This window comes from Mesoplodon mirus (assembly GCF_964341445.2).
Source record: "Mesoplodon mirus genome assembly, chromosome: 8".
Lineage (NCBI taxonomy): Eukaryota > Metazoa > Chordata > Mammalia > Artiodactyla > Ziphiidae > Mesoplodon > Mesoplodon mirus.
The window spans coordinates 48,789,249-48,933,427 of NC_138984.1; the positions used below are offsets into that span (position 1 = coordinate 48,789,249).

Sequence of the window (144,179 nt, forward strand, 5' to 3'; positions counted from 1 at the left end):
AATAGATAGCACTAGCTATCCATCTTGTTAAGTTTTCCTCAGTGCTTTTTATGTTCTTACAAATAGAATCTTTGTATCTATATTCATATAAGGTATCTATATAAAGGATTTAATAACTTTATTGACCAACAATTTGTGTATTTATGGTATTTTATCCACAAAAGGTACCTTGTCAGAAAAGGGTTTTTTAGTCACGGGGTCATTTTATATATATATATAATATTTTATGCACAATAATTCTTTACTTCTTGATGGTGCTTTATCCATAGTTGGATCTTTTTGGGAGGTGTTTTATAAACTGATGAAATTTTATCTGCAGGTGGTATAGATACCTTTATTTGAACATCCAAATACATCTTTTATAGTGAACCAATCAGTTTCATAGCTGTGTCATAGAATTAAGCTTGAGTTTCATCTCAGTTTGCTAACTATTTTGGTGAACATACCTTCTAAAAATTTAACAGGAAAAATTCAAGTTCATTTTCTGATGGGTAATGAGGGCTAACTGGTTTACTAGGTACACTTTTGGTCTCTTTATCTTCATGGCGAGTATGTATTGAATAATACTAGCACTCAGCATCGTCTTATACCAAAATGCTTATCAAAAGCATTATCAAAACTTTCTCTCACCCAGGTCTCTAATATACTTCTCTTGCTTTTAATATTTTGCTCAGCATTATAAGAATCATCTTACAGGACACTATGTTATGTTTTAAAAAACATTTTATTTTCTAAGGAATATAAGCATAGTTATATCAGGTATAGAAACTTCAGTGCTTGTCCTGGTGAGGTGGTGAAGAAGATTTGGAAATATTGGTGTTAGTTCGAGAAAACACCTTTGACACAACTGAAGATACATTTGCCAGCATTTTAGATCCTCGTTTAGGAATACTAGGCTTGGGAGTTTCTGTGGACAAAGCAAAAAAAGTAGTACAGATATTTATTAGATATTCTATTTGAGGCAGCCATACTATACAATTGATGATTTAGAATTCAAAAACTGATATTTATAGAATAATTTATGGGATTAAAAAAGAAAGATTCTTTTGATTTGATTCTTCTAACACTCCTGTGAAGGAAACAGGAAAAATATCTCCCTTTTTGTATATGAATCTTGGCGAGGTCAGAAACCTTGCCTAAGGTCACATGAGGAGTGGCCAAGCTTGGACAGGGAACAGCTTTCTGACTCTCATGGCATTATTATATGCTGCCCTCTGATACTTCGTTAATCAGGTGTACAAAGAATACCTTTCTTTTTCTAGCAGAAAAACCTCTGAAAAAGTCTGAAGAGCTAAACTCACATGGGAAAGTAACTTTCAACGCTATATAGTGAGGGTATCTATTTCAGAGTGCTCACTTGAAAACAGAAGTGCATTAAAACTGCTATAATTTCTCACCACTTTGGGTAAATTTTTAGTTGACTAACTTCAACTATTTTTTATTTTTTGTCATGTGACAGGAGGCTGTATAGATAATAAAAATTTCCATTTGGATTCATTTTTCTATACCACTTCTTCAGGGCATGGACTCTAAGAATATCATATTATAATTTAACAAAATGAATATTTTACATATAAAGACAAATATGTACTTTTCTGAAACTTTATGATAGGATGTGATAGGACATGAAAACACACATGATAGTAAAAGCCCATTTTTTCTTAATTCCAATACATGCCAAAGTTCATGACTATACCTCTTGCAGTTACCTAGATTTGTCTTTTCTAGCAAGGTAATCTTCTATTGTTAAAGCTAAGATAGCCAACAGCAGATTTAAAACTAAGAAAGCCAACAGAATAAAGAATAAAAATGTATGTTTAGGTTTTTACTGTGCTATAAAAAGGAAAAAGCCAAAATCTGCAGCAGATAAGACAAAAGCATGAATGAAAGAGAAAGATGTATATTCTGAAAAGGCAAGATAAAAATTTTACTAACATGACTGAGGCATGATACAAGCCTTCTGAAATTCTCATTGGAGAGGTAAGAGTTAATGTTCTGAAAACTTGGTGGCCTTGTTAAAAATGCAGATTCCTGGGCATCATTACTCTAAGATGCTAACTTAGCCAGCTAGAGAGGGTCCATTGTTAAAAAGTATTCTGGGTGGTTTCCAGTATAAAGCAGTTCCTAGAAACACAATGAAGACATTGCCCAAATCCACATTCACTATTAGATGACTGGTGGGTTGCTGGTGTCCTAGGTTAATAGCATCATCCCCAGAGAGAATAGTGAACGCTTGTGTTTATCAGTTAATAGCTCTTTTCACAGTAAAACTTTAAGCTATCTTTGTCATTAAGGACATAATTCTTTGATGCAATGGCAACTATATGGAAGCACAATGTAGAGGGAAGAAAGAATGTTGGGTCAGAGTCAGAAGATATGTTTTTGAGCCCTAAAAGCTCTCCATTTGTTGGCTGTATAACCTCAGCCAGTTATTTACCTCCACTTTCTCATTTGTAAATTAGGGCTCTAAGACTTGCAGAGGGAACATAATACGGTGTAGGAGATATGAACAAGTTTGGTTTGGTCCATAAAGTGTTTTGCATTACTTGATAAAACCTGAAAGTCAGGAATTTTCACATAGAACTTCCATTTCAAGTTTCTTTTGAAAAATGCTAGGACCTGAATTAGAAGGCATGGCAACAATTCAACATGCCAATGACTGGACCTGAGTAAGAGCTCCCTTCTTTAAATGGGGCATGCCTTCTCCAGTGGACCACAGACCCCTGCTCAAAATACTGCTCTTGTTTTTTACCTACCTAGCTCCTGTGAACATTTGATTATGTGAACTGTGGTCATGTTGAATGAGCTTAGGCTTTGAAGTCGGGCAGATCTGTATTTGAATCCCAGCTCTGCAGCTTACTAGCTTGGGGTGACCCTGAGTAACCTACTCTCACTTTCTGTTTAGTAAAATGAAGATAGCTGATACCTATTCAACGTTAGTTCTGTTATCTATTACTCCTTTGGTTTAAGAATTGCATAGAAAACTTCAAATGGAAATAATATCTTACTATTTATATTTTTATATATAGCAATCTCATATTGATAATACATGTCAATACTGCAAGGGAGAAACTACCCATTCTAGGAGTAATGTTAAAAGGATAGTATATTTTGTACCTGAAATGACTTCTTTTGAGGAATTCACACTATGAAGAATATTCTTGTTTCTTTTAAATATGGTGATAAACTGCCAAGACAAAACAAAGTATTGACTCGATCTTTTGTTGGATACTACACACTAGAGATACCTAGAAATCCTCAAGAGATGTAGCACAATCATTACAGCATTTTATATAATTTCTGTGTTCTGCAGTCACAAATAATTATTCTCTGAGACTTAGACTCATACGTTTTGCCAATTATGATGGCTAGGATTGACCCTTATCATAGATATGGGCCTTGGCTACCAAATGATGATTAAAGGTTCAGGCATGTTAAAAGTGACAAAATATGTCAGCTCTGTCTCTCCCCCCTCCCCTTTTGGATGAATTGGAGTGAGAAGTAAGTTATAAATTCTTTTCTGATAATAGAGATAAGAGAAGGAAAATGGATGTTTACTATATAAGCCCAATTTCCTTTTATGGAAATTTTATCGATTTTGGAATCTAGAGAAGTAAAGTAGGTGTGTGGAGCTACGGCAGGGAACATAACTCAGGTACTGATTTTACTCTATAGGTCTTTATCATATATTTGAATGCAAAGGGAGCAATTTTCCCAGAAAGGCATAAAATAGCCTGGGACAGGTACCTGGGCTTCACTGTAACTATTCTATAATGCTAGCAATTTAAAAAGTAAAATAGTCAATGAAGTAAGGCTAAATACATGTAGCATAAAATGTACTGTATATAGATTATGTAAAGACTACCAGATATTAATGAGTTTTATTACAATCCCTCCAAAAGGACTTGAGGTAGTTTATGTATTGAAATATTTTGAACAGGGTGCCTAAAGAATAAAATGGAGCAGAGACTACCTAAAGAATTTATTCTCAGCATTGGCTTCACAGTAGAGTTATCTCTGGAAAATTTTTTTAAAATATGAATACCTGGGTCCCATACCACCACTGGAATTGAAATCCTTGAGGGTGGGGCAGATATTGATATTTAAAAAAAAATCATGGCTCTAATTTGTGAGAATTAGAGTTGATAATCCCTAATCTATAAGTAGGGAGCAGATGCTCCCTACTTATGAGATGAGTAATATACTTAAGTTCTGCTAAGAACATCTAGCGTTGCATTAGATTCAGGAGTATTTGCTATTACTTTGTGGAAGTTTGTTAAAATCACTTAAGGTTTTTGTCCGAAAATTTCAAAATCTTGGCTATGTTGGAGTTGGCATCTCTTGTCCTTTCCCTTGAAAGTGGTAGACATTGTCTTAGTTCTTTGTATGTTAAATAATATTGGATTATATCCTGAGCATTTTAAACACTTTGTGTGATTCTAAGAACTGTTAAAATCCTTTGTAGAAGGTTGATTTTTTTGAAGTATGTAATTAACCCATTAAGTTTCAGACCACACATCCTACTCTGCCTTCTATGGCTGTGGTTCCAATGTAAGTTCAGTTTTCAAAGTCTCGGTGGTATTTTTTAGTCTATACCACTATTAAGACTGTAGTTCAAGTTCTCATAGCCTTTTGTCTATAGAACTTCAGGTCAGTTCCTGGCATGCACATCTCAGGAGACAATTTATAAGCAGATTTGGAGAGATTCCTTTTTTGATATCCCTCCTCTCTTTGATTTCTTTTAGTGTCTCTGACTCTCAGCAGTCCCCTTTTCTGGTTCTATGCCTAGAATGTTGTGTGCTTCTAGCCTTCCTGTGTGCTGTCTCACACATCCCATGACTGTATCCATGTCTGGGGTAAATTAACAAGAGAAAGCAGAGAAAAAAGTAGCACATTTCCCCCTAATGTTCTTCAGGTTACTGGAGCCTTTTTCCTAATTCCTCTGGTCAGAAGGATTTTCTTTCAGTCTTAAGTGCCTCACAGCCTTTGCTGCCATTGTTGAGTAGCTTTATGGCTGAAACTTACCTTGTGGCAGGGGCAGAAGAGGGTGAAAAAGTGGGCTTCCCTATTTTCCATTTCATAGGAACTTCTTCCTAATTATGGTAAGAGAGCGAGCAGTGGATTCTCTTGGAGCTTGCTTATTTTATCCATTCCCTCTATATAATTACAGGATTTGAACTGCCCTGGGTCATTGCTAGGAGATGTGAGAGGAAAAAACCCAGGAAACTCATAATGGTATTATTTTTTGAGTTTTGATTTCCCTCCTCAAACTCCTGCTATTATTTACTTTTCAGAACCCTCAGTAGTTGTCCAATATTTTTGGTTTTAATCAGTGAGAGATACAGGTGGAATGTGCTTACTCCACCTTACTCAGAACTGGACTGAATAACAACTTTAGTTATAGTTTTACCATGGAAAAAGCAGTAAGCAAGGAAAAGGGCAAGAACCCAAAGGGTCCAGGTTAGCCTGCAATTCACTTTGGCACAAGGAATGGCCTGTCATCAGACTAGAGATTCATTGTCTCCCCTTTAGTGCCATATGATTTTACTTGGAAAATATGGCCTAAGTGCAGCCTGAGGTTATCAAATAGATGTTTATGTTCAAAAATGAAGATTAGGTTGAGTGAGGAACTAACCCAGCATCTTTAGATATGTGGCAAAAGTTATCTTAAGTATGAGTTGTAAGATATGGTTCTGAAAATTACTCTGATAATGAGAAGTGACTGGATAATTGATGGACTGTAATGTCATGGGGTTGGGGAGATTTGCTTAAAAATGGGATTAAATTGAGCCAGGAAACAAACAAAACAGAAGAGGATTTGTAGCTTGAGCACTCATTGGAAGCTTTCTAAAAAGGATTAGCAAAGAGGACACTTTCTGAGTTTACACTGGAGAACAGCTGGGCCTTTTGGAAAACTGCCTTTAGACAGTCCTTAGAAATACAGAGAAATAGATGGAATCAGCAATTATTTCTTATAAACTGCTCTCTTCCATTTTTGCTTGTATTTCCTCCCTGCCTCCACCAAGTCCCTCACTTCGGTCTACCTGCCCTAGGCAGGGCCAAGTGACTCACTCCCTCTTCCTCCAGAGACTGCAGTAACAGAGTTAAGGGATGGAATTGCGATTAGGTGCTAGGGAGGAACAGTGGCTTATCCTATGCACTTAAGCAAGGAATGATAACTTAACCCTAAGGCGAGAATTAATGGATTTCTTGGGTACCACCAAGAAGTCTCAGCCAGGAGGAGAGATCTGAGCGTGAAGAAATTGCAAATGGGGGAATGCTTCCTGATGCCTCTCAAATAGCACCACATAGTCCCTGGTTTTACCTTGAAAATTGGGCTATGTTCACCTGGACTCCATGTATTCTAATTAGAGGATACTGAAAAATATTTACCTTAAAATTGTTTGAATTTTCTGGCCTTCGTTCCTGAGAACTTGCTGTAGAGGGGGGAAAAATAGTATTTTTTCTGAGGCATAAATAGTGTTGACACAAATCTGATTTTTATTGTTTTTCACCAAAAAGTCATAGAATTTAGGCTGATAGAAGAAATTATTATTTTTAGTGTACAGACAATGTGAACAAAACTGAAATAGGTGAGATCGTTAGAATTCTGTGGCATATCGTAGCCCTTCTTTTAGAAATTATGAAAGATGAAGTGTGATGTAGTAGGAAAGGCAGATTCTGTAACTTAGTAGGTATACATCTATGCATGGCCACTCAACCCCTACGGGCCTATTTATTTTACATGTAAAATGAGAAGTTACCCTGTGGGTGATTCCTAAGGGCCTTTCTAGCTTTAACACTCTTTGATTCTACATAGCTAATTAAAAGCAGATAATTGGAACAAAGAAGAAGGTGCTAGTCTTATGAAATACTCTGAGTGAAAATCAGGAAAAATTTGAGGCAATGCCAAGAAGAAACCTTGTGGAGTTGCACAGAACTAAAAGTTACCTAAATTTCAGGGGAGGTCAAGACACCAGTAGAAGAATTCAACCCAAGGAGGTAGAAATGGTACTGTGAGATAAGTCTCAGAAAGACCCCAGCTAATGTGTTAGGGAGTCAGAAAACCCGAGTTTGAGTCTTGGCTTCACTACTTAGAGCTGTGTGAATATTGGCAAATTTAATCTAACTTCTCTCCCAGTTTCCTCCTATGTAGAATGTGAATAAGACTATCTTCCTGCCTGTATCTCAAGAGGACACAATGAGATCTCATACGTAAAAAGTATGCATTTTATAGACATGCGATCATCAAGAGTCAACACCTGTGATTACACTCTGAATTACCCTTTGGGTCAATGTAGGTTCTGGAAAAAAATAGTAAAACCTCAATTAACTCAAATATGATAAGATCTGATTATCTGACTTATCTGAGAAAATTGGTAAACTTTCATTGTTTGTTGATAATATTTCTAAAGTGTCTGACTCTATATCGCATATAGCTGAACTGACTTTTGCTTTTAAATGACTGAGGACATTTGGGTTTATTACCAGGACTATTATTCCAAACACCAGTTTTTATGTTTCCAGGTTAGATGGCTATCAACTTTCCAGGATATACTAGGAATTTGTTTTAATGAAGAGTCACAGAAAAATTCCTGCTAATTCAGGATCTAACATAATCAGATTTATTTGAGATTTTCTCCCATATTCTATATAAAACTATAAACTAAAATTAGGAATGTATGTGGTCAACCCTAAGCTTGTCACTGAACTCCAGACTGAAATACCCTATTGCTTATGTGACACCTCAACTTAAATATCTAATATCTAATACCTTAACATAACCAAAACAGAATTCTTGTGCACCCTCCTTAGATTCCCATAGTCTCTCCTATTTTACCAACTGCCTCCTCCTACTATATGCCTGTTTTAGGCTCTTGGGAATATAGCTGTGATCTTCATGGAGCTTACATTCTAGAGGGAGGTAGTGAAAAAACAATTAATTAAAACATACAGTCTGGCATATAGTAATAAATGCTAGGGAGAAAAATAGCAAAGAAGTGGAATATGTAGTGCCACCTTGAGAATGAAGTTACAATTTCAAAAAAGTGGTCAAAGAAGATGTCACTGAGAAGGTGATATTGGAGCAAAGTTCTGAAGGTGAGGAATGAGCAATGTAGATACAGAGGAAAGAGCACTACATGAGGATCAGCAAGTGCAAAGACCCTGAATTCCTGGAATATTTGAGGAACGGCAAGAAGGTCAGTGAGGCCTGAGCAGGGTGAGCCAGAAAGAGAAACAGAGGAGGAGGTTAGAGAGGTAATAGGGATTTGGAGTGATGTCCAGATGATGTAAGGTTTTGCAAGCCACTGTAAGTTCTTTGGCTTTTGTCCCAGATGAGATGGGAAATACTTATACCTGGAATTATCTTTGATGCCCTGCCTCAAGTTACAATGTAAATTCTTTGAGATCAAGGACTTTGTCAGTTTTGTTCACACATGGGATTTTAGAACACAAAGGAGGTGCTCAGTAAAATCTTTGAATGAATGAATGAATAAATGATTGAATTGGACAGCTGCAATATTAGTGAAGGATATAAGAATTAACCTGGATCATTGCAACAAAGTTGGAAAAAACAAAACACTGAATTTAGGGTCAGGAGCCTTGGGATCTAGACTGTGTTCTGCCTCTGACTCAAAGTAATCTTGGACATTTTCTCACCTTGAGCTTGAGTTTCCTCATGTAAACAATGAGGGGCATTATAGTAAGTGATTTCTGTGTAACTCTAGCAGCCTAGGATTCCATAATATAGGAATCATACAGTGATTATTTTGACCCCTGGTTATGGTACATTTATAGAATTTTGGCATGCTTACTGTTATTCTATGAATCCCATCTTAATAAAAATGACTTCCAAGTTGAGAGAATATGTTTCTTAAGTAACAACCTAAGTGAGTTGTATGTTTGAAATAGCCAGGGTAAACCTGTGGTTCAAATTTCAAGGCCACTTTATAGTAAACATGACACTCAACCTCTTGGACATGCTACCATTGTTAGAACCACATTAATCATCTGAGGTTTCAACAGAGTGTCAAACAGTCCTCACACAAATGTTCTAAGCAGTCAGTACAATTAAAGATTAAAAAAACAACAACAAAGTGAGGTCCATATTTAAATGTAAGCAAATAAATTTAGCTTTAAAAGCCTTTTTTGGGGTACATTTTGATAGGGTTAAGCACAAATGAAGGATAACTTCTCAAAGAAATTGTTAAATCCTAGTATCATGGGTTCTGGTTCAGCTAGAAACTATCATATGATATACCCTGATTTTGTGAATATTTCTCACAGGAGCATGGTAAATATAAATTCATATTATACCATATTCTTGACCAAAATCATTAATAAGGCAAACTAGCTGACTTATTTTAACTCCTGGGTGATGTAGTACTGGATCATTTCTAAAAGTAGATAAGCTCATAGGAAAAAAAAAAAGTATCAACTTCAGGTTTGATAATTAAAAACACTGATCAAAGCAGTAGAGTGTCCTTTTGAATACTTTCTATTTTAAATCAAGAAATACAAAAATCCAACCTTCCATAATTTTTATACTTTTGTCTGCCATACAATCTTCAGTCTCACTAAAACAAAAGAAAAAACAATATTTAATTTTTTGTGTATTTAATGAATCAAGAAATTACTGGTTAAGTAAAAGAACAATCTGTCAGTCATTCTTCATATGGAAGTAAACCTGGAAGAGTGTATCACTGAGTTTCCAAATTGAATGCAAACTATTTCTAAATTGACTCTTTTTTCCCAACTTTTAAAATTTTGGTTAAATACACATAACATAAAATTTACCACCTTAACCATTTTTCAGTGTACAGTTCTATTCTTGAGTACATTCACATTATGGTGCAACCATCACCACCATTCGTCTATAGAACTTTTTCATTTTCCCCAGTTGAAACTCTGTACTCCTAAATACTAACACCGCATATTCCTCTCTCTCCATCCCCTGGAACCAATCTTCTACCTTCTGCCTCTGTGATTTGACTACTTAGGTATCTAAGTGGAATCATATAATATTTGTCATTTTGAGACTGACTTATTCACTTAGCATAACGTCTTCAGGGTGACATATAGCATGCGTCAGGATGTCCTTCCTTTCTAAAACTGAATAATATTCTACTGAATGTATATACCATATTTTGTTTTTCCATTCATCCATCAATGGACTCTTGTGCTGCTTCCATGATTTGGCTATTGTGAATATGATGCTATGAATATGAGTGTAAAAATATCTGCTTGAGTCCCCGTTTTCAATTCTTTGGGGTATATACCCAGAAGTAGAATTGCTGGATCATATGGTTACTCTATATATTTAACTTTTTAGAGAAACTCTCACACTGTTTTCCATAGTGACTGCACCATTTTAAATTCCCAGCAGCACTGGACAAGCGTTCCAGTTTCTTCACATTCTTGCCAATGTGTTATTTTCTGAAAAAATTTTTGATAATAGCTATCCTAATGGGTGTGCAATAGCATCTCATTATGGTTTTGACTTGCATTTCCCTAATGATTAGTGATGTTGAGGATCTTTTCACGTGCTTATTGCCCATTTGTCCATCCTCTTTGTAGAAGTATCTATTCAAGTCCCTTGACCAATTTTTAATCAGGTTGTTTGGTTTTTTGCTGTTGTTGAGTTATAGGAGTTCTTTATATATTCTGGATAGTAATCCCTTATCAGACATATGACTTTCAAATATTTTCTCCCATTCTATGTGCTGACTTTTCACTCTGTCCTTTGAAGCACAGAAGTTTTTAATTTTGGTTAAGTCAAACTTATCTAATTTTTCTTTTACTGCTTGTGATTTTAGTATCATATCCAAGAAACTATTGTCAAATCCAGTGTCATGGGGCTTTCCCCCTATGTTTTCTTATAAGAGTTCTATAGTTTTATGTAGGTCTTTTTTTTTTTTTTTTTTCTTTTTGCGGTATGCGGGCCTCTCACTGTTGTGGCCTCTCCCGTTGCGGAGCACAGGCTCCGGATGCGCAGGCCCAGCAGCCATGGCTCACGGGCCCAGCCGCTCCGCGGCATATGGGATCCTCCCAGACCGGGGCACGAACCCGTATCCCCTGCATCGGCAGGCGGACTCTCAACCACTGCGCCACCAGGGAGGCCCTTATGTAGGTCTTTGATCCATTTTGAATTAGTTTTTATACACAGTATAAGGTAAGGGTCTAACTTCATTTTTGTTCATGTGTGGTTATCTAGTTTTCCCAACACTGTTTGTTGAAAAGGCTGTTTTTTCTCCATTGGATGGTCTTGGCATGCTTATCAAAAATTATTTGACCATATATTAAGGATTTGTTTCTGGGCTCTTTATTCCATTGGTCTACATATCTGTCTTCATGTCAGCACCACACTGTTTTGATTATCATAGCTCTGTAGTAAGTTTTGAAATCAGGAAGTCCAAGTATGTTCTTCCTTTTCAAGATTGTTTTGGCTGTTAGGGGTCCTTTGAGATACTATATAAATTCTAGAATGATTTTTTTCTTTTTCTGCAGAAAAAGGTCATTAAGTATTTTTATAAGGATTCATTTAATCTGTAGAATCCTTTGGGTAATATTGAAATATTAATGGCCTATTTCCATTAATCTGTGCCTCTTTTAATTTCCTTTAGGTATGTTTTGTAGTTTTCAGTGTACAAATCTTTTGCCGCTTGGTAAGTCTATTCCTAAATATTTTATTCTGTTTGATACTAATGCAGATTGAATTTTTCTTAACTTCGTTTTTGGATTGTTCATTGTTACTGTATAGAAATGCAATTGTCTTCTTCTGTGTTTATTCTATATCCAGCAACTTTGATGAATTCATTTATTTGTTTTAAAAGTTTTCTTTCTTTTTTGTATGGAATCTTTAGGGTTTTCTACATATAAGATAATGCCATCTGTGAACAGAGCTCACTTTACTTCTCATCCAATTTAGATGCCTTTTATTTCTTGCTTAATTGCTATGGCTAGGACTTCTGGTAGTATACTCAACAGAAATGATAAGAGTGGGCACCCTTGTCTTTTTCCTGAGCTTAGAGGAAAATCCTTCAGGATTTCACCCTGAGTACAATAATTTTAGTTGTAGTTTTTCCATATATGGCTTTTATTATTTCAAGGTAATTTTCTCTTATTTCTAGTTTGTTAAGTGTCATTATCATGAAAAGGTGTTGAATTTTGTTAAATGGTTTTTCCTGCATTAGTTTAGATAAGAATGTGTTTCTTTTTCCTTCATCCTGTTAATGTCTTGTGTTACACTGACTGATTCTCATATGTTGAACTTCCTTTGTATTCCTGGGATAAATCAACCTTAGTCATAGTGTATAATCATTTTAATCTGCTATTGAATTCTGTTTACTAGTATTTTGTTGAAGATTTTTGTATCAATAGTTTGAAGAGGTTTGTTCTTGTTTTGTTTGGAGGAAGTTTACTTTACATCAATAGTTTGAGGAGGATTGGTTTTAATTCTCCTTTAAATGTTTGCTACAATTCACCAGTGAAATCCTCTGGCCCTGAGTTTTTCTTTGTTAGGAGCTTCTTAATTACTGATTCAATTTCTTTACTAGTTATAGGTTTCTTCAGATTTTTACATTTTTTCATGAATCAATCTTGGTAGGTCATGTTTTTAAGAATTTGTCTATTTCATTTGATTATCCAATTTGTTGGCATACAATTGTTAATAGTGCTCTTATAATTCTTTTTATTTCTGTAAAATGATAGTACTCATAATTCTTTTTATTTCTGTAAAATCAGTTATAATGTCTCTTCTTTCACCTATGATTTTAGCTATTTGAGTCTTCTCTTTTTTTTCCTTAGGTAACGTAGCTAAAATTTGTCAGTTTTATCAACGTTTTGAAGAACCAACTCTTGGTTTCACTGATTTTATTTTTCTATTATTTTGTTTATCTCTACTTTAATCTTTATTATTTCCTTCCATCTAATAGTTTTGAGTTTAGCTTATTTTTCTTTTTCTAGGTAAGTATTTAAGATGTAATGTTAGGTTGTTATTGTAAGATCTTTTTTCTTTTTTATTGGAGTATAGTTGCTTTTCAATGTTGTGTTAGCTTCTGCTGTACAGCAAAGTGAGTCAGTTATACGTATACATATATCCACTCTTTTTAGATTTCCTTCCCATTTAGGTCACTACAGATCATTGAGTAGAGTTCCCTGTGCTAAACAGTATGTTCTCAATAGTTATCTATTTTATACATAGTAGTGTATATGTGTCAATCCCAATCTCCCAATTCATCCCACCCCACCCTTCTCCTCTTGGTAACCATAAGTTTGTTCTCTACCTATGTGACTCTACTTCTGCTTTGCCAGTAAGTTCATCTGTACATTTTTCTAGATTCCACATATAAGTGATATTATATGATATTTGTTTGTCTCTTTCTGACTTACTTCACTCTGTATGACCATCTTAGGTCCTTCCATGTCTCTGCAAATGGCACTATTTTGTTCCTTTTTATGGCTGAGTAATATTCCATTGTATATATGTACCACATCTTCTTTATCCATTCCTCTGTCGATGGACTTTTAGGTTGCTTCCATGTCTTGGCTATTATAAACAGTGATGCAGTGAACATTGGGGTACATGTATCCTTTCGGACCATGTTTTTCTCCAGATATATGCCCAGGAGTGAGATTGCAGAATCATATGGTAGCTTTATTTTTGGTTTCTTAAGCACCCTCCATACTGTTCTCCACAGTGGCTGTACCAATTTACATTCCCACCAACAGTGCAGGAGGGTTCCCTTCTTTTCACACTCTCTCCAGCATTTATTGTTTGTGGATTTTTTTGATGATAGCTATTTTGACTGGTGTGAGGTGATATCTCCTTGTAGTTTTGATTTGCACATCTCTAATTAGCAATGTTGAATATCTTTTCATGGGCCTCTTGCCCATCTGTATGTCTTCTTTGGAGAAATGTCTATTTAGGTTGTCTGCTCATTTTTTGATTGGGTTGTTTATTTCTATGATAGTAAGCCACATGAGCTGTTTGTAAATTTTGGAGACTAATCACTTGTCTGTCACATCGTTTGGAAATATTTTCTCCCATTCTGTGCATTTCCTTTTCATTTTGTTTATGATTTCCTTTGCTGTGCATAAGCTTTTGAGTTTAATTCGGTCCCATTTGTTTACTCTTTTTTTTTTTTTTTTTTTTGCGATACGTGGGCCTCTCGTTGTTGTGGCCTCTCCCGTTGTGGAGCACAGGCTCCGGACGTGCAGGCTCAGCGGCCATGGCTCATGGGCCCAGCCACTCCACGGCATGTGGGATATTCCCAGACCGGGGCATGAACCCGTGTCCCCTGCATTGGCAGGCGGGCTCTCAACCACTGCACCACCAGGGAAGCCCTACTTTTGTTTTTATTTCTATTACTCTGGGAGATGGATTGAAAAAGATATTGCCGCAATTTATGTCAGAGAGTGTTCTGCCTATGTTTTCCTCTAAGAGTTTTATAGTGTCCAGTCTCACATTTAAGTCTTTAATCCATTTTCAGTTTATTTTTGTGTATGGTGTAAAAGAGTGTTCTAATTATATATATATATATTTTTTACATGTAGCTGTCCAGTTTACCCAGCACAACTTATTGAAGAGGCTGTCTTTTCACCATTGTATATTCTTCTTTCCTTTGTCATAGATTAGGTGACCACAGGTGTGTGGGTTTATCTCTGGGCTTTCTATCCTGTTCCATTCATCTGTATTTCTGTTTTTGTGCCAGTATCATATTGTCTTGATTACTGTAGCTTTGTATTATAGTCTGAAGTGAGGGAGCCTGATTCCTCCAGCTCCCTTTTACTCTCTCAAGTTGCTTTGGTTATCTGGGGTCTTTTGTGTCTCCATACAGATTTTTTTGTTCTAGTTCTGTGAAAAATGCCATTGGTAATTTGATAGGGATTGCATTGAATCTGTAGATTGCCTTAGGTAGTATAGTCATTTTGAGAATATTGATTCTTCCAATCCAAGAACCTGGTATATCTTCTGTTTGTGTCATCTTTGATTTCTTTCATCAGTGTTGTATAGTTTTTGGAGTACAGGTCTTTTGTCTCCTTAGGTAGGTTTATTCCTAGGTATTTTATTCTTTTTGCTGCAATGGTAAATGGAATTGTTTCCTTCTTATTCTGATCTTTCATTGTTAGTATATAGAAATGCAAGATATTTCTGTGTATTAATTTTGTAACCTGCAACTTTACCAAATTCACTGACGAGCTCTAGTAGTTTTCTGGTAGTGTCTTTAGGATTTTCTATATATAATATCATGTCATCTGCAAAGAGTGACAGTTTAACTTCTTCTTTTCCAATTTGAATTCCTTTTATTTCTTTTTCTTCTCTGATTGTCATAGCTAGGACTTCCAAAACTATGTTGAATAAAAGTGCAAGACTGGACATCCTTGTCTTGCTCCTGATCTTAGAGGAAATGTTTTCAGCTTTTCACCACTGAGTATGATGTTAGCTGTAGGTTTGTCGTATATGGCCTTTATTATATTGAGGTGTGTAATCCCTCATTTCCTCCACTACTGCCTTCCTTTGTGTCAGTTGAGGTTTTGCAGAGATGCATTTTGATTACCTTTTTATTTCCTTTCATGTATATTCTATAGATATTTTCTTTGTTACCACACAGATTCCATATAATGTCCTAAAGTTATGACAGTCTATCTTAAATTGATACCAATTTAACCTCAACTTCATAAAAATACTCTACTCCTTTATAGATCAACCCCCATCCCTTAGTTATTACTGTCCCAAATTATGGCTTTATATATTCCATGCCCATCAGCATAAATTTATAATTAATTTTTATGCATTTGTTTTTTAAATCCTGTAGAAAATAAAAGTGGAATTATGAACTAAAATTATTATAATACTGGTTTTTATTTTTGTCCCTGTGTTTACCTTTACTAGAGAGTTTTATATTTTCATATGGTTTTGAGTTACTGTCTAGCATCTTTTACTTTCAATTTGAAGAACTGTTTTTTACTGTTTCTTGCAGTCATGTCTAATGGTAATGAACTTTCTCAGCTTTTTGTTTTATTTTTTGTCTTAGAATATTCTGATTTCTTTCTCATTTTTGAAGGGTATTTTTGCTGGTTATAGAGTTCTCACTTGATAGTTTTCTTTCTTTTAGCCCTTTAAGTATATAATCTACTGCCTTCCATCTTGCAAGATTTCTTCTGAAAATTTTACTGATAATTTTATGGAGATCTCTTGTACAAGTCATTTCTGTCTTGTCACTTTCAAGATTCTCTTTTTATCTTTGGCTTTTGATGACTGTGACTATAAGATGTCTTGGGTAGTCTCTGTGTGCTTATGCTACTTAGAATTCACTGAACTTATTGTATTTGTATATTCATGCTTTTTCAAATTTGAGGAGGTTTTAGCCGTTATTTCCTCAAATAATCTCCCTGCCCCTTTCTTTCTCTCTTCTCTGGAACTCACCATGGTGTGTGTGTATATATACATATACATATACATATATATATATATATATATATGTATATATATATATGTATATATATATGTATGTATATATACACACTTACATATGTATATATCACTGCTTGATCGTGTCCATTAAGTGCCACAGAAGCTGTTCACTCTTTTTTCAGTCTTTTCTTTTTGCAGCTCAGACTCAATAATTTCAAATGACTTGTGTTCAAGTTCACTGATTATTTCTTCCACTTGATTGAGTCTGCTCTTGAACCCATCTAGTGAATTTTTGAGCTCCAGAATTTCTGTTATTTCTGTCTGGTTCCTTTTTAGTTTCTATCTCTTTGTTTTTATTTATATGTATTTTATTCACATACTTTTCCCCTGATTTCATTTAGTTCTTTGTGTTTTTCTGTAGCTTTTGAACATACTTAAGACAGTTATTTTAAAATCTTTGTCATGTGTGTCTAATTCATGTGCTTCATCATGGACATTTTCTGGGAATTTATTTGGTTTCTTAAAATGTGCCCTATTTTCATTAATATGAATTGTGATCTTATGTTGAAATTTGAGCATTTAAAGAAATAGCTACCCCTTCCAGTTTTTGGAGATTGTTGTAGAAGCCCTTCACTAATTAGTAGGACTCTGAGCCTTGGTAACAATCTGAGGTAAAGCCTTCAAATCTTACTTTTTTTCTGGGTATATGTCCTTCTGGGCCTATGTATGTTCTTTTTTTTTTCCTTCTTCCATTTTCCTGACCTGCTTTTGAATGTTTTATTTCCTAAGGGTCTCATCATGTTTCTTCTCAGGGCCTTAGCTATCCTGTTGTTTTCCCCTGCCTGTAATCTCTTTCCCTCAGGTGTTTGTGCATCTGCAGTCCCTTGTGATTTTCATGCACCATGGCATCCACCTACTGACTTCTTTGGCTTCTAGGCTTAGACCCAAACAATGCCAGCATTCCCAATTTGAGCTCCTATTGAGGTAAGACAGAAAACATTCCCTCAGGCAGCCCACAGATAGGCCCAAACATTACAAACAAGTTCCAATCTGCTCTTTCCACCTCAAGAGAGAAAACTGAGAATTAGACCATTTCTTCCCAACTGTGCCACATCATGTTGCAGAAGGGGGTTGGGCAAAAACGAGTAAAAGTGTGTGGAATTTCCTGCCACTTTTCTTTGATTGGGCATTCCCTTGGTTGCTGCAGTTATTTGACTGGTTTCCAGAGCTCCTATAAGGTTGTTTTAGCAGTCTATAGTTGTTTACTTTTTGTTCCTACAAGAAAATAAGGGTGTGCAGTTTCTTGGTCTGCTATCTTGCTCTAAATTGTCTTTTTTTTTTTTTTAAAAGAAGATGTTGGGGGTAGGAGTTTTTATTCATTAATTTATTTATTTTTGCTGTGTTGCATCTTCGTTTCTGTGCGAGGGTTTTCTCTAGTTGTGGCAAGCGGGGGCCACTCTTCATCGCGGTGCGCGGGCCTCTCACTATCGTGGCCTCTTGTTGTGGAGCACAGGCTCCAGACGTGCAGGCTCAGTAGTCGTGTCTCACGGGCCTAGTTGCTCCGCGGCATGTGGGATCCTCCCAGACCAGGGCTCGAACCAATGTCCCCTGCATTAGCAGGCAGACTCTCAACCACTGCACCACCAGGGAAGCCCCTAAATTGTCTTTTATTTGGTATTATCTGTGCCCTCTGTCTTCATTGATATAAACAATAGAGACATACCTGCATTACTAATTTTGTATGTTAATATAATCATTACGCAGGAAAAAAGAGGCAATGATTGGCTAGGAAAATATGTCCCAAAATAGTGTCAGTGTCAAAAAGAAACAATTCCATCATGCTGAGTGGGAAAAAATTATAACCAGGTAGATTTTTCTTCTATTTATACCTATTGCTTCTCCCACAATAGAAATGCTACCTCTTCTAGGTTATGAATATTCTTATAAACTTAAGAATAATTTTAGACAAGTTCTAACTGTTTTACATAGTTATTGTTTTAGATATAGTTATTAATTAGATTTCAAGTCTACAGTGTACTTTTTCTCTCTGTCCTCTATAAATGCCATATAGTTCAGACTTTGCTCCTATATTCATCCGAACTTGGGTTGCCTTCTCCTCATGTAAATGCTGTCCATCTTTACAGGCCCACATGAAACTCCATTGCTTTCTAGAATTCATCCCTGAATGCTTTGACTTACACTGTTCCCTCTCTTATTTGGATTCTTCTTAGAGGCAGTTAGACACACTGGAACATTTTGTTACTTAAAGAGAGTTGAGCAGGAACCCTTTGGGCTGAAAGGCACTGGGTCACAATAGAATCTGCACTATCTTCCAGGTAAGAAAAACAAAAAACAAAAGCAAAACACACTAGCAAATTCTTCATCCAAGACACTGCTATACTAGGAAGAACATAGAGGCCAGGTAACTAGAAATAGGGAATCAGATAGAAAGGAGAGGGTTTAGGGAATGTCCACAGTAGGGAGCCAAGGGAGAAAAGGATAAGGAGTGAGGGAAGGTCTAGGGCTGAAAACTTGCCCAATCGTAGTTTTACCAGAGACCTCATTCTTCCCATAAGCATTACTTTAATCTCATATTTCTATTTTTATATTGCTTTAATCTCATGTACCTAGCAGATGAAATCAGATCTTCTTGGTTGTATGAAGATGAACTCATAATTCTGTGTACGAAGTAATGTGTCGGCTCAGTAATAAGGTTTCTTTCTTCTTTCTGGAAAAGTGCAAACCATATGTTACATAAAGTAGCGTTTGATATGCACTTTCTCATATACTTGGCATATTCTGCCCTCTAATCTACGCTAGTATTAGAAAAAGTTTCAGAGATTACATTAAAAATGGATGAACACTGTAATTCTAATTAAAATGTCTCTTTCCAATATAATTCTTTGGAAATGGCTAGTAAAGATGATCTATATTATAATATTGAAGTCTGAATAAACATTAAAGATTAACCTAGCACAAACTTTGAAGAATATAGCTTTCCATTTCTGTACTTTACAAATATATATATATATTTTTTGTGGTACACGGGCCTCGCACTGTTGTGGCCTCTCCCGTTGCGGAGCACAGGCTCTGGACGCGCAGGCTCAGTGACCATGGCTCACGGGCCCAGCTGCTCAGCGGCCATGGCTCACGGGCCCAGCCGCTCCGCGGCATGTGGGATCTTCCCAGACCGGGGCACGAACCCGTGTCCCCTGCATCAGCAGGCGGACTCTCAACCACTGTGCCACCAGGGAAGCCCCTACAAATATTTTAATGAAAACTTAGTTCAAAAAGAAAAAGAACAGAGATATAATTCTGGTCAATTCAGAAGCTTGTCAAGTCAGTCATCTTAACCATAGTCTGATCTGTTTGTTGGGAAGTCATGTGTGATTTTATGGCTATAACTTTTGTAAGAATACCTTAATTGTTATGTCTATTAGAATCTTGAAAAAACAGACTACTATTATTGGGATTATTGTATATGAACAATAATCCATTATATTAAATCCATTTTGACTTTTGGTATTGTTATAACAATTCTTTAGTTTTCTATGAAGCCAGCATTTCTGACTATGAGGCTCAAGAAAACTATTCTGCAGACTGCATTTGGTCATGTAATCACACAGATTCCCAACAAATAGGTCAGAGTATGTGTTAAGATGATTTACCTGGGAAACTTCTGAACTGAAGAGTTGTATCTCTGTTCTTTTTCTCTGGTTCATCTCAGCTTTTGTGTTAACCTAGGAATAATGTCAGATGGATAATCAAAATAATTGTCTCACCAGGAAATCCTGTATCATATACACTTTTCCAAGCCATGTTTTGGTATGGATTTTTGGATAGGAACCACCCAAAGGGTCACTTAAGTCTAGACCATTATGTTATGTGAGGGGTATGGTATTAGGGACAAGAGCTGTTCCCCATGATGAGAGTGGAGTTTATGGGCTGATTGTAAGGGTGATATTTAAAATATTTTGATTAACTTGTTAACTTTGGGCAAGTTGGCTAAGTAACTTGTAAGAAAAAAGTTGGCTATGTAGCTGCCCCAAAGATATATATCTATGAAAGTGAGAGTCAAGATTCAAACTCAGACAATCTGAATTCGTGTGGATTCTTTTTTACCTCTTCCTCCCTTGGCCTATATTCTGGTCCCGCCCTACCTGCTCAAAAGGTATTTATCAGCCAAAATACAAAAGGGCTAGAATCTATTAAAAGATGGATATAAATAATTAGCTTGCATTTCTCTTAAATAGCTTCCATTTTCTGTTATCCCTGGACTTCTAGCTAATATATGTCTCTTTCCATTACCTGCTTTCCCTCAATTGTGTTTTATAGCTTCATCTGTTAGTTATTTCTCTCATACTGTAAATGTTGCCAGACTAAGGAAGAGACTATCTGGAGCCATTTTAGTATTTTTTTCTGCCCAATTAAGGTACATTCTTGGACAGAATTTCTGAAGATCTCTTTCCATAGATATCTGGTTATTGACAGTCATATTTCTCACTCACCTTCCTCTGTGGCTTTTCTTCCCAAATAGAATCTGTTTCTGTCAAGCTTCTTGAGCAGGTGGCCATGTCAAGTTTAGCAACAGTTCTTTTAACTTGTCCCTCCTTTGGTTCTATTACATGATTTGAGGTTGCTTCAGTATTTTCAACATTTGCATTGGATGTGGGCTGACAATATTTGCTTAGTGAAAAATTCTTTTTCAGGCTACTTGTGCTTCGTGTTGGCTTGGGAGAAACAACTTTCGTTTCTACTGGCTTTGTGGCTTCTTTCACTTGATCTTCACATTTTTCTCCTAAGTGTCCTTCTTGTACAATCTCTCTTAAAACAACTTCATCTTCATCAGACATTAGTTCCTCTTCTATGGTACTTTCTGAACCTTCTTGATCAATATCATGAGTTACTAACCGAAGGATAAGTTCTTTTTTGTTCTGAACATCTTTTAAAAGCTCCACCTTGGTGATATCAGGCTTTCTTATATTCAGAAATGAATTTCTGCAAACAGCCTGGAATTGAAGGTATAATGAATATCAAAAACAAATGCCTCAATCACTTTTCCTGTGATTCTATTATAATACAGCTATTTTAGTATGATTTCTAGTTTCAGTGTTAAAGTAGTATTATCTTAAGATGCCATGCTTACATTAGCAATATTTTAAAAAAGAAACATGAAAATTGTAAGAAATATTTGTTGTTATCTATCATTTCTTTTACCTTCAGAGGTTATTTTATTTTACTTCAGAGTTTAAAGGAAGGACTAAAATAGGTTTTTCTTCTTTTTTTGGTTAAACTTTATATTTTGTTGCATCATATTTACTTTTTTGTTTTTCAGTTACTTTGAAAGTTTGTGACAGAAGTAGACATGATAATAAATTTTTCTAAAATTGTAGATGGGTTATCATGGAGAAACTGAAATGTACATATTTTCAACAAGAAAGCAAGGTATTATCTGATCTTGACTTTTAAAAATGATGAATAACCAAGATTGTGAAGGTCTTTGACTCTTTAATCCCTATAATTCCACCCCTGATCCTTTGGATACATTTTCCAAAAGAATCTTGAAAACATAAATCTTCATTTTTTTCTCACCTCCCTAGTCAAATCTCACTTTCCATTTTCAATGTGTTAAGACAGATAAAAGACAGTTACAATTAAATAATAGAACTTCTGCATCTCAGTAGCCTTTGATGCCACAGAACCTCCAAATTGTTTTGAGTTAATAATTCTAGACCTCAACATCCCTGTGTAACACTGTAAGCCAGTTTTTCAGATATTGGTGTCCTAAAAGAATATCTTCTGTGGAAACAAAATATAGAAACAGCCTCCTTAATAATTTAAAACCAATCAGTTTTGATTTTCTGTGTTAGTGGAGGGGACCAGTGGTTTACAAAATCCAAAATCGTTCTATATGGCTTTGGAATTTGTGACTATATATGGTTTTCATATGTACATGCCTGGGGTGTTGGGAATTTATGGTATCTCAAAACAGAAAATAAAGCCCTTGGGTGAGGCCAACAAGTGTCTAGGTTCGCTGATCTAATCTACTGTTCTTTAGTTTCTTCTCTTGTCCCTATGCAGGAGAGTGGTACTCAGATTGGTACAAATCATATGTCTTATCAGAGTTGTCTAGGTCTGCTTCTTTGTGTTTTATTTTGAGGATGGATTTTCTGCCCCTTAAGAGGACAGCGGTAATTATTTTGGTTTAAATATTCCCATCCTGCTTTCCTGTGGTCTATAAATGACTTAATGAAAGAGAACTGGTAACTACAAGTAAGATTTGTGACAGAAAATTCTACAGATAATTAAAAACTGCTTTTGACTAATGTTATTCTATAGTCTGTTCAACAAATTTTACTCCTAAGGGGTTACTTATGTATGAATGAAGACTACCAAATAATATGCTAATGCAAACGATGAGAATCGATGTGGAAGGATAAATTTTAGGGTTTGAAAGGACTGCCATCTGGTTCAAAAAATTTAGGGAAAAGAAGATTAAATTAGTATGTCAGCCCATAATAATCTCAGTATTTGAGTATGAAAGCACAAAGTGCCAATTAATATATTTAACAGCCCTGAGACCTAGTTCAATGGGTTGCAGGATAGTGCTGAAGAAAATTTACTTCAAGTTTATGCTCCAGGGAGAATAGTTCTATAAAACTTTGCTCATTGTCCAGGCCACAGATTATACCCCTAAGCACACTCAGTACTCTTATGAGTGAATACCATCAGTAGAAGAGGCTCTGATAAAAATCAAAATGTGTAGTAGATCAGTGTAACTATTGGCCAGACCACCCTTTGTCCTCAGCGGTATAGTTTCCTTGTAACAAGGACATCATTTTGTCATTTTAAAGTCTCAATTAGTTTAATATATTTGGGGCCTAAGTATGGAGCTGCAGGGCAGAGCTAGGGACTAAAGCATAAGGAAACAGGTTCATAAATATGGCAGCATTAAAGCAGCTAAATCTAGAACAAGGATAGAAGAAGAAAGAAACTTGACACTTCTTGAGAGTATAGAAGAACTTGAGGAAGGCTAATATAATTAAAGTGAAATAATAAGAAACAAGTATAACCTAAAAGTTTATAGAGTAATAGTAATCAGAGTAGTCTGATGTGTGTTGATGAATGTTTTTAAAAGTAAAAAGAGTAGTATTACTCCTGTAGAGTCTTAGGTTTGAGAAATCTATTTTAGATAGTTTTATCATTATAATTTCAGTCAGCCTGATTTTACTGTTAAGGGTATGTCCCTATATTCCCATTATTTTTTTTAAAGTCAGTTTAAACTCATTGTCTTAGGAAAACTAGCCTGAGACCTTTAGAGTGAGCCACAGAGCTGATATGGCAAGTCCCAGTAAGTCATATAACTATACGAATGAACTCGTGCAACCAATTTTCCTATTGGGCTAGGCAATAACAACAACAACAACAAATACATTCCCATATACCTATTTGAGGAAGGGAATCACAGAACAACCATGGCTCACTTTTTTTTTCTATTGCTTTTTCACTTACCTCAAAGGGTTTTACATTGAGTCGTCCCGTCTTATTCAATGAGGTACGTCTTTCTCTCTTTAACTGTCCTACAGTAGATGTGTCTGAGGAATAACTTCTACTTACTGATGCTCTTCTCAGTTCTGCTATGTTATGTCCAGTGTTTTTTAAACATTCCACCTTAAGTTTCTCAAGAGGTTGAGTTTTTACAGAAATTACTGCTAAATGTTCTGAGATAATGTTTGGATCTATTTTGAGTGGTTTATTCCCAACATGTGGAACTATTTTAATTGTAGAGTCCTCTACAATTGGATCTTTATTTGACTCTTCTTTATCTAAGTCAGGGATCACTTTAGCATGCTCTTGTGCCTTTTGAACAATTCTGTTAACGTCTAGATCTCCGAAGAGACCAGCATTTGAATTCTTTGGACTAACTGTATCTAAGGGAAAATTTGAAACTTCATTAATAATTAAACTGGCCACTTTTTTAGGGAAAACTCCATTTGTACTTTTTATATCATAATAAAGATCTTTATGGGTTCCAGGTTGTTGTAGTACATTACTATAAATAGAATCAATAACCTGAGAAATCATTTCTATACTTTCTGGATTTAAAAAGTGTTCTTCAGAATCAGTAGCAGCAAGATTAATATTACTCTTAGAAATTTCAGCTGTCACAGATTTTGTCAGTTGAGATGCAATTTTATTTAACTCAGGCTTTGATAAGTTTTTTGCATGTTTGCTTGAGGCACTTGGCAACCTTACTATTTTAGCCAAGAACAAAGCCAATCCTTCCTCTAAAAACGTGGCATCTAACACACAACTTTTTTTGGATGAAGACTTTTCCTGGGACTTAAATTCATCAATCATTTTGATCACTTTTTCCGTAATTTTGATAGCTTCCAGAGCTAATTCTGAACTTGATAATTTTTCCTCTACTTGAGGTTGAAATTTAGAATTGGAAATTTCTTTCACCAATAAAAAACCTATTATATCAGAGAGGATATTACTCTTACCCATTAAATCTTTAAATATAGAAATGTGTGAGCCAGCGTGCTTTAAAATACTGGTATAAACAGAATTAACTACTTTTTCAATGGTTTCATTGTCAGCTAAAGGTACAGTAGGCAATTCCTTCGCTGGTGATACTTTAATCTTACTTTTGGAGATAAATTCTTGTATTGAATTTAATATTTTTGAGATCATTTTTTGAATTTCAGTTTCTAGGGATTTGGGTCTTTCATTATCTACTTTTGGAAACATAGATAAAAGCTTCAATAAAAATTTTACAGCAATTTCTTCTATTATGCTATAAGGCAGTATACGAGCATGTGATGGTGGAGGCTGGGGAACATCAGCAGTTTGGATAACATCTTTAAGAATATTTTCAACAACATTGTCAACTTCTGCACACTGATATGGAGTTAGCTCTCCAGAAAAGTAGTTCTGCAACTGATTGCCAGTCACTTCTTGTAGAATTAAGTCAACCATGGTTTCTGAAAGAATTCTACATCCACTGGCTGCACAATTTTGTATAATCTCTTGTGATCCAAACTGTGATAAGAGATTATTATAGAGCGACTGAACCACTAATTGAATAATTTCATCATCATTGGGATGTAAGGATTCCACATACTGTATAATCATATTTTCATTTTTGGAGATCTCTGTTGTAACTGTAGTTAATAACTTCATTTGAAGGAAATCTAGTTCTGTGAACCAGTTGCCCTCAGATGTTTCTGCTTCGGTGTTGGATACTGTTGGGAAAATTTTAGATGAAAGAGCATAAATCACATTCTCTAAGAATTCATGAGGCAGCATGATGGTATATGGCAATGATGTTTGACATTCTTTGCTGGCTGTTTGAGCCACCTTTTGGACCTTTTTAACAACATCCTTAGTTTCCAGAGGCAAACATGATGAAGGTGGAAACTCATCACACGATATCAAATTTAGCTTATGTTGAAAAATTTCACTTATCATTGCACTAGTTAGTCGTCTTGCTAAATTTCCCCCATTACTCTTTATATTCTTACAAATGGAGTCTTGAGATTTATATTCCTTCAAAATATTGCACACAGAGGAGTGAACAACTTTGTTGACCAATGTTTTATCAATTGATATTTTATCTAGGAAAAGTATCTTACTTGAAGAGGGTTTTTCAGTCATTTTATGCATATTATCCACAGTTATTTTCTTGACGTTGGATGGTGCTTTATCTATATTTGATTCTTTATGACTGGGAGGTTCTTTAGGAACTGATGACACTTTATCTACGGGTAGAAAAAACTGATTTTCCTTATCTGGCCTAAATACCTTAATTTGAGCATCTGAAAACTCCTTCAACAGTGAATCAATAAGTCTCATAGCGGTGTCATAGAGTTCAGCTTGATTTTCATCATCACTTACATTTTGACATCTATCATATGTTTGTGTTTCTGGTGAGGAAGAAAAGACCAATTTGTTAACCATTTCAGTGATAACATCTTCTAAAAATTTAGCAGGAAAAATTGCAGGTTCACTTTTTGGTGGGTACTGAGGACTGTCTGATTTACTAGGTTCCTTTTTAATATCCTTAACTTTTATTTTCTCTTTTTCTCTTTTTTCCCCTCTCTCTTTCTCTTTCTCCCTCTCTTTTTCTATTTCTCTTGCTTTCTCTTTTTCCTTTTTCTCTTTGGCAGGGAGATTTTTGTTAATTGACAGGTATAAATCCTTTGTTGAAATGGACTGTGCAAAATCCTTGCCAACCTCTTGAACTAGAGGCAATGATATATAACTTGGGAGACTTTGTCGTTTTGAATCATCTGCTGATTTTTGAGAATGATCTATTCCTAAGATATTATCATAAATATTTTCAATGACATTTTGAATACATTTATAATCTGAGCACTGTCCTTCTTTTATATCTATTTGAGCTGGAGAGTCTTTCCTCTCCTCATCATTTGGCTTTTGGGCAACTGTTTTCTCTGTTGTTGTCTTTGTATTTCTTGCTTTGGTTGTCAAAGAAGCTAACTGAAAGGGCTTGTCTTTTTTTAATGAATTTTCTCTTGTTTTGTCCATCTCCTTCTCAATGTCTATTGCAAAATCTTGTCCAAGTATTTCCTTTTCACATTCTGTACCATCAGTAGCTACTAGAAATTGTGTGTGTACCTCCTTACCTTGCCCCACCTTATTTGAAGGTGATATGCTTTTCTTCTCAATTTCATTATTTTTAAGTGTTCCCTTCAAATACGGCTCCTGTTTATCTTTACTTTTCACACTAGTAGTTGGAGAAGTAACTTCTGATACATTATATTTTTGAATTGGAATTCCCATTTTATTTTCATTCTCTTTCTTTTTATTTGCCACATCTGCAGCTGACTCTGATAACAGGTTAAACATATTGCTTTTCATAAATCTAGTTACAGAGGTAACTATTGGATCTTGGATGTCACCTTTTTTCATTGATGTCTCCTTAGTTTTGAAACTTTTCTTTTTACTCATTGCACCTCTATCTATTTCCAAAGTGTCCAACACATTTTTCTGGTCTGAGGTTAGAGATGTGTGTTTATATGATTGTTCTGGTAAAGTAAGTTGGTTCCCTTTTAAGCATCTGTTTATCTGTGTAGAGGTTTTCTGTGGAAGGTGTTTAACCCTTTGGGTGATGTTATCTGGATTTAGAAATGAATAGAAGGTGGAAGACCAGTCTCCTGAAAAAAGTGGTTGAATCTTGAAAGCAGAGATGGCCTTCTGGGCTGAAGCAGCAATCATATCTGTAACAATGTTATTTTTATCATCCTTCTGAATAGCATTAGATCCATACTTTCCTATGAACTGATCATACACAAAATTGGATATCTTATCAACTGTCTCTTTATCAATTGGTGGAAAAGAAAAAATTTCTTCAGCATTTGGTAGAACTTTAATTTCACTTTTCCTAAATTCTCCTATCAGAGAGTTTGCAAATTTTATAGCCAAGCTCACAATGTCTGGCTCTGGTGTTTCTTTTTTCTTAGAATCTTCAGTAGTACTTGGAAGAGAGTAAAACCTGTGAACAAGGTCAACAATTGCATCTTCCAAAAATGTAGCTGAATATAGAGAAAGCTGTCTCTTTTCTTTACCAGGTTTAGTATGTACAGAGACATGGTCATAATTAGATAAGTTATTGGAAGATGATTCTTCACCATGTAAAAATGGCCTCAGATGATGATCCATGATTTCCTTCATAATGAAGCCAGCTATTTTACTAGGAAATGAGCCTCCTTTTTTGTCTGCATCTTTCTGGACTTCAGCTTGAAATTCAGATTTTTTCAAAATATTATTACATATAGAGTAAACCAAATTCTCAATCACTTCTAATTGCATACTCTCTGCATTCTCCTCTGCCGTACCAAGAAGGATCTCATGTTCAGAAATTTCTTTGATAATTTCATCAGTTAATTTTGATGCTGCATCCACAAACTCATAATCTGGTGAAACCTCTTCCTCTTGTAGTTCACTTTCAGTGTCAGTTGAAAGGAAGATACGCACTAGAAGCTTGTAAACCATGTCTTCTAAAAGAGAATGTGACAGCACAGTAATACATAATGGCAAGGCATGGCTATCTCTCATGATGACATTGAGTACATTTCTGATGATTTTATCAGCTTGAGGGGAAGAGTAGGAAGAAGATACTAATTCTCCTGAAACTAATGACTGCACCTGATAATCATAAATTTCTTCCAAAAGCAAATTATATATTTTTCTCCCAAAACAAGCTGTGTCACTTTGTATAGCCCTATATATTTGAATCAGAGATTTATATTCATTTAATATTTTTTCATAAATTAGGTTGACTGTTTTTTTAACCATTTCTTTATATCCTTCTGAAAAACACATATCATCATCAAGGTTATCTGAAACTAAAATCTCCGATGTGGTGAACTCCAGAACAATTGATTTTACTGATGTTGTAACAATGCCAGTAATTTTGTCTTTTACTGTATCTGGGTTTTCAGCAGCCAAGACATTATGTGAAAATGCATAAAGAAGTTTACATAAAAGTTCAGAAATTACTTCCTCCCAAAAGACAGCTGAATTCACAATGAAAGACAACTCCTTTTGTTTAGGATCTACTACTTTCTGTTTGTAAGTTTGATCAACTGCGGCTGAAAGGAGAGTTTTATCTCCAGATAAAAATAACTGAAGATGATGGTTAAAGATTCCTTTTATTATAAAACTTGCTATTTTTGAAACAGGTATATTACTTATATCTTTTTTATCTTTTGTAAGAGACTGGAATATATTTGAATAGGAAAGATCAGCATAAATGGAATTAACCATGGATTGGATATCTTTTTCTGAAATCATACTATGTTTTTCATTCCCATATTTAATAATACATATTGAATGTTTTGAAATTATTGACATGATTTCATTTATTAGTTTTATTACTGTATTACTTAAGTCTGATTGAGAAGTATTTGGGTGTTCTGTACTGGAGGCCAATGGACTCATCTGAGATATAAGCTGAGACACAATTTTTTCCAAATGAGTATGTGATAACATAGTAGTATATATTGTTGAAGCCTGTCTTTGGAATCTTGATTTAGTAATGTCACATTGAACTTTCTTTATCAAAATATCAGTACTAAGTTTGGATTGTGATCCAAATGGAAATTTTTCTATAAGATTTGGATGAATTTGGAAATCAAAGGTTTCGGCTAAGATGGTTTTAGTTATCCTTGCAGCCAGTGTCTTTGTGTCATTTAGAAAATCTTTATCAGGCATCATATCCATTTCATATGCTTGCACAACTTTGCTGTACACCATGTCAATAATGTTTTTGACTACACCTCTCTCCACTGGAGGCAAACATAAATTTTCCTCAGCATTCTCTAAAATGCTAACTTGGGCTTTTGAGAATTCCTCTGTTATGAACTGTATGAGTTTTTCAGCTTTATCAAACAGTTCATCTTCTGAATCTGTTACTGATTTTGTTTGTACAATGTCTAACACCCTGTGGAATATCTTGCTTAAAACCCCAGAAATCACACCTTCCAAAAAAGTTGAGGAATAAACACTGGCATAAAACCACTGCCTTTTCTCATCACCAAAATATGTATATGATGAAGAAGGTAATGACTTTCTGTCCACAAATAGCTGAAGATGTTGTTGACAGATATGTTTAATGATAAAACCTGCTATTCTGTCAATAAAAACATCATTACTGCTTGTGATATTTTGCTCAACTGATTCTTGAGACGCAGAGTTTGAAATATTTTTGAATACTGAGTCCACAAGGTGCTGAACATTGTCTTCTGAATAAACAAACTTGGTTTCTTCATCTTTTGAAAATCGAATTTCATGTTGGGAAATTTTCTTCCTAATATCACTGATTATATTTGAAGCAATTTCATTGAAATTAACTTTTGATCTATCTTTTGGAGTTTCTCTGTTTGCAACAATGCTAGATGCAGAAGGGAAAATTCTAGATAATAGTATTCTGATCATGTCTTCTAAAAATGTGTATGGCAGCAAGGTGTTATATGGAGATAAACTCTGACTTGGCTTGGTAGACCTACTGATGTTACTAAGAACATCTTGAGTGATATTCTCAGTTGTTGAAATAAAATATGAAGACGACAAATCCCCAGAAAACAGTGGATGAAGAAGGTAATTTGAAATAGCTGCTACAACTAAGTTGGTAATTTTTTCCACAAAAATATCGCTGTCTTCAGACTCTTTATCAACCTCAGGTTCCAATACATGCTGTTTTAAAACATTTCTATAAACTGAGGTGACGAGTTCATCCACAATATCTGTATCTTCAGAGGGGTAAGACTGTTCTTTGTCATTATATAGAATGTGAACTTTAGCTTTGTCAAAATGGTTATTTACTGAACTTACTATTTTTTGAGTCATGTTTTCCAGCTCAATTTCAGTGTTATGCTTTGGACTGAAAATTTTTGATAAAACTCTGGCAACAATTTCCCCTACAAATGTCTTAGGGTAAATACCTGAGGGTGATGGTGTCTGGGGTCTGTGTGACTCTATGACTTCACTGAGAACCTGTTTAACCATATTTGATATTGTATCTAATGGAGTCTTTGGACGAGGTAAACCTTCTCCACACAAAAATCGTTGAAGATGATTTTCAATAATCTCTTGGATAATAAAACTGGCTATTTGGTCAACCATAATTGGGCTTCTGCTGACTATACTTTTCTGTATTGAAAGAAGAGAGTCAGATGTTTGCATAATATTTCTATAAACAGAATCCACCATCTTCTGGAGGTTTTTTCCTGTACATAGATATTGATTATCATATATAGTGAACCAAATTTTATGTTTTGAAATGGTTGATATAACCTTATTTATTATACAGGTAGATGTTTCATTAAAATCTGAACTCATGAAATATTTTTTTCCCAAAGAGGACGCCTTACTGGGTGGAGGAATGAGTTGAGATAAAAGTCTTCTGGTGATATCTTCTAAAAATGAGTGTGATAACATGGTGCTATAGCCTGCTGAAGACCTAGCTTGGGAAGTAAATTCTCTCAGGTTGTTTTGAAGTTTCTGTAATATAATTTCAGCATTGAGAGGGTAGTATGAATTATGTAAGGGCTTTCCCCTGAAGCAAGATGGGAGCTGGTAGTCCAAAATCTCTAATAATATGCTATTCGTTATTTGTTCTGCTATTGAAGTACTGTCACATGCCAGATTACTACCACAGGTCATTTTCAACTTATATTGCTGTAAAACATAATAATAAACTGAGTCAACAATCCTACTAAAAGTTTCTTTATAGATTGGTGGAAAACACAGCCTTTCTTCAGAATTCCGTAAAACAGTGACCCTTGCCTTATTAAACTCATTCACTACATTGTTGACAAATAATGCATTCATCTCATTGAGGTGGGCGTCAGTGATATTTTCACTTTTGCCCCACAGTGAAATAGAGAGGTTAAAAAACAGTTCTGAAATTATGTCCTCTAAAAATGTGGCTGAATAAACACCCATATTCATATCTCCTGGACATAGCTTATTATGGATGGCTATTGTATCCATATCCTTTGTTCCCTGTCTTTTAAGAGGTGACACATTAGCAAAATTTACTGAATACTTCTTGCCAAATGGTGCTTGTATTTTGGAGTTAACGACACTGAGATTATTCAGGGGTCCTGTCAAAGCATTGCCATCATAACTCGTGAGTCCTAAAGAACCTTTACCTTGTCCTAATTCTGTTAACTCTGGCCTTTTTGTTTTTATGAAACTAGACTGTATTTCTCTCGTTCCATACTTCAAATGCTTGTTTGCAAAAGGTGGACTTTGGGGGAGTTGTATACTGTGACATAATTTATCCATCAATGATTTAACCAAGCTGTGGGAAAGAACAGTAAGAATAGAGTCTGATGACAGTAAATCTTGATCCATTTCTGCCAGATTTTCCAAAACGTCTGACATATAATCCCCTTGAAATTGTTCACAGTCCATCGTTCTCTTACAATAATCAAATTCTTCATCTTGTACACTTTGAAGTATTTTTAAAAGTTGACATTCTTCTGCTGATATCTCTTCAGAAAGAGGGCTATTATCAAGAAAGTGAGAGTTTGTGCATTTTTCTAAAAGTGTTCTAATAAGTTTCTCACACACAACATTGAGAAGGAAAACTGATTTGGGGGTAAGCCCTAAGTTATTTCCAAGTATGTTATTACATTGCCGATCATTTGATGATGAGAAAAATATTCTTGCTTTTTTATCAGTATCCATAGCCTCATCTGGCTGTTCATCTGGTAAAAATAAATCCAAAACAATACTGAAAACTTTGTTGACTACTTCTTTGGATTCATGAGTTTTTAGGCTACCAGCCAGACTATCTAACTTATGGGCCAGATAACTTAATTTATTTTTTTGAATGATATGATCAGTTTTGTGAGTAGATAATTCCCAGTCTCTGGAAGCTTTCTGTCTTTGCATGGTATTTTTTTTGTTGCAAATGGGCACACCGTTGCTTCTAAGCATGGAAAATGGTCTATTTCTTCCACTGTTTTCCAGGTGATGATTTAACCCTATTTCTTTGGACAGTACATGAATCACACCTAGTAAGAGATCCTGAAAGAGACCATCAAAGTCAGCAGCAGCTACTCCTGGGCAGCAAATGTACTTTCTTTTTAACGAAAACATTTGCTGTGCAGTGTCAGTCTCTATGATGTTACTATTTAAAAGAATTTCAGCAATGATTTCAGAAATACTTAAAGCAAGTTCTCCAATAGAAATTGACCTACTCTCAAACACTTGAGAATCAATTGAAATAATTGTGTTAAATGCTGCATGGGAATCTTTCTCCTTTTCTCTGCTATCTGTGGTGCAATCAGAAATGCTTGAAATTAAATGGCAAATGACGGACTCAGTGAGATGTTCACAAAATTGACAAAGCGAAGAATCATTGTATATGCTTCTTAGAGGCTGTTTTGATTCATAGTTTTTTCTTGACAGTGGGGAAACAATAGACACCTCCTCACTGGAAACTTAAAAAAGAAAACATTACCATTTTAGCATGCATTAAGGGACATATGGAAAATTCTATATATTGGTAGTTATTTACATATGAATTTCACCTTTGGAACACCTCACTAAAGAAAAAGAAAAATCTAGTCAAGAAAGATATTGGGTTTTCTTCAGATACTTATGTTCCCACTTGTGGAATCTTAGTTTTAGCCATAAAGTTGAGAAAATAACCCTGAAGAATTCAAATCTCTAAGTCTAGTGCTGATACCTGTCTTGCTTAGATGGGTTAAGGTGCTTGAAGAAGCTGGAAATCCTGGGGCAGAGAAATGATTTCCAAGTGTGGTGTTACATCTTAACATGTCTGCAGTGATCTCTAGAAACTTCATATAATTATTTTAAAAATATTTTTAGTCAAACATATAATGTTATGTATTACTTTTAGGAAGCTAAAGAGTTGTGTTGCAATAACAACTTGACTGAAATAAAAGTGTGCTCACTTCAGAAAGGTTAGGGATGGACTGTAACATCAGCAGTACTTTAACCCCTAGATTAGTTTGTCACAAAGATGATGGGCCAACCCAGCCAGGCACAGGACTGTATTCTGCTATTCAACAGAGTACTGCAAATCATATACCTACTTGGTATGGCCGATTTCTTGGAGTGGTAGCCAGAGCTACATACTCTTTTTCACAAAACTTCCTCAGAATGTAATAACCTATTATACCTCTGCATGTGGAATCAGGCAAGACTCAGTGGAGAGGGGAGGCTTTAAGCTGAACTTTGACAGCTAGACAGGTTGTGGCCATGTTGAGATGAAGGGAGGGAGGAAAGAGTGTTCCATGTGGAAAGAACATGAGTGAAATCGCTGGAAGGCCCCGGACATGTCTGGGAATAGAGAAGAGATATGATAGAAAGAGCCAAATACCAGTGGGAGGGAATCATGGATCTTCTCTTCTTTGCTTTGTTTTTCTTATTCTCTAAGTTCAATTAGGCTATGCTTAAAGAAATTCTACTTATAAGCTTGCAATTGCAGACACACAACCGTCCACCTTGAAATCATACCAGTTTTAAGTATAGGAAATGGCCTCATTGTGCAGGTACGTAGGACTGATAGTTTGTGTTCTGCAGTTTGAATGATGGGCAAGTGATGTATCTGGACTGGTAACGTAGCAACTAATTATTGGCAACTAGAATTACTGATCCAGTTCAAGGCTATAATAGATTATTAGATTGAATTTTATGAACTTTCCAATAATAGGTTTTCACATATGAAAGTAGCTATCACATATGGTTCAACCTCTAGCATATACAGATAAGCATTTTTAAAAAGGGAATGAAAAAATATTGTTAAATATATGTTTAGAGTATTATACTTAAAAGGAATTTAATAACACTGGAATACAAGCAAAATAAGATGTTTAACACTACTGTTCTTATACACTGTAACTAATAATAGCAACGACTTCAACTGTACACATTAAAGTTGAATCACAACCTTCAGTTACCTGTACATTTGGTATGATTATAAAGAAGTCATACATGAGAACTTTAAAAGATCTTTGGAACTCGTACCTCATGTTCAACCAAAATCCCCTGCTTTAATAAAGTCACATTTTCTCTCATCTGCAGATATGGAAAATTGAGAGACAGACCTTTTCGGATTCAAACCATATGAATGTTTACTTTTTTTTTTTTTTTAGTATCCTGATATATTAAGAAGTAATTAAATACCCTCCTTCTAAGGCTGTTTTCAGAAAAACAGTAAATGAAGCTTCTTGGACTGGATATCTTTTAAATATATCTATTTTTTCTAAATTATGCCCACTTTTAAATATATCTATTTTTTTCTAAATTATGCCCACCCTTGCTTACCTCTAGTTTCAAAGTTCTTGAAATATGTGACCACAGATGTGGTGACATGTCTTGCTACCAAATGAATTTCATTTGGACCCAGTTCATGATCAGCAAAAGCAATGACTTCAACTTCCTTCAGAGTCTTTATCTTCAGGTAACTCTTATTTTCCCGTTTTTGCATTAAAGAAAAATCTCCCCTGCTGGCTTCAGGTTTTTTATTTTCTTCTTCAGGTATACAACTGCTTCTTTTATCCCACATTCTATGCAAGCTTTTCTCCTCATTCTTTTGACCATATATTACAGACAAAGGGTTTTGCTTTGATATGAAAAATGGTTTCATTGTTTCTGTGCTCTCATTAATGTGTGGTTGACTTGGAAAGCCGTAGCTTGACAGCACAGTACTGACAATATTTTCTGCGGCTAAACAAATTTTGAGTGGAGAGACAGTTGTCTGAATTTGGTTTGGCTCAACAACTGGTTTGGAGATCTCATAATGAAACACTCTTGGATTTTCACCTTTTCTCATTTCCATGAATGACATGACTTGCTGTAATGCTGTTTCTGTGGATTCATTTGCTTTCTTTAATGGTTTTTGTAAGACACTCCCTTCAGGGAGGGAGCTATTTCCTTTCATAGCTTGAGCAAAATAGCCCAAGTCAGATTCCTTTGGGCTAAAGTCTTGTACTTTGTTTCTAGAGCATGATGGTATGTTTTCTGAATCAGGCCTTTCCATTGGCTCTGAGCTTCTAATTGTGTCTTCTACAGAGGCTCTGGAATATAAGGGTAAATTTGATGAAGACTTATACTTTTTTTTCTTATCTTCCTCTGAATAAAACCCTAAACCTGGTACACTGCTTTGTGGAGGATGATTCCCGAATCTTACTTCCTTTGACATGGGCATTTTCGTATTAGTTGCTAATTCAACCTGATTAACAATGTAGGTATTTTCTACTCCTTGGAACAAACTTTCCTTTGGAAGGTTTTTGATCAGAGACTCGGTGAAATGAGTACACTGGTCCATCAGTGTACCAATGATCTCACTTGCTGCAATATTTTCTTTCAATATGCTAATTGAAGATGGTTCTGCTTGGCTAATTTCTTTGTCCAGATTGCTCTTAATTATACCAAGCATGTCGCTGACAATATTAATGGCATATGTAAGTAACTCTGAATGGAATGAATGAACCTGTAGAAGGGTATTCTGCACATTTTCCTTGGAAATGACAGTACTTGACTTGGATTCATCAGAAAACTTTTTTAGTGGTTGTAATTTTGGCAACATCTTTTTGCTTAATAGTCTCTGTTGGACAGGAAAAAGGTTTTCTACAGGCATTTTCACTACTTCAGAAAACTCATATTTAGAGATATATTTAAACTGTAAGTCTACAAATGACTCTAACAGGTTTAAAACCCTTTCTACAATTTCTCGAACAATTTGGTTGCTAGAGCCCAAAAGACTTTGGTCTTCAGTTTTAGTGTGATATATTGGTTCATTACTGAGGCTGTCCTTGGTTAGAAAACCATATTTATTTTTAGTAGTAATGTGTTCTTTCCTACTTGCTGGAGTTTCTTTACCACGTGGAGTGGGCATTTGGGATAAAAGGCACAGCTGTAATTTTTCAAATAGCATTTCAACAATTTCCCTTCCAAACATATTAATTTGTGCTTTGGTGTCTTCAGCTCTCATAGAAGCTCCCTTAAAACTACTATGAAACCTGTTTTCACAATCCTCAAGATGTGGCAACTTTAAAAGTGAAAAAGAATATTCTAATTCTTTTGCTTTTATTGAAATTTCAGTTAAACCATTTTCAGCTATCATCAAGAGCTTACATTTTTCATTTTCCATGTCATTTGATTCTGCTTGCCATTTGTCAAACATTTTTTTAAATATACCTTCTTTAGGAAAAATCTGTTCTAACTGTGAAGAAACATTTTCCAAGTAAAAACGTGCTTGTGGTTTGGCAAGATACTCTGCACCTTTATTCCCCTGTGAAAGTTTGGGATCATCCAGATGATAGAATATGATAGGATTAGCCAAATTTTGGTTATTTGTAGCATATAATCCTTGCAAAACCGTACTAACTATTTTATTTGCTGCCATGATTTGATCGGATGGTAAAGCTTTATCACTTACCATTGCTCTAATTTGCGTCACCTTTTCAAATTCTTTAACAGTTGTTTTCAGGATATTACTTATTATATCCTTGGCATACATTTTTAGTTCTGAAGTAGGCAACTTCACTTCCAGTAAGTTTTTGGCATCTCCCATTGGTAGGATGTGTGGCAGCCCAATGGCAGTCTTGGACCAGATGTCTTTTGGAGTCTTCTCTCCAGGACCTAATTTAGTCTTGCTTTTGGCCTTAGTATAACTAGGTCCTAGGTGTGGTTTTGCTCTAAATTTAGGCAAAGGAGTAACTTCTGATCTTGCTTTTAAACTTGTTTTAAAACCTGGCTTAGGGTTGCCCTTAGGGCTCAGTTTAGAACTGTATAGACTTAGAGGTTGCAACTCAACAGAACAACCTTTTTGGGACAGGGCCTTTTCTAGATAAAGTGAGACAAAATTTGTGATCTTATTGAGAACCATTTGGACTAAATCCTTCCCCACTTTTAATGGTGAACATTGTAAAAAAGTTTTTTCCAATAGAGAGGCATTTTGACTGCCTGCATAAGGATAAACCTGTGGTAGCATATAGTTAGTGAGATTACTTCCTATTCCTGCTTTTGTAGCTTCTCTGATGCATGATGATTTCTTTGGTAAAATATTTTTGTCAGTTGCTTGTACTTTATTATTTTCATATAACGATGTCACAACTACAGAGTACATTCCCCCCAAAACGCTTTCAATTATGTCACTTGCTACACTGTTAATATGGGATTGAAAGAAGTTTTTTTGTGTTATGTCTAATGTTTTAATTTTAGAGCAAGACATAAAGTGGGGGATTTCATTAAATGAAGGCAAATGGCCTATGATTTCCATTATTCTTTGATACACTTTACTTAAAATTTCTTCCACTTCACTGAATAATGCAGTTCTTTCTTTTTGTTTTGATTCTTCATTTTTCGTAAATATTTCTTCTAGAACAATTCTCTGGCTTTCCCTTTCCGATGCCATTTGGTTTTGTTCTAATGGATATTTTGAAAACAGAGACAGTTTGGTTTGTGTTTCCTGAGCTCTTTGTCCCAGTGATATTTCATTTGATGCAGTTAGTTGTGAAAATAAGTTAGGATTGTCTTTTGAGTAAAAACCGATTTCCTTTACAGATCTTTTATTATATAATATCTTTAAGATACTGTTGACAATTTCACTCACAGTGGTGATTTCTTGGAATGAAATGTTTGGATATGGATGCATCTTTTGGATTTTGAGGTCTAGGTCATTTTTAATCAGCTTCAAAATGGCACTGGCAATTATGTCAGCATATTCCTTAAGACTAGCATGTGATAGATGAATTGTAGATCCAAGTTTTTCTCTGTAACTGGCAAAAGTGAAATCTGTGAGCTCTTCACTGAGAACAGTTTCATTTGATATTTTCAGAATATTCACATTTGATTCCACCTGGCTTGATTCACAAAAGATGCTGTCATCTCGTCTACAGTTTTCCAGTTCTGGGCTCAGACATGACTTTTCTTTAGGCTGGAAATCAAGAGTAATTAACAAATCCATTCTTTCTGTGGCGAATGATTCTAACCGATTGAAAATAGTTTTAGTAATGAAGTCAGCACTTTCCTCACATGGGTCAGGAACAGATTTCGTGGGGTCTTCTTTCTCTACTATGGTTATATGAGTATCATTAGCATAAGCTGATTTCAGATTTTTTGAAGATGGAAAATGCCCCGTTTTTCTTTCACTTTTTGACTCCATAAGAAGAGGCTGTTGATACTCTGCTTTTGGAAACATATCACAAAAGGTCAGGGGCAATCTTGTAGAAGTAGGATCCTTTGAATTTATGCTAAGTATGACAGAGCTGAGATTATGAAGAACACTATCTACTATATCATTGGATATCAAAATGACATCTGACTTAGGAACTGAAAAATTTGGAGGAATCTTATTTGCACCCTCAATGAACATTTCAGAATTTGCTCTGGAATTTTTGCCAGCTATGCTATATTTCAAAGCAGGTGTGGCAAATGTGAGATTATTCTGATACAGTATTTTTTCATAAATATCACATAAGATACTTTCAATGGTATCTTGTATTTGAAACTGAAGTACTTTTTGATACTCACCCTTAATAAACAGCTTTTCAATTATACCTTCTTGCTGATCTGAATTAATCTCTTTGTCAGAATTGTTTTTGTCACATTTTCCTTTAGATGATACAATATCTAACACTGTGTTAACAATCTGACTTGCAATACTTTCAGAAACCACAATGTTATGAGTTAAGAAAGAATTTTCCCTTTCTTTATCTAATTCATGTTTGATTCCTTGTAAAATTTTTCTGGCCACTTCTATTGCATATGTATTTAATTTATTCAAAGAGACTTGACATAATGAATTGGTCTTTTCTGACATAATATGATCCACTGAGCAACAGGAAAATTGATCATCAGAATACAAATCTTTGGCTGATAATGCTTTGCTTAATGTACTCTTATCCTGCTGAATAGGTAAAGCCATTGGAACTGTGAAGTTGATCTGGGGACAAAAGAGAGATTGTACTTTGGAAGTAGCAAAAGTTTCTAAGCTTGTTAATATTGCCTGTACAATATCTTCAACTATGTTTACTTTAGCCTGTGTGTCAACATTGAATCTGGAATGAAGAGTATATGGATTCTTGTTTGGCACAGTGATGGAGGGCTTTCCTCCTCCACTGGTGTGTTCATGAAAAGAAACATTTGTTGAAAAGGTGATGGTCTTATACCTGTTTTCGCTTGCATTTCTCCCTGTCATAGCAGCTGAATAAAGTTTATCAAACACAGTTCTAACAATATCACCTGCCACTATGGTTACATCTGCTTCAGACATTATCATTTTATCTATAAATTGAACAGATGTTTGAGCAACTGTCTCTTCAACATTGTGAGGGATGCCACTTAAATAGGAATGGGAGAGAGAAAGCACATTTAATTGACTGACCAAAGCACTTTGAAAAATTTCATTCAAAATATTTCTTATAATGGGAACAATTGGAGATTTCTGTGGTTCTTTGAGTTTCACTTCAATTTTGTTTAAGGTTCTTTCTAGAACACATTGTTGAAGAGAATCTGATTTAGTTTCTTCTCTAAGTGATCTTCTCTCTCCAATGAATTCTCTCTCTGTATTTGCAGCATCTTCTAGAAATGAATCTGATTCAACTCCACCAGGAAGAAAATTTCCATAGGTTGGCCTGTATCTATAAGCTTGAATGCCTCTCTCTTCAGTTTCAGTTTCATTAAGCATATCTGAGGATACTGCATCTAAAATTAAACTGACTATATTCTCAAGCATTTGTTTGTCAGGTGGTGGTGTTTCCATACTTGTCCTCAAATCTAATGAGTTCATATTTAATTCTGTTTGAATAGCTTTCAAAATAGCACTTGATACCTTCTTTGCATGCGTGTATAAAGCAGACTGCAATAGTTCTTCATGTGTGTCCGTGAAAACACTGGGACTTTCACATTCCAAGTCCATCTTACTGCTTTTTTTATTTCCATCATTGATAGACGCCTCCAGAGTTTCTAAATTTCCATTGGCAAACCCTTCTAGTTTAGCAAAAACCATATTAAGAATATCTGAAGCCACAGCTTTCAGTTTATTAGAATGAATTTCTTTTGTGCTCCCTGTTTTGGAAGACTTAGGAGCAATAGATTTTTCCTTGCTTTTAGTCATCTCTTTATTACTCTTCTGAACCATCCTGGAAACTATGCTGGAGATTATGTCAGTGCACTTGGCCATTTCCTCAACAATTGAAGTAAACGATAGGCTGTCAATATCAAGAGACTCTGAGACAGCTTTAAATCCTGAACTTACAGAACTACTATCCATGTCAACACTACATAATTTTGCAAGGATATATTCAAAAATTGTTGTGGAAATGAGCTGAACATTAGACTGCATTTCAGTGGCTGTTTGCTGATTCTCATTTGTCTTCTCTCTGCTTAGCTTACTACAAGATGGCTGACAGTAAGGGTGGATTCCTATGAGCTTGCATAACATTTCATAGAGTGTTTCCCCAATATTATCTAACACTTGCAATCTGGAATTCTCTTTGAGATCTTTTTCACTAATGACACTATGGAGAGCACATGGAGTAGCTAAAAATCTGTAAGAAGTTTTTTTGTCCTGTCCACTTGGCAAAATGTTCCCTTTATCAACATTATCAGATCTGCATGATGTCATAGGCTTTGGATTATCTGAAGGGAGTGAAATATTGCTTTGATCTGAATGTCCACTTGATAATATTTCACAAATGCAAGTTAATAATGGAGATGCCATAATGTCATCACTGAGATTTGAGACAAGAGATTCTAATTTATCAGTGTCAGTAAAAAATCCTTTACCTGTAAGGGATTTGGTATGGTCTGTTTCCCTAAGATTTAAGTTTTTCATATTGAGTTCCAGTTCATTCTGGATAGCATGCAAAACAATGTTTACCACTTTAGTTGTATAAGTACGAAGTTGAGATTGTAATGAAGATTGCTCTGCAAGTGAAGGTTTGAAGCCCATTTGCAATTTTGGACAAATAAATAACTTCAGCCTTTTAAAAACTGCATTAATGATCTTATCAGTAATGTCATCTATAGACTTAGGTTCACTTTCTTCAGATTTTAACAGGGAAGGCTTTGCAGGATCTACATCGAGTGAAGATAAATATTTCATTTTCTTTTCACTCTCGAACAATATTTTTAATGGCTTTTGATTTGGTGCTTCTTTGACCATGTGGAGAGTGTCAGGACTCTCTAGAGAAGTTTGATGAACTGATGATGAAATGGAACTTTTGGTGGTATTGGGAATGCAGCTTGCCTTATGAAGTGTATTTAATATAGCATCTGTTATTTCTTGAGCCACTGCACTAATTTCTGACACAGAAAACATCTGGTCCATCCATTCTTGATGTGACTGTACTTGAGGTTTTTCTGAAACAAGAACTGAAGCCTCTTTGCCAGTTTTACTGTCTAAATGGCCAGGAGGAATAGAAGATATGTCCTTGAGCATTTCCTTTAAAATACTTTTAACTATGTTTTCTGAAGCCTTTTGTATTTGATGCTTTTGATCTTGGCTGAAAAACAAAATGTCTTTATTTAAACAGGGATTTTCCTTTAAAATTTTATTCTTAAAAAATGGTAGCTCAGTCTTTAACCTCCGAACATGAAATGCAATTTTCCTTCTTGAAGAAGCAGGCTTTGTAGGTTGTTTGCTATTTCTTTTGTATTCAGGACAAGTGTTTCCTTTTGTAAACCAATGCTCAGGAATCTGTTCTTGTGATTTTGCTTTTTCATCTTTAAAAGATGAATCAAGCACATTTTCCACAGTTTTGTCTATTTCTTCATTATCATCTTCAGAATAAAGGACCATGCCAGGAACATTAATAGGTGGAAATGGTCTTCCACACCCAGGACCATTAGATAATCTAGTGCCAGTGAGTCCGCACTTTACTTCAGTGTCAGAAGGACTTCTCAGTCTAGAATGTCTACATTTTTGATTATCTGCTTGTACTGGTTCCTGATGTAACTGAGTAAAGATATCATCGAGCAGCTTAAGGAATACTACTGTTTCATCAGATAGAATAAGTCTCTCATTGTTAAGTTCGGTTTGTATATGTCCTAGTATAGTGCTGATTGCTTCCTCTATATAGCCAACCAAAGAGGACTGGGAAAAAATATTTGACATTAAATTTTGTATTTCTTCTTTAACAATTAAATTAGCTGCATCAAGTTCAGCACTACATTTCTTTTTGTTGGCTTTTATAAGGCGCATATATGTTGGGTCTGCCATATGTTGCTGATAGGAAAGTTTAGCTGAATCTTCCAGGTGAGGAAATTCATATTGCTTGCAAGATGCAAGAGTCATCAGCTTTTCTAAAATGGCATGCACCATATCCTCTGCAATATCACACATGGGTTCCACAGTATGAGGCAGTGAATCTATTAAAGGTTTTCCATATGATGGAGTGAGAGATTCTCCACTGGGTGTTAAGCTTGGTTTAATGTTGACTGACAAATCTTCTTGTGAAAATATCTGGATACATTTTTTCTGAACTGCAGACTGTAGCTTCTCAAGCATATTTTCCACGATCTCTGAAGCTACTGAGCAGATATCAGCATTAGAAACCAAGTCTCCTTTTTCAGGCTTACTTTGGTCAACAAAAACTTCAGCAGTAACAGAAGAGATAGAAGGAATGGCCTGTGTTAAATCAGACATTATTTCTTGAAAAATGCTTTCCAAAATCAATTTAGTTTCCCCTTTTAAGTGACATTTAAAGTTAACAAAAAAATTCTTTAAACTCTTCATTTCATTCATGGCTTTTGTTTTTTGATCAGAAAACAATGGACTCTCTAAGCCATCTGTTTCAGTGGTAGCATCCTTTGATTTTTTTGTACCATCTGTTTCAGTGGTAGCATCCTTTAATTTTTTTGTGCCCGTTTCAAATGATGCTAGAAGGTGACTATCAGATTTACAACTTCTGAACTTAGGGTATGTATATATCATGCTTGTTTTATTATATTTGAGTTCAGATGTTATAGATTGTTCTTTAATGTGATATGTTTTTCCCACAACTGTTCTTTCCACATGGGCAGATGGTGGTTTTAAAGGTGTGGTTGGTCGCCTTACTGATATGTCAATTGCAAATGCACAGGGCTCTCCCTGAAATGTTTTAGTTGTTGCAGATGTGTAGCTTCCATATGTAAACTCTTCACTGCATGTGCTACAAAAACTCAAACTATCTGAAGAGAGGATGGAGTCATCACACACTGGGTATGCATTATTTTTCAACCTTTCTTCATACTTTGTGATGGCTGGGTATAATATACTGGTCACTGTAGCCACAACCCAGGTCATTATATTCTGAATTATGCTATTCAGTTCCCCAGAAGTTACCTGGAAAGAGGCAAGCAGGAATGAAAAGAAAATCATGTTAACAACTTACTCTATTCTGGGACAGAGGATAACATTTAATTTTTTATGTGAAACAATGCATAACTTGATACCATCATCATAAAAAGAACACAGTGAAAGAAAATCTATTTAGAATTTCAAATTAATTTCAAGTTGGTTTATTCTGTGCTACAGTAAAATACTTTTTGTATAAGTTTCCATTTGACTCCCATTCCCTCAGAAGTTCCCCCCCACACAACATTTATTGCCAGGATAAATGAATTTCTGGTAAAAAAAAAAAAATCACTAACTTGCTATCCAGGCACATTACAGGCAAGTATTTTGGCAAGAAGAAACATGGTGTCTACAACCCAGCAAAAGTACTTTAAAATGAACCAGATTATTTCTAACAAAGCATTTCTCAAACAGATGCAGTCAAAACATTTGGGTGCCTTCAGAGGCATCTGTCTAGCTAAGATGTAAGGATGGAAAAGAAGCCATCTCTCCTCCCCTTCCCTGCTGCAGGGGTGAGCCTGTGATGTGTATATATGGAAATGACTACAGCTAATTGCTAAGAATCATTTGATAGGCAACAAAAAAGTTCATGCTTTACAGAGATTGAATGGCTTTGTATCCAACAAGAAAGTATCAGTGGAAACTGTCTTAAGAAGGCTGAGAAAAGGTGATGCACTGAGGGAACAAATGAATCTAGATTGAAGACAAGGGCAATCTAGAACTGAGTCTCAAAGAGTCAGGAGGGCTGAGCAAGAATAGGTGTTGAAGAATCCCTCATTTTGAGCTGGAAATAAGAACTTAGGGACCAGATTTGAATGACAGTTTCCTTAGTGGTCAGTGGTGCTGTCCTACATTTAAACTGGACCAACAGTAGAAACAAAATCTATCTATCTGTTTCTATATACCTCAAATTATATACTGAAAAGAAATATTTTTTTAATTTATTTATTTTTGGCTGCATTGAATGAGCCAAAACTTTGAATCAAAGTTTTCATTTTGCTATATATTCTATGAATTGAGTCCATGTGAAAAAAGTATGTCAGAATATATGCTGTTTTCAAACCTCTCTCTCTTTCCTAACTGGTCTGACTGGATCCAGAATTAGGCCTTATAAAAATACCCTCTTATCCAAGTCTCAGCTCATAGGTGACCAGGTCCTTTTTATGTGACTGGGGTGCTTCCCACCAAACTGGCTAGAGACAAACCCAGGCATCCCAACTCATCAGCCAAGTCTGTGAAGTGATTTTGTTAATGGCTTCCCATGACAGACTGGTTTTATGATTATTTGATGGCTAGGTCCCTTAATGACCCTTCCCTGACTTCCTGCTCATCCCCATGAGACATCTTCCTGAAGAGCCAAAATTATGTTTTGATGAGAACTTTAGACTACTGTAAAATCTAAGAATTAACTTAAAGTAAACGTATAAAAGAAGAAAGAAAGGGCAAAGAGGGACACTAATATCAATAAATGATTACTCAGTTTGATTCATAGTTTTTTTCCTATTATGACACATACAAGAGTATTGTTAATATGCTGCTTTATCAATGAGTTTTATGATACATACTTTTTCTTTCAAGCAGTTTTGTAGGAGATTCTGTTGTCTGTAAAGTCAAGAAAGGTTGATGATTTAATTATTACTTAGGGTCAAGAATTTATATAGCTTTTTACAAAACTTCTAATCAGTGAATCAGTTTCTTCTCTTTATATCTAAGAGATTTTTAAAAGAAGTTCAAAAGAATAAACTTTTTTATTGTCCACCCCCACCACCTATTTCTCTTCCTTCTTTGATTTTGACCCACATGATTTATTACTCAAAGGAGTAGAATTGTGGCTGCTGCATAAAAAAATATGTCTATTTGAAAATTCCGATTCTGACCCATGTTAACCATTCCTGCTTTGAGGTTCTCTGGGGAAGGACACAGACCTGGAGGGAGACAGTGAGCTAGTCCTTTCTGTTTGCTAAAAGGCAGCATGAGTTAGCAAGACAATCTGACCAGAGCTTCTGGATAATCCTTAATTTACCCTTTCAAATCCCATAGTCCTACCCACACTCTCCTCAAACAGTAGTAAGGAATTAAGTGGTGACTATTTAATAACTATGGGTTAAAATCATAAATTTCTAGCCATATTAAATACCAATTTAGATGTAGCCCTTTTCTATGTATGACAATATTCTATCATGTGTTCTAATTAGATTTTTTATCATGATACTAATGAAATAAACAACATAGTTTTCTGAATTGTAAAAATTAACTCAATGAAAAATATAGAATAACATACATTTAATAAAACAAGATCTAAGACTTTAGTTCTGATTTATTTTTGTATATTTCAGATATTTATTTTCATAAATTTCAACATAGGCCCTTTGCTTATCTTCTTCCTGCTTTCTTAAGAGAAAATTGATATACCTTTTTTACTTTTTCTAGGCCTGTACTTTACATTATAAAATTAGACACTGAGTTTGTGTTTTGCAGTGATGAGAGCTGGGATCCTGCTCCAATAGCAGCGAGCATCACTGACCTGTGAAGAAGACCACACGCAGAGGAAACAAGCTTGGACTGAAATCAGTGATAGCTTACTCATCAACTGTGTTCTCCCAAGATCTCAGAAGAACATGTATACAGTTAAATGGGTTCCTTCAGAAGGTTGGCAAGATGGCCGAGTAGAAGGATTTGATCTCACCTTCTCTCATGAAAACACCAAAAACACAACTAATGGCTGAACAACCATTGACAGAAAAGACTGGAACCTATCAAAAGAGATATTCTACATCTAAAGGCAAAGAATAAGCCACAGAAAGATGGTAGAAGGGGTGCTTTCATAATATAATCAAATCCCATACCCCCCAGGTTGGCAACCCACAAACTGGAAACTAATTATATCACAGAGGTTCTCCCACAGGACTGAGAGTTCTGAGTCACACATCAGGTTCCCCAGCCTGGGGGTTTGGCATCAGGAGGAGGAGCCCCCAGAGCATTTGGTTTGAAGGCTAGTGGGGCTTGAGTGCAGGAGCTCCATTGGACTGGGGGAAACAGAGACTTCACTCTTGGAGGGTGCACACAAGGTTTCATGTGCACAGGGACCCAGGGCAAAGCAGTGACTCTGTAGGAACCTGGGCCAGACCTATCTGCGGGTCTTGGAGTGTCTCCTGGGGGTCAGCTGTGGCCCACTCGGGGGCAAGAATGCTGGTGGCAGAGACCACTGGGAAAATTCCTCAGCATGAGCTCTCCCAAAGGTCACCACTTTGGCACTGAGACCTGGCCCCACCCATTAGCCTGCAGGTTCAAGTGCTGGGATGCCTGAGGCCATAAAACCAACAGGATGGGAATACAGTCCTACCCATCAACAGACAGGCTGGCTAAAGTGCTCCTGAGCCCCTTGACACAGGCCTGTCCATCAGAGGGACATGACCCAGTTCCACCCAAAGTGGGCAGGTACCAGTCCCTCCTGCCAAGAAGCCTGCATGAGCCCCTGAACTGACCTCGCCCACCAGGGGGCAGACACCAGAAGCAAGAACTACAATCCTGCAGCATGCAGAATGGAGACTACAAACACAGAAAGTCAGGCCATAAAGGAGTGGTATGATATATGTAAAGTGAAGAAAGGGAAAAATGTACAACCAAGAATACTCAAACCAGCAAGGCTTTCATTCAGATTTGACAGAGAAATCAAAAGCTTTACAGACAAGCAAAAGTTAAGAGAATTCAGCACCACCAAAACAGCTTTATGACAAATGCTAAAGGAGCTTCTCTAGGAGGAAAAGAAAAGGCCACAACTAAAAACAAGAAAAGTACAAATGGAAAAGTTCACCAGTAAAGGCAAACATACAATAAAAGTAGGAAATCATCCACACACAAATATGATATCAAAACCATCAATCGTGAGGAGAGTATAAATGCATGATATATTGGAAATGCATTTGAAATTGAGACCAGCAACTTAAAACAACCTTGCATATGTATAGACTTCTTTATCAAAACCTCATGGTAACTGTATCTACAATAGATAGACAAAAAAGAAAAAGGAATCCAACACTAAAGATAGTCATCAAATCACAAGAGAAGAGAAGAGGAAGGGAAGAAAAAAAACCTACATAAACAAACCCCCCAAAATTAAGAAAATAGCAAGTAGAGGCAAGACAGGACTCGTGCCCCTGAGAGACTGGGGTATGGGGGCAGTTCCCATGTTCAGAGGGGCCCACACATGAAAAGGGGATCAGCAGGGATGGGGAGAGAGTTTGCGGGGATCAGAAAGGAACACGGCCAGCGTTTTCCCCATTGGCTCAGTGCCCTGGGGTCCCAAGCCTAAACCTTCGCCCCCTGGCTGCGCTGAGTCTAGGCCCTGTCCCCCAATCCCCCAAGGCCTTTTCCGGCATGCCAGTCCTGAGCCTATGCCCTGTCCCCCTCGCCTAATCCCTGAGCCCCCACCGAGGTCTTTTCTGGCCCTTTTTTATTTTTGGTTGCTGTTGTGGTTTGGTTTTGCCTTGTTGTTGTTTCATTTATATTTTTAATTTTTCTAATGTATTTTTTATTCTAATTTTATTTTTTATTCTTTGTTGTTCTTTGTTTGTTGCCATTTTTTTTTTTTTTTTTGGGCTGTGCCACGCAGCTCACAGGATCTTGGTTTCCCAGGCCAGGGGTCAGACCTTAGCTCCTGTGGTGGGAGCACTGAGTCCAAAACACTGGACTAACAGAGAACCTCAGACCCCAAGGAATATTAATTGCTGTGAGCTCTCCGGGAGGTCCTCATCTTGGCACCAAGACCCAGCTCTACCCAACTGCCTGCAAACTCCAGTGCTGGACGCCTCAGGCCAAACAACCAGTAAGAGAAGAACATAGCCCCACCCATCAAAAAAAAAGAGATGACAAAAAAATATGTTACTGATGAAGGAGCAAGGTAAAAAACTATAAGACCAAATAAATGAAGAGGAAATAGGCAAGCTACCTGAAAAATATTTCAGAGTAATGACAGTAAAGATGATCCAAAATCTCAGAAATAGAATGGAGGTACGGATTGAGAAAATACAAAAAATGTTTAACAAGGACATAGAAGAACTAAAGAACAAACAAACAGTGATGAACAACATAATAACTGAAGTGAAAAGTACACTAGAAGAAATCAATAACAGAAGAACAAATAAGTGAGCTAGAAGATAGAATGGTGGAAATCACTGCTGAGGAGCAGAATAAAGAAAAAAGAATAAGAAGAAATGAGGACAGTCTCAGAAACCTCTAGGACAACATTTAATGCACCAACATTTGAATTATAGGGGTTCCAGAAGAAGAAGAAAAAGAGAAAGGGCCTGAGAAAATATTTGAAGAGATTATGGTCAAAAACTTCCCTAACATGGGAAATAGGCACCCAAGTCCAGGAAGCACAGAGAGTCCCATACAGAATAAACACAAGGGGATACACACCAAGATATATTAATCAAACTAACAAAAATTAAATTCAAAGAAAAAACAAAAGCAGCAAGGGAAAAGCAACAAATAACATACAAGGGAATCCCCATAAAGTTATCAGCTGATTTTTCAGCAGAAACTCTGCCAGCCAGAAGGGAGTGGCAGGAAATACTTAAAGTGATGAAAGGGAAAAACATACAACCAAGATTACTCTACCCAAGAAGGATTTCATTCAGATTCAACAGAGAAATCAAAAACTTTACAGACAAGCAAAAGACAAGAAAATTCAGCACCACCAAAACAGCTTTACAACAAATGCTAAAGGAACTTCTCTAGGCGGGAAACACAACAGAAGAAAAAGACCTACAGAAACAAACCCAAAACAATAAAGAAAATGGTAATAGGAACCTACGTGTTGATAATTACCTTGAATTACCTTGAATGTAAATGGGTTAAATGCTCCAACCAAAAGATATAGCCTGGCTGAAATAATAAAAAAAAAAACAAGACCAATATCTATGCTGTCTACAAGAGACCCACTTCAGACCTAGGGACACATACAGACTGAAAGTGACGGGATGGAAAAAGACATTCCATGCAATTGGAAATCAAAGAAAGCTGGAGGAGCAATACTCATATATCAGAAAAAATAGACTTTAAAATAAAGACTGTTACAAGAGATAAGGAAGGACACTACATAATGATCAAGGGGTTCAATCCAAGAAGAAGATGTAACAATCAAATATTTATGCATCCAACATAGGAGCACCTCAATACACAAGGCAAATGCTAAGAGCTGTAATAGGGGAAACTGACAGTAACACAATAATAGTGGGGGACTTTGGTTTCCCACTGAAACCAATGGGCAGATCAGCCAGACAGAAAATAGGGGTAGGGGGGTGAGAAAAAGATTGTCCTCTTCATAAACAGTACACATTTCAAGTTCTTAACTGAGTGAACTACAGCCCAAATGCCACATCAAGCACAAGATGACATTCACCAGCTATGAGGATATTTCATCATTCATTCACTCATTCCACAAACAGTTACTGAGTGCCCAGAGTGAGCATTCAAGCCCTGTCCTTAAGGATGAAGACAGACCAGTGAACAACACAGACAAAAATGCCTGCCTTCACCAAGCTTTCATGAGGCAAAGCCTAGCATGTAGCACAAATTAAAGATGGATGTGTACTTTGTCTATGAGAGAGCTGGAGTTCCCACAGTCACACTGGCATCCAAATGAGACATCCTAAAAAGGCTACAGCCCTGTGTTACTGCAGACTGTGAAACACATGCTTGGTTTTTGTCACAGAACTATCTAGAGCATAGGGGCAGCTAGGAAGGGAGGTGCAAACACTGATCCTAACTGCTGTAAAACAGGGCTGAAGAGTAGGTCCCACCTTTGGAAGCTCACAACGGATGGAGGGTGGGCCAACCCTCCCGCTGCAGAAGTAGCCAACAAGCACCTCCTTCAGTTTGAGGAAATGGTCCTCTCCTGCTATAAAAATGGCTTTAAGAAGCAGCTGGGTGTGTGTGTGGGGGAAGCTACAGCAGCCACAGAAGCTGTTAGATAAGGTAAAAAAAAAAATATATATATATATATATATATATATACATATATATATATATATATTTAAATATGGTTTTTTAAGACCCTTGCATGCATTTATTCAACTAATATTTATTAAATCCTCACTACATATACAGAAAGCACCGTGGTAGGAACTAGGGAAAGAGAGAGAGGAGTGGGTGGAGACATGGTTCCTGCCCTCATGTCTCTTTACCTTCTAGAAAGAGAGTCAGACATTGAACAACTAATCAATTAATTAAAAGTAGAACATCTACTAGGAAGAACGATTGGAGTCTATAAGAACTTTAAAAGGGCAAATTAACCTAGTGCCAAAGATAACAGAAACCCTTTACACAATCCCACTCACTTTCTCACTCTCTCCTCTCCCTCTTCTCCATTCTGTCCCCTCCCCCATCCCTCCTCTCTCAGACACACATGCACACACACACACACACACACAGGCACACATAGCTATGATGCAATCAGGCACCTCTTTGTCTTCCTTTCAAAGAGATAACTTTTGAGCTATAAATACTAAAGATACTATTCATTCTGGCTTTTAGGCCAACAGGCTGCAACCTGGCAAAACCATGCCAAAATTCCTAATCTGAGTTAAGATGCAGTCAGGTCTAGATGAAAAAAGGAATGTTTCAACTGATTACATCTTCAAATGTTTCCTAGATATTTGAGTTTATGGTTGTGCTTGTCCTTCTTGATACTTAATTAGAATGTACAGGCCTCAGATATGAGCTTGCAGGAGATGGACAGTGTTCAAAATGAAAATGACAGCTTTCCATTGGCTTGTGTGCTGTTCTATATAGCATCTCAGTGTCAGGTGTTGAAGTGAAGCTAAACTACTAAAAACAGAAGATGTAAAGGCTAAAGTTGAAAAATTAAAACTTAGAGTCTACATATACTGAACTTTGGTTATTCAACTGTAAAGTCAAATTGGAAAAAAAAGCATAAGAAAAACAAGCAAGGAATATAATTTTGGACAAAGCACTGAGCTGAGCAGATTTAAAAATTTTTCAATTAAGTTATATAACTACAAAATATTTGTGGTAGATAAAAATTAGAAAATACAGGCATATAGACAGAGATAAAAATACAGCCATATTTAATAACCAAAGCACTTTCCATAAAATGACTATATCAAAGTATTTAACAAATTCTTTATTATTGGGCATTTATGCTTTTGCCTAATCTTTATTAACACAAATGTTTTGATGAACACCTTTATATATGCATTTCTGCACATCTCTCATTATTTTCTTATAATAAATTCTTAGAAGTGGCATTTCTTAGCTGGGCAGTGTTCAGAAGTTTAAAATCAGAATTAAAGCAATAGCAAACTTCAGAAAAAAGAAATATGAGTAACACAATAACAGTGAGGGACTTTCACACTCCACTTTCATCAATGGACAGTTCATCCAGAGAGAAAATCAATAAGGAAACACAGGCTTTAAATGACACATTAAACCATATAGACTTAATTGATATTTATAGGACATTCCATCCAAAAGCAGCAGGATACACATTCTTCTTAAGTGCATATTGAACATTATCCAGGATAGACAATATGTGGGGCCACAAAGTGAGCCTTGCTAAATTTAAGAAAATTGAAACCATATCAAGCATCTTTTCCAACTATAACTCTATGAGATTAGAAATTGACTACAAGAAAAAGAAATTATAAAAACCACAAGCAAGTAGAGGCTAAAAAATATGTGACTAAAGGACAAAGGGATCACTGAAGAAATCAAAGAGGAAATCAAAAAATACCTAGAGACAGATATTGGGGATTGGTTCAAGATGGCAGAGTGGAAGGACATGCTCTCAACTCCCTCTTGCGAGAGCACCGGAATCACAACTAACTGCTGAACAATCATCAACAAGAAGACACTAGAACTCACTTAAAAAGATACCCCACATCCAAAGACAAAGGAGAAGCTGCAATGAGATGGTAGGAGTGGTGCAATCACAATAAAATCAAATCCCATAGCCGCTGGGTGGGTGACTCACAAACTGGAGAACACTTAAACCACAGAAGTCCACCAACTGGTGTGAAGGTTCTGAGCCCCATAGCAGGCTTCCCAACCTGGGGGTCTGGCAACAGGAGGAGGAATTCCCAGAGAATCAGACATTGAAGGCTAGTGGGATTTGATTGCAGGACTTTGACAGGACTTGGGGAAACAGAGACTCCACTCTTGGAGGGCACACACAAAGTAGTGTGTGCATCAGGACCCAGGGCAAGGAGCAGTGACCCCATAGGAGACTGAACCAGACCTACCTGCTAGTGTTGGAGAGTCTCCTGTAGAGGTGGGGGGTGGCTGTGGCTCACCACAGGGACAAGGACACTGGCAGCAGTTTTGGGAAGTACTCCTTGGTGTGAGCCCTCCCAGAGTCTGCCATGAGCCCCACCAAAGAGCCAGGTAGACTCCAGAGCTGGGTCACCTCAGGCCAAACAACCAACAGGGAGGGAAGCCAGCCCCACCCATCAGCAGACAAAAGGATTAAAGTTTTATGGAGCTCTGCCCAACAGAGCAACACCCAGCTCTACCCACCACCAGTCCCTCCCATCATGAAGCTTGCACAAACCTCTTAGATAGCCTCATCCATCAGAGGGCAGATAGCAGAAGCAAGAAGAACTACAATCCTGCAGCCTGGGGAACAAAAACCACACTCACAGAAAGATAGACAAGATAAAAAGGCAGAGGACTATGTACTAGATGAAGGAAAAAGATAAAACCCCAGAAAAACAACTAAATGAAGTGGAGATAGGCAACCTTCCAGAAAAAGAATTCAGAATGATGATAGTGAAGATGATCCAGTACCTCAGAAAAAGAATGGAGGCAAAGATGCAGAAGATGCAAGAAATGTTTAATGAAGACCTAGAAGAATGAAAGAACAAACACCTAGAAGAATTAAAGAACAAACAGAGATGAGCAATACAATAATTGAAATGAAAAATATACTAAAAGGAATCAATAGCAAAATAACTGAGGCAGAAGAACGGATAAGTGACCTGGAAGACAGAATGGTGTAATTCACTGCCACAAAACAGAATAAAGGAAAAATAATGAAAAGAAATGAAGACAGCCTAAGAGACCTCTGGGACAACATTAAATGCAACAACATTCACATTATAGGGGTCCCAGAAGGAGAAGAGAGAGAGAGAAAGGACCCGAGAAAACATTTGAAGAGATTAAAGTTGAAAATTTCCCTAACATGGGAAAGAAAATAGCCACCCAAGTCCAGGAAGTGCAGAGAGTACCAGGCATGATAAACCCAAGAAGAAACACATCAAGAAACATATTGATCAAACTGACAAAAATTAAAGACAAAAATTATTAAAAGCAACAAGGGAAAAATGACAAACAAAATACAAGGGAATTCCCATAAGGTTAACAGCTGATTTCTCAGCAGAAACTATACAAGCCAGAAGGGCAAGGCATGATATATTTAAAGTGATGAAAGGGAAGAACCTAAACCAAGATTACTCTGCCCGGCAAGGATCTCATTCAGATTCGAGAGAGAAATCAAAAGCTTTACAGACAAGCAAAAGCTAAGAAAATTCAGCAGCACCAAACCAGCTCTACAACAAATGCTGAAGCAACTTCTCTAAGTGGGAAACATAAGAGAAGAAAAGGACCTAAAAAAACAAACCCAAAACAATTAAGAAAATGGTAATAGGAACATACATATCAATAACTACCTTAAAAGTGAATGGATTAAATGCTCCAACCAAAAGACACAGGCTCACTGAATGGATACAAAAACAAGACCCATATATATGCTGTTTACAAGAGACCCACTTCAGACCTAGGGACACATAGGAACTGAAAATAAGGGGATGGAAAAAGATATTCCATGCAAATGTAAATCAAAAGAAAGCTGGAGTAGCAATACTTGTTTCAGGTAAAATAGACTTTAAAGTCTGTTACAAGAGACAAGGAAGGACACTACATAATGATCAAGGGATCAATCCAAGAAGAAGATAAAACAATTATAAATATATATGCACCCAACATAGGAGCACCTCAATACATAAGGCAAATGCTAACAGCTATAAAAGAGGAAATCGAAAGTAACACAATAATAGTGAGGGACTTTGACACCACACTTACACCAATGGACAGATCATCCAGACACAGAATTAATAAGGATACACAAGCTTTAAATAACACACTAGACCAGATAGATTGAATTGATTTTTATAGGACATTCCATCCAAAAACAGCAGATTACACTTTCTGCTCAAGTGCACATGGGACATTCTCCAGGATAGATCACATTTTGGGTCACAAATCAAGCCTCAGTAAATTTAAGAAAATTGAAACCATATCAAGCACCTTTTCCAACCACAACACTATGAGATTAGAAACTTTATGGGGAAAAAATGTAAAAAACATAAACACATGGAGGCTAAACAATACATTACTAAATAACCAAGAGATCACTGAAGAAATCAAAGAGGAAATCAAAAAATACCTAGAGAAAATGACAATGAAAACATGATCCAAAACCTATGGAATGCAGCAAAAGCAGTTCTAAGAAGGAAGTTTATAGCAATACAATCCTATCTCAAGAAACAAGAAAAGTCTCAAATAAACAATCTAACCTTACACCTACTGGAACTAGAGAAAAAAGAACAAAGAAAACCCAAAGTTCGTAGAAGGAAAAAATTCATAAAGATCAGAGCAGAAATAAATGAAATAGAAAAAAAGAAAACAGTAGCAAGATCAATAAAACTAAAAGTTGGTCCTTTGAGAAGATAAAATTGGTGAACCTTTAGCCAAACTCATCAAGTAAAAGAGGGAGAGGACTCAAATCAATAAAATTAGAAATGAAAAAGGACAAGTTAAAACAGACATTGCAGAAATACAAAGCATCATAAGAGACTACTACAAGCAACTCTATGCTGATAAAATGGACAACCTGGAAGAAATGGACAAACTCTTAGAAAGGTATAACCTTCCAAGCCTGAACCAGGAAGAAATAGAAAATATGAACAGACCAATCACAAGTCATGAAATTGAAACTGTGATTAAAAATCTTCCAACAAACAAAAGCCCAGGACCAGATGGCTTCACAGGCCAATTCTATCAAACATTTAGAGAAGCGCTAAAACCAATCCTTCTCAAACTCTTCCAGAAAACTGCAGAGGAAAGAAAATTCCCAAACTCATTCTACAAGGCCACCATCACCCTGATATGAAAAGCAGACAAAGATATCACAAAAAAAGAAAATTACAGACCAATGTCACTGATGAATGTAGATGCAAAAATATTCAACAAAATACTAGCAAACAGAATCCAACAACACATTAAAAGGATCATACACCATGATGAAGTTGGATTTATCCCAGGGATGCAAGGATTCTTCAATACATGCAAAACAATGTAATACGCCACATTAAAAATTGAAGAATAAAAACCATATGATCATCTCAATAGATGCAGAAAAAGCTTTTGAAAAATTCAACACCCATTTATGATAAAAAATCTCCATAAAGTGGGCATAGAGGGAACCTACCTCAACATAATAAAGGTCATATATGACAAACCCACAGAAAACATCATTCTCAATGGTGAAAAGCTGACAGCATTCCCTCTAAGGTCAGGAACAAGACAAGGATGTCCACTCTCGCTGCTATTATTCAACATAGTTTTGGAAGTCCTAGCCATGACAATCAGCAAAGAAAAAGAAATAAAAGGAATACAAATTTGACAAGAAGTAGTAAAACTGTCACTGTTTGCAGATGACATGATACTATACATAGATAATCCTAAAGATGCCACCAGAAAACTACTAGAGCTAATCAATGAATTTGGTAACGTTTCAGACTACAAAATAAATGCACAGAAATCTCTTGCATTCCTATACACTAACAACAAAATATTGGAAAAATAAATTAAGGAAGCAATCCCATTCACCATTGCAACAAAAATATTAAAATACCTAGGAATAAACCTACCTAAGGAGGTAAAAGACCTGTATTCAGAAAACTATAAGACACTGAGGAAAGAAATCAAAGATGACACAGATGGTGAGCGATATACCATGTTCTTGGATTAGAAGAATATTGTGAAAATGACTATACTACAAAAAGCAATCTACAGATTCAATGCAATCCCTATCAAACTACCAGTGGCATTTTTCACGGAACTAGAACAAGAAATCTTAAAATTTGTGTGGAGACACAAAGGACCCCAAATAGCCAAAGCAGTCTTGAGGGAAAAAAACGGAGCTGAAGGAATCAGACTCCCTGACTTCAGACAATACTACAAAACTACAGTAATCAAGACAGAATGGTACTGGCACAAAAATAGAAATATAGGTCAATGGAACAGGATAGAAAGCCCACATATAAACCCATGTATCTATGGTCACCTAATCTATGACAAAGGAGGCAAGGATATACATGGAAAAGAAAGTCTCTTCAATAAGTGCTGCTGGTAAAACTGGACAGCTACCTGTAAAAGAATAAAATTAGAAAACTCCCTAACAAAGTTCACAAAAATAAACTCAAAATGGAGTAAAGACCTAAATGTAACATGGGACATTATAAAACTCTTAGAGTAAAACATAGAAAGAACACTCTTTGATAAATCACAGCAAGATCTTTTTTGACTCACCTCCTAGAGTAATGGAAATAAAAACAAACAAATGGGAGCTAATGCATCTTAAAAGCTTTTGCAAAGCAAAGGAAACTATAAACAAGACGAAAAGAGAACCCTCAGAATGGGAGAAATTATTTGCAAATGAATCAACAGACAAAGGATTAATCTCCAAAATATATGAACAGCTCATGCAGCTCAATATTAAAAAATCAAATAACCCAATGAAAAAATGGGCAGAAGATCTAAACAGACATTTCTCCAAAGAAGACATACAGATGGGCCAAGAGGCACATGAAAAGATGTTCAGCATTTTTGCTAATTATTAGAGAAATGCAAATCAAAACTACAATCCAGTATCACCAATACTGGTCAGAATGGCCATCATCAAAAAGTCTACAAACAAGGAATTCCCTGGCTTTCCAGTGGTTAGGAGTTTGCGGTTCCACTGCAGTGTGCATGGGTTCGATCCCTGGTTGGGGAACTAGAATCCCACAAGCTGCAGCGCAGCCAAAGAACAATGTCTACAAACAATAAATGCTGGAGAGGGTGTAGAAAAAAGGGAACCCTCCTACACTGTTGGTGGGAATATAAACTGGTACAACCACTATGGAGAACAATGGAGGTTCCTTAAAGAACTAAAAATACAACTACCATATGATTTAGCAATTCCACTCCTGGACATGTATCCAGAGAAAACCATACTTCAAAAAGATACATGCACCCCAATATTCATTGCAGCACTGTTTACAGTAGCCAAGACATAGAAGCAACCTAAATGTCCACTGACAGAGGAATGGATAAAGAAGATGTGGCACATATATACAATGGGATATTACTCGGCCACAAGAAAGAATGAAATAATGCCAAACATGAATCAACCTAGAGATTATCATACCAAATGAAGTAAGTCAGACAAAGACAAATATCATATGATATTACTTATATGTGGAGTCTAAAAAGTGATAAAAATGAACTTATTTACAGAACAGAAACAGACTCACAGACTTTGAAAACAAACTTCTGGTTACCAAAGGGGAAATGGGCGGGAGGGATAAATTCAGAGTTTGGGATTAACATATACAAACTACTATATATAAAATAGATAATTAACAGGACCTACTGTATAGGACAGGGAACTCTACTCAATATTCTATAATAACCTAATGGGGAAAAAAATCTGAAAAAAAATAGATATATGTATATGTATAACTGAATCACTTTGCTGTACACCTGAAACTAACACTGTAAATCCAATATACTCCAATATAAAAAATTCTTTTAAATAAACAAATAAAATTAAAAATTTCCCAAAGTCTAAAATTCAGTTATGAGAAACAGCAAGACAGAGAATTATATCCTATATCTTGGCAGAAAATGAAAACCTCCCTGGTTTTAGCTCAGGCATGGGCTTTGTAGCAACAGTCCGTACTCAGACTAGTACTTTTTGCAATATGGAACCTGGAGCCTGAAAGGTAATGTCAGTGACATGTTTTTATCTTTTGGTCTCCTTTATTTTTTCAGGATCTGTTTTTTTAGGTTAACCTAAGCACAGTTTTTTTTTTTTTTTTCTTTTTGATATTCTGCAACCTAACTCTCCCAGATTCATTTTTCTATTCTCTTCACATTATACTGTGGGCACCAAATGGAACTCAAGGAGTCCATTGTATTAACTGATATCTGTACCTGACTCCAACAGACTTTCTGTCTCAAAGGCATGCAGAAATATCCAAACAAAGAGAAAAGACCTAAGAATAAAAATAATCAAATAACTGAGAAAACTTCAAAGAAGACCACTAAAAAACAACTGTGATAACCAGATAAAGGTTGATATCAGTGAAAATGGCAGAGTAAAGAGCTCTGAAAATTTACTCCTTCTTAAAAGCAATAGGTAAGCTAACACATTTTTTTCATTATTTTATAGTAAATGGTTTTCATAGTCAATTTTTTTCAGTTTTCAGAACTCTGAAAATTAACCAAAGGCTTTCAGCATTCCACAGAGTGTTTACTCAAGAAAAATAGATGATCTAGGTAAGAACACTGAGCTTTGTGGTGTTTTAACTTGTCCTATTTCCATCCTCTTTCTCACCAACAGGGTATCTTTGAAAAAGAACAGCTCACAATCACAGTGGCATAGGTTTCTTCCTTGTGGTATCTACCCAATATCTAGCATTATGCTTTGAACATAAATAAATTCCCATTTAAAATCATTTGGATTTGGGCCTACTCACTCTAACACAAAATGAAGCCTTTGTGCAGGCCACTAATGGACTTCTAGAACTGGTTCCTAGTTTCTTGCCATCAATTTTTCTTATATATTTCTGTTGGAGTTATCCATCATGTATGCTAATTTGACCATACCATTCCCCTTCCAAAACATCAGAGTATTGCCCAATAAGTAAACTATAAATTTCTGACCACAGATTGAAAGTAGCAAGGAGACTTACTGTCTTCTTCACTCTGTTACTTCCTACATCTTCCATCCCAATAATATAAATATATTCATTATCTAAGTGTAATGCATAATTATTGAAACTGTTTATACCCACTACTGTCATACTTGCTTTGTCTTCATTCTCTTGGTCTTGAATTTCCATGTCTATTTTACAAATGTTTCTGTCTTTTGTATTAACATTAGAAAAAACAGAACTAATCAATAGACGAAAGGGAGGGAGAGATAGGGTGGATGGTAGAATACATGTAATGATTCCACAGTAAAGTCTTACGAAATCTGGAATTAAATCAGAATGAGAAGAATGCGAATGTGTATGATGGGCAGAGTCAGACCAGAAAGTATTGTTAGCTGTGTTTTGTTTGTATTCTGACAGGATGTTAGGCTGGTTGGCTGCAACTAAAAGTATTTTTCCCTGTCAATTTGGGAGGGCGTGGTGAAGAATCTCCAGGTAATACACAGAGTTACTCATCTTACCGAACTAAGAATTTTAATGAAAAAGTATCCAAAGTATTTGCTATGGAAGATCTCAGTGACTCTGTAGTTCTATAATGTTGGGTGGAGAAAAATAAAGAGGCAGCACTCAAGACTTTATCATGATCTTCCTGTAACCACTTCTATAAAGAGGCAGGTATTTATATTTAATAAACATTTATCAAATACCTAAAATAAAAATGGCCATTTTGTACAAATGATCACCATTCTTCCACCTTGTTCTATTTCTTTAAACCGGACTAGTCCAGTTTCCTTCTTTCTGCATCTATGATAGTGCTGTGTATCCTATGAACTCTCAGTAAGTCAGTTAAACTGATGTTCATCAGTCCTAAAGTCAAGATCCTTCCTCCAAGAAAGCTTGGTTTGAATATGTCAACAGCATTTACCATCATGTACCACTTAACTCTATCCAATCATTTTCATAGGAATTTGGGGTTTGTAAAGTCTTTCCTGGACCTCAGTTATTGATGTTTTTAAAAAAGGCAACGGTGTTGGGTCTAAAATGATAGTCTCTAAAGTTGAGAAAGCCATGTATAGACACCAACAGAAATAGGCTGCCACCAGTTTGAGGAATAAAAATCCCTCAGGCTCCCCAAATTTCTTCTCCAGAGACTTGCAAGTTCCATCATTAGAGATTATTATTTTGGATTATATGGCAAATACACTTTAGGTTAGGAATGACTAATTAAAAATTTAAAAAGTAAAACTAAACTAATCTGTCCTTAGGAAGCCAGTAATCTCAAAAGGTTTAAGGAAAGGTAAATGTTTCAAAGGGGAGAAAGGCAAAGAGACAAGTCCAGATCCTGGAAATCTACCTGAAGAGGAGAAGACATGGTTGGATATACTTGAAAGTGGCATGAAGACTGAATATAGGGTAAGTGTAGAACCACAGTGGGGTAAGGAAATAAGGGAAAGGAAGAACATTAACTTTGTCTACTTTACAATTTAAGCTTAGTGAGGAGAATTTGCAAAAGACAAACGTTTCACTAAGTCTAAGTAGAAGCACAAAAATGGAGGGTCCCATGTAAGTATTTGCTTTTTAATATGACCCACGTACTTATTAGAATATTAATTTATCATTATACATTAATTTTCTTAGATACTTACGTATTTGAGAAAACACAAGAAGGGAAAATACCCTGGACTGTGGCAGGAGCCCGAGGTCCTATTTACCAGAAAAGGAAAATAATTAGTTTGCATCCTTCCCCAACAACTTGTAAAATGATAATATCCTCTAATAGTTCTTTATTCTCTGTTGTCACAGTCTTGTTTAAAAGCCTCCAGAGACTCTTGACAATGAAGTCTAAATTTCTTTGCAAAGCATAAAATATACCATACAATCTGATGTTCTTATCTACTTCTCTAGTGTCTTCTCTGGCTAGTCTTCCACGTGTATTCTATGGATCAGAGGCTCAAAATAACTTATTTCCTAAATGTATCATCTTTTCCATGCCTCTGGGCCCTTGTTTATGCCATTTCCTTTGGCTGGAGCACCCTATGCCCTCCTTTTTTTTTAATTTTTTTGCGGTATGCGGGCCTTTCACTGTTGTGGCCTCTCCCATTGCGGAGCACAGACTTGGGACACGCAGGCTCAGCGGCCATGGTGCACGGGCCTAGCCGCTCCGCGGCATGTGGGATCTTCCTGGAATGGGACACGAACCCGCGCCCCCTGCATCGGCAGGTGGACTCTCAACCACTGCACCACCAGGGAAGCCCCCTATGCCCTCTTTAACTTATCTTTTAGGTCTCAGTCAGCTTGTGTTAACTCTTCTAGAAAGACTTCCTTAAAACTAAGTAAATATTCTTCTCTAGTGGTCCTAAAGCATTCTACCCATTCTATTATAAAACTCATTATGCTATACTGTAATTAAAGGTTTACTCTTCTGTCTCCCTGATTATGATGTAAATTTCCCACTATATCTCCAACATTTATTTTTTGAGAATACTACGTAATTAATATGTTTCCTCAACATTTATTCATTGATTTGTTGGCCATTAATCTCTTCCCACTCAAACATCATCTCACTCACTTTGTATGTAATCTAGCTAGATTTCATTACTGGATTTTAGTAAAGATTCTGGATACAGATGACATAGAAATTTTTATGCACAACACCTCCACACTGGATTTGGTGTGTTAATTATGCAAATACACAAAGGAATAAAAATTTTAGACCAAAAGAATGTCCTGGTTACAGAAAGTAGTGTTAGTAATTAGAGCCTGTTAAGTCAAGTTAAAGTGGTAACTCTTGTTTCTCCCAATAAATGAGTAACCAATAGGTACCAGTGATGTGTAAAAAAGTCTTACTTAAATCCTATGAAACTTTTTGACTTTGTTTGTGTAGGTATGTTTTTTTGTGTGTGTTCCGATTTGGAGAAGCAGTACCTGAAATTAAGAATTCATAGACCTGAGAAGTTAAGTGTGAAGATAATATAATTGTAAAAGCAAAATAAAAAACAAACTCTTCTGTGGTTTCATTAATATGCTGGAGTAAATATTCTAAAAATATTTTCCTATAATTCTATATAAAATATTAAAACCATCCTCTTAAAAACAGCTAAGCTTTCAAGGAGGTAAGAGAAATATTTGAGAGTAAAAAATTGGGGGGAACACACATATGGAATTGTAAGCAGATGATGAAGCTGATGCCTGCCCTGTACCCATTGGCCATAACTGCAAACTTAATGGATAGCCAGGGGATTTAAAACCATATATCAGGCTCAAATCAGATGGGAAATAAAACCTTAGAGCTTGTGAAAATATATTTTATCCCACAAAACTACACCCTTGGTGAAAGAACTGTCTTAAAAAAAATCATGCCACAGAGGTAGCGGCACAAACAAATTATGCCTTGGCATCAGCTGTGGATACAGGAAGAACAGCAGAAAAGAATAATATCTCTGAAGAATTCATAACCATATATTATCACTTATGTGACTTTGAGGTTTAAATTCACTGTATGGTCCATAAAACTCCAAATGAGAAATTTAAAATGACCCTGTTTTTATAGCTCTCCCAGATGCCTAGCAGTAGCATATGAAAAAAACTTAACAGCTTTATTGAAGTATAATTGATATTTGCAAAACTGTACATATTTAACGTGTTCAGTTTGAGTTTCTACATAGTAATACATCCTATCAAAGTACGGAATTCTGTCAAACATGATGCATTTCTGTCAAAAACAAGCTAACGTATAACAACACATCTCTGCCACTCACACATAGACAAATATGAAGAAATAAACCAACATGCCAGTTATTAGGAAAAAAAATTAAAATTAGACCACAAATATTTCAGATATTGGAATTATCAAATATAGAATATAAAATATGTGCATTTTATATGTTTAAATAAATAAAGTAATTGGAAATCACAGGAATGGAACCTATCAAAAAAGTCCAACCAAATCTGAATAATAATGAGAAATTTTATATGTTATATATATATGTTTAATCAAACAAATTAAAAAGTGTATTAAACGTATATAATAGTAAAATAGATACAACTGAAGAAAGAATTGGTGAAATGGAAGACAACCTCAAAGAAATTAACCAGAATGCAATAGAGAGAAATGGAAAATGTGGTTTTTAGACGATGTGGAAGTAGACACACACACACACACGTATATAAGTGGAGTTTCAGAAGAAAAGAATAAACAAAATGAGAAGCAACATAGGAGAGAAAAACAGCTGAGACTTGGCCAGAACTGCTCATCATAGTGATACTAAAGTAAAGCAGATGAAAGATCTTAAAAGCAGCCTGTGGCATGTGTGTGGCAGGGGTGAGAAGGTGGGGAGGGGGATGTGGGAGGAAGGACCACTTACATAGGAATTAAGTAGAACAGAAAGCAGATCATTTAAGTAAAACAATATTTTTAAAATGCTAAGAAAAAAAGAACTGTCCCTGAGAACTGGTATATCCAGCCATAATTATATCCCATAACATGGATAAAATACAGTTTTATTAAATAAAATCTGAGACTTTACTCCCAAAATATATATTAATGACATTTCTAAAGAATGGATGTATTTTAGGAAAAATGAAGATGATTCTATAACGTATGAAATGAAAAAAGGAATGATGAACAATAAATGGTTAACATGTGATAAAATATAAACAAAACTTGAAAAATAGAATAGTAATTTAATAGAAAAGTAGAAACATAATTTCTATAAAATAGAAAAGTAATTTAATCTTGAATTTTTACCAGATAAACTATTAAATGTGATATGAGATAGTGAGTAGAAGTAAATTATTCTAACTTTGACTTTTACTTTAAGTATACATGTTAAAATTTAAGGGTAATTGTCAAAAGAAATATACACATAGTAAAAAATTTCCAAAATAGTAGAAGGAAAGCTGAATTTAAAAATACACTTAATATTTTAAAAGAAAGAAAGAAAGGAAAAATTATATATATATATATATATATATATATATATATATATATATATATATATATATATATATTTAAAAGGAGAACAAACTGAAAGCAAAAATAAGGCAGTAAAAATCTTCCAAATGTCTGTAATTAGCATAAATGTAAATGGTTTAAACTCAGTTAAAAATCAGAAATTCTAATACTGAATAAAATAAAGCAAAATCCAAAGTCAAGTATTTGTAAGAGCTACAATTAAACATCTAAAGGCTCTAAGATTGAAAGCTGATACAACTATAGTAACATCAGGCAAATTGAATTTAAGACAGAAAGCATGGCTCAGGACAAAGGTCACTACATAATAATAATATTAAGTTATTAACTCGGTAATAAGTTACCAAGATAACCCTAGATATGACTAATAACCTCAATCAAGAAATAAAAAAGCAAAAATGGATACAACTACACGGAGGAGTTAAAAAACTATCTTATCATTCCTGATAATTTTTTGAACAAAGAATTTAAAAAGTAAGAATACAGACTATTTTAACTACACAACTAAACATCTCATTTGAATGGAAATATTTAGAATACTGTATTTCAAAGTTGACAATATTCATTGTTTTCAAACAGGACATTAAACAACTTAATCATGTACTCTAAGCCAATAAAGCAATTCTTCAGATACTTCAAAAGGCTGGTAACATAAATGTCATGTTCTCAGTCTACAAAGCAATTAGAAATCAATAAAAAAGAAAAATCCTGGAAAATCTAATCTAGAAATATATAATACATGATGAATAAATTTGACTTAATCAAGGAATGAATGATTGTTCTGAGAATAAAAAGTGATCATCTCAACAAGAGATGCACTAAAAAGTCAACATTCACTGATATACCTTAGCAAATTAGAAATAGAAGGGCATTTTCTTAACCTGGTATCTACCAAAATATTGTGGTAAGCATCATATTTAATGGTGAATAATTTTAAAATATTTTAAATCAGAAAGAAGACAAAAAGCCCACTTTCATCATTTTATTCACCATTTCTCTGAAGGCCCTAGAAATGGGAAAAGTACAAGAAATAATTTAAAAATATTAAGATTGCAAATAAAGTAACTAATCTGTCATTATTTACTGGTAATATGTTTATATTAAAAAACAAAAGAATCAACAAATAAGGAATAAGAATTAGAGAATTTGAAAAGGTTGCTGGACACGTAATCATATAAAAATCAATCACATTTCTATACATTAGTAACAAATAGTTAGAGAATATACCATTTTTAATAGCAATAGAAATAGTTAGTACCTAGGAACAAATATAACAAAAAGATGTGTAAGATGTTTCTGGCAAAAATACTAAACTTAAAGACATGAAATTTCCATAAAATGGAGTGATAGACCATTTATGCTGTTAGGGAGAATCAGTATTGTACAGATATCTGTTCTCCCCTTATTAATTTATAGTTTCAATGCAGTTTCAGTCAACACCTCAGCTGTGTGTGTTTGCGTGTGTTTCTGAGACTGGCAGGTCAATTTAAAATTTATATGGAGGAAGATAGATTTAGCCAAGGCACTCCCAGAAAAGTAGAACAAAGTGGTAAAAGTGGTAGCAGATGGGAGCTGGTGGATGAGATGTCTTCTCCTTACTGATGTCAAGACATTGTGAATCATCAACAGTGTGATACTAGTGCAATGACAAACTGATCTTTTGGAACAGAATAGAGAAATCAGAAACAGATCCACACATATATGGTATCTGCATATTAGCAAGCTGGCATTCCAGATAAGTGGGTGAGGAGAGATCTTTCAAAAGAATAGTTCTCAGGCAGAGAGTCAATAGCAATTGCTGGTATACCCATTGTTAAGCTGGGACTGAGAGCAGTACCAACAACAGTATACTTTGTGAGCCCGCACAATAGGCGAAAGGGGACACAACAGAGCACACTCACAGATGAACAGCTCCAGAGGAGGAATACTCAGTGGCTTCTCTCCCCATGGGAGCACTCCAGTCCCACCTACCTCATATCATAGACCAGAAACACAGCTAAGAAAGAGATCTGGGGGCCTCTATGTGAATAACTAGGGAGCAGATCCTGCCCCTGACAGGGCAGTGACAACCAGAGAGCAAAGGGGAGGCCCCACTCAATATCCAGGGCAGGCTATAGTCAGCACAACACCAGTCAAACCCTCTATCAAAGAGACAGGGCATACACTGAGAAAAGAGGTGGCAGTCATCATACTAAAAACAGCCCTTGCACCAAAAAAAAAAAAAAAAAAAAAAAAAAATTAAACCCAAGCAGGCTACATAGGGATGTTCCCACATAAAAATAGCCCTCCAAACTCCAAGACAGTATGAGGGTCTGGCATGGGGAGGAAGAACCTCCAGAGCATTTAGCCTTGAAGCCCAGGAGGGCTTGAGTGCAGGTGCTCCACTCTTGGAGGGTGCACACAAGGTTTCATGTGCATTGGGACTCAGCATAAAGTAGTACCTCCATAGGAACCTGGGCTAGATCTACCTAGGGGTCTTGGAGGGTCTCCTGGGGAGGTGGGGGTTGGCTGGCTGTACCTCACTGTGTGGGCAACGGGACTGGTAGCAGAGGCCCCAGAGAATATTAATTGGCGTGAGCTCTCTTGGAGGTCCCCATTTTGACACCAAGAACCAACCCCACCCAACAGCCTGCAGGCTCCAGTGCTGGAATGCCTCAGGCCAAACAACCAGCAAGACAGGAACACAGCCCTACCCATCAGCACACAGCTGCCTAAAGTTGTACTAAGCTCACAGACACCCCAAAACACACCCCAGACATGGCCCGGCCCACGAGAGGAACAACACCGAGCTCCACCCACCAGAGGGCAGGCACCTGTCCCCCCCACCAGGAAGCCTGGACCAACCTCACCCACCAAGGGGCAGATACCAGAAGCAAGAGGAACTATGATCCTGCAGCCCATGGAAAGGAGACCACAAACACAGTAACTTAGATAGAATGAGACGACAGAAATATGTTGCAGAAGGAGCAAGATAAAAACCTACAAGACCAAATAAATGAAGAGGAGATAGGAAATCTACCTGAAAAAGAATTCAGAGTAATTATAGTAAAGATGATCTAAAATCTCAGAAAAAGAATGGAGAATCATATCGAGATGATACAAGAAATGTTTAACAAAGACCTAGAAAAACTAAAGAACAAACAGAAATGAACAGTACAATAACTGAAATGAAAAGTACACTAGAAGGAATAGATAGGAGAATAAATGAGGAAGAAGAATGGATGAGTGAGCTAGAAGATAGAATAGTGGAAATCACTGCTGTAGAATAGAATAAAGAAAAAAGAATGAAAAGAAATGAGGACTGCAAGAAGATGGCGGAAGAGTAAGACACGGAGATCACCTTCCTCCCCACAGATACATAAGAAATTCATCTACACGTGGAACAACTCCTATAGAACACCTACTGAACGCTGACAGAAGACTTCAGACCCCCCAAAAGGCAAGAAACTCCCCACATACCTGGGTAGGGCAAAAGAAAAAAAGAAAAAACAGAGACAAAAGGACAGGGACCGGACCTGCACCAGTGGTAGGGAGCCGTGAAGGAGGAAATGTTTCCACACACTAGAAGCCCCTTCGTGGGCGGAGACTGCGGGTGGCGGAGGGGGAAGCTTCAGAGTAGCGGAGGAGAGCACAGCAATAGGGGTGTGGAGGGCAAAGCGGAGAGATTCCGACACAGAGGATCGGTGCCCTCAGGCACACACCAGCCCAAGAGGCTTGTCTGCTCAGCCACCCGGGCGGGCGGGGCTGGGAGCTGAGGCTCGGGTATCGGGTCTCAGTCGGAGCGGAGAGCAGGGAGAGGACTGGGGCTGGCGGCAGGAAGAGAGCCTGAAGGAGTTAGTGCACCACGACTAGCCCGGAGGGAGTCTGGGAAAAAAGTCTGGAGCTGCCAAAGAGACAAGAGACTTTTTCTTCCCTTTTGTTTCCTGGTGCGCGAGGAGAGGGCATTAAGAGCGCTGCTTAAAGAAGCTCCAGAGACGGGCGCGAGCCGCGGCTAAAGGCGCGGACCACGGACACGGGCGTGGGACGCTGGGGCTGCTGCTGCCGCCGCCACAAGGCCTGTGTGAGAGCGCAGGTCACTGTCCACCCCCCCTTCCGGGGAGCCTGTGCAGCCCGCCACTGCCGGCATCCCAGGACCCAGGGACAGCTTCCCCGGGAAAGCACACGGAGTGCCTCGGGCTGGTGCAACGTCACACCGGCCTCTGCCGCCGCAGGCCCTCCCCGCACTGCGTGCCCCTCCCTCCCCTCTGCCTGAGTGAGCCAGAGCCCCCGAATCAGTGGCTCCTTTAAACCCGTCCTGTCTGAGCGAAGAACGGACGCCCCCGGCGACCTACGCACAGAGACGGGGCCAGGTCCAAGGCTGAGACCCGGGAGCTGTGAGAGCAGAGAAGAGACAGGGAAATCTCTCTGTGCAGCCTCAGAGGCAGCGGATTAAAGCTCCACGGTCCGCTTGATGTGCCCTGCGTCTGTGGAGTGCATGGATGGACAGCGAATCATCCCAAATTGAGGAGGTGGACTTTGAGGACAAGATTTAAGATTTTTTCCCCTTTTCCTCTTTTTACAACGAATTATCCCAAATTAAGGAGGTGGACTTTGAGAGCAAGATTTCAGACTTTTCCCCTTTTCCTCTTTTAAAAACGAATTATCCCAAATTGAGGAGGCGGACTTTGAGAGCAAGATTTCAGACTTTTTCCCCTTTTCCTCTTTTTACAACGAATTATCCCAAATTGAGGAGGTGGACTTCGAGAGCAAGATTTTCGATTTTTTCCCCCCGTTCTCTTTTTGTGAATGTGTATGTGTATGCTTCTATGGGAGATTTTCTCTGTATAGCTTTGCTTCCACCATATGTCCCAGGGTTCTATCTGTCCGTTTTTTTCAATAATCACTTTTTAATTTTAATAACCCTACTATATTTTATACTTTATACTATTTTACTTTATCTGCTCTTTCTTTTTTTCCTACCTTCCCTTCCTCCCTCTGTCCCTCCACCCCTCCTTTCTTTCTTTCTCTCTTTCTTTCCTTCCTCCCTCCCTCCTGTCTTTCTTTCCTTCTTTCTTTCCTCCCTCCCTCCCTTCTTCCTTGCACTTTCTTTTTCTTTCCTTCCTCCCTCCCTCCTTTCTTTCTTTCTTTCCTTCCTCCCTCCATCCCTCCTTTCTTTCATTCTTTCTTTCTTTTTTTCTTTCTTCCTTCTTTCCTTCCTTTCTTTCCTTCTTCCTTTCTTTCTCTCTCACTTTCTTTCTTCTACTAATTCTTTCTTTCTACTTTTTCTCCCTTTTATTCTGAGCCGGGTAGATGAAAGGCTCTTGGTGCTGCAGCCAGGAGTCAGTGCTGTGCCTCTGAGGTGGCAGAGCCAACTTCAGGACACGGGTCCACAAGAGACCTCCCAGCTCCACATAATATCAAGCAGCGAAAATCTCCCAGAGATCTCCATCTCAAAACCACAACCCAGCTTCAGTCAACGACCAACAAGTTACAGTGCTGGTCACCCTATGCCAAGCAACTAGCAAGACAGGAACACAACCCCACCCATTAGCAGAGAGGCTGCCTAAAAACATAATAAGGCCACAGGCACCCCAAAACACATCACCAGACGTGGACCTGTCCACCAGAAAGACAAGATCAAGCCTCAACCACCAGAACACAGGCACTAGTCACCCCCCACCAGGAAGCCTACACAACCTACTGAAACAACCTTAGCCACGGGGGACAGACACCAAAAACAACGGGAACTATGAACCTGCAGCCTGCAAAAAGGAGACCCCAAACACAGTAAGATAAGCAAAATGAGAAGACAGAAAAACACACAGGAGGTGAAGGAGCAAGATAAAAACCTACCAGACCTAACAAATGAAGAGGTAATAGGCAGTCTACCTGAAAAAGAACTCAGAATAATGATAGTAGAGATGATCCAAAATCTTGGAAATAGAATAGACAAAATGCAAGAAACAGTTAAAAAGGACCTAGAAGAACTAAAGATGAATCAAGCATCGATTAAAAACACAATAAATGAAATGAAAAATACTCTAGATGGGATCAATAGCAGAATAACTGAGGCAGAAGAACGGATAAGTGAGGTGGAAGATAAAATAGTGGAAATAACTGATGCAGAGCAAAATAAAGAAAAAAGAATGAAAAGAACAGAGGACAGTCTCAGAGACCTCTGGGACAACATTAAACGCACCAACATTCGAATTATAGGGGTTCCAAAAGAAGAAGAGAAAAAGAAAGGGACTGAGAAAATATTTGAAGAGATTATAGTTGAAAACTTCCCTAATATGGGAAAGGAAATAGTTAATCAAGTCCAGGAGGCACAGAGAGTCCCATACAGAATAAATCCAAGGAGAAATACGCCAAGACACATATTAATCAAACTGTCAAAAAATAAACACAAAGAAATCATATTAAAAGCAGCAAGGCAAAAACAACAAATAACACACAAGGGAATCCCCATCAGGTTAACAGCTGATTTCTCAGCAGAAACTCTACAGGCCAGAAGGGAGTGGCAGGACATAATGAAAGTGATGAAGGAGAAAAACCTGCAACCAAGATTACTCTACCCAGCAAGGATCTCATTCAGATTTGATGGAGAAATTAAAACCTTTACAGACAAGCAAAAGCTGAGAGAGTTCAGCACCAGCAAACCAGCTTTACAACAAATGCTAAAGGAACTTCTCTAGGCAAGAAACACAACAGAAGTAAAATACCTACAATAACGAACTCAAAGCAATTAAGGAAATGGGAATAGGAACAAACATATCAATAATTACCTTAAATGTAAATGGACTAAATGCTGCCAGCAAAAGACACAGATTGGCTGAATGGATACAAAAACAAGACCCATATATATGCTGTCTACAAGAGAACCACTTCAGACCTAGAGACACATACAGTTTGAAAGGGGATGGAAAAAGATATTCCATGCAAATGGAAACCAAAAGAAAGCTGGAGTAGCAAAAAAGACTTTAAAATAAAGATTATTAGAAGAGACAAAGAAGGACACTACATAATGATCAAGGGATCGATCCAAGAAGAAGATATAACAATTGTAAATATTTATGCACCCAACATAGGAGCACCTCAATACATAAGGCAAATACTAACAGCCATAAAAGGGGAAATCGACAGTAACACAATCATAGTAGGGGACTTTAACACCCCACTTTCACCAATGGACAGATCATCCAAAATGAAAATAAATAAGGAAACACAAGCTTTAAATGATACATTAAACAAGATGGACTTAATTGATATTTATAGGACATTCCATCCAAAAACAACAGAATACACATTTTTCTCAAGTGCTCATGGAACATTCTCCAGGATAGATCATATCTTGGGTCACAAATCAAGCCCTGGTAAATTTAAGAAAATTGAAATTGTATCAAGTATCTTTTCTGACCACAATGCTATGAGACTAGACATCAATTACAGGAAAAGATCTGTAAAAAATACAAACACATGGAGGCTAAACAATACACTACTCAATAACGAAGTGATCACTGAAGAAATCAAAGAGGAAATTAAAAAATACCTAGAAACAAATGACAATGGAGACACGACGACCCAAAACCTATGGGATGAAGCAAAAGCATTTCTAAGAGGGAATTTTATGGCAATACAATCCCACCTTAAGAAACAGGAAACATCTCGAGTAAACAACCTGACCCTGCACCTAAAGCAATTAGAGAAAGAAGAACAAAAAACCCCCAAAGTTAGCAGAAGGAAAGAAATCATAAAAATCAGATCAGAAATAAATGAAAAAGAAATGAAGGAAACGATAGCAAAGATCAATAAAACTAAAAGCTGGTTCTTTGAGAAGATAAACAAAATTGATAAACCATTAGCCAGACTCATCAAGAAAAAAAAGAAGACTCAAATCAATAGAATTAGAAATGAAAAAGGAGAAGTAACAACTGACACTGCAGAAATACAAAAGATCATGAGACTGCTACAAGCAACTCTATGCCAATAAAATGGACAACCTGGAAGAAATGGACAAATTCTTAGAAATGCACAACCTGCCAAGACTGAATCAGGAAGAAAAAGAAAATATGAACAGACTAATCACAAGCACTGAAATTGAAACTGTGATTAAAAATCTTCCAACAAACAAAAGCCCAGGACCAGATGGCTCCACAGGAGAATTCTATCAAATATTTAGAGAAGAGCTAACACCTATCCTTCTCAAACTCTTCCAAAATATAGCAGAGGGAGGAGCACTCCCAAACTCATTCTACGAGGCCACCATCACCTTGATACCAAAACCAGGCAAGGATGTCACAAAAAAAGAAAACTACAGGCCAATATCACTGATGAACATAGCTGCAAAAATCCTCAACAAAATACTAGCAAACAGAATCCAACAGCACATTAAAAGGATCATACACCATGATCAAGTGGGGTTTATTCCAGGAATGCAAGGATTCTTCAATATCGCAAATCAATCAACGTGATACACCATATTAACAAAGTCAAAGACAAAAACCATATGATCATCTCAATAGATGCAGAGAAAGCTTTCGACAAAATTCAACCCCCATTTATGATAAAAACCCTGCAGAAAGTAGGCATAGAGGGAACTTTCCTCAACATAATAAAGGCCATATATGACAAACCCACAGCCAACATCGTCCTCAATCATGAAAAACAGAAAGTATTTCCACTAAGATCAGGAACAAGACAAGGTTGCCCACCTCACCACTCTTATTCAACATAGTTTTGGAAGTTTTAGCCACAGCAATCAGAGAAGAAAAGGAATCCAAATTGGAAAAGAAGAAATAAAGCTGTCACTGTTTGCAGATGACATGGTACTACATAGAAAATCCTAAAGGTGCTACCAGAAAACTACTAGAGCTAATCAATGAATTTGGTAAAGTAGCAGGATACAAAATTAATGCACAGAAATCTCTGGCATTCCTATACACAAATGATGAGAAATCTGAAAGTGAAATCAAGAAAACACTCCCATTTACCATTGCAACAAAAAGAATAAAATATCTAGGAATAAACCTACCTAAGGAGACAAAAGACCTGTATGCAGAAAATTGTAAGACACTGATGAAAGAAATTAAAGATGATACAAATAGATGGAGAGATATACCATGTTCTTGGATTGTAAGAATCAAGATTGTGAAAATGACTCTTCTACCCAAAGCAATCTATAGATTCAATGCAATCCCTATCATACTCTCACTGGCATTTTTCACAGAACTAGAACAAAAAATTTCACAATTTGTATGGAAACACAAAAGACCCCAAATAGCCAAAGCAATCTTTAGAATGAAAAACGGAGCTGGAGGAATCAGGCTCCCTGACTTCAAACTATACTACAAAGCTACAGTAATCAAGACAGTAGGGAACAGGCACATAAGCAGAAAGATAGATCAATGGAACAGGATAGAATGCCCAGAGATAAGCCCACGCACATATGGTCACTGTATCTTTGATAAAGGAGGCAGGAACGTACAGTGGAGAAAGGACAGCCTCTTCAATAGGTGGTGCTGGGAAAACTGGACAGGGACATGTAAAAGTATGAGATTAGATCACTCCCTAACACCATACACAAAAATAAGCTCAAAATGGATTAAAGAACTAAATGTAAGGCCAGAAACTATCAAACTCTTAGAGGAAAACATAGGCAGAACACTCTATGACATAAATCACAGCAAGATCCTTTTGGACCCACCTCCTAGAGAAATGGAAATAAAAAGAAAAATAAACAAATGGGACCTAATGAAACTTCAAAGCTTTTGCACAGCAAAGGAAACCATAAACAAGACCAAAAGACAACCCTCAGAATAGGAGAAAATATTTGTAAATGAAGCAACTGACAAAGGATTAATCTCCAAAATTTATAAGCAGCTCTTGCAGCTCAATAACAGAAAAACAAACAACCCAATCCAAAAATGGGCAGAAGACCTATATAGACATTTCTCCAAAGAAGATATACAGACTACCAACAAACACATGAAAGAATGCTCAACATCATTAATCATTAGAGAAATGCACATCAAAACTACAATGAGATATCATCTCACACCAGTCAGAATGGCCATCATCAAAAAATCTAGAAACAATAAATGCTGGAGAGGGTGTGGAGAAAAGGGAACACTCTTGCACTGCTGGTGGGAATGTGAATCGGTACAGCCACTATGGAGAACAATATGGAGGTTCCTTAAAAAAACTACAGATAGAACTACCATATGACCCAGCAATCCTACTACTGGGCATATACCCTGAGAAAACCATAATTCAAAAAGAGACATGTACCAAAATGTTCATTGCAGCTCTATTTACAATAGCCCGGAGATGGAAACAAATTAAGTGTCCATGAATGGATAAAGAAGATGCGGCACATATATACAACGGAATATTTTCAGCCATAAAAAGAAACGAAATTGTGCTATTTGTACTGTGGTGGATAGACCTAGAGTCTGTTATACAGAGTGAAGTAATTCAGAAAGAGAAAGACAAATACCGTATGCTAACACATATATATGGAATTTAAGAAAAAAAAATGTCATGAAGAACCTAGGGGTAAAACAGAAATAAAGACACAGACCTACTTAAGAATGGACTTGAGGATATTGGGAGGGGGAAGTGTAAGCCGTGACAAAGCGAGAGAGATGTATGGAAATATATACACTACCAAACTTAAGGTAGATAGCTAGTGGGAAGCAGCCACATAGCACAGGGAGATCAGCTCGGTGCTTTGTGACCGACTGGAGGGGTGGGATATGGAGGGAGGGAGGGAGGGAGACACAAGAGGGAAGGGATATGGGAACAGATGTATATGTATAACTGATTCACTTTGCTATAAAGCAGAAAGTAAAAAAAAAAAAAAAAAAAAACCCCGCTAACAAACTAGTAAGAAGCAGAGGCACAATCTCATAGAAAAACAAGTAAGGGGCTTAAGTAGAACCTTCAGAAAATGAGATATCCAAGTAGCCAATTAAGATATGAAAATTCATTACTAAAAAGAGAAATGTTAATTAAAACCTCAATAACATAACAATCTACCGGAATGGCTAAATACTATAATACCAAAGTGTTCAGATGGCTGGATATGAAATCACAAGAATTCTCATTAACTGCTGGTAAAACTTTAAATTGGTGAGACCCCTTCAGGAGACTCTGGAGCATTATCTACTAGTGTATATACATATCCAATGGCTAAGCAGTTTTATTCTTAGATATATATCCATAGAACACACTCACACACAAATGTGCTAGAAAGTTCATAAATTATTACTCCTAACAGTTCATATCTGGAAAATCCATATATCCATAAACAGTAGAATAAATTGTATGTTCATAAAGTGGAATACTATGTAACAATTAAAATGAATTACAATGACACACAAAAATAGTATGAAACTCAGAAACATAATATTGAGAGAGGCAGCCAGAAACAAAGCATACCTTGCTTTCATTTATATATAAAGTTCAAAAACAGGCAGTACTAATCTATTGTGGTAGAAATCAAGAGAATGAAAAGGAGGCAGGATGTTTTGATTTGGAGGGAAAAGAATGAGTGTTTTTTCAGTGCAGATATTATTGTTCATATCAGGGGTTACATAGATTTGTGTGCTTTTTGATGATTTATTGAACACAAATTTGTATTTTCTGAATGCTTTTAATTTTAATTAAAAAGTTAAAATATTAGTATTAAGATATGTACACAAGATATGAATAATTTTATGCTAATACCTTTGGAAACAGGCAAATTGATAAATTTCTAGAAAAAGGTAAATTACTAGACTAACAACTAAATGATCCTATATTTTAAAATGTTTAATTGTAATTAAGAGCTACCTAACAAAGTAACTCCTAGCCCAGATAGCGTCACCAGTAAATTCTACAAAATGTTTAAGGAAAAAATTACCCCAATATTCTACCTAGGTCTTCCAGAAGAAAATAAAGGATGGAACACTTACAAAGACAGTACAACCTTTATGTTAAAAAAGATATTATGAGAAGAGAAAATTATTGGCCAATTGCTGTTATGACTATATAAGGAAAAATTATAAAACAAAACAAGCAGATTAAATCAAGGTGCATAGAAAAAGAATAATACATAATGATCAAATGATTATTATTTGAAGAAAAGTCTGGAGCAACATTTTAAAAAACGAACATAATTCATTAACAGAATAAAGGAGAAAAGTCATATAATCATCTCAGTAATTGTGAAACAAAAACAAAATCCAATTGAACAAAACTCAACATCCATTCATAATGAAAGATCTTAGCAGGGTAAGGATTTAAGACAATGTCCTTAATATGTTGAGACCTATAAAAAATAATCAGCAGGCATTCTTCTTAATTACAAAATGTTAAGTATTCTCTCTCAGATTGGGAACAAAAAAATGTCTTATTCAACACACACTAATGATACTTGACAGTTTAAGAAGTCAAGAAAAATAGCTATAGGATTGGAAAGGAAGAGATAAAGCTGACATTTGTAGAAAACATTATTATATATGTAGAAAGTCTAAAATAATCTGTAGATAAATTATTAGTAATGATAACTGAGGTTACCCAGGTTTCTGACAAATATAGAAAACTTAGTTTTATTTCATCAGAGCATCAATAATTATAAAATACAAATTTAAAAGATATTCTTTAAAATATCATAAAAAATCAAGTTCCTAGGAATAAATCTAATGAAAAATATTTAAGACACAAAAGTATAAACATTAGTGAGAGAAATTAAAGGAAAGTTATGCATGTTCTTGGACTGGAAGATCTAATACTTTCAAGATGAAATTCTCCTGAAACTGATCTCCAGATTAATGGCATTCCAATAAAAAAATCTCATTAAGATTTTTTTTTTTTTGGAACTCAACAAGCTCTTTTAAAAATTTATATGGAAAGGCAAAGGGCTAAGAATAGTCAAGTAGTCAATACTCTAGCTGCTCTACTGGATATCAAGATTTATTACAAGGCTTTTGTAATTAGGACAGTGGAGTATTGGCTTGATAATAAGAAACTGCACAAATATACACAAATGGATATATAAACTATAATATCAGAAATCAAGATAATGACAGTATCTGCGGAGGAGAATATTGATTGGGAGTGAGTGTAATGAGGCCTTCTCCTGTATTTCCAATGTTCTATTTCTCGATCTACATTGTGGTTTCATGGGTGTTTTGCTTTGTGAGAATTCACTGAGCTGTATATTATTTTGTAGTCTTTTCTGATTATATGTTTTACTTCAGCTTAGAGAATACACAAAAGTATAATATGACGAGTGTGATTTATTTCTGAAATGGGAAAATAGTATATGATAGAATCTATCAACATAATCCTTATAAATCAAAGAAGTACATATCATGATTATATCAATAGGTACTAGAAAAGATTTTTCAAAAATTAATAATTTTATTTCATAAATAAAATTTATAATTTCATCTTCAGCCATAAGATAGGAGAAAACACTATTTAAAGATAATAAAGTATTATTTACCAAAACCAACAGCAAATATCCTAAATGGCAAAACACCAAAACTATTTCAAGTAAAACCCAGAATTTAACAGTCATATTGTTAACTACCATGCCACTTAATATTGGAAGTTCCAGTAACTATATTTAGACAGATTATTAAAATGAGTACCAACATTTGAAAATTTAAAAAATTCTCTCATGTAATCGTTTATTAAGAAAAAACAAGAGGGGCCTCCCTGGTGGCGCAGTGGTTGAGAGTCCGCCTGCCGATGCAGGGGATACGGGTTCGTGCCCCGGTCTGGGAGGATCCCATATGCCGCGGAGCGGCTGGGCCCGTGAGCCATGGCCGCTGGGCCTGCGCATCCGGAGCCTGTGCTCCGCAACGGGAGAGGCCACAACAGTGAGAGGCCCGCATACCACAAAAAAAAAAAAAAAAAGAAAAAACAAGAGATATTAGCAAAAGTATTAAAATTAACAGGAGATTTTGGTAAGGTAATTGGATATAAGATGAAAAACTTTACAGTGTTTCTCTAGCATTAGGAATCTATTTATACATGAACGTGGGAACATATTTATGAAAGCGGCAAAGGTGATAAAATTACTTAGGAATAAACTTAAGCACAAAACCAATATTTATCGTGAATCACATATTTATGTGTCATATATATATGTATATAATAAAACAACATTCAAGACAACTTCTAAACAAATAGAAAGGCATTCAATACTCAAAGAAAGAGAACAATTAACATTAAAAATTATCAATTTTCCCAAAATTAAAATAGAAAATTCCTTCTCATCCTTCATGTCTTAAGTATGACCTATTCTGTAAAGGCTTCTCTGAGGACCCCAGGCAGACCTAGGCTCTGTCTTCCCTATATTTCTTCTGATTTGTACACACACCTACTTTCTTTATTGTACTTATCATATTGGGTTGTGGTTATTGGCATGATTATCTCCTTACTACACTGTAACAGCCCTGGGTAAGAACCATGGGTTTTCTTTGTTCAGTCTTTAACACCATACCTGGCATGAATCAGGAGCTCACTAAATGTTAGTTGAAAGAATGAATTAATAGACTGCACAACTTACTCAATAGCTGTTGCTGACGTTTACCTGATTCACAGAAGTAGCTTGGTCTCTTTGATCTTTCATTCCAATCAGGATTTATCTCCTTCTACATAATCCAAACAGCAAAAAAAACATTCTCAAAGGATTTTTTTTTCCAGGATCTGAACATCAATTATTATTTATATATTTTAAATACAGAGATTTAAGATTCTGAGAACTCTTAAATGTCATTTTTTTTTAGAAATGCACACATTTTTGATGGTTATATTACATCTATTATTTACAGAATTCAAAAGTTCACAGTTATATTATATTATAGGAGGGCCACAAGACTATACACACATAAGGTAATTTTCTAAGACTCATGGGACTCAGAATACAGTTGTACTCACATCTAATATTTATTACGGTAAAAGGATACACTATAGGATAAATAAGGGGGAAAGACATAAGAGGATTCTCTAAAAATCCAGGCATAGTCTTCCTTATGTTCTCTCCCTCCTGTAAAAAGACACATTTGAACATGCTCTTTTCTCCAGCAATAAAAAATGCAGCAACATGTGTGCAATGTTTCAGCCTGAGAAATCCATTAGAAACTCAGCACTGAAGGTTTTTATTGAAGGCTGGTCATGAAGACATCCTCTGCCTAGTGCATATCTGAAATTCTAGCCACCCAAAAGGAAATAAGATGTTCAGGGAAAATCACATTGTTTGCAGAATCTACGTACATGCACCCACCCATTCGATATGGAAATTTTCATATCGGTTAGGGAATGTTAGAAAAGCCAAGTTCCCAAACACTAGCCATAGGCCAATCTTGCAAGCAGGCCTCTACAAAGACAGCAGTCCCAAGCCTGTTATGTTAACTCTTTTCTGTACAATATTATTTATTGTTAAATTATCTTTGGAGTGCACTGATTAGTAAGGAAGTTAACTCAATGGGACAAATGAATAGGTGTATTTTTTAACAAGGCTAAAAAAAGAATAAAAGGCTAAGCAGAGCTGGAAGGCAGAGAGCAGATTCTCTGAATATATGAGGATTTGGCTCTCAGAGCAGAAAATCCAGTGCAATAGACTTTTTTTCTTTTGGCTGCACCACATGCTTTGTGGGATCTTAGCTCCTAAACCAGGGATCGAACTCAGGCCCCCAGCAGTGAAAGTGCCAAGTCCTAACCACTGGACTACCAGGGAATTCCTGCAATAGACTCTTTTATTCCCAGATCTGAGAGCTGAACACAGGCCACCAGAAATACATTTTCTGACAGTGGTAGGCTTTGCACAACATGTTGGAAACAGGATGTGAGACTTATCATAATAAAATTCTCATAGTATTTATTATAATAAATTAGATATTTGTGGGCATTTAATATTCATTTTAGAGAAATACGGATGGCAAATTTAAGAATACACATATTACTCAAAAAAGGTCCATAATAAAATTTATAGACTGTTTTTAAGGAAGTTTTTCATTTTTTTTGTTGTTGTTTTGGTTTGGTTTTTAGTATATGACATAGTCTTTGACATCTGTTGGGCAATATGAGGACTTTAAATGTCAGAGTTGTTAAGAAATTTCTTTTTCATGCTTACTGTGGATATTAACATGGTAGAACACTGAAATGTAAAATACTTGTTTATAATAAAACTGTGCTACAGAAAAGCGTATTATAGTAAACATACTACATTTATGAGCTATGTATAATGTAGCCTGTCAATCATTATGCATTAGAGGACACAGAAGATGCCACTTTCTACCCTAATCAAATAGAATTCATTTGGAAAGAATTTAATAAATTTCCAATTTACTGAAATCTCTTTCAAACCATGTTAACTTTTTAGCACCGTTGATACAGTTAACACTGTGTTACTAATGGAATGGAAGATGTGGTTTTGACTCCTACAATAGCAAGCTGGCAATGCACAGAGAAAAATGTCTATATATCTATGTTATATGCAGAAGCCACACCCTGAATTTTTGCTGGTAACTTTTCAACAGCAAGTAACTGTTCACTGGTCAAAAGGAAATGGGGAGAGACGGTATGTCTGTCTCTGAACAATCCATCAGTACTAGTCAAAGCCCAATCAGAGAAGCCTAATTTGATACTTCCTCTGAAGGCTGCACGTATGTACTGTAAACAACATGCTGTAGCTTATATTTGGGAAGACTATCCTAGAGCTATTAAAATTTTATTATGGTATGATTAATTTCAGGGACTGAAGTTGTTCTGTATTGTCATTTCATGAGTGAATTTTTATACGAATGATGATCATATGATTGTACTTCATTTATTGTTTGCATTTGGGTCAAAAGAAATATATACCTCATCCTTTGAAGGACGCACATAAGACTGTGAAGATCTGGGAAAACTTCTTGTAGCTGAATTCTGAGCTGAAATCATTGAATCTTGAGCTGAGACATGTATCTCTCCTGGAGAAAGATGAGATACTTTTACATATGAAAAGATAATATTGCTGGAACAAGGGTGAAAGTTAATGAATAGAACTGATCCAATGTTCTCCCTGCTGAGCTGCCACAATCACTGGAATACACCAATCAGGGATTTACCTGAGTTAAGGAAGTATCTCTAAGAATAACATGACCTTTTTTGATGTTTAGTGCCTACAAATTTCCAGTGGTTCACCACTGCCCTCAGGAGCAAGTCTGAGATTCTTAACCTCTGATCCTAATTTATTTAATATTATGCCAGCTTAATCCCTATCACTAACCACAAACCACTGGCAGATTTAACTGTCTGCATTTCATTCAGTCTGAGACGGAAAACCATTCACAACTTGAATAGGGGAATAACCAGAACTGTGTTTTAGGAAGATTGCTTTACACCAAAATGTAGGGTGGATTAAAAAGAGGAAGAAGAGGTTGGAGGAAGGTTACTGAAACAGTCAAGGATGGAGGAAAGAAAGGCAGCAGTTGTGGGAATGCAAAAGAGAGGGAAAGAGGAATGAAGGAGGTAGATTAGACAGAGAGTGGCAACTTTGGCATACAAAATTCAAGAAAGAGGGAGAGTCAAAGATAAGTCAAGTTTTGTGCCTGGGTAAAAACAGAAGGATCAAGAAGTTGAAAATTTTGATTTTTGTATTGAATTTGAGGTGGTCAATGGCCACTGGATGGAGGTGTCTAGTATTTTCTATGTGTGTATATAGGTTTTGCATGAGAGTGTTTTTAGTGACTTCCAAAAATATAACAAGGTGCAGAAAAACTTAGTTATTGTATATTCCACTCAAGGGGAGATGGGAAATAGGATGTATTGTCTGTGGGGAATAGATGGCAGTGCAGTATGAGGACCTTCCTGGGGATATTTCTCTGTATTATAACCTACTGAACCATAGTATGTCAGCACCTTACTCTACCTATCACTATAAACAGCTACAGCAGAGACTCTAACTTTTCCACACTTCGCAAATTTCAAAAGTCATACTTATCAAGCAATCTTTCAAACATATAGGCTAATTATAACATCAAAATTCATAAACAGTTTTATACCATGCTTTATTTTCCAAAATAACCATGGTTTTTATAATCCATGGTATAACAAGTAACTTGAGAAACCATATGGTGAAACCATAATTAGGTACTTAACAAACAACAGAACAATTATGAATGTTTTTTATTTTCTTACCTCTATTATCAAAAATACTTGATTTTTCATTTGTCTCTCCATCCTTCTATATGGTACAACATTAAAGATAAAAACATTCATTAGTAACTTCACTTCTGAAAGAGATTTTGCCTTCTACCAATCAACCAAATTAATACAGATTTTCTTCCCTTTTATCTTCTAACTCTCTCATGAAAATTGTCTCAGGGACAATACTTATTACCAACATCCTAGGACACCTTCCACAGGGATCTAAAATTTCACTAGTTCAAAATTGAGTTTAATATGCAGCCACGTACAAACTTTACCCTTTTCTAGTACTCCATATTTCGTTTAAAGACATGGTAATCTATTTAGTGGTTGGTTCTAAAACGTTTAGTCATTCAGTTTGTTTCAGGGAAATACAATCCAACCTATTCTAATCCAATCTAATGCTTTAAAAACACACTGCTTAGAATCAAAATAAAATTTATCATCTCAGGCTCTCAATTTACTGTAATGACATTTTTGTATCTGTCTGCCCCATTAGACAATGAGTCCTCAAGGGGAAAGATTATGTCTTATTCTTCTTTGTATCCTATGTGACCAATTTATTCATTTTCCCTTCCTTCAGGAAAAAGTCACAGGGCTTTGGCCAACAGTAGATGCTCAATAAATATTAGATATTGCAATTGCTAAATGTTTGTTTGGATTAGTTTCTGCTAATGAGAGTGAGTGAGTTGAGCACAAAGGTAACTCAACACATGTAGGGAAAGGGATCAGTTCTCATGAATAGATCCTAATATCCCTAACCAATCCGTAACATGCTAGAGAGGGAGACGGTTCACAGAAGTAAAAGTTAGCTAGATAAATTAATAATCACCATACAGAAGCTTGAGACATAATTTCATACCTTTTGTTCAATATCATTATCTTGTACATCTGGCTGACCAACAGAAGGTACTGATTTTTTGGCAATATTCTTTGAACTACTTAGAGACTGATGAATGGTGTTTACAAAGGGTCCTAAAAGTAAATGAAAGAAACAGTGTATTTTTTAAAAGAACTCACTGAAGTATAATTTGATGGTTTAATTATAATTGTTTGGTTTGATTATAGTGGTTTAATTATAACTTAATTATAACTTAATTATTTAACTTGAATGGTTTCCTCAATTTAAAAATACATCTATAACTGTGAAGCCATCACTGCAACCAAAATAAAATTTCTAATACCCCTGAAAGTTTTCTCATCCACCTTTGTAATCCATTTATCTCTTTCTTCCCATCCTCAGACAACACTGCTCTGTACCTCTTACACAAGATTAATCTGAATTTTCTAGAATTTTATATGAATGGGATCATATAATATGTGATATATAGTATTTTTTGCCTGTCTTCTTTCACTCAGTATTGTATGTGTTAATAATTCATTCCTTTTTTAAAAATTTCTGAGAAGTATTCCATTGTATGGATATGCTACCATTCTTTATCTATTCACCTGTTGTTTGGGTTGTTTCCAGTTTTGGCAACTTACAAATATTTATGAACTTACCTGCACAAGTTTTTGTGTGGGCATACTTTTTCATTTCTATTGGGTAAATACCTAGTAGTAGAATGGCTGGGTCATATGGTACGTATATGTCTAACTTTTATGAAATGCCAAACTGTTTTCCCAAGTGGCTGTACCATTTCATACCATTCAGCAGTGCGTCAGAGTTTTAATTCTCCCACATCCTTGTCAACACTTAGTAAGCAGAAGAAAGGAAATAAGTAAAGATCAAAGTGAAAAAGAAATAGAAAAACAAGAGAGAAAAACTAATATTTGACTCCTTGAGAAGTTCAATAAAACTGATAAAGCCAGATTGATCAGGAAAAAGAGAAGACAAATTTCCATCATCAGGGAAATTAGAGATAACAGCATAACTGTCTATAGATAATACTAAAAATAACAGATTATGAAAATGTATAGCAATAAATTAAACTTATATGAAAGGGAAAGATTTTCCTCAAAAACAGTCAAATCTCACTCATGAATAAACAGAAAATATGAAGCAACTCATATCTATTAAAGAAATGGAATATATAGTTAAAAACATTTCTACAAAGAAAACTCCAGGCTCAAAAGACTTTACTTCTGAATTACACAAAATACCAAAGGAAGGATTTACACTAATTCTACACAAATTCATCCAGAAAATTGAAGAGGAGTACACTCCTCTCCCAACTCATACTTTGAGACCAGAATCACTCATATATAAAAATCGTTACAAGGTATTACAAGAAAAGAAAAACTCAGTCAATATCCTCCTATGAATAAAGATGCAAAATCTATAAATAAATTGAATCTAACAATATACCATAAAAGATAATACATAATGAATAAGCGAGGCTTATTCCAAGAATGCAGGGTTAGTTTATCATTCAAAAATAAGCCAAAGTAACTTAACACAGTAAGAGAAAAGAGGAGGAAATGTAGACGATTATCTCAAAGATGAAAGGAAAAACTTGATAAAATTCAACACCCATTCAGGATGAAACTTCTTAGTGAATGAGGAGTATGAGGGTATGTCCTTCCTTTGACAAAAGCTATCTTCAGATCTCCAGAACTATATTCTAATTTATATTGATCACTTAGCCTTATATTTTAGAACAAGATCAGGATGTACACAATCACCATTTTGTTCAGCACTGTTCTGGAGGTCCCGGCCAGCAAGAAGAAGAAATGAAAGGTGAACCCAAATAAAATCCCAGCTGACTATGTTGTAGAAATTGGAGAGCTGAAGAGATACACACCTGCCAATGTTCACAGCACTGCTATTTACAATAGTCAAGACATGGACATAACCCAAGTGCCCATCAACAAATGATTGGCTTAAGAAGATGTGGTGTATCATGTATGTGTATACACACACACACAGAATATTATGCAACCATAAAAAATAATGAAATATTGCTGTTTGCAGTAACATGGATGGACCTAGAGAATATTATGCTTAGTGCGTTAAGTCAGACACAGAAAGACAAATACTATATGATATCACTTATATGTGGAATCTAAAAAATAATACAAATGAATCTATACAAAACAGAAACGGACTCACAGACTTAGAAAACAAACTTGATGATTACCAAAGGGGAGAAGGAATAAGGAAGGGACAAATTAGTATGGGATTAATGGATACAAACTATATTCATAAAATAGATAAGCAACAAGGACTTACTGTATAGCACAGGGAATTATACTCAATATCTTGTAATAACCTATAATGGAATATAATCTGCCAAAAAAACCCTGAATCATTATGCTGTACACCTGAAATTACTGGAATATTGTAAATCTACTATACTTCAATAAAAAAAATAAAATTTCTATGGAAATGCAAAGGCCCTAGACCAACCAAGTCAACTTAGAAGAACAACAAATGTTGGAGAACTCAAACTGCCAAATTTCAAGACTTATTATAAAGCTACAGTAATTAAGAGAATGCTATTGAATATACTCACATAAGGACAAATAGACCAATAAAAGAAAAGAGCATGTCTAGAAATAGGTCCAACTATATATGATTACTTCATCTTCTCAAAGATACCAATGAAACTCATTGGTGTTGAAACAACTGAATGTGTACAAGATAAGCTTGGATAGTCCAGTCTTCTCAGATAGCAAGGAAGCTAAGAAAAATCACTAGGGTTGTGTCAAAAAGGACTCGAGAGTTATCTTGAAGGGGCTCTCACTGGCCAGAGCTGTCACAATTTCAACATTAGTAAGCACAGTAATAGCAATTTTTAAGCACACAAGATTTATATAAATCTGTGAATTCATAATGAAACAAAACAAAACTAATTGCTCACTGTTAGAAGATGCTACTGAAACAATTCATTATTTTGAAAACTAATAAATGATGGTAACATATTAAGCATCAGTCTGCTTTTCTCAAGTATCCTGTATCACAATGTAACCAAACAGTAGTTGGGGGAAAGTTTCTTTTTATTAGAAATTTTCTAGCTAGTTTACGAAGAAGGAAAACTATCCCAATTTTGTAACCCATAATTAATTTGTGGATCAAGGCCTTGAACATAAATGGCTACTAATATCACAAAGAGAAAGACAATGCAATATTATGTGCCTCCTGATGGAAAGATACACCATCATGTATGCATCAGTCTTGCTAAAGAAACTGAACCTGAAAGTGCATAGATTTAACTAATACTTTACAGGAAATACAGAAGAAATAACATATACCATATAGATGCAATCAGCAAAAATTCAGTCACTGAGGAGTCACCAAGACAAGCAACTCAATTTCTTCAACAAATAAACTAATTTTAAAGAGGAGGAGGGAGGGAGGGAGGGAAGGAGAGGAATATATGGAAGGAGAACCTATAGATTAAAAGACTCAAAAGACATACAAACTATCGCAGTATGTGTCAATGTAGATTCAAAGTAACATCAAAATACTTTTGTGACATTTATGAGATTACTGGAAAGCTGAATTGTGATTACATATTTGATTACATTAAGGAATTATTATTTGTGCAATGTGATCATGGTATTGTGCTTACACATTAAAAAAATAATCCTTATCTTTTAGGTACATATTGATATGTTGATGGATTAAATAATATGTGTGGGATGTGCTTTAAAACAATATGGCAGCAGGGAGAAGTTGAGGGCATAGACAAAACAAAACTGTCCATGAGTTGCTGAAGTTGAAAGATAGGCACATAAGGATTCTGTTGGCTTTTGCTTATGTTTGAAATGTTTAATAAGGCTAAAAAAAGTCATTAACAAAATTATGGAAATATGTGCCACAAATAAGACAAAATATTAATGTCTTTGCCATATCAAAGAGAAATGAACCTCATAGAAATGAACCTCAAATAAAAAGTAACAAAATATACAAACTATAAGGAAAAATGTAAAATTTCATTATACTGAACTAAGAACTTCTGTACATCAAAAGATAAAAAAAGAATAGAAAGAAATTACAAATTGGAAGAAGATATTGCTATACCATATGTATGTATATAATAGAGTGTGTGACCAAAAAAATCTTTCAAATCTGTAAAATAAAGACAAATAACCCAATAGGAAAATGGACAAGAGATTTGAAAAAATAATTTCTCAGGAGAGAGAACATGACCCAGAAATCTCATATTGAGGCATATAACCCCTAGAGAATCACCTGTCCATGAATACCAGGAGATATATATGTATAGAATGTTTGGTGAAATATTGTTCAAATAACAGATATTTCCATCAAAAGAAAAACATATTAAATTGTGGTATATTTACACAATGGGATATTCACACACTGGGATAGGATTAGTACTGAAAGGAAGTAAAATTTCAGACAATACATAGGTAAAACTTTTGAAATATAATGCTGAGTATAAAAAGCAAGTCACAAAACACTGTATACAATATCATATCAATTATATTAAAATACCTTAATAATGTTATCTATGTCCATCAGAACCATGTTTTAAAGTGTATTTTGGGGAAAAAAAGGCTGACAACTTATAATTCGATATCAAGGGTAAATAGGATAATTCAGGAATGAAGATAAAATAAAAATACTCTCAGGTGAAGGAAAACTAAGATAATTCAGTGCCAGATAATTTGTTCTAAAAGAGATGCTAAGGGAAGTTCTACAGACTGAAGGAAAATGATACCAGAAAGAAACGTGGGACCAGAAACATCAGGAATTAACAGGCGACCAAAATGTTAATTATTTGAGTAAATATGATAGGACGTTCTTCACCTGTTTAGTCACTTAAATGATGATTACTCTGAGTGGCTGTTTGGTATATGTGCATGTAATACATAAGATAATTATAACAAAGGGGAGAGGAGTAAGGAGATATACATAGTGGTAAGGTTTCCACATTCTGCATAAAGAGGTAGAATATCTAGTTAGGGTTGACTGTGATAAGCTAAGTAAGTACACTGTTACTTAGAACAACCACTAAAAAATCTGTACAAAGAGGCATAGTAAAAACAATAGCCATGGACAATTGGAAATCAAACTTAAAAAATACCATGTACAACAGTACCAAAAATGAAGCACTTATGTATACATATAACACAACATATACAAGATTTCTATACTGAAAACTACAAAACACTTATGAAAGAAATCAAGGACGACCTAAACGTCCTTGATTAGAAGGACCCTGTAAAGATTTCTTTCCCCCTTAAATCGATCTATAGATTGATTTAATATACTTTATTAAAAAATCCTGGCATAATTTTTGCAGTAAAGCTGAGTATAAAATTTATACTCAGGTAAATGAATTAAAATAGCCATAAAATTTTTGAAGAAAAATAAAGTTGCTGGAATTATACTACATTTTAATAACAAGCTACAGTAATCAAACACAGTGCAATATGGGCAAAGGGGGAGACACACTGATCAATCAGAAACAAACAGAAAATTAAAAGGCAAGTTACAGACTGAGAGAAAATATTTGTAAGTCACACACCTGAAAAATACTTATACTCAGAATATACAAATAACTCCCAAAACTGAACAGAGCATAAAGCTTCAACAGGCAGGATTTACAAAAGGCAAACAGCATATGAAAAGATATTCATCATCATTAGCCATCAGGCAAATACAAATGAAAACCACAATGAGATACCATTACATCTATTAGAATGACTAAAATAAAAACTACTGATAATCCCAACAGTTACAAGGATGCATAGCAAACAGGGAATGCAAAATGCTATAGCCACTCTGGAAAACAGTTGGGCAATTCTCTATAAACTTAAACATATACAACAATTCCTTGTTCACACAAAAAGCTTAATGTATACTTCTGATCTTTCTATTCATAATCACCAAAATCTGGAAACAACCAAATTTCCTTCAACTGATGTATGCATAAATAAGCCTGGTACATACACACAATGGACTACTACTCAGCAATAAAAAGGAGTCAACTATTGACAAATGAAATGATTTGAAAGAATTTCAAAGGCATGCTGAAAGGAGCAATTATCAAAAGGTCAAATACCACATGATTCCATTTACAAGGCATTTTCCAAAGGAAAAAGAACTATAGTGATGGAGAACATATCAGTGGTTTCCTGGGCTTATTAGTGGGAGGGAAGATGGTGTGACTGCAAAAGGACATTTTTGGAATGTTTTAAATGTTCTCACGTGATTGTGGTAGAGGTCATACAAATTCATACGTGTGTTAAAATTCATGCAATTATATAAAAAATTCCATTTTGCTTTAGGGTAATTTAAATACCAAAATAAATTACCTCAGGATCTTTTTATGAGAATGAAAAAATACAGAGACAAGATCAGAAGCAGGAACTATAGAGAATTCTGGCCTCTGAACTCTGTTTGGATAGTTGCCAATTATGAAACGTGGGGGCAAACTGCCCATAAGAATGTAAAGGTTGTGACACTGTATGGAGTTCATACTCAGTTCAGTGATGAGATGGAAACTAAGGAGGTTTGATTATGATGAATGGGAAAGAGGGGCACTTTTAATATATAATGAATTGTGATATCACTACTGTACATTTCTAAAATTCACACAAAACAATAATGATTCACTTGCTAATCTCTTAGAGGGTAGAAATAGATCCTCTCCCCCCCAGATATGTATTAATATAGTTTTAGAATTCATCTTTGTCTCCCAACTATGCTTAATTAAATTTATAGTTTTGATACCTGGACAACTGTCACAGATAGACTGGTACCTTAGTGAGGCTGAAAATCATATTTTCCATCTATCATCCTCTCCTCCAATAACACTGAGATTTTTTTGACATCAGTAAGACCAGTCTGGCCTGCATTCAACACTAGACTTTTAGAAGATCATTCTGCATGAGACAACTGCTTTAGAGACTGAGAATTTAGCTTTATTGTCTACATTTAGTAGATATGTGGCTGGTGTTGTCATAATTGTGTTGTAAGTAACTTTGATATTTTAGAAAAAAAAATCTTTGGACTTTAAAAATGGGACCAAAAAATCTTTGGACTTCAAAAATCTTTGGTCTTTAAAGCTTAGAGCTGAATTAAGTAAACCTCAGTAGTCCTGAGTGGAAGACTAGCCTCAGCTAAGGCAACCCTGTCTTATCCCAGAGACTTTATGGGACTAATCAAATTACACATTCAGGGAAGAAAAGATTTTAAACTTTTTCTTTAGAATTTAACAGATAAAGACAAAGGGATTTAATTTTTATACTTTAATTTTTCCCTGGAAATTTAATATGGGAGAAGAATTCATATTGCTCAATTTCTAACAGTCTTATACTTTTGATAATATATTATTTGGAGGATATTTATGCTGTTGTTTGGGTTCCTGGTCTAATCCAATGAGCGCTAATGGACAACATGAAGTAACACAGAATGATATAAAGAAAGAAATAAAGAAGATATTTCTTATCACAATATTAAATTACCATATGCTCCTTTATTTGCTTCCTGGTCACCAACAGGATAAACTATCTTTATGTCATCCTTACTCTTCTTTTTCTTCTTTGGAGAATAAGCTTAAAGAAATGCAACAAAACATTTATTTTTAATAATGATGATGACAGAATTACCCAAGACAGGGTCTCTTTTCATGCCCAATAGGAAGTGAGCCTATATGCTAATTTCTATTTAGGATTGTGGGGAGGTATTGGAGAAGATGGAGGAATGCGAAAAAATGATTACTCTTCAAATATTATCCCTTCAAGTTAAAAGATAGAAGGACAGAATTTTCCTCTGACAGAGAGAAAAGCTATACCTGGCTCAACTGTAACACGCCATTTCGTCTTTGTAGAGGTGGATACCAATATAGCTACTGGCTGGAGACCCACCAGCCCACAGTGACAATTGCAACTCTTGAATGTACCTCACAGCCTAGCATAATCAACCATATACATATTCTTCCTTTGTGATAAAGGAAATTATAGTTCCTGTTTCTAACCATTTAGGAGGGCAAAGGATCCTCACAGCATGTGCACTCAATGTGTTTTCATTAAGGCTGTCAAATGTGAGAGTGATCTGTCTTCTCATTGGAGCAGGTTCACCCAATATTCCTGTCCTCTCTTATTCTCTCTGTCCCTCTGGAAGCTGTCTACTTGGTGGAAGATGACAACATTACTACAGAGGAATAATTCAATTTCATTTGTCACCTTGATAAAATAAATTAATTTATATCCCACTTCTTCAAAAAAAGGGATTTGAGGCAACAAGTGTTTAAAAATGTCTTCTTGAAACTCTTTTCCTATTAAATGAGAAAGTTAACGGTTGTTGATGCAGGGATGTATATAGTTTCTAAAGTGATTTCTTTTTTGAAGGATGAAATTGCTATCATTATCTCAATGAGCTGAATAGACTGAATTAGTCCATTCAGTGAGCATGCATGTATACAAACACACACAAAGATATACATATATACATACAATACTAGGTGCTCTGTGAAACAGAAAGGTGGGAGTTACAATATAATAGGTAATTAAGACAGTGGGAAGTATGGAATACATGTATTAAGAATAATACAAAGTACTATAAGTGATTCGAAGGACAGGTATCTTCCAATTACAGTTATCAAGAAAGACTTTTTGTAGTGCCACTTACAGTGGAGCTTAAAGAATTGTAGAAGTTAAAGAGATAAAGAGCCAGCATGTCATTCCAGGCTAGAAACTTGGATAAAGAGAGACACATAAGTATAAAAGTTCACTTGTGTTTTAGGAACGGTCAGCAGTCTCGTTTGATTAGACAATGAAATTAATTGAATGCTTACTATGGGCTAGAACTCTTGGGATCTTTATGGGATTTAGGAATATTTTCTTCTTAGATGATGATTTTCTTCTTAGAGGTTAAATAATTTGTTCAAGCTATTTACATGGCTAGACAATGGTAAAGCAGGACTTCGACTTCAGCAGTTTGGCTCTAGAGCCTAAGCATATCACCCCTAGATCATATCTGCCTTCTTCAAGGAGGTAATGTGAAATAAAGTTAGGATTGGGTTTGACCCTAGATGGTGATGAATCGTTGTCTAAGAAGTCTGAGCTTTATTTAAGAGGTAATAGGGATCTTTGTTTTGAGGCCAGGAGAAAAAACTAGCAGAACAGAGTTTTACGTGTAATTATGTAGCAGTGTAAAAAATGGATCTGAGGTAGGTAAAAATAAGAGCCAATGGAGACTAGTTAGTAATATACTTAAGTGACAAATGGAGGCTCTCACATAGAAACAGGATTGATGGGACAGAGATAGGATTGACGGAATACTATGATGATAACTCATGGAAGATTATTATCTTCTTCCCTGATACATTTAGTCACAGATAATTAAAACAAGTCTACATTTTTGTATTCTGGCCATGAAATTTTAATATCATTACTTAATTTAATAAATCCTACTATAGTATTAAAATGTTAAAAATAAAAGGAAGCTGGTAGATATTGGGCATAACAAAGTAATGACTTGATGTTCTTCCTTTAAACTTTCCTTTCTTCCCTTTTAACTTTCCTTTCTTCCCTTTTTTCCTTTCTTTGTTCCTTTCTATCTTTCTCTACCTCCTCCTTTCCTTCTTCCCCTGTGTTCTTTTCTGGTACTGTCTATTCTTTATGGCTGGCAAAATAGCAGAACACCATGTTGGTATGTGATAGCAATTATCTGACAAATTTTTAAGGTTTCAGTAGCAAAAAATATATTAAGTATAGGGAAGTTGGTTAGAACTGCAATATAGGCAAGCCTGTCTGCTGAACCACTTGATAAGGTTATTTTAATTTTTACATGTATGTCTACTTTTCAACTTGAACTATTGATAGGGAAATGCCTAGAACCCTTCCCTGGCACAAAGCAGGTAGCAAACGTGAGCAAACAGAGTTTTGTAAAAGGATCTTTTACATAAATTGTGTATAAATTGTGCTACATCAGCCCTTAATGTTCTCACATTCATAATGTGGTCCATCTTGTTCTCTGTAATCAATTGTATTTTTCCTCATATCTTCTCTTTTAATGCCACTTTCTTGCAGTTTTTGTAAATGATAAGCCATTTTTTTCTCTAGAAGAGTTTGTTTCTAAAATATTAAAGAAGTATATTGGTTAACATCAACTTGCTGTTTAGAAATACAAATAAATATTTGAAATGTGATAGTATGTTGGAAATGAGCAAGCCTTGTGACTTGTGAGGTTATTCTGAGTACAAATTTGGGAGGGTAGTAAGGGGTAAATTTCCACACATGGTCAAACATGAAGAATATATTTAACCCTTAGATGCAATTTATCTCACTGTGCACACACATAGCATCTCAATGCATTGCTCTCCTGGTGAGTTTAGGCAATTTCAAATCATCTTCAGTTGGAGGATTTCTTAACCAAGAGTCATTCAGGCCTATTATATTATATATTATATATAATATACAATAATATATAATAATAATATATTATATATAATATACAATATATAATTATACAGCTAATATATATAATATAAAAATATAATAATATAATAATATATAATATAATAATATATTATAATAATATATAATTATATATATTATATATTATATTATAGGTAAACATAACATCATACATGAAATTTGACTTCTCTCTGTAAATCTCTGGACTAATATTGACACTGGATGTGCCAGAAAAGAGATAGCTGCACAGAGAAAAACACCCAGAAATCCTCAGAGAATTTCCTAAATTAGTCAGCAATGGAATGGATCACTATGTGTATGTGAGGAAACAATCAAAGACCAAAGACAGGATCATCCCAAAAGATTCAAGAAAACAGTACTTGGCACCTCCCTATGATGCCTATTCTCACCAGCCACCTCAGAAAAATTTTGTAAGTCATAGGGCACTGGGTAGAGTACTAAAATGTTGCCTCAGTAGTGGGGAATAACTAGTCCCAGATTAAACATGGCTCTGGCCCCATCTAACAACTATTAAAAAGCAAGACCTATAAAAATCAAACCATTTCCAAATAAACTACCTATCTACATTCAAGAAAAAAAGCTAAGGAATATTTATAAAAAGCTGAAAATATTCAGCACACACAATATAAAATTCACGATATCTGGCATCTAATCAAAGAATACCAAGCATATAAAGAAGCACAGAAATATGACCCATAAAGTGAGTAATCAATAAAAAATGATCCAGAAATGATACGGCTGTTAGAATTAAAGACAACATTAAAATAGATAACTAAAAATAGAGTTATCATGTGACGCTACAAACCTACTTCTGCGCAGGTATCTGGAGAAAACTCTAATTTGAAAAGATACATGCACCCCAATGTTCACTGCAGCACTATTTACAACAGTCAGGACATGGAAGCAACCTAAATGTTCATCAACATAGGAATGGATAAAGAAGATGTGGCATATATATATATATATATATATATATATATATATATATATACACACACATATACATACAATGGAATATTACTCAGCCATAAAAAATAATTACATAATGCCATTTTCAGCAACATGGATGTACCTAGAGATCATCACATAAGTGAAGTCAGAGAAAGACAAATATCATATATCACTTATATGTGGAATCTAAAAAAAAAAATGATACAAATGAACTTATTTACAAAGCAGCAATAGACTCAACAGACATAGAAAACAAACTTACAGTTACCAAAGGGGATAGCAGAGAGTGGGTGGAGAGATAAATTAGGAGTCTGGGATTAACATATACACACTACTATATATAAAATAGGTAAACAACAAGGACCTGCTCTATAGCACAGGGAACTATATGCAGTATCTTGTAATAACCTATAATGGAAAAGAATCAGAAAAATCATCTATCTATATATACCTATATATGTACAACTGAATCACTGTTGCACACTTGAAGCTAACACGACTTATAAATTAACTATACTTGAATTTAAAAAAAACAGGTAACATAACTACATTCCATATATTTACAAGGTAAACAAGAGACACGGAAGATATAAAAAGGGCCCAAATCAATTTTTTTTTAATGTGTGAGATGAGTAATGCAATGGATGCATTAATGGCAGAGTAGATATTGCAGGGAAAGAGATTAATTAATACGTGTTCAGAAAAAGAAACCATCTAAAAAGAAACACTGAGAGAAAAAAGAAATCACAAAATGAGAGGCTGGGGCCAAGATGGCAGAGTAGGAAGACCCTGAGCTCACCACCTTCCATGGGCACACCGAAATTAAAACTATCTGCAGAGCAACTGTGAAAATGACATGAAGACTGGCAGAAAAGATTTTCCACAACTAAAGATATAAAGAAGTAACCACAATGAGATGGCTAGGAGAGGAAGAGGTGAGGTTTAGTCAAGAGCCACACCTTGGGGTAGGTGAACCACAAGAGGATAATCACAATTGCAGAGGTTCTTCCCAAGGAGAAAGAGGTCCAAGCTCAACATCAGGCTCCCCAGCCATGGGGTCCTGCACTAAGAAGATGAACCTCAAGAACATCTGGCTTTGAAGGTCAGCAGGGCTTGTGTATGGGAGAACCAGAGGGCTATAGGAAATAGTGACTCTGTTCTTAAAGGGCACATGTAAATCTCACATGTTCTAAGTCCCAGCACAGAGGCAGTAAGTTGAAAGAAGCCTGGGTCAGACCAACTTGTTCATCTTGGAGAGACTCCTGGAGAGATAGGAGGTAGCTGGCATTCCCTCTGGGGATGGAGATGCTTGTGGTAGCCATTTTGGGAGGCTTGTTCTACTATGAAGACACCAGTACTGGCAAGTGCCATTTTGGAATCCTCCCTCTAGCTTATTAGCACTGGGGGATGATCTTCTCACCAGGGAGCTGGCACCAGTCCTGGGATCCACCTGGGCCGTACAACGAGCCTCACTGTGACCCACCATCTCCCAACAGGTGACTAGTTCTTAACCCAGCCACCATAGGCCCCACAGCCAGCCTCACCAGGACATGCTTTGCCCACCAGTTGGCTGGCACGAGACATGGGACCCCCTGGGCCTTGTAACCAGCTGCACCAGGACCCAGCTATGTCCACCAGTGGGTAGGCAGCCATCACATGAGGCACAGCCTGGCAGCCAACCAGACCAGGGGCCAGCCCTGCCTACCAGTGCACCAAAGTAGTCAGCCCTGCAACTGCAGAAGCAAGAGAAGAGCCCATGCAGCCCCCATAGAGGACACCCCTAGAGCACAGAGCTCTCATGACCAGTGGGGAGTGTGCTGCTGGGCGTCACAGGATGGTACCTACATAAGGACACTTCTTCAAGATTGGGAAATGTAACTAATCTACCTAATACACAGAAATAAACACAAAGAATTAGGCAAAATGAGGAGAGAGAGCAATATGTTCCAAACAAAAACAAAACTTCAGAAAAAGAACTAAATAAAGTGGTGATAAACAATCTACCTGATAAAATTGAGTTCACGGTAATGGTCATAAACACGCTCAAGGAACACAGAAGAAGATGGATGAACCAGTGAGAAGTTCAACAAGAGTTAGAAAACATAAAGAAGAATCAAACAGAACTGAATAATACAATAACTAAAATAAAAAATACACTAGAAGGAATCAACAGATTAGCTGATAGAGAGGAACAGATTGGTGAACCGGAAGACAGAGTAGTTGGAATGACCCAAGCTGGACAGAAAAAAGAAAAAAAGGAGTTAAACAAGATAAGGAGAGTTTAAGACATCTCTGGACATCAACCACACTATCATTTGCATTATAGGGGTCCCAGAAGGAGAAGAGAGAGGGAAAGGGACTGAGAACTTATTTGAAGAAATAGATGAAAACTTGTCTAACCTGGGAGAGAAAATAGACATTCAGGTCCAGGAAGCACAAAGAAATCCAATCAAGATCAACCCAAAGAGGTCCACACCAAGACACATTATAATTAAATTGGCAAAAATTAAAGAAAGAATCGTAAAAGCAGCAGGAGAAAAGCAACTAGTTATGTACAAGGTGACTCACATAAGACTCTGAGCTAAATTTTCAGCAGAAATTTTGCAGACTAGAAAAGAGTGGCACAATATATTCAAAGTGTGAAAGGGAAAACTATAACCAAGAATACCTGGCAAGGCTATCATTCACATTTGAAGGACAGCTCATAAGTTTTGTAGATAAGCAAAAGCTAAGAGTTCAGCATTACTAAACTGGCTTTACAAGAAATGTGAAAGGGACTTCTCTAAGCAGAAAATAGCACAACTAGAAATATGAAAAACACAAAAGGAAAAATCTCATTGGTAAAGGCAAGCATACAATAAAGGCAGTGGATCAACCACTTATAAAGTTAGTAGGAAGGTTAAAAGACAAAAGTAGTAAAATCATCTATATCCACTATAAGTAGTTAAGGGATACATAAAACAGAAAGATGTAAAATATAATATATCAAAACATTAAAAGTGGAGGGGAGAGTAAAAATGTAGGGTTGCTAGAATGCATTTGAATCTAAGAGATAATCAACTAGAATAATCATATATATATATATATATATGGGTTTTTACACATGAACCTCCCAGTAACCACAAACCAAAAATGTATAATAAAACACACAAAAAAGAGAAACAAATCCAAGCGTAATATTAAAGATACCCATCAAGTCACAATGGAAGAGAGCAAAAGATTAAAGGAATATAAAAGAACTACAAAACAACCACAAATCAATGAACAAAATGGCATTAAGTACATACATATCAGTAACTGCTTTAAATGTAAATGGACTAAATGTTCCAATCAAATGACAGAGTGGCTGAATGAATACAAAAACAAGACCCATATATATGCTGCTTACAAGTGACTCACTTCAGATCTAAAGACACACAAACTGAAAGTTAAGGGGATGAAAAAAGTACTCCATACAAAATCTGGGGTAGCAGTACTTTTATCAGACAAAATAGACATTAAAACAAAGACTGTGACAAGAAACAAGGAAGGATATTACATAATGATAAAAGGATAGATCCAGGAAGATATAACAATTGTAAATATCTATGTATCCAACATAGGAGCACCTAAATACACAAAGTAAATGCTAACAAATATAAAGGGAGAAATTGATAGTAACAAAATAATAGTAGGGGACAATAACACTCCACTTACATCAATAGATAGATCATTCAGACAGAAAATCAATACGGAAACACTAGCCTTAAATAACACATTAGGGGCTTCCCTGGTGGAGCAGTGGTTGAGAGTCTGCCTGCCAATGCAGGGGACACGGGTTCGTGCCCCGGTCTGGGAGGATCCCACATGTCGCGGAGCGGCTGGGCCCGTGAGCCATGGCTGCTGAGGCTGCTCGTCCAGAGCCTGCGCTCCACAACGGGAGAGGCCACAACAGTGAGAGGCCCAAGTACCGCAAAACAAAACAAAACAAAACAAATAACACATTAGACCCAATGGATTTTATATATACATATAACATTCCATCGGAAAGCAGCAGAATACACATTCTTTTCAAGTACATGTGGGACATTCTCCAACACAGATCAATCACGTGTTAGGCCACAAAACAAGTCTAAATAAGTTTAAGAAGATTGAAATCATATCAAGCATCTTTTCTGACCACAATGAAATCACCACTAGAAAAAAACCTGCAAAAAACACAAATATGTAGAGGCTAGACAACATGCTACTAACCAACCAATGGGTCACTGAAGAAATCAAACTAAACATACCTGGAAACAAAAGAAAACAGAAACACAATGATCCAAAATCTATGGGACAGAGCAAAAGCAGTTCTAAGAAGGAAGTTTATAGCAATACAAGCTTACCTCAGGAGACAAGAAAGTTCTCAAATAAAGAACCTAACCCACACCTAACAGAATTAGAAAGAGAAGAACATACAAAACTCAGAGTTAGTAGAAGGAAAGAAGTCATAATGATCAGAGCAGAATAAATGGAATAAAGACTAAAAAAAAAAGGTGGAAAAGATCAATGAAAGTAAGATCTGGTTCTTTGAAAAGATAAACAGAATTGATAAACCTTTAGCCAGACTCATCAAGAAAGAGAGGGTCCAAATAAATAAATCAGAAATGAAAAAGAAGTTACAACCAACACCACAGAAATACAAAGGATAAGAGATTATTATGAACAATTATATGCCAAAAAATATACAACCTAGAAGAAATATACATTCCCAGAAATGTACACTCTCCCAAGACTGAATTGGGAGGAAAATATGAACAAACCAAATACCAGTAATGAAGTTTAACCAGCAGGACCTGAGGGATTCACTGGTGAATTCTACCAATATTTAAAGAAGAGTTAACACCTATTCTTCTCAAACTATTCCAAAATATCAAAGAGGAAGGAAGGGTCTTCTAAAGTCATTCTAGGAGACCAGCATCACCCTGATACTGAAACAAGACAAAGACACCACAAAAAAGGGAAATTACAGGCCATTATCACTGGTGAGCCTAAGATGTAAAAATCCTCAGCAAAATATTAGAAGTCAGAACTTGACAATACATTATAAGGATCACACACCAAAATCAAGTGGGACTTATCCCAGGGATATAAGAATGGTTCAATATCTGCAAATCAATCTATGTGATACACCACATTAACAGTCTGAAGAAAAATCATATGATTTTCTCCTTAGATGCAGAAAAAAGCTTTGACAAAATTCAACATCCAGTTATGATAAAAAAAAAAACCCTCCACAAAGCGGGTACAGAGGAAGCATACCTCAACATAATAAAGACCCTCTGTGACAAACCTACAGTCAACATCATACTCAATGGTGAAAAACTGAAAGCATTTCCTCTAAGATCAGGAATAAGACAAGGATGCCCCATCTCACCACTTTTCTTGAATATAGTATTGGAAGTCCTAGCCATAGCAATCAGACAAGAAAAGTAATAAAATGCATCCAAATTGGAAAGGAAGATGTAAAACTGTCTGTTTGCAGATGGCATGATACTATATATAGAAAATCCTAGAGATGCCCCCCAAAGTTATTAGAATTAGTAAATGAATTCAGTACAGTTGCAGGATACAAAATTAATATACAGAAATCTGTCTTGTTTTTACACACTAACAATGAGCTATCAGAAAGAGAAATTAAGAATCACATTTACAGTTGCATCAAAAAGAATACCTAGGAATAACTCTAACAAAGGAGGTAAGAGACTTACAGTTGAAAACTATAAGACATTAATAAAATAAACTGAAGACAAATGGGAAGATATACTGTGCTCATGAATTGGAAGAATTAATATTGTTAAAATGACCATATTACCCAAGGCAATATACAGATTCAATGTAATCCTTAACCCTAACCAATGGCATTTTTTAGAACTAGAACAAATAATTCTAAAATTGGTAAGAAAACACAAAAGACCCTGAAGAACCAAAACAATCTTGAGAAAGATGACCAAAATCATGGTCCCTGATTTCAAAGTATACTACAGAGCTACAGTTCAAAGCAGTATGGAGCTGGCACCAAAGCAGACACATATATCACTGGAACAGAAGAGAGCCCAGAAATAAACCCACACTTATATGGTCAATTAATCTACAATAAAGGAGGCACGAATATACAACAGGGAAAAGACAGCTTCTTCAATAAATGGTGCTGGGAAAACTGGACAGCTACAGGGAAAGGATCAAACTGATTTACTTTCTCATACCATATACAAAAACAAATTCAAAATTGGATTAAAGACTTAAATGTAAGACCCCAAACCAATAAACTCCTAGGGGAAAACAGGTAGTATGCTCTTTGACATCAATGTTAGCATTATTATTATTACTTTGATCTGTCTCCTCAGGCAAGAAAAACAAAAGCAAAAATAAACAAATGGGATTCCAACAAACTAAAACGTTTTCAGACATGTAGACTATTGGCAAAACAAAAGGCAGCTTACTGAATGGGAGAAGATATTTGCAAACGATACACCCAATAAAGGGTTAATATCCAAAATACACAACGGAATCTTACAACTCATCAAAATAACAAACAAACAAACAAAAAACAAGCTAACCTAAATATGGTCAGAGGACTTGCTCAACATGACTTTTCTTCAGGGAAATGCAAATCAAAATCACAATGAGTTACCACCTCACCCCTGCCAGAATGGCTATCATTAAAAAGACAACTAATAACAAATGGTGAGGATGTGGAGAAAAGGCAACCCTCAAGGCACTGTTGGTAGGATTGTAAATTATTAGATGGTAGCAGCCACTACGGAAAACAGTATGGAAACTCCTCAAAAAATTAAAAATAGAGCTACCATATGACCCAGGAATTTCACTTCTGGGTATTTAACCAAAGGAAGTACAAACACTAATACAAAAGATACATGCACCCCAGTGTTCACTGCAGCGTTATTAACAGTAGCCAAGATATGGAAGCAACCTAAGTGTCCATCCATAGCCAAATGGATAAAGAAGATGTGGTCACACACACAATGGAATATTACTCAGCCATTAAAAATGAAATCTTGCCATTTGTGACAATGTGGATGGACTAGAGGATATTATAGCTAAGTGAAATGAGTCAGAGTAAGACAAATACTGCATATCATGTGTAGCATCTAAAAAATAAAATGAACAACAACATAATAAAACAGATTCAGATACAGAGAAGAAACAGGTGGTTTCCAGAAGGGAGGAGGTGGGAAGTGGGTGAAATAGATGTAGGGGATTAAGAGGTGCAAGCCTCAAGTTATATAATAAATGAATCACAAGGACAAAATATATAGCATAGGGAATATGGTCAATAATATCATAATAACTTTGTATAAGGACAGAGGATTACTAGACTTATTGTGGTGATCATTTTATAATGTATGCAAATGTCAAATCATTATGTAATACACCTGAAACTAACATAATATTGTACACTGACTATATTTCAATTTAAAAATTACAAAATGAAAAGCATATCAGTGAAGCCTGGTACAATGTCAAGCAGCCTATTATGTCTGTAGAGAGGCAAGATAGGACAAAAAAAAATTGATAATAACGTCCATTATAATTGCTTCTATTCTACATAATATTGGAGGTTCTAGTCAGTGCAGTCAGGCAAGAAAATAAAATAAAAAGGCATCCATGTTCAATGAAAAATTAAACGACTTTTATTTCTAGCAACATGATCATTCATGTAGAATATCGATTGGTACCTAGAATAAAACAACTAGAACTAATAAGTGTTTTTATCAATACAAGATATGAAATTAATATTAAAAATTACTTTTCTATATCCTAACCTCAATTGGAATTTGAAATTACAAATACAAATTACAATAGCATAAATCATGAAATACAGAGATGGATCTAGCAAAAGATGTGTAAGAGCTGTACACTTCAAATTACATGAGTACACGAGAAGAAAAATTAAGAAAACCTAAATAAATGGAGAGAGGTATTTGGTTCATGAGTTGGAAGACCCAGTATTATCAAAAGATCAATTCTGCCCAAACTGACCTACAGAGTCAATACAATTCCAATCAAAATCTCAGCAAAATTTCTTGGCAGAAATTGACAAGATGATTTTAAAATTTATACAGAAATGTAAAGGGCTTAGATTAACCAAAACAACTTCAAAATAGAAAAACAAACTTAGAAAGCTAACATTACTGATTTAAACAATTATTAAAGGTATAATAATCAAGGCAGTATAACAGACAAATAGGGCAAAGAGCAGAAAAGGAGTAAATTTAGACTAATACAACTGATTTTTGACAAAGAAGCCAAGACAGATCGCTTTAAAGTTTTTGACAACCCTGTAACTTAAGCACATAAATTGGAGTAAAAATAGATAATATCAAATCTGAAAGCAAAAAATATAAATATATTAAGAAACATATACAAATGAATTGAAAACCTCTCATATTAAAACATGATTCAAAAAAGACAGTTTAGAATAGCTGCATTGGAAATATCAATAATTCAAATAGCCCTGCCATTAAGATGCCTCAGGTAGCCTGTGGTGTTACCATGCCTACCATCAGTGGTCATGTTTAGTGGACACTCCCAGTGCCATAATTTGATCCACTGCACTAGGTGTCACTAAAATTGGCCAAGACTCCTTGAAAAGCAAATGTGATCAGGCAAAAATTAAGAGGAAACCTAGGGCATGTTGTTGCTACACGTAAAAGAGTGACATTAGAACACTCTCTAACACGATACACAAAAATAAACTCAAAATGGATCAAAGACCTAAATGTAAGGTCGGACAATATAAAACTCTTACAGGAAATCATAGGCAGAACACTCTTTGACATAAATTGCAGCAATATCTTTTTGATCCACCTCCTAGAGTAATGAAAATAAAAACAAAAATAAACAAATGGGACCTAATTAAATGCTTCTGCACAGCAGAGGAAACCATAAATAACCATGCTCCGTGGCATGTGGGATCTTCTCGGACTGGGGCATGAACCCGTGTCCCCTGCATCGGCAGGCAGACTCTCAACCACTGAGCCACCAGGGAAGCCCTATGATTCTATTTATGATCCAGCAATCCCCCTCCTTACCACATATCCAGAGAAAACTATAATCTAAAAGAATACATGCACCCCAGTGTGCGCTGCAGCACTATTTACAGTAGACAAAACACGGAAGCAACCTAAACATCCATTGACAGAGGAATGGATAAAGAAGATGTGGTACATATATACAATAGAATATTACTCTACCATAAAAAATGAAATAATGCCATTTGCAGCAACATGGATGGACCTAGAGATTATCATACTAAGTGAAGTCAGAAAGAGAAAGACAAATATCATGGGATATAACTCATATGTGGAATCTAATTTAAAAAAAATAAGAAACAAATGAACTTATTTACAAAACAGAAACAGACCTACAGATATCGAAAACAAACTTATGGGTAACCAAAGGGGAAACGTGGTGGGGGAAGGGATAAATCAGAAGCTTGGGATGAACACACACACACTACTATATATAAGATAGATAACCAACAAGGACCTACTGCATAGCACAGGGTACTCTATTCAATATTCTGTGATAACCTATATGAGAAAAGAATCTAAAAAAGAATGAATATATGTACATGTATAACTGAATCACTTTGCTGTACACCTGAAAACTAACAATGTTGTAAGTCAACTATATTCCAATAAAAAAGTGGTGAAAAATTAAATACTAGAAAATAATAATTATAGTAAATTAGAATAAGCTGAGCTTGCCATATGGGTAATGAATCCCTGACAATACTTAAAGGTACATGTATGAAGGGTAGAATAAAAGATTACCAACATATTTCAATTTCCAATATTTAAAAAATTATATAGCAGTAGATAGCAGTATAACCAAATTATGTTAACCTTACACTTACATATAGGTTTGTCAACAACATACTACGTAAAATAATCATTTAGATTAGATTTTAGGTTAATATTTATTGACATGAAGAGTTGTCAATGTTATTTCATTAAGTGAAAAAGCAGTCTACAAAATAGCCTATAAGGAACAATAACATGTATTTATTGCAATATGTAAATATTCATAGAAATATTATGCAATGTATGTGTATGTAGTTGTGTGTGTATGTATACCAATAAATAGGGTGGTGCTGGGATTACAAATGAATTTTCTTTCTCTTTATACTGATTTATACTCTGAATCATAAAATATTACATATTATTTAAGGTTCAAAACAGTTACTCTAAAAAAATTAACTGGTGGGAAAAAATTGAGAACTTTCTCCAAGAAATTCTGATTCTAAGAAAAACAATCAGTTATGTCATTTTTTTCTATAGGAATTACAAGTGTAGTTTATGGTGTGAGATAAAGTCTAAAGTAGTTATATAAAAAAATAGAGAAGTACTTTTTATATTATAGTTGCAATATGACCAAAATATAGCAAAAGTTTTTATAACTTTCAGTTCTGTATAATACAAATCATTTGGGGTAACTATTCTATCATCGCACAAAGTGAACTACATTCAAAAATCAAAACTATCAAAAGTTTGTCCTCAAACAGCCCCAATTAGAGGTTAAAGCTCACCCTACCTTCCTGTCACTCTCTTCTCTGCTTTTACGCAGTTGTTCCTCTATCCTAGCTTCTCTTTTAACATCTTCTTCGATCCTTGTTAGAAGTAACATCTCTTTTGTCTCCCATTCCTAAAGAGCACGATGTTACTGTATTCAGTATGTATTCACAATAAACCAACAAGCAAGTTAGAACAAGTCAAGAGCCTAACAGAAATCAGGTCAAGCGTAACTGAAGTCACACGTTGGCTTTAGAATGCGCTTCCTTCACTGCACTCCTATTAGGAATGCAGGGATGGTTATTTTTAACTAAAGCTAAATTTAAAATTTTTGCCTCTCCACACTGAGGGCTATAGGAGAGTTAAACAATATCTAGTAACTTTCACCATCATCACTTTAAGAGCAGATATTAGCTCATATACGTAGTTTGTGGTGTCATCCTCATTTTTTTTTTTTTTTTTTCTTTTTGCGGTATGCGGGCCTCTCACTGTTGTGGCCTCCCCCGTTGCGGAGCACAGGCTCCGGACGCGCAGGCCCAGCGGCCATGGCTCACGGGCCCAGCCGCTCCGCGGCATATGGGATCCTCCCAGACCGGGGCACGAACCCGTATCCCCTGCATCGGCAGGCGGACTCTCAACCACTTGCGCCACCAGGGAGGCCCGTGTCATCCTCATTTTATGTAACAACATGCATATCATAGCTGTGAAGAATGATCAATGTGGGTAAAATGCTTAGACTTGAAATGACTTCAAGAAGTATGATGGTATGACTGATTCACTTTGTTATAAAGCAGAAACTAATAAAAAAAAAAGAAGTATGATGGACAGCTCAAATTATTTACAAATGAAATAACTGTACACAATTTTTCTCTCAATATTTTAAACTTGTTGTCTCTCACCTCTTCAATGTTTCTATGAAGACTAAGTTTTCTTCTTGTGTGTTCTCGCTGTCGTCTTTCTTCTCTATCCATCCGTATTAGGCTTTGCTCTTCTGCTGTGCACTCAAGATGTTCTAATTCCCTACTTATCATATCCAAATATCTAAGTAAAAATGCAAATGTAAGTGAAGGTGAATTGGGAGTTTTCCTTATTATGGCATCATCTGCTTTGATATTCCCAAATTACCCCCTTCTTGCTTTTTATTTCTTGAGCTACAGGAATTTTACTGTTTTTCTATCAGCTCTGTTCATGGACTTTAAGCCAGCCTGACCCGTGAACTCAACATATTTTATTCATTATACAGATCTCCCTACTATACATATAAGAATCTGTTGTTATGGCCAAGACAATGATAAAATGTGGAGCAGACTGATTAAAAACATCTTGTACAGTACATATTCACAATAGGCTTAGGAATATGAGTTTGCAAAGAAGACTGAAATAACTGAAACACTGACTTCAAATCTGGAAAAAATCAGATTTGAATTTCCTTAGAAAGATGTGTGTTGAGCCCCTTGTAATTTATAAGGCCTTGAACATATCTTCCATATATAGTCTGGGTCTCTGGTATGTCAACCTGTATTATGGAACTGCCATGGAACATAAAATCAGGTAATGCAGCTTCATTTCTCACCTTAATGGAGGAGGAGGAAAGAACCATAGTAAGAAATGGTCTTGACCATGGAAAGGTAATGACTGAATGTAAGTAGATAATATCTAAAGAGCTTGCAGGTTTTTTTTTTTTGAGATAATGCATGTTTATATTAGTATTAGATAAAGTTATACCAAACTTCCTTTTTTGACTTTGCATTAATTTCCTCAAACTTAATGCTGTCAGAGCTTAAAGAAGACCCATAAAACTATTATTAGAGGCATGTGCTAAAGATACTTTCCCACCATCTCTTACTATAGGAAGGATTTTGGATTTGACTAATTCTTCAGTTATCAGCTTGGATTACCTCTTGAACTCCCAGAAACTCTATCTTCTCTAGTAGAAACTCATCTTTAGCCTTGGCACCCAAGTTTCCAATTCCTGTACTTCTTGATCTCCCTTCCTCTCCATACGGAAAGAGTGGAGTTAAATAGCATCCAGTACTTTAACAAATTTCCTACCTTCAATTATTTGTAGTATTTTCCAACTTATTTGGGTCCACATTATATACATAAAATATGCATTAACTTCAATCTCACCTGTGACTTATTAATCGTTCCTGGTCCTCAATAGATGGGGTGCCCTCCTGTAACAACCAATTTTGGAACTGTGCAACATCAGAACGTCCAGGTATTTGATTGTCTTCCTGTAGTTTATTTACTTGTTTTGCAAGCATTTTCTATTAAGAAAAAGTGTGTATCATATATATGTATATGTATGTATATGTGTGTATATATGTATATATAAATTTTTTAAAACATTTCCCAGAAAACTGTTGTTTGATATGTCTTTTCATATTTAGCGTTTAGTAAAATTCCCATACTTTGTAAATAACTAACATTGTTTACCTGTATTTAAATCTTTTTTTTTGATTTTTTTTGATGTGGATCATTTTTAAAGTCTTTACTGAATTAGTTACAATATTGCTTTTGTTTTATGTTTTTAGTTTTTTGGCCCTGAGGCATGTGGGATCCTAGCTCCCGGACCAGGGATTGAACCCACACCCCCTGCATTGGAAGGTGAAGTCTTAACCACTGGACTGCCAGGGAAGTCCCTAACTGCATTTAAATCTATTTTGAATCCACTGCAGACATGGACAACTGAACCAAAGTAAAGATTTCTCTCTCTGAAAGTAAAAGATAAATATTTCAGCTTATTTTTCTACCCATTCTGAAGAAATTTTAAAAAAATGGAAGAAGCAGAGGAGAAACTGTAGGTACAGAGGAGGAAATGGGGGGAAATATAGAACACTTAAAAGTACTGGGGAGTCATCCTCATTTCCATACAACTCTCTTGACCTTAGAACATAAACTTGTAAAAGTACACGTATGAGCACCTTTCTCATTTTTACCCAACTCTCTTGACTCTAACGCCTGAATTCACTCACGCAGGCACACATGTGCACACACTGTCACATGAACTTTGAGTGAAAATGTGAAAGGAAGTCACTAACTTTACCCACTCACTGTATACCAATCATTCCACTTCACCTTTAAGGACATTTTTTACTGTATGAACACAGCCACATGTGTGTGGGTACAAACATACAGTGTACATGTTCTTTGAGTCACCTTTAGGATGTTATAACTATTCATACTGTTCCTCTCCTGTTACTTAAGCTGTTTTGGTTTCCAGCTTAAGAATCTTGCTACTACAATAGACTCTTCCCATTGGTCCCAGCTCACGTAGAAGGGACACATCTCAGTAGCAATTTAATTACTAAATTGTGTCAGCTACCACTGGCATATTAATAGATGACTTGGTCCCTTTCCTTCTCTTGGCACAAAATAGGAACCTCAAAATATTATTTGCTACGGCTCTAAATTTTTACTTGGAAAAATTAAGTTATCAAAATTCAAAGTAAAATATTATAAGACAATACTTTGTATACAAACCTTTCTTCCAAACTCTATGTAAAAAAAAAAAACAAATTTAAGTATTCAACTTACTTGTTCTCTTATATAGTTTCTTTCAAAGTCTAATTTTAAACTGGTAAGATATTGCCTGTACTTATTCAATTCCCTCAAGGTACATACAATCTAAAAAAAAACACACACAAAACAAGAATAACAACAAAAATATGTAAATACAAATATTTTATAATCAATTACTTTCTAGAGCAAAAATAACATTTTGATATCGAGTAATAAGTTGCTAACAATTTTGTAAGTAATATCTCTCTAAAATTGTTAATCAATAGGAAACTGCTATCCAAATAACATTACATTATTAATATGACTTATGCCATGATAAGGAATTGAGTACACACAATTGGAGCTATTAAAAAATACCAACGTAATAATGTTCAACCCCAATAAGAATAGAGTCTATCAGGACTCTATCAGGCTGATTTTGCTAGGTTCTTATTTTGTCTAAAGTTTTTAAAAAGTATACAGGGCATAATCCTTGACAAGCATACATGCCATTAGAGACAGAGAAAGAGGACTATGATACAGTTGGGAAAATTATTTGTATATCCTCAAATTATTTGGTAATCATCTTTTGATATAACAAAGAAAAAAGGTAAATGAGGAAGTAGTTTCACTTAGAAAACAACTGCTGTCTGATTTCCTTTGATCCAAATACTGAATAATTTATGGACTTTTCCATTAAGTATCTCTTTTGACCAAGTTAAAGGTGATACAGGTCACCCAGTGAGGTACAGAAGCAAGCTTATACCAAGTCTTGGAGGTTTTCAATGATTAAAAAAAAATTATCTTCAACTCACTTTATTATTGCTGGTGATGTAGCCACCTTCCTTTAATCTCATCAAGATGTCTTTACGAGTATGGTAGGCTCTTAAATGTGGATCATGGAGACTTTTATATTGGTTTTCCAAAAGTCGACAATAAGGATCAGTCAGGTTAAAACCATAAGAAGGTCGGAAAAGCTGCAAACATGGATTTAAACATACAATTAATGAATTTTACTTGTAATATCAACCTATTAAAATACCAGATTGTTCACTGAAAATAAAGCAAGCAAGAATGTGAAGTGGGGAAAAACCAGCAATAGAAGAATTTGGAATGGGCAATGTTAATTTCTTATCCCTACCTCTTTTCTTCACTGACCTGAATTATTCTAAAAATCCACCCTCACTCAATTAATCCACGCCCCCCCACCCCAATCTCCATCAGCTCCTGACCCAAAGCTAGAAAACGGAGGAGGAAAGGGAAAGAAAGGGAATAGGATAAAATTTGTTTTTAATGTATAAAGCTAATACTAAGATTCTCCCTTTTCCTCCTCCCTCTTCCAGATCAAGGCACTGCATTAGAAGGATAAAGGGATAATATCAATTATCATGATTATATCTCAATAATCTGAAAATGAAGGAAAACAGAAAATCTTTCACAAAAATTCATTGAAACAACTCTGACAAAAAATAGAAGTAAGGGCTTCTCTGGTGGTGCAGTGGTTGAGAGTCTGCCTGCTGATGCAGGGGACACGGGTTCATGCCCCGGTCCGGTAAGATCCCACATGCCGTGGAGCGGCTGGGCCCATGAGCCATGGTCGCTGAGCCTGCGCGTCCGGAGCCTGTGCTCCACAACGGGAGAGGCCACAACACTGAGAGGCCCACATACCACACACACACACACACAAAAATATATATATATATATATATATATAAGTAAAACTCAGATATTAAAGATGATGAATTAAAGAATGTATTTTGAGTTCTTATCTGATACAAGAAACCCAATGATTTCTGAGCACTACAGTCAGGAAAAAATTCAAGGTCTATATTATACAGTTCAACATATTGAAGAACCAATTATAAAGGATACTGATAGGGATCGAGGTTTCTCCATATGTGTAAAGACCAAATACAACCTTATGAAGTAGTCATTAACATATAAAAGAAGGAAAATATCAGCTAGTAGTCATATTGCTATATCTGTTACTTTAGAGGAAGCAGATGAATTATTTAATCTCATCTGTAAGTTAAAACATTACAAAGTGAGGGGGGGTTAAAATTTTGGGGGGGATGTGAGTACTTAGTCCATTTTTCAAAAATTTTTCAATAGCAGGATAGTGATAATGGGTAATGGGAGAACCTCTGAAAGGGAAAAAGTAGAGGATGGAAGCAGGTGCGGAAGTGGTCCGAATGTTGTCTTTGCATCCTATCTTTGTGCTTTCCTTTAGGTTTTCTTGGCCAGAACAACAGAAATTTTAGTCTAAAGTGATGTCAAAGCAGGAATTGGCTCAAGTGAAAGGCAATTGGAACGTGTGGGAGATGTGGCAAACCTGAGAGCACATGCCCTGTCTGCAGGCATCTAATTCAATTTATATGACCCCACACATTGTGCATCAATCCAGAACTGTCTGGAGGTACCAATTTGTGCTCAGTCTGTGTTCTGTCTGGCGGTTGCCACCTCAGTTAGATTCTGAACACTAAGGAGCCTGGGTTGGGACCCTAAAAAGAACTCCCTCAAGGTAAGTATGAGGATTCTTCTTATGTGGACAAAAGGGGAGACTGGGGAACCTGATAGGATGCTAGTGTTCCTTATCCATTTAAAAGCTTCCTGGTAAGTTTCTGACTGCTTGCTTAATACCAGACTTTAATCTCTTCCAAGCGGTCTAAGTTGTAAAGTAGAATTCCCTAATTACCAAAGCTTCCCTGAGAAGGCAAGGAAAAAAAAAAGGGAATTCTATAGGGCAATGTCTTAAATTCAGTGAGACCAGATAAGAAGTTCGTATCTTTCCTGTAAGGGAAATAGTCAAAAATCATGAGTCAAGGAGTGGATTGTTTCTTTTAGATGTTGATGTTTAGCTGTCAACTTCTTTTAGATGTTGAATTTTATCTTTGATGGCCTATATTTCTCAAAACCAGCCCTGGACTAGTGACCTGTAAACAAAGAACACCTTTCATATTGGGTTGCCCAAAAAGTTCATTCGGGTTTTTCAGTAACATCTTACCGAAAAATCTGAATGAACTTTTTGGGCAACCCAATACAAACCCATTTACTAGTGTCAGGGTAACCCATCTGTTGTCAATTAAAATAATTGGAAAGAAACAACTAAAAGTATAAATATAAAGCACTACTTCATTGAGGAGATTGATATCCTTTTTCTTTCAGTACAAAGTCAGTCTTCAGGGAAATTGGGCCTAATTATGATTAAATGAAGAGTTTGGGGGAAAATGAATGTAATAAAGAACAGAGAACATCTTTTTAAAAAGTAGTTGGCAAGTGAAGTATTATTTGACAGAGAAAATGGTAATACAGCAAACAATATTTGAGGAAGCAGACAGAAGACAGGGCTAAGTTTACATAATAAAAAGGAGTGATATAGGTTTCAAGCATGCTTTAGGAAAGCTGCTTTATGTGTATATGACAAATTGTATATAGTCAAATTGTGTGAGGTTGGCATATTTTTAGTTAACTTGCTGTATTCTAGTAGAAGAGACTTCTTTTTAAAAAGGGAAATTATGTATTTTCCAAAAACAAAATTTACTTTAAGAAATCATGTTTATTAGGCAAGTATCAAATATGAAGGGCCCTACTCATTTCTGATGACATCATAAATACTAGATGAGTAAGGGGGTAACTCAGAATTCTTCCTTGTAGAATTTTTTGCAATACTGATCAAAGCAACTGCTCAAAAAGAATGTATTGAACCTTCTTTAGTATTAAGTACTGAATCAAGGAATGGGGAGGTTTGAGAGAGGGGGTCACACTGAGGACTAAAAACACGGAAGAGTTTGAGGGCAGTGTACACTATAACCCAGTAAGATTTAAATTATAAAATTATAGCGCTGAGTAAAATTACACAGACCAAGGGCAATGCAAATTATAAGGAAATATAAGCTAAGTGGGGGGCTGTAAGGGTTGAGAAGGAATCTTGAAAGATGGCCCAAATTCATAGTTGGGGAGAAGAGCAAAGGGTATGCCAGGCTTGGGAGGCAAGGTGAACAAAGTCACAGAAGTATTAACATGGTCTGTGTGAGTAGGTATAAAAGACCCCAAAAAGCAGAGGCTCTGCACTGGAGAAAAGACTGGATGGGGAGGCTGGGGCAAATCATGGAGTCTCCTCAGGGAGACAGAGCCTTGTTTTTCTAAAGTCAGGTTAAAGGACTAAACACTTGAATTCATTTCAACTCTACTTTTTTTCGCACTTCGTGTGTGAAACAGAATTCAGCTCAAAACAAAGAGAGGTGTTCTGTAATGAGAGTTCTGTCCAAGTTATTATTGGTTAAAATCGTAACATCATTAAATGCCAGCCAGTACAGATAACCTTCCACCTTTCAACCAAACATACTTCTAAGTGAATTAAATCTCAATAAATAGGTATAAATGAAGTGTTATAAAATTAATTTATAATTTATGGAATCATATTAAGACAGAACTAAGAATCTAAACTTTCTAGCCCATGATTCTGTCCAAATCATACTAGATGACGTTGCTTGGTACGCATCCTAAACAATACCTTAGGAGAGTGCAAATTCCCTCAATGCACTTCGCATGATGTAGCTAGCACCTGAATTTAACAGTAGTCGAAAAGTACAAAGAAACCAACGTAAGCCAATTAAACATCACTTTACCTTTTCACTTAATTTCGTGGTATAGTATAAAGGGTTGCTTCCTGGGATCACAGGCAGCTTAACCCCAAGAGGCAGATCCAGTAGTTGAGCCGCTCCGACCCCCGGAAAGTGGGTTTTGTGCGCGCCCTGTCAGGTACAATTGGAGAGTTTTGTCTTTCCTTTAGGTTAGTTTAGGCCAACCGACTGTCACTCCAACCTAAGGAACTGAAGGGTCCAGCCCTGCCAGACAGCCGGAAAGACCTCCGCTTCCGGGTTACCAGCTCCCTCCCGCCGCGCCACGGCCAGCTGAGGCCAGTGCAGCCCGAGCCCCGCCATCTGCCGCGTCGCACGAGGGCGCCAGAAGCTGGACGGGTACGGTCCACACGCACCGCACGTGACCGTACGCGGCGCCCCCCCGCCCCCACCAGGCCTGAGGGCTGGTAGAGGACGAGGACGGCCAGTCTTCTCTGACACTCACATCTCCGCACTGCTGGCTGTCCGCGGCCAGGCTGCTGGTGGCCGTCTTGGCAGCGGCGACGTTGGCAGCCTTGGAGCAGGCGCTGAGGTACAACTCCATAGCCGGCCTGGGCCCCTCTGCGCCTCCGCCGCCCTCCACTCTCGCATCTCCTCGCGCCCCTTTCCCGTCGTTGTCCCTCAGTCCCCACCGGGCCGGAATGCCGGTACCCCGAGTTCCGGAGGCCCCACCCTCGCGGCGTCACAGGCTCCGAATGTGCGGGCGTCACACAGGAGTGCCCTCCGCGAGGGCCGGCCCCTTGCGCCCGAGGCCTGGGCGCCTCAGAGCTGAGGAAATCGGTGCTAGGGGCCTGGTCCCAGCGCGCCAAGGTCGAAATATCTTTTCTCTCTGAACCCTACAGCCCTCAGTCAAACCAACTCAGAATCAAAATGTATAAAGCTTTGCTGGCGTGTCAGCGGGCTAATTTCTCCTGGCCTCCGAGAAGGTTTGGTTCCATGCAGAAAATAAACAAAAAAGAGTGACTGTGCAGCCCATTCTAGGGCCAGAGGCCTGGCTTTCTACATGCCCCCCCCACCCCGTAGACTGTGACCATAGCACATCCCCAGGTTCCCATAACCTCTCCCCACCCCGCTCCAGGTGCCACAGGACGTACCGTCCTCCGACCCCCCTCTAGTCTTCCCCTTTCATTTCTAGCTCTCTTCTCTCTCTCTCCCAATCCCTCCTCGCCCCCTCTCTTGCTCTTCTCCTATATGCCTCTTTCTCCTCCTCTCAACCATCCAGCCAAAATTTATAAAGTGCCTGACACCTTTGGGCCAGTCATCTGAGCTGGGTACTAAAGGATACAGTGATGAGAAAAAAATATGGTCCCTTTCTTCAAGGAGCTAACTAGACTGTGAGTACTTTGAGGGCAGAGACTGTATCTGATGTCAGGAATTTGGACTTAGTCTCTTAGATTCCTTGGCACACTCTTATCCTCTTATTTTGGGGCCATTAGTAATAATACCTACCATTTATTGAGAATTTGCGAACTCCAGATTCTGTGCTAAACACTCTCTACATTAACCTTTATAACAGCCTTGTCAAGAAATACCCCATTTTTTCAAAGATTAAAGAAGAATGGCAATCACTATTAAATAGTGGCCCCAGAGGCAGTTTCTTAAATCAGTACACTGTACTTTTACATCTGCTCTATTTGTTTTAATGCCATGCAGATGCTTAAGGACCCCTAAATTTGAACGCATGTTCACAATCATCTCAAATTCGATATATTCAAATCTCAACCCACACCTTCCACCATAGAACAAAACAGAGGCCCTATTCTTCCTGCATTTCCCATCTCAGTGACAATATCAGTATCTACCCAAACCGGAAGCTGAGAAATTCTAGATACTTCCCCTTCTGAGCCTGCTGATTCAAGACTGACTGTGTCTTTGCTGTGCTGTTTCCTCTTCCTGACAGCCCTTTGCACTTCATTGCTTGGCTAATTGCAATCAGCCTTTAAGACTGCTTAAGTATTGTCTCCTCTAGGAAGCCTTTCTGACATTTCTAAGCTTTTGTCAAATTCACTTCCTCTGTGCTTCCCTCCGTTTTAGCACTTTTCCCAATACATCAAAAATGTCTCTTTACCTGTCACTCTCCCTTTAATAGAATGGAAACTCCTTGAAAGCAGGTATTTGCTTATTCAATTTTATATGTACAGTACTTGGCATAGTACCTAGCAAGCATTTAGTGAGTCCTAAGTATATTTTTGTTGCCACATACTAATGATGGCCCTACCCACACAATAGCAATAAAGGTTTTTGCTAGCAAAAATCTTTTTCTATGGAATGCTTTTAGCAGGACATTCCTAAATTGTCTAGAATTGCTTATGGTAAACAAACTGGAATATAAAGATTTATGGACAATGGTTGGTTGGAGAATGTTATATAGTCTGTGTAACCCAATATAAAATATAAATGTCTCATAATCTAACTGGCTCCTTCTATCAAAGTGAAGTAATGCATTCCTCACAAAAACCTCATCTGTTAACTTGGGCCAGAGTGCATCTGATGTGGTATAGTAGGACTTGGAGAACTGTGCTAGAGGTCTTGGACCTTTTTTTAAATGTTACCTGTGCCTTATGATTACATATATCCTTGAAATTATTAGTAAAGCTTGATACTGGGTATGAGTCCCTTGAATCTGAATTATCAAGCTAATCCTTTATGTTATCTTAAATTCCAAGATGCATTGATTTCTATGATAGCCTTTCTCAACTTTCATCCTATTGATTGATTTAATCATTTGATGTCCCTCAGAAGGCATAAGATGAAGAATTTTATATTGGTAAAGTAATAACATATGTGAGTAAAAATCTGAACACTAAAATTAATTTGCCCTTATTCTCAGATCCCAAGACTCTCAACCCAGAAGCAAACTATTGATATAGTCTGTGTATTGTTACGTACATGCAGACATATCTTATGAAGCATTTAGTGTTCATTTTTACTGAGCAATGTCTTGAAGATCATTCCATATGAATGAACAACTGTGATTTAATTTAGTTTTTAACTACACATGTATAGTGTATAATGCTGTAATTACCATAATTTATTCAACTAGTTTTATATTTATGAATTTTTAGATTTTTTTCTGTTACAAAAATTCTGTTATAAGCATCCTTTTAAATAGATTCCTAGATTAAAAGGTATTTTTTTTTCTTACAGATACTGTCATGTTTCCCTCAGAGCAGTTATACTAATTCATCCTACCACAAACAGATTTGGTAAGGTACGTGCCTGGTGTTATTGTCTTTCTGTCCTGAGTAGATATTTCTCATAGGTTGTGGTTTCAAGTAACGGCTAAAACTAGTTTTTATAATTTTTTTCTGTTTCAGAGACAATATAGATTCTTTTCCCTCAATTTTCATGCTTTCTTTTTCTTTTTTTTTTAGTTTCAACCAAGTTTAATTCACTTTTTATTATAATATAGGCCCTTCTCTGAAAGTCAGAATATATATGTGATGATTCCAGGTGGAGTAATTTGCCTCTTCATAGAGTAAAAATAGAAAGATTCCCTTTTCAAAAAGTCACCAGTAAGCTGGTAAAGCTAAGCACATTTCCCATTTTTCTGAGAAATTATATTCAGATGATATCAAGTGCAAATTTTTGAACTGGGTTGACATAAGTAAGACATCAGATGTTTAGAGAGCCAATACAATTTTTCAGACCACAGGTCAACATTAAGTAAAATACTGCTGTAGCAGCTGATATATTCACAGAAGACAAATATTGGGTTGGCCAAAAGGTTCATTATGGCAAAGCCTAATGAACTTTTTGGCCAACCCAATGTTATGTTGACTTCTTTTTATTTACTTATGTATTATTATTATTTTTTAATGTATGTTTATTTATTTATTTATCTTCTTATTAACTTTTTTTTTAATCTTGTATTTTGAAACCTTTACTCTGCTAACTTTAAGCAAAATCACTGGATAATTTTCTGTTAATGTATTTCAAGTTATATAAGCTTAGGGAATAAGATGAAAGTAGTGGCCAAATTGCTTCTTATGGGCTAACCGGCAAAATATATTTTTTGTCTCCTTTAAAAATCAAAGCATCATTTAGTAATCATAATAAACATATGTGTATATTTAACCCAAAATATATCACAAATTAAAAATAAGCTTGAACTTGTCAGCCTGTGTACAAAAGGGTTAATACACTACACCTGAGCCTGCTCTCTTTTTTTAGAGAAGCCTGCTTGCAAGATTCTCTCATGACTAGCATTTGGGAACTTGGCAGTTGAACCACTCAACAAACTGATTACATGGGTTCACTGTGCCTAGACTGTTTGTAAAGACAGTGTTTATGCTGGACACATGCTTTCTATCTGGGCGTCTGGGATTTTGATATGTGCTAGGGAGCAGGTGCTATCTAATCATCCACCATAAAAACCTTGGGCTCTGTTATGGACTGAATTGTGTTCCCCTAAAATTCATATGTAGAAATCCTAACCCTCAGTACCTGAGAATGTCGCCATATTTGGAGGGAGGGCCTTTAAATAGGTGATTAAGTTAAAATGAGATCATCAGAATAGGCCCTAATCTCATATGACTGATATCCTTATCAGAATGGGAGGTTAGGATATAGACAGGCACAGAGGGACGATCATATGAAGACATGGGTCTGTCTCATCACGATACAATGAAAATTCTTTAGGGAAGATTTGTCTGTCTTGTTCAATGTGCTCTTCAATAACTAGATCAGTGCTCAGTAATTATTATTAAATAGAAAAGACAGTAGGAGGTAATCAATAAACACCATTTCAGTAAATGAGTAAATTTAAGAAAAGGGAAAAATTTTTTTTCTTGATTATTGCTTAAAAGGACATTACCAGTGTTTACTTCAGGATATTTATGCTTTTGTTTTCATTTTATTTTATTGCATCCATTTCTGAGCAATGATCTTTCTAATTGACACTATCTTCTTTAGATAGCATCCCACATTTTTAATCCCTAAATTATTGTTTTCCTACATGGTGTTAAGAACATGAGCTATGGACCTGGAGATTATCATAGTAAGTGAAGTAAGTCAGACAGAGAAAGACAAATATCATATGATATCGCTTACATGCAGAATCTAAAATAAATGATACAAATGAACTTATTTACGAAACAGAAACAGACTCACAGACTTAGAAAATAAACTTATGGTTACCAAAGGAGAAAGGTGCAGGGGTGGGAGGGGTGGCGAAGGATAAATTGGGAGTTTGGGATTGATATATACACACTACTGTATTTAAAACAGATAACAAGGACCTACTGTATAGTACAGGGAACTGTACTCGGTATTCTGTAATAACCTAAATGGGAAAAGAATTTAGAAAAGGATATATGTATAGCTGAATCATTGTGCTGTACACCTGAAACAACACTGTAAATCAACTGTACTCCAATATATATTTTAAAAAATGAGCTATAAGGTAGTAAAAAAAAACAAACTGTAATAGCTGTCATTCCTCTTTTTCTCTCATTTAATTATTTATTTAAAGAATAGGTACATCATTAAATTATAGTAATAACTTTCTTGCATACTTCGATTGCATCAGAATATTTTAATTGCAGTTGTTCAGCTTTCATACAGTGATACTTATAAAACCTATCAGTATCTGCAGATTAAACAAAGTTCAGGGGCTTACTGATCTGGGTAAAGGTATAACTATTGTGTTAAATGGAGGATCAAAAACTTAGCTACTTGTGAAATTAACTCGGTGGATCAAGGCTGTATTTTTAAAGATAAACAAAAGAGAAAAGACCAAAAAGTAGTTTTTCAGATTTAGCATGAATATTACTTTATGCAAATTTTCTTTAGTTATATATTTATAATTGACATTTTCCTTATATATGTAAAGTGTGTATTATGAATTTAAGGAAGGACAGCCACAAAATAATAGATTATGAGCATTTATACTTCAATGAAAAGATTCTAAAACATGAAAATCCTTCAGAATATTAGAACAGAAAATGGTATCAGACATTTAAATGAATACTTTTATTTTACAAATAAAATCACAGGAAATTAGTAAAATGAAATATTCCAAAATTACCTATAGATTAATGGGAAATTTAAGGTAACTCAAGGCTTCTGTCAATTTTTCAAATCGTGGCGCTTAAGAGAATATGCTTTATACTATTCGAGAATATAACTTTGGATCTGTTTTACTCAGACTGAAACTGGAATCGTTAAGATTAATTTTTTTTCAATAAGCATGTTTGTTTTATACTAGGTGCAATCACCATAGAAATGTGGTTGCTCAACTTTGTTAAAAAATAGACATTCATTTAAATGTATAACCACAATTAGAGGAATTTATTAATTTCTTAACTTTTTTATCCTTGTAATAATGAATTGAGAAATTTTTAACATGGAATAATTGTCACCTTTTCATGTAGTTGGTATTAAAACTATCCTAATATAAGTGTTCAGAATAAGCACCAGTTAAAAATATTACTATGTCCTATCATCTTCTGTCAGTTGGTCATTTATATTAATGTTGCAGGGAATCACAGGGTTATTTCACAAGAAGCAGCTTATCAGTTGCGGGGCTCTTTGTTTGGTTAATTTTCACCTAATTAGTGAACAGTCTGAAAAAAACTTTTATCTTTAGTATGGTTTCAAAAGTAATGAAGGTGGGAATAAAAAAGACCGTAGAGGACATTGGTAGAAAAAAAAAATCTCTCAATTCTTTTTTATTTGAGACTTTTCTGTCTGAATTTTACCTTGTCTGATATAGGAGTTCATTTCTGTTTTATTAGTGGTGGCATGACAGACATATGCAGTCACCTATTTCTTTATTGTAAATCCTTCTAAATCACTTTTAGATATATCTGTGACATACAGAAAACAGTTGGGTTTTGTTTTGTGGGACAATTTGAAATTTTAAAAAAAATTTAATAAACCCATTTTCACTTATTAATATAAATATATGTTCTACTGTCAAATTATTTTATGCTGTATTTACTAAGATTCCTTTGGTGACTTTCTCGCTCCCTTTCTTGTTTAACTTTATTACTTAACTGCCCTAATGCTTCTAGATTTCTTTGATATCTTTAAACAGAAAGTACTAATAAAATTATTTTGAAATTATTAGGAGAGTTTATATTGGAAAAGATCTTCAAATCATGTAAGTCTGATTTTGAAATGGAATCCTTTGTGTTATCTCAGGGTTAATAACTTGTTCAAGTTACAGAATTAGAAAGTGATTCCTCCTTCACTCCAGAACACACTGTATATTAGTGTGCTCACAGGAATAAAATTTATCTTTGTCACACTAATTTAAAAAAATTCCAACAGGCTTTTGTACAAGGTAGTCCTAAGTTCACCTTTACCAACTCTTAACTGAATGAGCTATGAACCACAATTCCTTAATTCATAAAATGGCAATGATAATATCTATTTTAAATAATTATGTTATTAAAAGGTGAAATAGCATATGTAAAAAAGCTGTGCAATGGTTTGTAGACAGCCCTCAATAGATGTTAGTTTCCACTTCTTCTTTATATAATTTTTTCCTCCTCCCTTTATGGAAACAAGAATTATTGTGAGAACTTGAATAGATAATGCCTGCCTGTGATCATAAGATTCAAATGCATATTCTGTGTCTTTGGGCAACTTTCACTTTCCTCATTAATTTTTTACTCAAATAATGCAGTTTTCTGTAAGTGAGTTTTATCAGATTTCATCAGAAATTACTTCAAAGATAGTATTTTCATCACATCTATTTGGAGACTATTTTATCACTAAGGAGGAAACTCTTACCAATGAATATCTGGTTGTCCAAAGGTATTCAGATAACACATTTAAATTCCTACTTTATTTGCAGCTAATCATAAATAAGAACAGTTTTTGACCTTTGCTAATTATCATCTTTCTACCATTGCAAAATGCTAACATTGCAAAATCTTAGTCTCTATAACCATTATGCTTCATAAAATATATTTTAAAACCAAAATTATTCCTTTAACCTTCACGAAGTGCAAGAATTTAAAAAAATCTTTCTTGTTTCGGTAACTCAAGTTTGTTAACTACCTGGTAAAGTTTCCGAAGACTTTTAGAGTGATAAAGGAAGCATTCTACCTTTATAGATAAGAAGATTGTTAACATTAATTAAAAGTTAATAAAATCTAAGTTTTGCATGTAGAATATAGAAAATATGCTTTCACTGCTAACATTCGTACCTTGTGCTTATTATTATAAATTACATCTCTTTAAATTGTTTTGAAGTACTTAAATAACATGTCAGTAAGTTATCCTGTTCTTTAATTTGAAAAATGTGAATGTGGCAGTAAAGTTGGAAAACTTCAATATGTAAAATATCAAAGTGGCTTCTCAGTTAACAAAACTGAGCGATTCAACTTTTATATGAGTGAGGGGTTTAATAAAATGAATTAGAGCTTATACAAAAGCAGGAAGGGCTAGTATGAACATCTGAAATGCTACAGCTGGATGATCAGTGAGACAATAACAACTAGAGCCTAAAGCACTAGAGCAGGAGGAAAAGCTGGTGTTCAAATAGAAATCTAGTTATGCGATGTGTCTAGCCAAAAGGTGGAAGCATGAAGAGAGAGCTCATGAAGAATTCTGCAAAGTCTGCCACAACGGGACAGTGTGAGCTTGTAAAGTCATCTGCAGCTTCACTCTGATTAAGGCACTGTGACTGATCTCTGAAAACAATGGCTTTTGCTTCACTTCTCCCTTCCGTATCTCACACAAATTACTTTCATTGGCAAATTCTGACCTAGAGCTTACGGGGAAGAAGATACAAGAAAAATTAGTTTTTATCCTTACCAAGATTATGTTAGAGACAGGTATAGAAGAGATAATCTAGCACAGTTATAATGTTTTCTTTATATTTGATAAAATAAGCATTTATCTTCCTGTTTCTAGAACAATTGATCTTTTATGTGTATCATCATAAAATGAAATGTAAACAAACAGTAAGTGATCAGAACTTTAATATGACACTCTGTGATTCCTTTCCAATGTTTCCCCCTGGATTTCTATCTTGTGTATAAAAACTCAGTCCAGGTTACAGCCTCTCTTTGAATATGAATATGCTGATCTTAAAATTCTGAGACATAAAATTTTAAAACTGTTTTCTTAAATAAATGTTGAGCATCGCACACTGCTGTCAATCTGTGTTTTATCTTTTTGATATTTATTTTCAAAAGTATTATAACAGCTTCTTTAACTTATTAAAAGAAATAGAAGATTTCTACTGGCTTAGTTCTGTCAGTCTCCTTGGAGCCACAGATTGCAATGAAGCTGACCAAACTGCATGAATTGGGACTTGATTTCTTGTCTATTTAATTTTTTCTATTGACGCATGCTCTATATCCAGTAAAATGCAAAAATATTAAGCATATACTTCTATGAGTTTTACTAAGTGAACTCACCTATATAACTGTCACCTAGATCAAGATCTAGATCATTATCAGTATACCAGAAGTCTATCAGTGATGTCTCCAAGCAAAATATTCTGACATATATCACTGTAGATGAAATTTGAATGTTTTATATATTACATAAATAGAATCTAACGACATGTATCATTTGTGCTTGGTTTATTTTATTCAGTATTATGTCTGTGAGATTCATTCCTGTTGTTGCCTGTAGGAGCAGTTCATTGAATGGTATCCACTATATGGATATAGCAAACTGTACTTTTACATTTCATTATTGATGGGCATTTTGATTGTTTCTAGTTTGGAGATATTACAAATAATGATATATGCTGTTTGATGTACATGTATGTATGCATTTCTGGAATAGAATTGATGAGTGGTAGCATGAATACTTTCAGCTTTAGTAAATACTGCAAACGATTTTCCAAAGTGGATTTCTAATTTGCAGTCCCACCAGTAGGACAGAAAAGTTCTAGCTCTCCACATCATCACTAATAATTGGTATAATCAGTTGTTGTTATTTTGTTTTAGCCCTATGGTAGACGTGCAGTGGTATCTAATTTTCATTTCTCTGGTGACTAATGATACATATTTTCTCGTATGCTGTCATTTGTTTATCCTCTTTTGTGAAGTTTTTTACTTTGTTGGCATGTCTGCTTTTTTATTATTGATTTGTAGCAGTTTTTATGGACTTGCATACATCCTTTGTTATTTTCACATATTGCAAATATCTGTCATTTTGTGGCCTAATTTTCACTTTCTTAATGTCTTTTGATGGTCAGAATCTTTTTTTAATAATTGTATTTATTTATTTTTTGGCTGCGTTGGGTCATCGTTGCTGCGTGCGGGCTTTCTCTAGTTGCAGCGAGTGGGGGCTACTCTTCATTGTGGTGTGCAGGCTTCTCATTGCGGTGGCTTCTCTTGTTTCAGAGCACAGGCTCTAGGCGTGCAGGCTTCAGTAGTTGCAGCATCTGGGCTCAGTAGTTCTGTCTCCCGGGCTCTAGAGTGCAAGCTCAGTAGTTGTGGCACATGGGCTTAATTGCTCCGTGGCATTTGGGATCTTCCTGGACCAGGGCTCAAACCTGTGTCCTCTGCATTGGCAGGCGGATTCTTAACCACTGAGCCACCAGGAAAGTCCCAGAATCTCTTAATTTTTGACATCCAATTAATCTATCTTTTCTTTAATATTTTGTTTCTTATATACTTACTCATAAATTGTTTTCTATCCTAGGGTCTTGAAGATATTTGCCTGTGTTAACTTCTAAAAGCTTTATTGTTTTAACTTTCAAATTTAGTTTTATAATCTATCTGAATTGCTATTTGTGTGTTGTGGAGGAAAAGATGTATTTTTCACACAGATTCCAACTGATCCAGCACCATTTATTCAAAAAAGAACACCTTTCCTCATTTCAGTGCAGTGTCACTTGGACGTAAACCAGGTGACAACAGGAGTCAGTATGTTTCTCTCTTTGCTCCACTGAGCTATTTGTCTATCCTTGCAGTGGTACCACATTCTCTTAATTACTACAGATTTGCCTGTCATTGTACAACATCCAGCTTTCTTTATCATCTTCAAACCAATCTTAGATTTGTGGACCCTTTCCATTTATATATAAATTTTAGAATAAGTTTGTAGGGCCTCCCTGGTGGCGCAGTGGTTGAGAGTCCGCCTGCCGATGCAGGGGATACGGGTTCGTGCCCCGGTCTGGGAGGATCCCATATGCCGCGGAGCGGCTGGGCCCGTGAGCCATGGCCGCTGAGCCTGTGCGTCCGGAGCCTGTGCTCCGCAACGGGAGAGGCCACAACAGTGAGAGGCCCGCGTACAGCAAAAAAAAAAAAAAAAAAAAAAAGAATAAGTTTGTAAATTTCTACGAAAACAAAAATGTGCCATAATTTTGATTGGAATTGTGGGAGATATTTTAAGACTACATAGTATGTTTCTCAACACATTTTCATCCATGAATGTTAGTATCCACTGAGGATAGTCTCCTGAAAAAATAGGACGGTTATGTTTACCAAATTTTTATTTGTTTCTGATTCTACAATTCATTCTATTTATGTAGAACTTCTTAGTTGTGATTATACTGTAAAAATGATCTTTCCCTACTTTATTCATTCCCAATACTAGTTCCTGTTTGTTATTACTGCTTTTGAAACTTTTATTTAAAAAACCTAGACATTAAATGTGCTCATAGCTTCCAGGTATTTTCATTAGACAGAGCTAAGATACACACACATGCACAAAGAGACCTATATCTTTTTCTTTGTTTATTCATATCCATTTGTTAACACACAGCTCACACCAATTTATCCAAGTCCAATCAAATGCCACAGGCTTCATTTTTGTCTTCATCTTTCTCATGTTTTAATTCCCTGCTGGTATCCATTATCCTTAATAAATTTACTTATTTTTCTCATGACCCCTTTGTTTAACCATTCCCCAATCCTGCCAGTTACTTCTACCTCAGTCATATTTGCCTCTTCTATCTTGGTCACCTTGATAAAAGGAAAGAAAATGGAAAGAAATGGAAACAGTTTTCTCTTTTTTGAAGAGAAAAGGTAGAAGACAAAATGACAGGAAAGAAAAATAGATGAAGTGAGCAAGATGGAGGAAAAAGAGGTTCTCATTGATATCTCACCTCAGCAACAATAACTTGGCAACCATAAATGGGCAAAAGTGCCTTTGTAGGAGCTTTGGGATCTAGGTAGGAGTTGTGAAACTTCAGTGGAGTCCAAAACTTAGGAAATCCATTTTGAGAATGCATGCCTGCACCCAAGAGGCTGACTTGCCAACTGTGGTCTCGATTAAAGACCCAGAAACAGCTCTGTACCCCTAAGGAGTAGGCTACAGCCCCATTAGCCATGGTCCTGTCACTAGCACTATTTACTAAGGGCCTGGGAGGAGTTGCTCACCAATGCAAGAGTGCATTGATCATGAAGAAACAGGCAAATATGATACTGCCAAAGGAAACTTTTAAGCTTTAGTAACTTACCCTAAAGAAATGGAGATCTACAAATTAACTGTTTTGAATTTTTTGTCAGACGTCTTAAGGAAACTTAATGAAATGCAAGAGGATGCAGATGGACAACTAAATAAAATCAGGAAAAAATGCACTAATAGAATGAGAAGTTTTATAAAGAAGTAGAAACCATAGAGCAAATTCTGGAATTGAAGAATGCAATGAGCATCTAAATATAAAAAGCAAATATTAACAGAACTAAAGAGAGAAATAGACAGTAATATAATAATAGTAGGGGTTTCAATACCTTTCTTTCAATATTGGATAGATCATCCAGACAGAAAAGTAATGAGTAAACAGTGGCCCAGAATAACACTTTACACCAAATAGACCTAACAGACATATATAGAACATTCTATCCAACAGCACCATAATACACATACTTATCAATGCACACAGAACATTCTCTAGATCATATTTTAGGCCACAAAGCAAATATTAATAAATTTAAGAAGACTGTAATCCTATCAGTTGTTTTTTTCTGATCATAATATGAAACGAGAAGTCAATAACAGGAAAATGGAAAAACGTACAAATACATGAAAATTAAAACACAATCTTGAAAAACTAGTGGGTAAATGAAAGAATCAAAAGGGAAATCAGAAAGTAACTTGAGACATGAAAATGAAAACAATAAAATTGCTTATGGGATGTAGCAAAATCAGTTCTCAAAGGACAGTTTACAGTGATAAATGCCTCAAATAAATGATCAAATTTTATACCTCATTTGAATTTTGAAAAAGAAACTAATTGCAAAGTTAGCAATAGAAAGGAAATAAAAGAGTAGAGCAGAAATAAATATAACCAAGAAAAAAAGAACTCAAATATACAAAATGAAAGAGAAAAATTATAATTTATACCACAGAAATACAAAATATCATAAGAGGCTACTATGAACAATTATATGACAATAAATTGTATAACCTAGAAGAAATGGATAAATTTGCTAAGACTGAATCATGAAAAATACAAAATTTGAATATACCAATGACTTAGGAGATTGAGCAGTAATCAAAACCCTCCCAACAAAGAGAAGCCCAGGACCAGGTAGCTTCACTGGTGAATCCTATCAAACATTTAAAGAATTAATGCCAATTCTTCTCAGACTCCACCCCAAAACTCAAGAGGTGAGAATACTCCCAAAGTGTTCTCTGTCCCCAAAGACAAAATTTCTCTCACACCTAAGTCAGATAAAGACTACAAGAAAAGACCACTGGCCAATATCCCTGGTGAATATAGATGGAAAAATTCCAAACAAAATACTAGCAAGCCAAATTCAACGGCATATGTAAATGAGCATACACCATGATCAAGTGGGATTTATCCATGGAATACAGGGATGGCTCAACCTATATAAATCAATAAACTCCATACACCACCTTAATAGAATGAAGTATAAAAATCGTATGATTCTCTAAATAGATACAGAAGTAGTATTTGACAAAATTCAACACCTTTTCATGATAAAAGCTCTGAACATATTGGAAAGAACATACCTCAACATAGTAAAAGCTGCATATGACAAACCCACAGCTAAACATCATACTCAGTGGGAAAGTTTGAAAGCTTTTCCTCTAAGATGGGTACAAGACAAGTGTGCCCATCTTTATTCAACATAGTGCTGCAAATCCTATCCAGAGCAATTAGGGAAGCAAAAGAAGACATCCAAATCAGAAAGGATGAAATAATATTGTTTCTCTCTGGAGATGACATACTATTACATGGAAAACCCTAAAGATTCCACTAAAAAACTGTTAGAACAAATAAACAAATTCTGTAAAGTTTCAGGATAATTCCTCTTATATGGAAGTTCTTATATCAGATCACTTCTTCAGTGCAAGTCATCCTAGTGAGAGTTAAAGCACTTTTTAGTTCTGTTTCTTACTCTTCTTTCATATAAATCACTGAAGCTCTTAGATTTTGGCCTGGAAACTTCTGGCCATTATATTACAGAAGCTACATAAATCATATAGCTACTTACCATTCCTTAAAAAAATCCAAGATTAGACTTTGAGATCTACAGTTGCAGTACTACTTCTTGTAAGCCAGACACCTGATGTAATAGTTTACTCTTTAAATTCTTGCTAAGAGGCAAAAAGCATACCTGGCATGTTTCTTAAAATATATTAAATCTAACGAGTAATTATAGATATGGACAGTTGAGTTGTCATATTTTTAAGCTAGTGTGTACTAGTCAGGACTCATCCAGAGAAACAGTGAGTAGAAAAGTGAATATATATATATATATATATATATATATATATATATATTTGTTTATTGTGAAGAATTACTGTATGCAGTTGTGGGGGCTGGCTAAACAAGCCCTAAAGTCTACAGGACAGGCAGCCAGGAAGGGTAGATCATGAGCAGGATGAAATGACATGAGATGAGCTGAAGCTTACTGTGCACAGCTGGGCAACCAGAAAGGAAGATCCACTGAAAAGGAGAGAAATTGCAGATCCAGCTGCTGTCTGTAGTCTTTGATCAGGGAAGTGCTAAGCCCTCTTTTAATGTTCTTCCAACAGAGGGCAGTGGTCAAGATGGTGGAGTAGGAAGACACTGATCTTACCTCCTTCCATGGACACATGAAATTTAAAACGATTTACAGAGGAAGTATCAATGAGAATGACCTGAAGACTAGCAGGAAAGATCTTCTACAACTAAAGATAAAAAGAAGAAAACACAACAAGGCAGGTAGGAGGGGTAGAGACACAGTACAGTCAAGGCCCATACCCCCAGGTAGGCGACCCACCAACAGAAGGATAATTACAATTCCAGAGGCTTTCTCTAAAGACTGAGGGGTTCTGGCTCAACATTGGGCTCCCCAGCCCAGTGGGTCTGCATTGGAAATATTAGCTTCCAGAATGTTTGGCTTTGAAGGCTGGCAGGGTTTACTTTCATGAGGGCCAGAGGACTGTAGGAAACAGAGACTCTGTAGTTAAAGGGCATATGCAAAGTCTCACACTCTGAGGCCTAGTGCAGAGGCAGTAATTTGAAAGGAGCCTGGTTCAGACCTACTTGGAGATCTTGGAGAAGCCTCTTGGAGAGGCAAGAGGCCAATGGGACCCTTTGGGGACAGAGACACTCGTGGCAACCATTTGTAGGAGCTTCTTCCAATGTGAGGACATTGGTACTGGTAAACACCATTTTGGAGTCCTCTTTCTAGACTATTAATGCTGGGACCTTAGCCCACCTATAAGCACACCCACTGTAATCATCCCTGCTACAAAAGAAGAGGCCACACACAATCCATATAGGGAACACCCCTAGAGCACAGGACTCTGGTGACCAGAGTCGAGTGTGTTGCTGGGCACCATAGGATGTCTCCCACATAAGGCCACTTCTCCAAGATCAGAAATGTTACTGACATTCCTAATACATAGAAATAAAACAGAATTAGTTAAAAAGAGGCAACAGAGGAACATGTCCCAAATGAAGGAACAAGATAAAGCCACAGAAGAACTAAGCAAAGTGGAGATAAGTAATCTACCCAATAAAAGCTCATCATATGAGCTCATCATAATCATGAATTCAGGAGAAGAATGGATGAACACAGTGAAAGTTTAAAAAAGCGTTAGAAAATATAAGGAAGAACCAAACATAGACAAGAAAAATAAAAGGAATTCAAATTGGAAAGGAAGATGTAAAACTGCCACTGTTTGCAGATGACAGGATGCCATATTGAAATTCCAAATATGCCTCCGCTCAAAACTATTAGAACTAGCAGAAGCATTCAGTAAATTTACAGGATACAAAATACAAATATCTGTCACATTTCTATAAACTACCAACAAAATATCAGAAAAAGAAATTAAGAAGCAATTTCATTTACAATTGCATCAAAATAAAATACCTAGGAATAAAGCTATCCAAGGTGGCAAAAGACTTGTGTTCAGAAAACTATAAGACATTCAAAAAATACAGACAACAAGAACATGTGAAGCCATACCACGCTCATTGATTAGAAGAATATTGTTAAAAATGACCGTATTACCCAAGGCAATCTATAGATTCAATGCAATCTTTATCAAAATACCAATGGCATTTTTCACAAGCCTAGAACAAATAATTCTAAAATTTGTATGGAAACACAAAAAACCTCAAAAGCCAAAATAGTCTTAAGAAAGAAGAACAAAGCTGTAAGTATCACACCTTCTGATTTACTGAATGGGACAAAATATTTTCAAATGATATATCTGATAGGAGATTAATATCAAAAATATACACAAAACTTCACACAACTCAGTATTAAAAAACAACCTGTATAAAAAATGGGCAGAGAACCTGAATAGACATTTTTTCCAAAGAAGAGATACAGGTGGCCAACAGACACGTGAAAAGATGCTCAACCTTAGTAATTATCAGGGAAGTGCACATCAAAGCCTCAATGAAATAATACCTCACATCTGTCAGAATGGATATTATAAAAAAGATAAATAAGTGTTGGTGAGGATGTGGAGAAAAGGGAATCTTTGTGCACTGTTGGTAGGAATGCAAAATTGCTGCAGCCACTATGGAAAACAATAGAGAGGTTCGTCAAAAACTTAAAAATTGATCCAGAAATTCCACCTCCGGGTATTTTTCTGAAGAAAACAAACACACTAATTTGAAAAGATAAAGACACCCCAGTGTTCATCACAGCATTATTTACAATAGCCAAAATGTGGATGCTATCTTTGATAAATAAATGGATAAGGAAGATGTGGTATATTTATACAGTTAGCCATAAAAAAATGAAATCTTGCCTTTTGCAACAATATGGATAGATGGGAGGGCATAATGCTAAGTGAAATAAGTCAGAGAAAGACAAATATGGTATGAAATCACTTATGTGGAATTCAAAACAAAAAAGAACCAACATAATAAAACAGAGTTGTACATACAGAGAAAAAACAGGTGGTTGCCAGAGGTGAGGAGGATGGTGGGATGAGGGAAATATTTGAGAAAAATTAAGAGGTACAAACTTCCAGTTACAAAATAAATGAGTCACAGGGATGAAATGTATGGCTAGGAGAATATAGTCAATACTAATCTCTTTGTATGGTGACAGGTAGTAAGTAAACTTATCATGGTGATCATTTTGTAATGTGTAGAAATATCAAATCACTATGTTGTTCACCTGGAACTAACAGCGTTGTAGCTCAATTATACTAAATAAATAAATACCAACAGATTAAGTTTGGTGTGTGCAGGATGCTCTCTTTTAATTCACTTAAAATCAACTGATTAGGGACTTTAATATTTATAAAATCCCTTTACAGTGACACATAGAGTAATGTTTGATTGAGTAACCAGGAAACGGTGTGCATATGGTAAAAAATTACTACTGTTACCTTTCTTTTAACTATGTCAAGAAAATATTCCCTGTAGCCTACTCTAATTAGAAATATACTAGGAAGAGTATTCTGGGGAATATTGTTCAGCCAAGTTGACACATCATAAAGCCATAACACAATCACCCAAAACACCTTAAAACAGGGGAGAGGACACATTTCACTAAAACATTTTATTTTCCATTACTCACCTCAAAGTTTGTATGAATGAGTCCAGCTGTCACCTTGATATTCTAGAATCAACAATCAATTGAATTCTAGAATTCAATTCTCATATGAATTTAGACCTGGGATCTTTGTGTCAATCTTACTGGACACAAATCTATGTGAGTTCACAGTGGTATAATGAAGAGATGGTCATGAATATGGTACAGAAAAATTAAATGATACGATATTTGCTTATTAGTATACAATATGAGATGTATAAAAATTACAACATAAGAATATTGAAGAATGAATTTTCATAATATGCTGCCAGAATACATATGACTTCCTAGGTCACATCCAAAGTGTGAGCAATCTGTCACTCACAAGACTTTTCCTTTGTCTTTCTTATGAGGTTTGTGTACCTCTTGGTTTACAGTTCTGCCTGAATGTTTCAGATACTCCAGAAAAAAGTGACTAGGTTTTTCCCAATGTTTTTGGATCTGCATTTTTAATATTGTATTTGAGATTCAGAAGTTTGACATAAATGACGGAAAATTAAGTTTAGCATATACTATAATACTCAGGTGATCAGGACTGTTCAATTATTCTTTATTGAGATTCTATTGTCCCCATACTTTTACTAAACACTTTACATGTAATTACTACTAATGCACATTGTCTGTTTTCAAGGAGTTTATTTTCAAGAGGTGAGACATTTTAGTCAAGTACTTACAATACAGTATGATGAGTGCTCATCATGAATACCATGGGAGGACATAAGAGTCTTGAAAAAGCATTAGGTAAAAGGGAGATCTTAGCCAGAGAAGGTGTCTAAACATTTGCAATGGACCAGTAATGAGAAATAGTAAATTAATGAGGAGATAAATAATTTAAATAATTGGATTTCATAGAAAAATATGAGCTTATTGAAGAGTTTTAAAGAAGATAATAATATGATTAACTGAGTTTTAGAAAGATTAACCATACACACACAAGTGTCTGGTCCCATAGTATATATTAAATACTAGATAAATGAATGAGTGAATGAATGCAATACAGAGAGTGAATCAGAAGAGTTCATTTACAAGAGACAGCCCAGCTCATAGGCTGTTGAAGTAAACTAAGCTAGAGATCATGGGCTTAGCTAACTATTGGCTTGAAGAAAAGGTATTTATTCCAGAAATATTAAGAAAGTAGAACAAGGAATATTTCATGATGTAGTTGTTTAGCATGAGAGTAGATAAAGGAAAGAAAGGAATCAAAAGCAAATATGTGGCTTAAATTACTGAGAATGGAAATGTGGGATGAAGAGAAGATAGGAGTATCAGTGAAGAATAACTCCAATAATATTTTCATTAAAACAAAGCCTGTGAGAGGTTTTATAGGATAAAGACACTTCTGTTTTATAATATTCAAGTTTCAGTTAGCAACTATCAAGACTTTAAACGCAAGCAGTATATATTTAACAGTACACTTATAATTCAGAACTTAATATGCTGTTTTTACATATTATAAAGAATCAACAAGGTTCTTCTGTGAGTTTCAGAGTACAGCTCTCTATGTTATGTTTGTACATATGGCACAGTTCTAAATGGGATAAATATGAGGACAGATCTTGTGTAATACACACATACCTCTCTGTTATGCATACTGTAATTTAACCAGCTAGTACATGAAACTAGTAGTTATTTTCATAAGGATTTTTTTGAAATAAACTTTGTATTTCTAAGAAGTTAGATCAAAACAAACTATTTTTTTGTGTTCTCTGAACAACAGTGATGCCTTAGTCTGGAAAATATATAATGCTGTTGTGAACAATTAGTGACTGAATATACTCATGAAAAACCATATTTAGATCTCTCCATTTATATTGATCATAATCATTCTCTTGTAGAACCTGATGTAGGGAACTGTCTCTAAATGGGGTCCTTGTTTCATGATGGAAAAGGGTTTTCAGAAGAAAGATTACTCAATATCAAAAGGATAAGCCATTTTTCTTAAAATGTCATCAGACACTTTTAGAGAACAAATATCTTTACAGTACTCAGGTTGGCAGCAGATAGAACCAATATGTCTAAATCATCATGTTTTGTTTTGTTATTTAAAGAGGTATATTTTACAAAATGTCCATCAATGAGATCTCTAAAATTCCTTTACAGTGTTAATTTTATATAGGTAACTAAATAACATAAGAAATAAATTCACTTAAAATAATTGTTTTCCACACATTTTGAGCATGGAACCCTTTAAATACCAAAATATTTCAGCCATTTAACATGCTAGTATTTGAATTTTCAGACTCAGCTGATTGAAGGAACACATTATGAATAATAAGTATATAGATTCATTTCTTTAAACATACTATATATTTATTAACCAAAATATTCACTTAATATTTCAAGAATAGTAATACATTTTATAATGTATATAAATTCATGCAACTCTTGCTGAATTACCATTACCATTAATTACCATTAACCCATCTGGCAAATGCTGAAATAGAAAATAAAATTGAGTCTGTAAGATATTCAAAAGACAAAAACCTTAAAATGACCTTATACTTTATCCTACTAATTTCTCTCCCAGGGAAATATCTATTGGATATTGAGCTTGCTGCAATACTATGGAATAGGACTAACATCTATCTCTGGATCTAGATATGGTTCTTACCTTCTTTGAGTCTTTTCTCCAGAAATGACATAGTTTTGTCTCTTTGCCCTATGTCATGTCTAATCTGACCTTGACTTACTTCTAAACTGTTACCTCAGCTTACTACCAATTCAGCGTTAACAAAACATATTGCTAAATGAGATAAGTCAGAGAAAGACAAAGTCTGTATGATATCACTTATATATGGAATCTAAAAAAGCCAAACTTGTAGAAACAGAGAGTAGAATGTTGATTACCAGGGGGCTGGAGAGGGCGGGGGAATCAGAAGATATTGTTAAAGGATACATAATTGCAATTAGAGGGTGAATAAGTTCTAGAAATCTAATGCATAGCATAGTAATTACAGCCAACAATAATGCATTATATACTTCATAGATGCTAAGAGACTAGATATTAAATGATCTCACCACAAAAAAGAAGTGATACTTATGTAATATTATAGATGTGTTAGTTAATGCTTTGATGGTAATCATATTGCAATATATAAATTTATCAAATCAATACATACACCTTAAACATAAAATGTTATATGTCTATTGATCTGTACATCTGAAGGTGGGTGGATTGGACCTCATGGAGGTGGTAGAACTGGAGGAGTAGTGGTGGAACTGGAGGAGCAGTAGTGGAACTGGAGGAGCAGTGGTGGTGGTTCCCACAATCCCAGTTCCAGGAATAGCAGTGATACCCATGACCCTGGCGTCCCTAGCAGCAGTGGCAACACCTGCAACCCTAGCTCCCCCAGGAGTGGCTGTGGTGCCTGCAACCCTGGTGACCCCAGCAATGGTGGTGGTGCCTGTGACCCTGGCAATTTTGTTAGCAGCAACAGAACTGGTGACCTCTGTGGTACAAGCAAGGACAATGGCACCCACAACCCCTCTGGCAGAAGGAGTAGAGGGTGGAAAGTGTGCACTCACAAATATAGCCGGAGGCAACTCCTTTAAAAACAAGCAAAAGAAAGCATGTGGTATAGTGCCACTTGCTAGAAAACAAAAGAAAGGCCTCTAATTCCCAAGGTAAAGAAGCTTTACCTAAATAAGAAAGATGTCCCTAGGGACTTCCCTGGTGGCACAGTGGTTAAGAATCCCCCTGCCTACGTAGGGGACACGAGTTTGAGCCCTGGTCCGTGAAGGTGCCACATGCCCTGTGACACAACCACTGAGCCTGTGCTCTAGAGCCTGTGAGCCACAACTACTGAGCTTTCGTGCCACAACTACTGAAGGCCGTGTGCCTAGAGCCTGTGCTCCGCAACAAGAGAAGCCACCACAATGAGAAGCCTGCACACCACGATGAGGAGTAGCCCCCCGCTCGCCGCAACTAGAGAAAGCCCACATGCAGCAACGAAGACCCAACACAGCCAAAAATAGATAAATAAAAATAAATAGATTTAAAAAAATAAAAGGGAAAGGTGTCCTTAGTTCAAATGTGCCAGCAGAGGCACATCTCATCAAATACCATGAAAAATCACAGTAATATGGTATCACAGAAAAGAGGATGGCAATTTTCCAGCAGCCAAACTCAAGGTCATGGAAGATTGGCATCTAACCGATAGAGAATTCAAAATAGCAGTTATGAAGAAATTCAGTGAGCTACAAGAAAACTCAGAAAGGTAATTCAGAAAGGTAGTTCAGTTAACTCAGGAATAAAATTAGTGAACAAATGTAATTTGCCAAAAATATTGAAATTATAAAGAACAAACATTCTGGAGCTGAAGAACTCAACATATGAGATGAAGGATGCATTGGAACACATGGAAACAGATCAGGTGGAAGAGAGAGTAAACAATCTGGAAGATAGGAATCTAGAAATGATTCTGGTGGAATAAGAGAGAGAACTAAGACTTTAAAAAAGTAAAGAAACCTTATGAGAACTATCAAACTCCATTAGGAGAGCTAACTTAAGACTAACAGGTATACCAGAAGAAGAGAAGAGGGCAGAGAGGTTATTCAAGGAAATAATAGCTGAGAACTTCCCAAACCAAGGGAAATAAGTAGACATATAGTCCATGAAGATAACAGATCACTGTCTCAATGAGAAAAGACCCCCTCCAAGACACATTACAATGAATCTGCCAAAAGTCAATGATAAAAGCCTATTAAAGGCAGTCAGGGAAAAACCTACAGATGAACCCCCATTAGACCATAAGCAAATTTCTCAGCAGAAATTCTACAGACTGGGAGAGAGTGGAATGACATATTGAAAGTATTGAAAGATAAAAACTTCCAGCAAAGAATAATTTATTCAGCAAAGTTATCCTTCAGGTATGAAAAGGAAATAAAAGCTTTCTCAGATAAACAAAAACTGAGGGATTTTACCACTACTAAACTTGCCTTACAAGAAATGTTGAAGGGAGCTTTTCTCCTTGAAGTAGTAAGACAAAAATACACAAAACTTTGAGTAAGGTGATAAAAGACAGAATCAGAAAATTGTAACTATTTTAGAATAGGATGTTAAACAATTATAGCATAGAGGTTTAAAGGGAAAAAAGCATTAAAAATAACTCTAGCTACTACAGTTTAGTAACAAACTAACAGCATAAAAAAGGATAATTTGTGACACCAAAAATATAAAAGGGGGTGGGAAAAATGATGGAGCCTGTATAAGCAAATGAAGATAAGCTGCTATCAGTAAAAAAAGGACTGTTTCATCTATGGGAGTTTATTCAAACCTCATGGTGACCACAAAACCAAAGTCTAGAACAAAAGCACAAAAGGGGAAACTGAGCAAATCATCATAGAAAATTACCAACCCAAAAAGACAAACAGAAACACAAAGTAAAAACAAACAATAGAGATACAAAACAATGAGAACACAAAACATAAAATGACAGTAATGAGTCCTTATATATCAATAATCACCCTAAATATAAATGAGTTAAACTCACCAATCGAAAGGCACAGAGTGGCTGGATGGATTGAAGAGCAAACTATATGCTGCCTTAGGAGACTCATTTCAACTCCAAAGACAAACAGATTCAAAATGAAGGGGTGGAAGATGATACTGCAAGTAAATGTTAACTGAAAGAAAGCAGGTATAGCCATACTTACATCAGACAAAATAGATCAAGCCAAAAATGGTAATAAGAAAGGTAATTATGTAATGAATGATAAAGGGTCAAGAGAACAAGGAGCTAACAAAGTAATACACTGTGCACTTTAAATATATAAAATGTAACATGGCAAATTTATCAAAAAAAATCAAATCAAAAACAGCCAACAACCTAAAATATATACATAATAAAATCCTAGGATCACATAATAAAACAAAAAAAATACATATATAGTTAAATTCAGCTGTAGACATCTTTCACCGTTTATATCTTCAGAAATGTAACATTTCTATTAAATGTTATTCTATTAAGACAAAAATAGATATTTCATGTTTTCAAACAGGTATATTTCATTTTTTTTCTATGTAGTCAACAGATTATGTATACATATCTTTTGAGTTTCTTTATAGGAACAATTTAAAGTACAATGTAATCTCCCTGAGATTGTTTATTTAGGGCAATAGGACATAGGGTGTGAAAAATAAAACTAATGCTATGGTTGAGGTCACAGGATAGCACATGATTAATACCACTTGAATGATGTTGCGTGGTATCAAAGCAGTAAGGATATGTGAAAGACTTTGTGAAAGTAGACTGAACCGTAAAGAATGTTTGGATTTCATTAAACAGAAGGACTTCATCAATTTGTATTAAGTTTAGTGTGATTTTCAATGTATCAATATAGTAATAAAGTAACTCAAAAGAATTGCAGTTTTAAATTCAATCTATTGCAAAATATATAACAAAAATGATATACCTATAAAATAATCACAAGGATCCTAAGATTCATTTTATTTAAGTAGAAATAATATACAGTATTTCTAAAATCTGTATTAGATGGGCCATTATTAATTCATAAATTATAAAACCCATTTGATATGAAAATGAAAAGAAAGAAAAATTGACTCTTGAAAATGATTTTAATCAGCAGGTTAGAGAAAGGTTCATAAAATATTAACCTGTGTCAAAATTTAAGGCATATTTATTCTTGATGCCATATGTACAAATGAAGAAAATCATTAAGTCTATTTTTTGCATGTGGAATTTTATATATTGTACTTATTTTATGCACTTATTTCATCTCCCATTCTGTCTCCATAATTATATCTTAAACATCCAACTTACCTTGATTAAAAAATACTAATTTACCATGAAAACTTTAAAATTTGACAATTACATAGTAACTGGATTCTATTTTTTACTTATCTGCTTGTTATATTTGAGCACTTGAAATCTGAGGTTTTTGCTATCAGAGCCACATGGAGAAATACAGTAGCTGGGATAAGCTTAGGCAGGACTAGATATGTAGGATTCACTTCTCTAGCAAAATATTTACTACATAGTAGACACAATATTCATTTTTTCCAGTTTCTCTACCTACATATCCTCTATTAAAATGCCTTACTTGTCTAAACATTTATAAGAATTGTAGAAATGTAAAGGACTACTGAAATAGTTGGACTAATAGAATGGTTGCCTATAGCAGATACACAAATACCATGAATTCTTTTGACACCGGTTCAGTAATATAGTTCAAATGAAAGATGAAAGGTCCACAAAAATACTTTTAGGAAGGCTAGCCCCTTTAGTATCTAACTGATATTTGTGACACTTTAAATGACAGGGTTTTAGTCTGACATAGCAAAGTCTTTATACATAATTGCTGCCAGAATATGTTGTCGGCCACAGAGGACTAAGCATTTAACACACTGGTCTTTTCACAAATAAGTTATTAATAATTTGGGAGGAAAAAAAAAACAGAACACTCCCTGAGGGCACTATAGCTTTAAAAGAGTAGGCTTTTTTTTTTTTTTTTTTTTCTTTTGAGAGGAGGCAAAACTTGGGAGAATTGATCAACATGGAGTGATTCCCACACTGGGTTCCAAAAGCCTAATAGAAAAATGTGAAATCTTTGAAGCTAGAGGAACCTTGTGAAGGAACTCCAGGAAACCACAGCTGCTATAAAGTGAAGAAGGAGTCCCTAGTAAGGGAAGAGACAGGAGAAACCTGATTCCTTCATTAACCTAGCCTGTGTTCACTGAATGGCCCCTGAACAAGGCACATGAAGGTCAAATTGAAAGCAGATTGCAACTGAAGATTAAGGAATCGAGTGGAAATCTAAACTGCCACTCAGTGCAGGCATGAGTCAGCAATTTAAGTCTAACAAACTAAAATGAAACATTTGTATTCTTGGAGAAGTATAACAGAATCTAGAATGCACCAAACATACTATTCACAATGTTCAGGACAAAAATCAAGTTAATCACAGGAAAATGTGACCTAGTATCAAGAAAAAGCTCTCCACAAATGGCGATTGCTAGTTAACTCAGATGCTGCAATTTTCAGACCAAGATTTTAAAATAACTTTCTTGACTATGTTCATTGAAGTAAAGGATTGTAATGAGTGAAAATATAGGAAATATTAGTAGAGGAATAGCAAATATGAAAGAAAATTCAAGTGAAATATTAGATCTGAAAATAGAGGTGAGGAGCTCCAAATTCTATGTACAAATTCTGATGAAATCTCTGACGGACTCTGAAACCATGCATACATGAGGTAGACTCAAAGCACCACAGTCAACGTGATTAGCCACTAAGGAAATGCAAATTAAAACTGCAGTGAGACACTACACGCATCCATCAGAATGTCTGTTAAAATGACTGCGAATATCAAATGTCAGCAACAATGTGAAATATCCAGACCTCTCTGGTTGTTGATTGGAATAACCAACCAATATATAGTTGGTTGAATGTAAAATGGTAAAACAAGTCCGAAAGACAATCTGGAAGCTTTTTTTCCCCTTCTTTTTTTAGTAAAAATAAACTACCCTTTGACCCAGCAGTCTCCTCCTGGGTATTTATTAAAAAGAAATAACTTATTTTCACAAAAAAATAAGTGTAGATGAATGTTAATAGCAGCTCTATTTCATAATAGGCAAAAACATGGAAACATCCCAGGTGTCCTTCAACAGGAGAACTGCTGAACAAATGTGGTACATTCCTACAGTGGACTACTACTCAGAAATGGAAAGGAACAAACTAGTATTTCACAAGTTTCCAGTAGCTAAGTATTTCTCTAAAGTCTAAAACACTTTATCAGCACTTCGCAAAACTGTGTCAGCATGACTAACAAGATTTTTCTCTTGTTTTAGTTTGGTTTTTTCCTAAAGAAGCTACAATATAAATATTGTGAACCAAACAACGACAACCAGTCCGTCTGCTTACCTTCTGTATCTCTTAAGGTCCTGATGAAAGAGCAAAAAAGAAACATAAAGGGAAGCAGAAAAACCTAAACAAAGTTGGAAAATATGAAATGGGAAAACTACAGTCCAAGATGCTGAAAAACAGACTGACGGAAAAAATAAAAACCAGGGGAAACACTCACCCAAGAGAGCAGAGGAAAGCGTAGTTCTTCCTGAAAGAGCTCTGAACAAACTGCAGCAGAGAAGCAACCAATATAAGGAGCAGGTGTGGACCTCGGGCCCCCAGGCAGGTTAACTACTAACAACATTTATTCATGACAGGTGGCCATGTGGATGCTCCCTCTCCCCATTCCCGGGTTCTGTAGAGTAGAGAAAAGCTTTAACTTCTTGAATAAAACTTGAGAACCATTCTCAAAAGAAAGTCGTTTGTCTAGGTAGCAAACTAGTGTGGGTTGTCAAGCCCAGGATAAAAGAGCAAAGCTTGAGGAAACTCTGGATTTTATATCAGATGCTGAAAAAAAATACATGTGTAACAAAAGTGTTGAAGGTGACTTTACCCAGGAATAAATGCAGGCGTTCTCCCTGGAGATTAGAAGAGCCTTTATTTTGGTAGTGTGGGGATCCACAGCCTAGCTCCCTCTGTGTTCCACCAACACCAAGACCCACTTCCAAAAAACACCCTGTTGGTCCTTACATTAAAAGGAACGGACTGTTAGGAAAACAGGTCTACAGCAGCAAAGGAAAACCACCCAAGACAGCTACTATATTCATCAGCCTAATTCTTCATGGTAACCAGTTGTAGGGGGTGATCATCGAGTTTCTAAGGAAAATTAATAGAATGTGTTAAAAACAAGACAACAGACCCCAAATGGAGACACTTATGCTAAGCCACACACAGCCAGCCAAGACTTAAACTTAATTACAGCTTCAGCTCTCTGGGAAATGGAATCTTAAACCAGTCAATCAGGCATCACCTGATCAGCACTAGTTATAGGGAATCTGCCTGGGTTACTCTTGCTATCTCAAGGAAAGGAAAGGAAAGGAACTTTGTAATAACCAACCTACTTTTTTTGCTTAGTATAACTTACTTGTTCCCATTCCCCTCTGCCTGTAAAACTTTCATTTTGTACAACTCTTTGGAGCTTTCTATCTGCTATATTGGTTGCTGCCTGACTTGAATGAATTTTTGCTCAAATAAATTGCTTAAATTAAAATAAATGAATAAATAAAATAAAATTAATCAGAAATAAAAGGAAGAAACTAGTGATATATATTGCAGCACAGGTACATTGTAAAAATCCTTTGTTGAGTGAAATATGAAAGAATGCATATTGAATGATTCAATTTATATGGATTTGTAGGATGCATAAAACGAATGCTTATGGGGATCATAGCAATACTTACGTTTGGAGTGTGGGTGAGAATTGAATGGGAAGGGAAAGAAAGGCAATTTCTGAGGAGATGATAATGTTCTTTATCTTGGGTAAGGATTTCGCTTTCATAGGACTATTCGTTCATCAAAACTCACCCAATGTACACTTAAGATTTGTGCATTTTATTGTATTTGAATATTACATTAAAAAAAACCTAAACTTGAACAAAAATTTGAACGAATGTTGAACTCTGTCCATACGGCAGTATTCGGGGTAAATGTAAAAATGTTTGCATTTACTTTGAAACATATCAAAAAATATGAAATTAATTATGGGAAAACTAGTTAAAGAGCTGCAGTCAAATAGCCAATTGATTTAAAAATTGTGGACAAGAAAATCTATAAATATTTGATTCAAAAGTTTATTTTAGTTTGATGCAGTTTGCTGTGTCAGTCCCCCCCGCCCCCCCCCAAAAAAAAGAGAAAAAGTTGGTGATAAGATACTGGAGAATGATAAATAATAAAATCAAAAACAAATATTATACATTTTGAATAATTTATTAAAATATATCACGAATTTTCCTTAGCATAACTTCAGATTATTAGAAATATCTATGTATAAGGTAAAAATAGTTTTATAAATCCTCATGATATAGCATACTGGCAGATTTAATACTTTTTTTTTTTTTTTTTTGGCCAAACCATGTGGCTTCTGGGATCTTAGTTTCCTGACCAGGGACTGAACCCCAGGTCCTCAGCAGTGAGAGTGTGGAGTCCTAACCACTGGAATTCCCTTAATACATTTTTGATGTAGATAAAGGGTTTTTTATAGTTCAGATCTGTGAGGAAGGGCTCTGGAATGGACAAAATGTATTTGGCTAGAGGAAAAAGGATCTGGGAAGTTGAATTATCTGGATTCTGATTTCATATCACCTTGAGGTTTCTTGAAAAAAGAAAGTGCTATAGGACTACTGAGTATATGCATGTCCTCAGATGGAAGAGAGGCACACTTGGTGCCCTTTCAAATATTTTGATGAGAGAATAACATATACGTGAAATTGGTTGCTTTGTTTACTTTGGAAAGAATAAAATATTGATGTAGATAAAAAATAGATTTTACTGTAATTATTGTAATGAGGAATCCAGAAAGAAGTTACGGAAGAAACCTTCTGACCTAAGGTAGTCTATGCTATTTGCATCCTGATTTCCAGTGTCTCTGTTCTTTACTACTCATAATTTTGTTGAGAAAGGCAATGTGTCCATTTAAATATCCTCACTTCCTCAGACTCTCCTGCAGCTAGTGTGGCCAAGTATTACAGTTCTGGACAAAAAGATGTAAAGTCAGTAGAAGTGGATTTCTGGGAAAGGTTTTGCTTCATCCTGCCCTTTTTTTCTCCTTGGAATATAGATAGCATACTAACAGACTGAAGGCAGAATAACGTTATTGTACCATGAGGGGAAAAGTCAAAGAGGCTCAAATACTGAAAGATAGAAGAAACTCTTTTTTTGGCAGCTAAGTAAGCTCTGGACTGCCTATACCAGACTTATAACTACATGAGAAAAATAAACCCCTATTTGTTAAAGCTTC

The 144,179-nt window shown here is 35.8% G+C and overlaps 1 protein-coding gene across 1 annotated transcript; it reads right to left on the reverse strand.

The window, feature by feature from the left end:
* Positions 1 to 770: 770 nt before the first annotated feature.
* FSIP2 (fibrous sheath interacting protein 2) lies at positions 771 to 114,958 on the reverse strand (the record flags this gene model as incomplete). Its single annotated transcript, XM_082630421.1, has 20 exons — positions 771 to 907; positions 3,118 to 3,187; positions 6,394 to 6,437; positions 9,532 to 9,578; positions 19,045 to 19,145; positions 20,926 to 21,426; positions 23,930 to 33,396; positions 35,249 to 44,255; positions 45,833 to 45,869; positions 61,918 to 61,975; positions 79,783 to 79,867; positions 84,268 to 84,380; positions 94,256 to 94,397; positions 106,293 to 106,403; positions 107,170 to 107,311; positions 108,401 to 108,540; positions 109,811 to 109,900; positions 110,590 to 110,751; positions 114,403 to 114,528; positions 114,860 to 114,958. 20 exons carry the CDS (start codon positions 114,956 to 114,958, stop codon positions 771 to 773), a joined length of 20,679 nt encoding a protein of 6,892 aa, XP_082486547.1.
* Positions 114,959 to 144,179: the final 29,221 nt, after the last annotated feature.